The 102,388-nt window shown below is 39.2% G+C and overlaps 1 pseudogene; it reads left to right on the top strand.

Moving 5' to 3' along the window:
- Window positions 1–10,285: 10,285 nt before the first annotated feature.
- Window positions 10,286–78,283, top strand: LOC127433194 (bifunctional 3'-5' exonuclease/ATP-dependent helicase WRN-like; annotated as a pseudogene).
- The last annotated feature ends 24,105 nt before the right edge of the window (window positions 78,284–102,388 follow it).

Raw genomic sequence — 102,388 nt, 5'->3', positions numbered from 1 at the left:
TAATGTGAGTGCTCATGATTTCCCACATATATTGCAAAATTACAATTCATGTCTTTAGGAGTTCAACTTTTTTAATGAGGAAAACATTATTAAGTGCACTTTTAACAAATAGAACCTTATTGTTAATTGTTACACTGTAATTATTATATTTGCATTTAGCATGACATTCATTAATTGAGACACTGGTTAATTTGTATTTCTAGAAAAAAATTTAAAAGTGATTGAAATGGTGAAAAAATGCTGTATTGTCACAGCACCTAAAATACATTCTTTCCTATACATTCATGTACATTTTAACCAACTGTAACATCTTCATGTTGCACAAAAAGTTCTTGGACACATAATAAAAAGAATCCACTTATCACATCTGCATCTGGATGTTTTAAAGTAATGGCAATTTTCACATTGGTGGGGGCCATTTTCATGATTTCGCCTAGGGCCCCACAAGCCCATGTGCCGACTTTGGTTGTGCCACTGACATTAAACCCCTGAACACTGACAGTAAATGCCTGAAAGTTCAGTGAGCTCCATACTCAAACAGCATTGCTGGACATCATAGGCGCCTGCAGCATTTTTAAACATGAATTTGCATATTAAATACAATCAGCTCACTAGATTTGTAAGACGCAGTGATCGGGTTTATTTCACTCCAGTCCCGCACTTGGCACTGGTTCATAAAATCCCACACGAGTTCGGCAAAAGTAATGCGAGGAATCTCGTATAAATATTAAGTAATATACAGTGAGTAATTAAAGCCTTAGGTGGAATATATAAAGTGTGGAATAAAATGCGGCATAATAAACATTCACGCAGCGCTGTAAATGTGAAGTTTGTGATCTCATGGTAAGTATTTAACAGTGTCAACAGTAATGTTAATGATATCACTTAGAAACAACTACTATTACCAACCGTACTGTTATTATTTAGCCATACAAATTGGTTGTATGCTTTATTTGTAAAGACAGATTAAATGAAGCTGTTATGGGTGACAGAACTCTACCTGAATGGATGGACAACCACAATCCTCATCGGGAGGAACACGTGAACAAACTAAACAACATAAACCATACATAAACACTTACCGCATATAAGCCATAAATACATAAACAAAAAACATACACAATAAATATAAACAGCACATAATGAACTTAAACCATATATTACAAACTACTGACCTGTTTGACCCTAGTCTTTTTCTTCTTTCATCCTTGTGATGTTGTGTACAGTATCATATCCTCCTGGTCATGGTCAGTCCTCTTTGTACCTGTGCTTTCACTAATGTGGATGTTTTCCATTGGTTGAGAGAGTAAAAGCAACTTATTTGCATTATTTACTGAGACACCTGCAGCATTATGCTCATATTCAAATCAAACCAAAGCACTGAAGCACTGTTTGCAGGTCAACAGTCAAGAAATACTGGTTTACTTATACCAGCTTATTAATGATACATCATATTTTAGATGCTATCTATGCGGCATGAACAACAGGCATGTGTTCTAGAGGACAGACATTTTGACTCCACATTTAGGAAGATCTTGTTAGGATGAAAGTACGTAAAGCAGCTTTTATAAAGAATGTGACCTGTACAGTTTGTGTGATACTTTCAGTGTATAGATAAGGTTTGTTTCCTGTGACCGAACAGAAGCATGCTATACTGATGGTGTGATATTTGCATACCACCTTTACTGAAAACAGACACACTCATGCTTCTTTGTCAAAGGCAGCGGTCAGTCACTCATGGCTTCTTGGACAAATAAATACATCTTTATTCTTATGTGACAAAATATATATTTTAAGGATGTTCTAAAAGCATTTTGTTGTACAGTGAATAACTTTGTGGTTAATCAGTTCAGAGTTAAGAAATATTATTCAAAATGAAAAGAAAAAGAAAAACACATTTATTTGCTTAACCAGTAAACAAACCCTGAAAAATTAGAGCATCCTGCACCTATATGAAAAGCACTTGGCAGATTGCATGATCTTTGTTTTCCCATCTGACTGTAGCAGGATCACATACAGTATCTAACAACGTCATTAAGAGCTGCAGCTGTATCAGGAAACTTGGAGTTAATCTGTGAAAATGTACTCTTTAGTTATTATACATTTTGCATTGTGTATGATTATTTAAAGCCCTATTCAGATGGGATTAGTTTTCTAAATGACGTTTGAGTCACAATTACTATCACCCGACGTCTGAGATTTAATGTACTGATTCGGACAAGATTAAAGATCTCCGAGTTTATTAAACAGGTGGGAGTGTCTGTTTTCTAGATGTGGTCGTTACAGAAGGTTAAACACATAATTTAGATGATACAATATACATATCTTTTAAAATGTATGAGTTTAAATTTAAAGTTACTTATTATAATTAAATTTAATTTTAAATAATTCATTATTTATTTTATTGATTTAATTGTAATTTATTAATTATACATTCTAAATTCGCATACGTTTATAGAAGTGGCTGCTTATAATAAACCCAATTAAATAAATATAATTATAACGATACGTAACTGAGCAGAGAAATTAAGGTGAGTATCTTACCAGACGCTGATATTACAGTGGCCAGTCTTGGCAGTTTCCACGATTTGGCTCTCCTTGTTAATTTTCTTTTCTCATTTTTCATCGGATGGCAAAAAAATCTACATCTAAATTGCGAAGCAGGCAGAAGATTGGTGCACATGACACATATAAGTACGATCTTAACAGTAGTTGATGTAGGTCTAAATACATGACACTGCATGAAAAGAGCTGTATCCGGACCAGTTGACTCCTGTATAAACCGCTGAATTTTGGACGTATTCAGAAATCTACTGGCCCACAGTCTCAAATTCCACAGGCCTGTTTACATCCAATTATATACCATTTCGGCTGTTAAATGACTAACGATTACTTCCGTCTTATGGCTATTTGTTGCCATGGTAAGTTGTCTGTCAGGAGACTTTTTCACACTTGAGTCACATTTGCATTTCTCACCTTCTAGATAAAATGGTCACCCCTATTGGTCATTTATGTCAAACTGGATTGGCTGCCCTTAAACTTAACCTACCCTTAAATCTTGACAACCATTGGGTCACTGCATACACTGGCTTACATTTTATTGGTTACAATTTATTTAGCACATCCCTAAATCTTGACAGCTATTGGATTACTGCATGAATTGGCTTTAATTTTATTGGTTAAACTTAAAATTTAGCCCACCCAATCCCAAACATCATTTAGCTTATGCCTCTTATTACAGGCCTTCGATCAATGTTGACACAACATAAATGCTGAGACAATAATTGGGTTTAAAAATCTTTATTAAAAGGAAAACATGAAATATACTAAATATAACAGTAATTAAATATACAAACATCTGAAACACAGTGTGAACCTTTAAGAGTTCAGTAAATGAACTGCCATCTGATTCTGTTAATTGCCATCACCTGTGTAGGTCTGCATGAAGTCTCTTCTGTAGCTCCTGGAACAGAGCTTCTCAAAGCTGCTGATTTTACTACCAACACTGGCCTCCCATAGACAACACCATCTTCTTCATCAGACATCATGTCCACGAAATACACAATACTCCTGTCTGTCTCTGCTGACCTGGTCTCCAGCAACTGCAAAACACAACAGTCATTTAACCACTGAAAACACCCACTTAAACTCCTAACAACATATGCATTAAAAAAGATACATCAACTGTATAATAGATTTTATACTTACTCTTTCCTCTCTTTGCCACAATCTTGATTGAGTCTCTCAGATCTGCCTTTTCCAGGATGAAACTAGGAATGCTTCTTCCTCATAGTCTCATTGTAAGTCTTGCAATACACTTAAAAGACGTATTGTTAGTAACAGAAGACTGAATAGGTAAACCAACATAAAAATGGATATTAAAAGATTGCAACAACAGTTTATGTTACCTTTTGTAATCTCTGAAGGTTAGTTGACTCTGGTCGTGTGGGAAAAAATATTCTGTGGAACACACACCTTGGCTGTAAATAAACAAACAAACAAACAAAACAAAAAAACTCCACGTTATTGCCCAAGAAAAAGATACACATTGCAGCACACATTGACCTAACAGCATGTTGTTGCAAAGGTAACATGGTTGCACTCTCACCCAGACAGACATTTTTTGTGCAGGTCACACAGACTGAGTCTGCAGCAATGTTTCTACCTGTGGAACAATTGCACGCAGATGTGTACTTCATCTGTGCAGTTAAGCCAGACAAAAGAGAAGGTATCAGTAGTAATACCACTGTGAAACATGGTTGAGATTTAGCCTATATGATTCCTAAACTTTTCATATTTTTGGTTTTTATGCACATTTCAGATTATTTATTGAACAGCAGACATTTTATAATTTTTTTGGTTTTTTGTTTGTTTAACTTGAATATTCTGTTTTTATTTATTTTTTGATATGTTTTTATTATTTTATTAACTTCTTAATTTTAGTTTACTACTGTATTTACAGTAACTCTTTTTAATTGGACAGATTGAATTGTTCGCATTCAATTTCTTTAGGACCCGTAAAGTATAATAATAAACTCGTGATTTTCTGCAATACAGTTTGGTTGACATTTTCTGACCAAGTGATCATGGCTATTGACCAAATGCTTTATGCACTTGTAATGATTGATCCATTACCCATTTATATTAACTTTGTCAGCACATGGTAACAGTGTAGGTGCTGAAAATTTACACAACTAAAAAAAAGAAAAATACTGATAAATCTCTGAATTTTAAAATCATAGTTTTTTTTTTCTTTAAAATCTTTCAAAACTATCAGGTAAAATGAAATGTAGTTATTATTGAGTTAAATATCACCACTGTTTAGTTTACAATTTTTACATTCAGGGTTTTTATTTTAGCATGTTTGTCTGTATTATAATGTAGTTTGCTGTAGCCGACAATAAGCCAAACTTTCAGTTATTTGTCTTCTGCTGTACTCTGAAACAAAGCAGTCACTTAACACTTTTTACACACAATTGCCAGTCATAAACATATAAAAGGCCCTCAAAGCAGGACATTGCCATCAGTTGTCACAACCAGCCGAATTTCAACTGGAAATTTCAGTCAAACTTCACAGTTTCCTTTACATGTCCGCTGAATTGAGGTATGTGGCTTTTTGTGGACATCTACAGTTTCATGATACTTGGGTCTGTTTTTTCCCTAGTACATCTGACAATCTTGAAGTTAAGTGGGAATTTACTATTCCCACATTTTCCAGATTTGACTCTTGTCATGCAGTGGGAGGAGAAACGTTGTGAAAATTCAATATCTGCAATCACAGACATTCGCATTCGGACAGGATTAGATTTCTCAGAGCTGAAAAACAGGAGGTAATTTGCTCTGGAATTTTTACTGAGGTTGTGTGAGAAAAACACTGACTTGTCAGATCACAAAGTATGTCTGTGAAACACAAATTTTCTTCTCATGGAAAACTAGGCAACGTCCAAATAGGGCTTAAGACAAATGTAAATACTTCTCAAATAAATATGTCTCAGATTTTTGTTATAAAAATATATATTTTTTTGTTTTTACAGACATCAGGAGCCTGTAAGAAGAATGTTCTGGAAGATGATCTTCCTTACCTGGAGTTTGGTGGAACAGTCATATACAGCCAGGAAAGATACGACTGCTCATTTCTGTCCGAAGATTTGAGGAAATCTCATGAAAAACATGTGCAGGTCACACTGTAAATTATTAATATTATAAATATATTAATATTTTTTATAAAAAAAACTTTTGCATAAAGAAAATAAAGTCTATTTGAAGATTACTGGGATTATTTGCATTGTGACATTATTTTCCTAACAATACATTTCCCCTAGTGCTGGACGAGATGACAATATATATTGTGGGGATGATATAAAGTGTCAATCGATAGAGATTTTGCTATATTGTTTATATTCAGAAAATGTAATGACATCCATCTTGCGTTCAGTGCCTCATAAGCACTAAATATGCTTCTCATCTGACACGCGCATCTATGTTTCTCTCTGGAGCACCCAGGTGCATGCTTATCCAGCAGGCTTCCCAATGTTGTCTGGTGTCAGGCTCCACAGTGGGGTTTGACCTGGAATGACTGCCCAGTTTTACCAAAGGAAAGACAATGAAAGTAGCTGTAGTGCGGCTCTGTGCGTCAGAGGAGAAATGCTATCTGTTCCACATGTCATCCATTTCAAATGATTTATCTGTTCCATATCTTCTCCATGTCAGGTGAGCTATCTGTTCCACATCTCCTCTCTGTCAGGTGGGCTACCTGTTCCACATCTCTCTGTCAGGTGGGCTACCTGATCCTCATCTCTCTGTCAGGTGGGATACCTGTTCCTCATCTCTCAGTCAGGTATGCTACCTGATTCTCATTCCTCTGTCAGGTGGACTACCTATTTCACATCTTTCCGTCAGATTCGCTACATGTTCCACATCTCCTCTCTGTCTGGTGGGCTGCCTGTTCCACATCTCTCTGTCAGATGGGCTATCTGTTCCACATCTCTTATACACGTCAGGTGAATTACCTGTTCCACATCTCCTCTCTGTCAGGTGGGCTTCCTGTTCCACATCTCTCGGTCAGGTGGGCTATCTGTTCCACATCTCTTGTACACGTCAGGTGAATTACCTGTTCCACATCTCCTCTCTGTCAGGTGGGCTTCCTGTTCCACATCTCTCGGTCAGGTGGGCTATCTGTTCCACATCTCTTGTACACGTCAGGTGAATTACCTGTTCCACATCTCCTCTCTGTCAGATGGGATACCTGTTCCACATCTCTCTGTCAAGTGGGCTACCTCTTCCTCATCTCTCGGTCAAGTATGCTGCCTGTTCCACATCTATCTGTCAGGTGAGCTATCTGTTCCACATCTCCCGTATGTCAAATGGGCTATCTGGTCTACATCTCTCTGTCAGGTGTGCTACCTGTTCCATATCTCTCGGTCATGTGGGCTACCTGTTCCACATCCTTCTGTCAGGTGGGCTACCTGTTCCACATCCATCTGTCAGGTGCACTACCGTTCCACATCTCTCTGTCAGGTGGGCTACCTGTTCCACATCTCTCTGTCAGGTGTGCTATCTGTTCCACATCTCCCATATGTCAGATGGGCTAACTGGTGCACATCTCTCTGTCAGGTGGGCTGCCTTTTCCACATCTCTCTGTCAGGTGCACTACCTATTCCACATCTCCCATATGTCAGGTGAGCTATCTGTTCCACATCTCTCATATGTCAGGTGGGCTCCCTGTTTCACATCTCTCTGTCAGGTAAGCTACCTGTTCATTATCTCTCTGTCAGGTGGGCACCACTTCCATATCTTTCTGTCAGGTGGGCTAACTTTTTCACATCCATCTGTCAGGTGTGCTACCGTTCCACATCTCTCTGTTAGGTGGCCTACCTGGTCCACATCTCTCTGTCAGATGGGCTATCTATTCCACATCTCCATTATGTCAGGTGTGCTATCTGGTCCTCATCTCTCTGTCAGGTGTGCTGCCTGTTCCACATCTCTCTGTCAGGTGAGCTACCTGTTCCTTATCTCTCTGTCAGGTGTGCTGCCTGTTCCACATCTCTCTGTCAAATGGGCTACTTGTTCTCATCTCTTGGTCGGGTGGGCTACCTGTTTCTCATCTCTCTGTCAGGTGGGCTACCTGTTCCACATCTCTCTTTCAGGTGCGTTACCTATTCCACATCTCCCATATGTCAGGTGGGCTCCCTGTTTCACATCTCTCTGTCAGGTGGGCTAACTGTTCCTTATCTCTCTGTCAATTGGGCACCACTTCCACATCTCTCTGTCAAGTGGGCTACATATTCCTCATCTTTCTGTTAGGTGGGCTACCTTTTTCTCATCTCTCTGTCATGTGGGCTACCTATTCCACATCTTTCTGTCAGGTAGGCTACCTGTTTCTCATTTCTCTGTCAGGTGGGCTACCTCTCAAATAGCTTTTAGGAAAGAGAGGAGTCCACAGCGGCCATTTATAAATAATCTTTTAGCTGCTAACCTGCTACTCAGAGAATTGCGCTAATTTTACAATTCCCTTAACAGAAATAACATATAACAAACAAAGTATTCAAAGAGGATCACCTGTTTCATATGTGTGTGTGTGTGTGTGTGTGTGTGTGACTTCATCGTGGGACACGCTTTGAGTTTTCATCGCATCTGTGCTGTTTGTATTGTGTGACTATGATGACAGATATAAATAATCAGATGTTTATTGAAAGTAATTAATACATTTTATAAACTAAACAGTCATGAAGTTAAGCCATTAACTGATTAGGCATGTTTTCGGATGCAACCCAGATGTGCTAGATGAGTCAATAGTTGAGGAGTGGGAGAGACATGGAGAAAAAACAAGTTTGTTTGAATGGACTGGAGACAAAAAGTCGTATATATTCTTCTGAAAGATTCAACTCAAATTGCTGCTCGAGTCTGCCATAATGTAGGCAGCTAACTTGCTGCCTAATCAGTTAATGGCTTAACTACAACCTTCGAAGGCAGAATTTTCCTGGTTTCGGATACAGCACTGGTTTCGTGGTCACACCTAAAAAATCTATTGCCCTCTTGTGGTCTGAGGTTTGTAACCGCCAGAGCAACGCAAGAGCGCACGTAATGTATGTACAATGGAACCACGCGTTGGCCAAGCATTCACGTCTGTGTTTGCATACTTGCGTGAAGTATGTTTTGGCCTTAAGCCTCATTCCGTATAGACCTGTGTATCCTTATATAGATCATTTTTGTATAAGCCTTGTAAAACTTGTTTTTAAGGCATATTAAACAAATATTTAAAATGTTTATTTAATTATCAAATAACCAGCAACAGTATTTGTGTCAGCAGAATCTTGGCAACAGCTATGGTATTACCAATAGAAAATGTAATATAACAGTAGAAGGGAATAGAAAGCTCATGTTACCAGTTATGAAAGAACTCCTGATAAAAAGGTTAAATGATTGGGATCAGTATCAGACTATTAGATGACAAGAAAATCGGTAATCAGTATCAGCTGTAAAAATCCTGATTGGAGCATCCCTAATGGGTAGCGTAGTTCTTCTCCAGAAATTCTATTATTAAATACCATTTTTGTTGAATTAACACAGACCGATGGCTTCAACAGAAGCATATACCATCGATTAACAACCTCTGAGCTCACAGTAGGTCTATCTTTAAAGGTTTAAAAATTATCGTTAAAAATCAATTCCCCAATGGAGAAAATGATTGAGGTTTTTACTTCCGGAACTGTTGTGCTCTATTGCTCATAGTGATTTGAACAAACCCCTAACCCTAAGTATTAAACCTAAGTGTGTAACTCGTCCTGCACCAATTGTGTTACAGGGATGAATGATGCATCAAATCATGTGGCTTGTTGAGGAGAAGTGTGCTATTATTTTTTCTCCTATTCACCACCAAAACTTGGTAGCAAGTTTTGTTAAATGTCATAGTTCAGATACTGCATTATTTTAATGCTGATGTAAAACATCCTGATAAATGACGTAATGGTTGGTGTAATGGCCTTACTTGTAAATAAAATGAAATACTTGCATCAGTTTAACCCTTACTTGGTCTTATGGATATATTTTTATCACTGATTTACATCAACTTAAAGTTTTCAGCCTGAAGCTTCATGACATCCTCCACAGAGGTGATCTGAACCTGACAATGTAATTTTTTAAAATGTCAAGTATTTATACACAAAGCTACAAAAAAGTCCCTACTTTGTCCTTAAGGTCAGATTGACCCTTTTTTATGTTCAATTTCAAAAGCTTGCAATTAAGGCTCTGTTTGTTCTTTCTCTTTACTTTTGGTTTAAAATCGTTCATCTAGGTGCTAGCTAACACTATAATTTTTTTTCTCCATCACCTTATATCACAATATACTGATCTGAAATGCAGGGGACGCCCCAATGCAGCTTCAAAAATCTTGTTTAAAAAAAGCTTCAAAAGCTTGTAATAAAGGCTCTGTTTGCTCGATCTCCCTATGATAATGTCACATATTACATAAAAAGTTGATGATATGTGATCAGTTGGAGCATGTATGTGTTTTATTCAGCTGAGGTGTAGTGGGAAGTGGTGTTTGGATGGACTGGTGAAGCACTTGTTAAAAAAAAAGCAGCTGATAAAAGGCAAACTTGTGCGCTGCAGTAACTGGGATGAGTTTGATCTGACAGAAGAGCAGAAGAGATACACTGCCACAGATGCATATTTGAGTCAGAAATAAAAGATTTTACATATCAGAACATTACATTTGTTTTCTTCAGAAATGACATTATATTTCCTAACTGGATTGCTCATTTATCAGAAACTACAGGAAATCAAGATGTCTGGTGAGATCAGTTACTCTCTTGTTTACACGGTTTATTGTTATGGTATTGTAATGTACTTATGTGAAATGTTTGTTAAAATAATTATTTTGGCACTCTGCATTATATTATGTTTATGTATCCATATCTATATCTCTGATATTATTTGTTTATAGGCCCCTCAGGATGTTCAGCATGTGATTTGAAGCAGAGAGTCTTTCAGATTGCTCCTGATCTTAATTAACTTGCTAATGGTATTCCAGATGAACTCAATTGCACAGACAGGTCAGTGATTCGCTGTTAGCTGAATGTTTTACACTACTTAGTGAACATCACAGTGGACTTAGCGTTCAGCTTCTGAGCATATCATTTATTCATGTTCATACCACATTTTTTTATATATATTTTATTTTACCCCTGAGGTATATTGATGTTATTAAAGGTTATTTTATGCACTCAAACAGTCATGGTTTCAGTTTTTTTTCCATGATCATTTTCCACACTCTCTGGACCTGAATGAAACATAATTTTTGCTTCTATGGAAATGCCCTTTTCTGTCTGACTTCAGAAAGTTCCACAAAAAGAGTCATTTTTGCAGTTTAGTTTCAATAAAATTAAAGGATTTTATTTATGATATGACCCATTTAAATATTTGCTTAATGTAGATGCAAAATTTTTTTATTCAAAATCACAAAGCTTACAGTTTAAATTCCACAAATCTATATTTAGAGGTAGATTATTCTCTCAATGCATGATTATTTTTTAAATAATGTGATTAAGTTGCTGATTCTATATTGATTCTATCTGATATTGCAGTGCTGAGAGCACTTGTGGATGATCTGTCTCACACGCTTGCATCTCTAAAATTCTTGTTGAATGGAAACAAAACAGCTGAGACATCAGTAGATGAACTGCCATCTTTAAAGCACAACCTCCACGATACTAAAACCAAGACAGATCATGAAGCACTATCCATATCTGAAGAGCAGAATGACGGTCAGTGTGTGAAAGACACAGGCAAATGCTCTGATGTCCAACCTGAGAGACAGTGCCTGATGTCTCTGGATATCTCTGAGTATGAGCTGCAGATGATGGAGCAGCAGACCAGACAGGAGCTGCTAGAGGAGGAGTGCATTTGCTTTCCAGGTGCACATCACTCACTTATGGCACTTTTCACAAATGGTACAAAATAGGGCCTGAAAATTAAATATTTTGTCCAATATGGATGGTCGACCGATATGATTTTAATGGCCAAAGCCAATATGTAAAAAGCAGGGTGGCTGATATAATGCAGATATATTATATCACACAATTTTATATTATAAGAAATGACATGTATATATAAGTGCTAAAAAAATTAAACAAACTCTTATTTTGCATAATTATACTTTCACTCAAAAACTTTAAATAGAAATTAGAAAATAAAACTGTAAAAAAAAAAAAAAAAAAACGTATTTCTTTTAATATTTTAAGTACATAGCAGCTTCTCCTGGTTTCTGTTTAGTCATCCCATTTAGTAATTTGTTCACACATAAAAAAATATTTAAAAATTAACCCCTTCGCACTTGAGTTTTTCCTGTACTGACGGATCCCGCAGCGTGAGTTCTTTGATGCACGCTGTAATTCAATTTTTTTTTACCCTACTGTCAGGTGTATTTTGTTGATTCATGTCTTTTATTTTGAAAAGTTTAGTTCCTGTTCCCTTGTCATGTGATTTCTGTTTTCCCTCCATGTTCATGTGTCATGTTTTCATTGGTTTATTGTTTAATTATCTTGTTATCAGTTCTGTTTGTTCATTGGTTTATGTTCTCCCATGTCTTGTATTTAAGCCCTCATATTTTCATTTTCTAGTTGTCAAGTATTGATTGTGATGCCAACAACGTTACAGAATACTTGACCCAACCATGAACCCAGCAGTTTTACTTCTGCACCTACGTCAGGGGAATCGTCCCCTGGAGGACTATGTTGAGGACTTCTGCGGTCTAGCCAGCCAGGTGGACTTTAATGAGGTTGCCCTCAAAGACTGTTTTAGATTTGGACTGAATGAGTCCATTTCCTTTTTGATGCCTGGTGGTCGCAGTTCCCTCAGCCTGGCTCAATACATCGACCTCGCCCTACGGTTTATTTGTTTCCCTTTCACTGTGGGGGAGGCGGATGCCGAGCCAGAGGTCCACGTCATGGCCGCCGCCGAGCCAGAGGTCCACGTCATGGCCGCCGCCGAGCCAGAGGTCCACGACATGGCTGCCGCCGAGCCAGAGGTCCACGACATGGCTGCCGCCGAGCCAGAGGTCCACGACATGGCTGCCGCCGAGCCAGAGGTCCACGACATGGCCGCCGCCGAGCCAGAGGTCCACGTCACAGCAACGCCTCAGCCTGCTCCATGCCACGTCACAGCAACGCCTCAGCCTGCTCCATGCCACGTCACAGCAACGCCTCAGCCTGCTCCATGCCACGTCACAGCAACGCCTCAGCCTGCTCCATGCCACGTCACAGCAACGCCTCAGCCTGCTCCATGCCACGTCACAGCAACGCCTCAGCCTGCTCCATGCCACGTCACAGCAACGCCTCAGCCTGCTCCATGCCATGTCACCGCAACGCCTCAGCCTGCTCCATGCCATGTCACAGCCACACCTGAGCAGTGGGACCTGGAGATGGTTCCCACCCTTATACCCACCCTTAGTTCTCCTGAGCAGGCAAGGGGAACTTTCAGCCCTCCGATCCCACCTGGACCCTCCGAGCCCTGGACTTCGCCTTGGCCTGTCGGTCCACTACGGTCCTTCAGCCTGTTGGCTGTGCTGGGGTCCCTCGTCCCTCCGGCTCCTCCTTGGTCTGTCGGTCACCTGGCTCCGCTTTGGCTCTCATCCCTCCGATCTGTCAGCTTCACCGGGGACCTCCTTCCCTACGGCTCCACCTTGGTCCTCAGTCCCACCGGCTCCACCTCAGTCTTCTGATCCCTCAGCTCCGCCTTGCTCCTCCGAGCCTCCAGCACCGCCTTGGTCCTCCCTGCCATCGGCTCCACCCTGGCCCTTCGAGTCTTCGGCTACTCTCCGGGCACCAAGTTCCATGGCTCCGCCCCTCGAGCCTCTCACGGCTCCGCCCTCCATGGCTCTGCCCCTCGAGCCTCTCACGGCTCCGCCCTCCATGGCTCTGCCCCTCGAGCCTCTCATGGCTCCACCCCCAACGGACTTTGCCTTGGTCCCATGCCCCTCGCCCTTTCTCGCCATGCCATGCCCCACACCTCAAGACACCCCCCCCCAGCTCCCTACAGAACTTTGAAGTTATGTCATGTTTTACGTGTTTTGTTTATGTGTTGGGGTGTCGGGAGCCACCCCTTAGTGGGGGGGATATGTCAGGTGTATTTTGTTGATTCATGTCTTTATTTTGAAAAGTTTAGTTCCTGTTTCCTCGTCATGTGATTTCTGTTTTCCCTCCATGTTCATGTGTCATGTTTTCATTGGTTTATTGTTTAATTATCTTGTTATCAGTTCTGTTTGTTCATTGGTTTATGTTCTCCCATGTCTTGTATTTAAGCCCTCATGTTTTCATTGTCTAGTTGTCAAGTATTGATTGTGATGCCAACAACGTTACACCTACACTTCACAGCAGATGCACTGGAGGACAGATTATATATTAGCAAATATATAATGTGATTTTTAGATGTTTATAATGCTTTATTATGATAGATAAGATGCACACGTGATTGTCAGCTATGTGCACCACCATATTGTTTACATTGCAATACAGCATGGGATTCTGTGTTCATCAAGAATTGAAGGTTCTAAAACTTAGCCATTTCACTTTGTGTGAGTGACGGATGGAATGGGAGAAGGCTCAAGTGGACTGACTAGTTTTTGAATTCTTTGTTAGATAGTGCTGCATCAAAACATTCAGCTCCGACAGTAACTGCTTTAAACTTTTATTTTGTGATTATTTGAATGGATGTAACATAAACAAATTAAGATATTGTGATGTTGAAAAGACCATTTAAGCAGCTGATTTATAGTGAAAATCGCTTTTATCCCTCTTTGCTGGTAAACAGCAGCATGAATGCCGATCACGCCAGTTTGATCGTACGCCTCTAATCCCAGAATTGTGTATTCACACCGGTTTGATCATACGTGTGAAAGGGTTAATAAAAGAAAAAAAGGAAATAAGTACAGATAATTTTATGTTATGTAATAGTTTAAAATATTTAATAGTTTTCACAACAAAAAACATGGGATTTGTGCCTTTTTATGCTTTAAAAATATATATCATGGGACACCAAAGAGTACTATATTTGTGGAAGATGACATCTGTTTTCAGCTCTTGTGTGATTTTCTGTTTCATGATGTTGATGGTTTCTTCAGTCGCAGCACAACTCTCATGATGTTCAGAGTGAAGATCTTGATGATGAAATGATGAAGGTGAACACAACATTTATTTCACAGTTGATGATAAATCCAGCTCCATTTTAACAGATTTTATAGTTTAGTCTATAGAAGCAAAAGCAATTTCTCCCATTACATCTGTTTAAAGATACAGTATACACGATGAGCCAAAACATTATGACCACCTGCCTAATATGCTGTTGGTCCTCCGTGCGTCACCAAAACAGCGCCGACCCACCAAGGAATGGACTCTACAAGACCCCTAAAGGTGTCCTGTGGTATCTGGCACCAAGACATTAGCAGCAGATCCTTCAAGTCCTGTAAGTTGTGGGGTGGAGTTGCCATGGATCGGACATGTTGGTCCAGCACATCCCACAGATACTCAATCAGATTGAGATCTGGGAAGTTTGGAGGCCAGGGAAACACCTTGAACTCTTCATCACGTTCCTCAAACCATTCCCGAACAATGTGTGCAGTGTGGCAGGGCGCATTATCCTGCTGAAAGAGGCGACTGCCATCAGGGAATAATATTGCCATGAAGGTGTGTACCTGGTCTGCAACGATGTTTAGGTAGGTGGCACGTGTCAAATTGATGTCCACATGAATGGCTGGACCCAGGGTTTCCCAGCAAAACATTTCCAAGAGCATGACACTCCCTCCACTCGCTTGTCATCTTCCCACAGTGCATCCTGGTGCCATCACTTCCCCAGGTAAACGGTGCACACATACACGGCCATCCACGTGATGTAAATGAAAATGTGACTCATCGGACCAGGCGACCTTCTACCACTGCTCCAAGGTTCAGTTCTGATGCTAGCGTACCCATTGGAGGCGCTTTTGATGGTTCCATAACAATATGGCCCTCGTCAAAGTCATTCAGGTCTTTACTCCTGCCCCTTTCTCCTGCATTCAACACACTGACTACGAGAACTGATTGTTCACTTTCCATCTAATCTATCCAGACCTTGACATGTGGCCTTGTTAGGAGATGCTCAATGTTATTCGCTTCACCTGTGAGTTGTCATAATGTTTTGGCTCATCAGTGTATTTTAGCTTAATTTGACCAATTACTATAGCGGTTGCATTATTGCAGTTGTGTTGTCATTTTATGGCACTATGTCTCTGTTTGCAGAGAGTTAAATAAGCATCAGTAAGATGACTGAAATTATGTGTTTCCATGTAGAGCTGGGAAATATGCAAGAAGCATATTCACGATATTTTTATAAAACAAATATTGCGTTATCCAATTACATCATCAATCCCCCCTGCCCCTACTGCAGTAGGATCGGTGGTTATTTTTACTTTACTGATTTTGCTTTAAAAATGTAATTAATTTATTGAAACATGAAAAACTTAAACCAACGATATTTCTAAATTCAAATTGCACATCAAACGAAAAAAAGAAAAAAAAAGAAAAAAAAAGAAAAAATTAAAAAACAAAGTGTTCTAAAAAATTATATATAAACAACCTCCCCAAATCCTCCCCAAGTCTCAACTTCTTCCACCAGCTCCATCTGAAGTCACACCAGTATCCGTCTACAACAACAGGTGGAAAATTACTAATACAAATTAATATCTAAAGACAATTATAAATGTAAACATAATAATAATAATAATGATAATAATAGTATAATTAAAATATAAATAAACCATTACCTCTAGAAAGCTCAACACAACCCACATAATTTCTACTTTCATAAAACGGCTACCACAGTTTGTTACTTTACTTAAACAAAAAGATAACACCAATTTTCCTAATAGGTGTAAGCCTAATAAATTCCCTTGGGTTCCCAAATTAATGCTGCCTAATAATTTCTACTGTGTTCTAATCAAATTTGTGTTTTTGAATTGCGTTTTGTTAATGCAGTTAATACTGTCTAAAGAAAATTAAATTAAACTTAGTTTAAAGGGATAGTTCACCCAAAAATGTAAATTCTCTCATCATTTACTCACCCTCATGCCATCCTAGATGTGTATTACTTTCTTTCTTATGCAGAACAGAAATGAAGATTTTTAGAAAAATATGTCAGCTCTGTTGGTCCACACAATGCAAGAAATCTTAAGGTCCAATAAGCAGATAAAACCAGCATAAATGTAATCCAAATCTTCAAAAGTAATATGATAGGTGTGGGTGAAAAACAGATAAATATTTATGTAATTTTTTACCACCAAACTCCACTTTCACTTTCACATTCTTCTTTTGTTTTTGGTGATTAACATTCTTTTTGGATATTGCCACCTACTGGGCAGGAAGGAGAATATTTAGAAAAAAAGGACTTAAATATTGATCTGATTCTCATCCACACCTATCATATTGCTTCTGAAGATATGGATTTAACCACTGGAGTTAAACACTCGCATAATGTCGATCATTGTCTGTCAATGAGTGTTGCAATCGGCATCGGAATATTTATCAGATATTACTGATATTCGATTAAATTGTCCCATCGCCAAGCCCTATTTCCATGAGATAGTCTTGTCTCTTTTTGTTTTCAGTTTGCTGATGATGTAGAGAGAATAAATGTTGTAGATAATCACGAGGAACGTGTCCCTCAGTCTGCTACCGAAGATGAAGATGATGAGGTTGAGGAAGATGAGGATGAGGAGTTTGGTAAGTGTTTTGTTCATTTTAGATGAACTGTCCACTATAAACATGAGTAGTCTTCCCAGAACAATGTACAGTATTTTTGTGATCAAACAGTCACCTTTGACTGATTCCTTTCACAGCTTATTGAATGTTCTATCAAAACTCTAGTGTCTTCAGAGTAATTTTTAAGTGTATACTGAAGTAATGGTTAAATATGATTATTTTGAATATGAATATGTAAAGATACATTTTGTTATTTTAGAATTCATAAGAAAGCATAAGATTTTGCAAATTTAGACATCAGAGTATTGAATACAAACATTAACAACAAAAAGTCACTGGAAAAATGAATCATTGCTGGATTTCGGATAGTGTGCTTTGATTCTTTATCTTCTAATGAAAAAGAAAATCCAGAAAAATGCTTAGAAACAGCTTGATACATCATGTTGTTAATAAGCCAGATTTCATGTTTTATTTTAGCAGTGGTGGTGAATTTGAACAAACTGTTGTGTTTTTCCACCATGTTTAGGTTCAAGTCTACCAAAACCAACTCCTGAACAAATTAAATGTCTGAACATGTATTTTGGACATCACAGCTTCAAACTGTAAGTTTTCACACATAAACTAGTTTGTATTGTGCCGTTTCACAGTTGGCCTGATGTGTATATCTGTCTTTCTATTTCTGAAACTGGTTTAAGTGTTTGTTTTAGATGTGATCTGACATATGATGCTCATTACTCTGTTTTCAGGGTTCAGTGGAAAGTGATTCAGTCTGTTCTTGCAGAGAGGAGGAATAACCTTGTTGTCATGGCCTATGTATGAAGTTACTTAGGATATATTTACAAAATGATCTCTTAGTATTTATAGTTCATTTTCACACCTTTGTGTAACTGAATCAATTTACTGTATAAATGGATATGTGCCACAGAATTTAGTCAGTGCATTTAATTACACTACCATTAGAGTATAAAGTCAATTTCAAAAATCTAAATTTAATTTCTTCACAAAATTAATATTGATTGGATATGTTGGAAGAATATTCATTTTCTGAATGCATGTATCACCTAACTTGTAATTAGGACTAGTTTTGATTTGTGCTAGATCTTATTTCATTCAGAAAAGGTGATCTAGTAGATTAAGCTTGAGTCATTTTACCCATGCTGCATTTATTTGTTGAATAGTTGAATTTATTCAACTATATAAACACAACTATGTTTGTGTTGTCAGGTTTTGGGAAGAGATTGCGTTTTCTCTCATCGCTCTGATGGAGGATCAGGTGCTGTAGCTACAGTATGTCAATAAACATCTTCATCATATTATTAGTGAATGTGCATTCAGGAATTTAGATAGGTTCAGATGATGTTGCAGATATCTGCTCATGTACACTCTGGTCCAGTGTTCAGGTGTCAGTCACAGTTGCAGGTTTACATCTGTAGAAGGATCCCCCTGGGATCAATAGTCAAATGTGGTATCATTTAAAAGATATTTGAACTTTAAAAAAAAAAAAAAAAACACATCCCTTTTGCATTTGTTACAAAAATAACTAAATAAAACATGAAAACCCCTGCGTCGCAAATTAATGCCAGCTTGTGGTAATGAAATCAAATGAAAGCGTATTCTCAGGAATGTGACTACACAGTTTATACAGTTTGTTGCCAAAACACCATAGTTTGAGTGATTTTTAAAAGTTTCATGTCTGTGCCAATCACTGCTTCTTTAAGTAGCCATAAACTTATGATGTCAATTTTAGGACATTTTCATAATCAATTATCATGCAAATTAACTATCAATTAATCAATTAATCATTAACATTAATTAGGGGTGTAACGATTCACTCTGACAACGATTAGATTCAACAACGTTTCTTTACCTAACAATTACGATGCATCGTGGAATCTGAAATTTGGTCACGATTCTATCTGATTAGATTATTTTGGAACAATTCATAATTATTTATAAACAAATGCAGAAAAAATATTTAAATATTTTACTGAACATTCGTAATTTAGACAGCACAGAAATGAACCAGACTTGAGCACTAGAGTCGTAACTAACGATTATTTTGATAATCGATTAATTTTCGATTATTCGTTCGATTAATTAAGCGAATAAACCAATTTTTATTTCCTTTATTTAATTAAAATGTGACTTTTAAGGGTGTAAGTAGGTTCGATTTACAGTACTGAATTCATGATTCTATACACTCACAAAACTTTAAACAAAGCCTGAATCATCAAAAGTTAAGTTTGAATTTTTAATTATTATTATTATTATTACTTTTAGGATATATGCAAAACAGTTCCTTTACTTGTAAAACGTAACAAAGTATTGTTCATTAAAGAGTCAAATGATCCACCTGGAATGGAGTGAAAAAAAAAAGAAAAAAAAAATTAGCCCAGCAGAGGGCAATGGTGACACTAAAATAGAAATATTAATAATTATACATTACATATGGCATTATCAGCAGGACTATCAAATATCAAGACCCTTAGCATTATTATACATTATATTCAGCATTATATACAGTTTAATATAGTACAGTCATCTGTAAATGCAGAGCAAATTCACTCTTGTGCTCACTGTATTACATGTGCTTACATGATGTAAGCACATGTAATACAGAGAAATCAAAACACATAAAAACTCTACTCTTTGACCGCTGAGACATCGGTGTGATATCCATGACAGCTGCACAACTGATTACTGAAATCGAAGTATTATTGTGAGAAAAGTTGACCTTTTAGCTATTAGTTGACTTCTCAGTAAATATATTTAAGCAAGCTGACATTTCACAGCTAGTACTCAGTTCCTGTTTTCATAGTGTGTGTCAGTAACGGAAATCATGTTGAAAGGGTTCCCTGTTTTACTCCTCCGAGTGTCTGAGGTCAAAAGTTGAACATCACTCCTGTATTCTAGAACATTTGGTATCATTTACATAATTAATGCAGAATCTGAATGTATGTCTTTTTCAAATAAGGTAATGACTGATCTCAATGGATAATGTAGTTAGTGTACTGCTTTTCCTGTTCTTGCATAAGTATATAATGCTGTGCTGAACAATAAATTACGAGAAATCTCTGATGCATACTTAAGTGTCTGTGTCATTCATTTCTTTCCTCGCGAGGATCCAGATTGAGACAGCGACCGCAGACCTGACTTGATACTTAGGGGCCAATCCTGAAAATTCCTAACAGCTCTGGTGTCAGAAGTGGGATATTTCCAGACAGGTAGCACAAAATTATATATAATTTTAAGAACTCCTGTCAAAAGACAAGCTGCAATGGGTGAAACCGAGAATTGACTATCTATTATGAGCTGCAGAAAGGAACAGTTCATCTCTCCCCAGATAGTCAAAACAATAACCACCTTTCAGCATCCGACAACAAAGACTCAAATGCAAAGTTTTCTGGGCCTAGTTAATTATTGTCGAGCCGGGGTCCCGAACTGCTCATTGTACGACAAGATATTGAGAGAGGCCACACTCTCAGGGGCCGAAGAGCCCAAAAAATGGACTGCTGAAATCGACATGAAGCAGAACAATCTATCAAACTATATATGCCCCCTCCAGACTGCACCCAGCCCACTACCTTTTTTGAACTGTTGCCTTCTGGCCAGCGCTACAGAGCACTGAACACCAGAACCATCAGGCACAAGAACACATTTTTTCCTCAGGCTATCCATCTCATGAACAGTTAAACTGCCCCACTGAACAATAATTGTGTGCAATACACAGATTAGTTTGTCCAACATATCCTACCTCTTCTGCCATTACATTCCTTTGCACTATCTGTGTGTATATATATATATATATATATATATATATATATATATATATATATATATATATATATATATATATACAGATTTGTATTTGTACATCATAGATAGATAGATATAAAGATAGATAGATAGATTGATTGATTGATTGATTGATTGTAACAGTCATATGCCTGCTACAGGGTATTTTTCTGTTATTCCTGTTATGCTCATCCTCACCACCAGGAGTCTCAGTCAGCACTCTGGTTTTAGTATAAGTACAGGAAGTAGTTGAGTAAGAGACCAGATCAGCTTGATTACCTCATGTTGTCTACAGTACTTATTTGAGAAACCTTTGGTTTGCTGCCCAAAATAGTAAGTGTTACAATGTTTTATGGTTTTGTCAAGTTTTGTATTTGTTTAAATGATGGTTTTGTTTGTAAAAAGATGTTTAATTGTTCTTTGTAAAGAATGGTGCTTAAGTTAAGAATTCATTGAGATGTTTGAATTCTATGTTTATATTGGTTTATAGGGTGTAATTGTATTTCATTTTGTAAAGGATTTTTTTTGTTCCATTCCTTAAGTCCTTCGTCACCTTTGACCACACCTTCCTTTGTCCTTGGTGCATCATTGCAACTGCACAAAGACTGTTGGAAAAGGGACTACAAGGCCTACACAAAGCGTGACGTCTAGATTCCACCATTACCATGCCCACAAATAAGACTTTTCCATTTCCATAATTTGGCACTGATGGAGAAAACGACCTAGTTTCTTTCATTGAATGATGTGAAGAATATTAGACCTTTCACTGATCCAGAAATCTTAGCCTCTCTTACCTCAGTTTTGAAGGGAACGGCTAAAGACAGGTGGCTGGCCGAATGAAAATCCATACATACCTGGAAACAGTTCAAGAGTATTTTTCTTCTTTCTTTCTTAAGTGATGATTATGAAGCCGAAGCAGCTAAATGGTTGCTAGAAAGAAGACAAGGTCCCAAGGAATGTATTCGTGACTTTGCTTATCACTACCAAGCCTTGTGTTTGCGATTGTGAGAAGGAGATTGTACAGGCTATTTTAAGGAATTGCAATCCTCATCTCGCAAGTCTTCTGAGAGGAACTGTGAAGGAGGTCAGCGAGTTAGTTAAAATAGGTACACAAATTGAACGGGATCTTGCAGAAACAAAGAAGTATTGGAGTCCGGCCAATGCAGAAGTACAGAAACAAAAATCCCACACAGACGGAGACATTTCTCCAAAGTTAACTCACTCAAGTACATTGTATCATGCAATCTGTTCAAACCCCTTGCCAATTAGATTTGAAGATGTTGACTTTACCGATGTTACTTTGTGGACTATATTTTCAAGCCATGATTGACATGGGGAGTTCACTGTCCTTCATACAGGAATCCTGTAGGAGACAACTGAAGCACAGAGAACTGATGTATCCAAGTCGTCGTCAAACTCTCAAGTTAGCCAATGGCCAAGTACTAACTGCCATAGGTTTGTTGAATTGTGACTGTGAGTTGCAAAAAAGGAAGTATGATCTGACTTTATATGTGATGAGAGATGTTGACCTCACTGTACCTGTTATTCTTAGCATGGATTTTTTTGTCATCTGGAATGAGTTTGGATTTTCAGAAAGCTCAGTATACTCTGCCTGCCATGTATGATTGTCATGAGACATTTTTGTTCTTACCCATCCATTCTTCCAACACCTTGTTGTCCTTCTACCTGGCTTTACCCATTCCAGAAGAAACTCCAGAAACCCGACCGTCCATTCATCAATTAGTTGTCAATGCAGACACTTCCCCTGAGTTTCAATCACAACTCGAGAACCTGATGAGAGACTGGCCAACAGTTTGTACCAGTGAGATAGGACACACCGACATTGTCAAACACTGCGTTATTACCACCGATGAAGTGCCTGTCCGAAAGAAAGCCTACAGTGTGTCTCGTGAGAAGGAACAATTCATCGACCAGGATATCAAGGTAATGCTCGACAAAAAAAATAATCCAACCTTCAGTTTCACCTTGGGCTGCACACTTCGTCCTTGTTCCAAAGAAGGATGGTGGATACAGATTCTGTGTTATTTTAGAGGATTGAATTTAAAAACCTACCTGGACAGATATCCCATGCCACAAATCCACGAAATCTTAGAGTCTCTGCATGGTGCAGGAATCTTCAGTACCCTCGATCTTAAGAGTGGGTATTGGCAAGTAGAGATGGAACCAGAGAGCATTCCCAAGACTGCTTTTGTTACTTCATCAGGTTTATGAGTTCTTACCTTTTGGCCTCAGAAATACCGCTGCCTCATTCCAATGTCCCATGGAGTGTGTTGAAGGATTTGAAAGGTAAGAGTTGTTTTGTATACATTGACATCGTGGTGTACTCCAAGACAGAAGAACACTTGATTCACCTCAATGAAGTCTTCCACTGTTTATACAAGGCAAGTCTTTGAATCTCCAGAAGTGCAACCTTATGCAGAAGTCATTGACATTTTTAGGTCCCGTTGTGTCAAAAGATAGAATAAAAACCAACTCTGCAAATATAGATGCAATTGCTACATTTCCTGTTCCTCGATATCTGAAGGAAGTGCAGCGATTTTTAGGACTTGCTGGCTGGTACCAGAGATTTATTTATCAGGTTGCAGAGAAAGCAGCCCTACTTCATGCCTTAAAAAGGAAAGGAGACACTTGGATATGGACTGATGCCTGCCAACAATCTTTTGATTTGATCAAGCATGATGTGACCAATACTCCTGTTTTGATTGTCCCTGATTTGACTAAGCCTTTTAAAGTTCAAACTGATGCTAGTGAGATTGGTTTAGGAGCAGTCCTAACCCAGGAGATAGGAGTGGAACATGTCATTGCCTACGCTTCATGTCTTCTACGAGGATTGGAGAAGTCACACTCCATCTTTGAGAAGGAGTGTTGTGCAGTGAAATGGGCCATAGAGAAATGGAGACCCTATTTGGAAGGCAGACCTTTTGAAGTGATCACCGATCATGTGGCTCTCACATGGGTTTTCATGTTTGAAACCATTCATTGACGTTGGTCAATTTGCCTGCAAGAATTTGATTTCACTGTCAAGTATCAAAAAGGTTAGTGCAACATCGTTCCAGATACTCTTTCTCGCAGCCTCCAAGATATTGCAACACCCACTATGCTAGCTCTGGCCAAATCCCTGGATTCATCGACCACATTTTACAGTTTTCTTATAGAATGACATTGCCAATGCTCAACATGAAGATCCTGAAATTCAAGCGCTAACTGTCAAAACAAAATCCCAAACTGATCCAGACCCCTTACGCATTATCTGTTGAAGAATGGATTTCTTTTTCACAGCTTTCCAGATGGACAAAAAGGTCCCAAACTCCAGCTTGTCATTCCTGCCTGTCTGCAAAAGGAATTTCTTAATTATGCTCATGACAATCCGCTGAGTGGACAACCCTGTAGACTTAAAACTCTACTGAGACTAGTGGACATTTGTTACTGGCCAGCCCTGCGCTCAGACGTGTGGAAACATTGTAAGGAGTGCCAAGTATGTCAGCAACACAAGCCTTCCATTTCTTAGTTAGCTGGCCATATGCAATCTACACCTATAGTGTAACATGGATATATGTTAGGAATAGACCTTATAGGTCCATTTCCTAAGAGTCCCAAGCTAAACTAACAGCTTGTGGTTGTGGACTACTGTTCGAAGTGGGTGGAATTGTTTCCGTTACGAGTAGCCAAGGCACCACAGATCGCTCGTATCTTGGTGGAAGAAATTTTCACAAGATGTGGTACGCCGGTCTACCTAGTATCTGACAGAGGAGCACAATTTACCTCCCAACTCATCAGTTCGATCTGCAAACAATGGGGTGTCATCCAGAAACTTACCCCTACAGCCCATCCACAAACCAACCTCACAGAATGTGTCAGTTGTACTCTCAAAACTATGATTGCCTCCTGTGAAAATGACCACCACCGTCATTGGTTAGCGGAGTTTCGTTTAGCTATCAACACTGCCTGGCAGGAAAGCACAGGATTCACTCCAGCTGAAATTGCATTGGGGCAAAAGTTGAAAGGTCCCCTAGAGAGAGCCCTACTCAAACCTCATGACCCTGATAGTCCTGCTTCTTCAGTGTTGGAGCAATATGAGGGATTGATGCAATCAATCAAACAAAATGTAGAATGAGCCCAAGAAAAACAAAGACGCTACTACAACCTGCAAAGACAAGCACATTACCAGGTTGGAGATTTAGTCTGGGATCGTACTCATCCTTTGTCTTAAGCCAGTGATAGTTTTATGGCAAAGCTCGCTGCCAAATGGCAGGGTCCAGACAAAATTCTTAAGTGTCTTGGCCCAGTGAATTGTTTGGTCTCATTTCTTGATGATCCTAGTTACGTTGATTCTTTTCATGTACAAATCTTAAAGCCTTATCATGGTTAAGCGATCCATTGAGGGAGGGGATGTGTCATAGAATGAAAACTCTCTATTAGTAGTGTGTAAAGGCAGTTATACATGGGATGTGGTAACCGTGAGTTCCCTATTCCCTATTTTTGACATGAAATGACTTTTTTATTTTCCTTGTTAATCCCTGTGCCAAATGTCCTCCAAAAAGAATAACAGAAAAACAGACAGACCCTGTCCATGCAGAATATTTTTTTTTATAAGGTTACAAAAATTACATCATCTCATGTGAGTGGTCTTATTTCAAAAGTACTGTTAATTTCATTGAGTACAACTTTGTAATGAGCAAAACAATGACTGAGTGCACCTTTAATTGTTGATTTGAGAGTCACTGTCGTGTGTGTGTTGAGGAGTGTGTATGCCAGCTTGATCTCAGTGGTAACTATTTTTTTTTAAAACAGACAAGTAGGCTATTGTTTTGAAAGCAAAAAGCAACTTATAATAAAATAAACTATTGACTGTCATCTGGTCAACCGTACAGCGCAACCAAAGCAAAGCTGATGCGTTTACTCACGCGATCCTCCACAGCAGCGCTGCTGAACCTGATCTGTCACGTTATAAGCGACTTGTCATGAGCATGGCTCGTGAATGGTTTGTCCGGGCTGCTCTTCTGCTGACTAGCTCTGTTTAGTCACACTTAAGATTTGGCATGCAGGGAGGGAGTCACGTGACGCCATACAAGGTTCGGATGTGTGAACGGCGAGCTCTGCGCACTTTGCTAGTTTTAACACTTAATGACAAACTGGTGAGATTCGATACACTCTGCTCCATAACTGTTCTAGAAGGACATAATGTCAAAGAATTCAAAATCCTCATGCTCTGGAGACATTAAAGGACACTTACGTGCTCATGCTGACACCCCTGAACAGGCCCTGAGCCAGGGAGCCGATTTGGTCAGAGAAATGAGGGAAATTCGGCCAGAGATGTTGAACATGTCGGCAATGTTGACGAAGGTCATTGCTGACTTGGAGGATCTTGCTGTAATACATCGATCGATCATTGCCATGGAGACTAAATTCTCTGAGGTGGTTACAAGAGTGTGGGATGTCGAGGAACTGATCGATGATCTGGAGTTATCGGAGAGGGAACTGTAGCCAGTGGAATAACGTACGAATTGTCAGATTTCCTGAGGCAGAAGAGGGTCCGGATATGGTGAAATTCCTGGACAGGCTCTTTCCGAATCTGTTTGACAACAGGCCATAAGCTAGAAATCGAGTGAGCTCGCAGGGTTCCGGCACGGCGATCTACTGAGGGAGACAGGCCCCGATCAATTCTGATCAAATTTCTGAGATCATCTGATAAAGATCTCATGTTACGCGAGGTGAGGAGTAAAGGAAGTCTTTTTTGGAAGAACCACAGCTTGTTTTCTTGTTCACAGACTTTGCGAATTTGATGAGAAACATGATCGATTCAAGGAATGCAAGAAACTCTTACATCAATGGAAGGTTGCTTTTGCACTGATGTTCCCGGCCAAATTGAGAATAGATGCTAAGGATGGCCGTAAAACATTCACATGCCCACAGCAAGCGATAAAGTCAATGGGGTAAGTTATTTTGTGGTATTCACATTGCAGCCGAATGGGCCGGCTCACTGAACATTTGTTTGACTGCCCGAGGAAACTGAGCACTTTTTTTTTTTTTGTGCTGGTTCTGCCTAAATGCTTGAGTTTGTTTTGTGGAGTAACACACCTTTGGAACAGTTATGTGGATGAATCTACACGTTCTTTGTGTTTATTCCGCCTATTTGCTGGAGTTTGTTTTATAGATTATTTTTTGTGTAATTCTGTCTCAATTTGTATAGAAACACCGGCCTTGAGCAATCCGACAGCAAGTTGTCATGGGGGCTCTCGTAGGCGTACATGGTCCGTTTGAGTTTAGAGGGGTTAATGCGCACGTTTTTCTTTTTTCTGTTTGTTTGGTTCTGGGGGAAGTTCGGGGTTTGATTGTTGCACTAATGTTGGAATGTGGTCTTTTGTTTTTGATACACAATCTATTTTTCTAATATGTAAAAATGTAAAATGTTAATATGAGTGGATTGTCTCTCCCCACATGGAATGTGAATGGGTTGGGACACCCCATAAAAATAAGGAAGGTTATTTCTCTTAAGCATAAGAAATATTATATATTGTTTCTTCAAGACACACATTGGAGACTTTTGAACCCATTTGGTAGGGACTATTTTTTTTTTTTTCATCAGTCCATAAGATTTATTCTAGAATAGATTTCTTTTTTTTTAATCTAAGTCCCTCATTTCATCTGTTGTTGATTGCTCAATTGGAAACATTTTATTTTCATATCATGCCCTGGTGATTTTAGAGATGTTCCCACGTATGGAGAAAAAGAAATCGTACATTTGCCGCTTTAATGTATCCCATTTGCAAAATCCTGAATTCCAAAAAATGTTAAAGGCTGAAATCAATGTTTATATGGAGACCAACTGGTCCTCAGTATCCTCTGTGGGCATGGATTGGGAGACAATTAAGCTGGTTATTAGGGGCCGGATCATACAGTATGCCTCATTCACCAAAAAAATCCAAAGCACGAGAACTTGTGGAGTTGGAAGGGAATATTAAAAGTGCCAAGGCAGAGCTGAAGCGTCAAATGTCGTCTGATGACCTCAGAGAATTGACCTGATTGAAATACAGATATAATACTATTTTGTTGTGGAAGGTGGAGTTTTGGCTATTCAGGGCAAGACAGTCATACTTTGAGTTGGGGGACAAAGCAGGGAAGCATGTGGCTAGATATAGAAAACAGTGTCTTTTTCTACCATTCCCTCAGTGAAATCTGCTGGTGGTGAAATATTTACCTCAGCCACTGATATTATTAATGCTTTTAAAGAATTCCATCTTGATCACTATAGTTCCACGTCCCATCAGATGGGGTTTATTCGGTGCCGTAACTCTTCTGATCATTTCGTTAATGTCATGTGGGCAGAGGCAAATGATCAGACTCCGGCCGCTGCCATCTCTCTTGACACTGAAAATGCATTTGATAGGGTAGAATGAGATTATCTTTTTAAGATTTTGGAAATGTACAGGTTCGGGAATACTTTTATTGGGTGGATTGTTACTTTATAGACACCCGGTAGTGGCGGTTCAAATTAATGGATTAATTTCAGATTCTTTTATTTTGGATAGGGGCACCTGGCAGGGTTACCCTCTTTCCCCCTTATTGTTCTGTCTTGTCCTGGACCCATTAGCAACCATGATAAGAAAGGATGATGATTTTCCATTGTTGGTGGCGGGAGGTGTGGCGCATAAGCTTTTGCTTTACGCAGATGATATTTTATTATTCATCTCCGACCCTACTAGATCTATGCCTTGCCTCCACTGAATTATTAATTCCTTTTCTAAGTTCTCAGGATACAGAGTGAATTGGTCTAAATCCGAAGCTTTGGCTCTAACAGCGTATTGCCCAGTAACGGCTTTTCAACCGGGTGCCTTCCAGTGGCCCAAACAGGGCATTAAGTATTTGGGCATTTTATTTCCAGCAAATTTGAGTGATTTAGTTAGTTAATTTTGACCCTTTAATAAAAAGGTTTTTGAGTGAGTCTGTGTGGGTGCCTCATGCCACCCCCCCCCCCCCCCCACAAGATGCCACCCTGGGCAACTGCCCATGTTGCCCATGCCTATATCCACCACTGCTTGCCCCTGCCTTGCCATTGCAAGTCTTTCTACCAAGCTGCCCAGAGAAAAGACATACCATTATCTTGCACATGCATTTAGTGTGGACAAAAGTTCCCGTGTGTTCAATTCGGACATTTATCTGAACGTTGCCGCAAGTATTTGGTTGAACACTAAATTGTGCATTAACAAGTCCCCTTTCTGCTGGACAGAATGGATTGAGAAGGGTGTTGCTACACTGGGTGACCTGTATGAAAATGGAGTGTTAAGATCCTTTGAAAATATTATACAGCGGTTTAGGATTCCCAGATCTCAATTCTTCAGGTACTTGCAGCTGCGCCATCTACTCTGTACCACCTTTGGGTGTAGTACGCAGCCCCTAAAGCGGCAGACACTCTTGAGATGGTGCTTGCTGCTTTTAGAAAAGGTCATGAAGCTTCAGCGTACTATTCCTGGCTAATTCAGAATCTAGGGGACAGGGTTTTAACATCTCTTAAGAAGTTTTGGTAGAGCGACTTGAATTTAGTACTGGAAGATGGAGAATGGGGTAGGATTTAAAAACATGTCAAGTCTATGTCTAGGGATGCAAGGGTGCGCCTCCTTTAAGATTCTGCATTTTTATTGGACTTCCTCTAGATTGTATAGGCTTGGCCTTAAAATATGCCTACTTGCTGGCGATGCCAGTTGGAGGATGGGGACATAGCCCATGTTTTTTGGTTCTGCACTGAGATTCAAGAGTTTTGGTCAAGGTTTCAGAATAGTATCTGCGAGGTCTTGAGCACTGAGAGTTTATTTTGCCCCAGACTTTGTATTTTGGGTGATGGGGTGGGTATTAACATAATGAACAAACATGAACTGGGTCCTTACTAGCGTGATGATCGGCAGGCAGGTAATTCTTAGGGGATGGAAGTCGGCTGGTGCGCCCTCATTTCATGAGTGGTGCACCGAGTTGGGCAGAGTGGCGGCTTTTATAATTGATCAAAGTTGATTCTGTGTATTCTTGTGCTGTTTGTTTAAATCTGACTATGGAATCAATAAAAATTGTTAATGACAAAATGAGGCATGGTCTATTTGTGTGTACTTGCTTGGGCAAACAATCCTATGTTATGTCTTAAATGTTCAGAAAAAAAATGCTATCCAGCAGAAAAAGCATGAAAAACATTCCATCAGCAAAATACATTAATCAGCCACAACATCAAAACCACCTGCCTAATATTGTGTAGCTCCCCATCTTGCTGCCAAAACAGTGCCAGCCTGCATCTCAGAATAGCATTGAGATTATATTCTTAACACAATTTTACAGAGCGGTTATGAGTTAACATAGACTTTGTCTGTTCAAACAGACAGTCTGGCCATTCTCTGACCTCTCTCATCAACAAGGCATTTCCATCTACAGAACTGCTGCTCACTGGATATTTTTTGTTTTTGGCACCATTGAGTAAATTCTAGAGACTGTTGTGTTTGAAAATCCCAGGAGATTGTGGCGGCTTCTGCCACCTCTGTGAAACATCACTCTTGAAGTCTTGGGGTAAAGATAGACTTTATTATCGGAGATAAAGCCAGGTTGCTCCCAGCACAACTCCAGAAAATGGGTTTGTCCCCCTTTTTATACAGATGATCTACCAAGGCATGGCTAATACATTCCATATGTGTCACTGGACACCTCTGTGGAAAGGGCCTCACCATATTTTCTTTAGTGTCAACAAAGGAGATTCAATTTACCATATGTGAGGGGCCCCACATTCCACAGACACAGCAAGACACCTGCTTGACCACCAGAAATAATTGTAGAATAAAATGGCTATATTAACATTGATTATACTTAATTTATACTCAACTTTATTCTACAAGATCAGCAGTTACAGAAGTACTCAAACCAGCCCGTCTGGCAGCAACAATCTTCCATGCAATTATCTAATCAGCCAATCGTGTGGTCAGACTGGTTCTAACTGACAAAGTCTACGGTAACTCGTAACCGCTCTGTACAATTGTGGTGGGAAGAACAGCATCTCAGAATGCTATTCTGAGATGCGGGTTGGCTCTGTTTTGGCGGCACAAGAGGGACCTACACAATATTAGGCAGGTGGTTTTAATGTTGTGGCTGATCGGTGTATGTTCCTAAAACTATATATTTACATAGATATTATACATCATTGCAAAGTGGAGGATATCAGCTTTCCGATGACACCTAGATTAAGCTTCTAGTCTGCTCGGAGGCAGAGGTACTCGACAAAACAGTGGGGAAGGTGAATGGGATCACAAAATAGACTGAATGTCTATGGACGAGCACATTGCGAGTGCTCAGCTGTGTTAGAGTGCCACCACGATTTCATATTTATGAACTATTGGAATTCTATTTTGAAATTAGTGGGAATATTTTCTCTGTGACCAATTTTTAGCAATTAATCCACTGTATCTGTGTAAATTGAGGTTTTAAATCTGGGTGTGAAAAATTCCAGGTGGCGGCCAAAAAAATGCAGCATAGCTGAAGGGTTTACAGTCATTCCACAGATTTCCCACAAAATCAACTAAGGAAGTTTGAAAAGTACATATTCCATCATGCATTGGTGATTACCAATATTATGCCTAATATATATATACATGGGTCACAAGTTTTGAAACACAATCTTTATTATAATTTTTTTTTCTCACATTTTAGAATAAAGTCATCAAAGCTATGGAATAACATAAATGGAACTATGGGAATTATGTTGACTAAACAAAATCCAAAATAAATCAAAACTGTTATATTTTAGCATCTACAAAGTAGTCACCCTTTACCTAGAATTTGCAGACATGTACTCTTGACATTTTCTCAACCAACTTCTTGAGGTATCTCCCTGGGATGCTTTTTAAACAGTATTGAAGGAATTCCATCTATGTTGGGCACTTATTGGCTGTTTTTCGTTATTATTTGGTCCAAGTCATCCATTTCAAAAACTTTTTTTTTTCATTAAATTTTAGTTTTATAATGAAATAAATTAACATTGTGGCACAATTATATTTTTGTCTACAAAACTAATTTCAAACATTTAAGCATACGCCTTCAGATCAAAAGATTTTTAAGATCATGAGAAACATTTCAGTCAAGTGTTTCAAAACTTTTGACCGGTCGTGTGTGTGTGTGTGTGTGTGTATATAATATAGTATAATATAGTATAATATAATATATATATATATATATATATATATATATATATATATATATATATATACACTATATTGCCAAAAGTATTCGCTCACCCATCCAAATAATTTAATTCAGGTGTTCTAATCACTTCCATGGCCACAGGTGTATAAAATGAAGCACCTAGGCATGCAGACTGCTTTTACAAACATTTGTGAAAGAATGGGCCGCTCTCAGGAGCTCAGTGAATTCCAGCATGGTACTGTGATAGGATGCCACCTGTGCAACAAGTCCAGTCGTGAAATTTCCTCGCTACTAAATATTCCACAGTCAACTGTCAGTGGTATTATAACAAAGTGGAAGTGATTGGGAATGACAGCAACTCAGCCACGAAGTGGTAGGCCACGTAAAATGACAGAGCGGGGTCAGCGGATGCTGAGGCGCATAGTGCGCAGAGGTCGCCAACTTTCTGCAGAGTCAATCGCTACAGACCTCCAAAGTTCATGTGGCCTTCAGATTAGCTCAAGAACAGTGCGTAGAGAGCTTCATGGAATGGGTTTCCATGGCCGAGCAGCTGCATCCAAGCCATACATCACCAAGTGCAATGCAAAGCGTCGGATGCAGTGGTGTAAAGCACGCCGCCACTGGACTCTAGAGCAGTGGAGACGCGTTCTCTGTAGTGACGAATCACGCTTCTCCATCTGGCAATCTGATGGACAAGTCTGGGTTTGGGGGTTGCCAGGAGAACGGTACTTGTCTGACTGCATTGTGCCAACTGTGAAGTTTGGTGGAGGGAGGATTATGGTGTGGGGTTGTTTTTCAGGAGCTGGGCTTGGCCCCTTAGTTCCAGTGAAAGGAACTCTGAATGCTTCAGCATACCAAGAGATTTTGGACAATTCCATGCTCCCAACTTTGTGGGAACAGTTTGGGGATGGCCCCTTCCTGTTCCAACATGACTGCACACCAGTGCACAAAGCAAGGTCCATAAAGACATGGATGAGCGAGTTTGGTGTGGAAGAACTTGACTGGCCTGCACAGAGTCCTGACCTCAACCCGATAGAGAACCTTTGGGATGAATTAGAGCGAAGACTGCGAGCCAGGCCTTCTCGTCCAACATCAGTGTCTGACCTCACAAATGTGCTACTGGAAGAATGGTCAAAAATTCCCATAAACACACTCCTAAACCTTGTGGAAAGCCTTCCCAGAAGAGTTGAAGCTGTTATAGCTGCAAAGGGTGGGCCGACGTCATATTAAACCCTATGGATTAAGAATGGGATGTCACTTAAGTTCATATGCGTCTAAAGGCAGATGAGCGAATACTTTTGGCAATATAGTGTATATATTCAATTTAATGATAGTAAATGAGATTAACTATGTGTGTGGAAATTCACAGCAGTTATGGTTGTCAGAACTTGGAACAGTCCCAACCACCTTGGTGACTTCCAATTCTTTCACCTGTGATCCTTTACCACCACCCAGTCTCCGGGCCCCAGTTCATGCAATTTCCCTTTCGTCTCTCTAGGGAGTGCTTCACCTGTCTATGAATATCACAAAGCACAGCAGGGAGGTTTGCACAATAATGCAACATTTCATCCTCACAATGGTTAGTATCAAGCAACTGCCTTTTTTGTGGTCCAATTCCCAAATACTGACTGGTGTGACGTAGGGCTTGATTCACAAAATGGGTTCCATTATTACTGCTAATTTTTCCTGGAATGTCTCATCTGGGTATTATTTCTTGCATTAGAATTTTTGCCACTGCACTCGCATCTGCCTTTCTAGTGGGGTATGCTTCCACCCACTTGGAGATCATATCTACAATCACCAGGCAATTTTTTGCCCTCTTGCAGACTCCGTTCAATAAAGTCAATTTGAAGGTAGTCAGATGGCTTTTCAGGTGGCGGATGTGCACTCATGGGCATCTGTTGCCCTCTTCCTACATTAAATTTGGCAAATTTTTGACATTTTTGGACATAAATGGAAAACCCCTTTGTGAACCAGTATCTGTTTATTTTACTCATCCCTCCTTTTGACACATGGTCTACACTGTGTCAATTTTGCATAATATGGAAATAAATTATGTGGCAGGCATGGTTTACCATTTGGACCAACCCAAATACCGTCTCGCTTAGAACAATCAGCATTCTTCCAGGTAGCTTTCTCCTCCGCTCTTGCTCTGCTCTGTAAGTCAATAAAATCTGCATTTGGTGTGTGTGTGTCAGTTTGTGGAACAGAAACAAAACTTGTTTTGAACTTCCTGTTGAGCAGCTTTCTTTGCTGCAACATCTGTGCATGCATTTCCTACAAAAATGGGGTTAAGTGAGTTAGTGTGTACCTCCCATTTTCAGACAGTGACAGAGGACGGTAACAGTATGGCCTCTAACAGCACCACCACCAGGGGTCCTTTAGAGTTGGGTTTGGCTGTAGATGTAAGGAAGTCTCTTTGCTTCCAAATGGCCCCAAAATCATGCACCACCCTGAATGCATATCTTCTATCAGTGTAAATATAAACAGACTTACCAGCCACGTGTTTGCAGGCTTCAGTTAAAGCTATCAATTCCACTGCTTGTGCAGATGTGTGTCCTGGTAAGGAGTGTTCAGTGATGGTAACAAATGCAGTTACTACAGCGAACCCAGCCCTAGTTTTCCCGTGATAGGGTCCCTTGAGGCAGAACCATCAACAAACAGTTCCAACTCAGCATTGGAGAGTGGTGTATCCTTGAGGTCTGGCCTGGGGGAGCAAATGGCTGTTATTGAAGCAACACAGTCATGTGGTTCTCCATCGTCTGCTGTGGGTGAAAGAGTAGCAGGGTTAAGAACTGTACATCTTTTAAAAGTAATGTTTGGCATTTCCAATAATACAGCATTATACAGTTGTGCTCAAAAGTTTGCATACCCGGTAGAAATTGTGAAATTTTGGCATTGATTTTGAAAATATGACTGATTATTCATTTATCAGTTTGCCTTATTTAAGGATTGTGATCATATGAAGCCATTTATTATCACATAGTTGTTTGGCTCCTTTTTAAATCATAATGATAACAGAAATCACCCAAATGGCCCTGATCAAAAGTATACATACCCTTAAATGTTTGGCCTTGTTACAGACACACAAGGTGACACACACAGGTTTAAATGGCAATTAAAGGTTAATTTCCCACACCTGTTTCAAAAGGTTATACAAGGATATCCAAAGTCTTGAAAATGCCAGTCAGTACTGTTCAATCACTTAAGAAGTCGAAAATTCGGGGATCTCTTGATACCAAGCCAAGGTCAGGTAGACCAAGAAAGATTTCAGCCACAACTGCCAGAAGAATTTTTTGGGATACAATGAAAAACCCACAGGTAACCTCAGGAGAAATACAGGCTCCTCTGGAAAAAGACAGTGTGGTTGTTTCAAGGAGCACAATACGATGATACTTGAACAAAAATGAGCTGCATGGTCGAGTTGCCAGAAAGAAGCCTTTACTGCGCCAATGCCACAAAAAAGCCAGACAACATCTTGACACACCTCACAGCTTCTGGCACACTGTAATTTGGAGTGACAAGACCAAAATAGAGCTTTATGGTCCCAACCATAAGTGCTATGTTTGGAGAGGGATCAACAAGGCCTATAGTGAAAAGAATACCATCCCCACTTTGAAGCATGGTGGTGGCTCACTGATGTTTTGGGGGTGTGTGAGCTCTAAAGGCATGGGGAATCTTGTGAAAATTGATGGCAAGATGAATGCAGCATGTTATCAAAAAATACTAGCAGACAATTTGCATTCTTCTGCATGAAAGCTACGCATGGGACGCTCTTGGACATTCCAGCACAACAATGACCCTCAGCACAAGGCCAAGTTGACTCTCCAGTGGTTACAGCAGAAAAAGGTGTAAAAGGTATTGGAGTGGCCATCACAGTCTCCTGACATTAATATCATCGAGCCACTCTGGGGAGATCTCAAACGTGCAGTTCATGTAAGACGACCAAAGACTTTGCATGACCTGGAGGCATTTTGCCAAGACGAATGGGCAGCTATACCACCTGCAAGAATTTGGGGCCTCATAGTCAACTATTACAAAAGACTGCACGCTGTCATTGATGCTAAAGGGGGCAATACACCGCATTAATAACTAAGGGTATGCAGACTTTTGAACAGGGGTCATTTCATTTTTTCTTTGTTGCTATGTTTTGTTTTATGATTGTGCCATTCTGTTATAACCTACAGCTGAATATAAATCCCATAAGAAATAAAAGAAATGTGTTTTGCCTGCTCACTCATGTTTTCTTTAAAAATGGTACATATATTACCAATTTTCCAAGGGTATGCAAACTTTTGAGCACAACTGTATCTAAACCATCGTGCTGCAGACAGGTGGGTTGTTTTTTGTTCTAACAGTATGATTGATATGATTGAACTGCATGTGGGACCAATAGGATCAAATGTTGATAACCCACCAAATCTCTGGAAGCGAGCACTGCTTTTTATGCAGCAACAACTGCTATAAGTCATTTGGGCTGCCTAGCTGCCACTGTATCTAATTTAGATGCGAAATAAGTTACAGTCCTTAATTTTCCCCCATGGTCTTGTGACAGAACAGAAGGCATGTAACCTCCTTTTTCTCCACAGTCTGCACAAAATGCTTAGTCATGTCAGGCAGTCCCAATGTAGGTGCAGATTATAAAGCCACCTTCAGAGAAGAGAAAGCTTCATGCCCGAATTCAGTCCAAACTACTTTGTCGTGCTGTCAGGCCTTTACCACGTATCATTGCAGACAGTGGAGCCTCTATTTCCACATAATTAGGAATCCACCGCCTACAAAATGATGTCATACCTAAAAAAACCTCATCGCTTGTTTTTTGGCGATAGGCCGTGGAATGTTTTGTATTGCCAAAATTATTTTGAGCGAGAGGGACTTACACTCAGCTGTGATTACATGGCACAGGAATGTAACTTGAGGCCTTACCAATTGCAATTTTGTTTTGCTTACTTTGTGGCCATTCTCAGTCAAATGTTTCAAAAGGGTCAGAGTGTCAGCTTTGAATGCTTCCTCTGTGGGAGAGCAGATAAATAAATAATCAACATACTGGAGCAGTGCACTATTTTTTGAGAGCTCAAGGCCTTCTAAGTTATCTTTCAGGGCCGCATCTTAAATTGCAGGGCTTTCGCAATAACCCTGTGCCAGTCTTGTCCAGGTGTATGTTTTCCCCTTGAAGGAAACTCAAACCAATATTGTGAGTCTTTTTTGACTGGTATGCTAAAGAAAGTATTAGGTCAATAACTGAACCACTTGCTATTTGATGGAAACTGGGACAAAATGGTGTGTGGGTTGGGCATGTGCACGTACGGCTGCATTCACAGCTTGTTAATCTTGAACAAATCTCCATTTTCTGGCTGGCCAGCATCTCTTATTTTCTTAACTGGAAAAATTGGAGTATGCACCGGTGACGTTTGGCATGGCAAAATTATGCCTGATTTCAATAAAGATTCAAATACTGGTCGAATGCCTTCCATTGCTTTGTATTTGATTTGGATATTGTGCTGTGCACGGCCGAAAAGTGGATTTTAGAGTGATCACAACTGGTTCAGTGCATCATATTTACTTTGGGCCCAAAGAGAACTTGGTATTTCAGAGAGCTCAGGAGGGTCTTCACCAGACGTGTGGTTGACCATTAAACATGTCTCCTCAATCTGAACAGTTCTGTCAACAGTTATGCCTAAGGGCATCTGTAATCTGTGAGTAGCATGCTTAATATTATATTGAACCCCTTTTTTAAAGGTGTCTTGCCAATCTGTTTCAAATACACAATTATGCACCCATGGTCCTAAATCTTACCATTTTATGTCAGCTGTTTTAGCTAATGAAATATGTGTGGTAGCCCCTGGAACAGTACAGTTTTGCTCTTAGAGGCTCTGGGTGCTGAACTTATGCTGCACACATTGTCTTTCCAGTAAAACCAATCTGTCTGTATAACATCTACACATTTGGGAAAAAAAAAAAAAAACATTCTCAAAATTTTCATTTCATTCTGACACAAGCAGTGCAATGCAAATCACCCTCTTGTAGGAATCTTAGTGTTCATTGTGGTGTGTGTTCTTATGTGTGTTGCAGTAATTTTCTGCCCACTGTGTCTTGTGATGCTTCTGTGAGGTGCCATTTATAGGCATAGAGAATGGGGGTGCGGACAGGGTTCTTTAGCATGGTGTAAGCATGTGAGTGAACTTCAGAGTCAGTATGTCTGGCCAGTACTACCCCTGCTTCGTTAGCCTTTAACATAATGCCCAGAGTACACATTAAATTGCGTCCCATCAAATTTATTGGGCAGCATTTTGACAGTAGGAATGAATGTTTTATGATGCCCTTCAGATCATCTTTGATTGAAAGTGGCACTGTATAAAACTCTTTTACTGAATAACCAGTATTATCCACTAAATTTGGGAGGGGGTGTGAATTCTTTTTTTCATAATTACAGATTCTGTGGCATCAGAATCCACTAAAAATATAATTGGTTTGTTTCCAACTGTCAATGTGATGGTAGGCATCATTTTATAGGCTGAACTGGAAAACATTGCAAACATTGTGTTTTCGTGTGTGTGTGTGTGTGTGTGTGTGTGTGTGTGTTATACTCTGACTCACGTGCCCTTGATTCAGCATCCCCTGTCCTTGGCCCCCCAGGGAGTCAATCCTCCTTTCGATTTATATGTGGTTGCAGGCCTTAATGTCCTTTCTAATCTCTGGACAGTTTCTGATCCAGTGATCTGTTGCCCCACAGTTGAAGCAGCCTTTTTATTCCCTTCCTCGGTTTCTGCCTCTGCCCCACCCGCACCCTCTCTGGCTCTGTGCCTCATATGCTTGCATCTGGTCCATTTGCAATCTCACAGCCGTAGCTTTCTCTTTCTGTTGTATTTTCTCATTCAACAGTTTTTCAGCATGCACAGTGTGGTTCTCTCTTACCTGCAACATTCCCGTTTCACAGTCTACACAGTGGTTTTTCACATTCTCTTATCTCAGATCTCAGTCCTTCGAGGAAACTCACGCAAATGCATTTCCCATGGCAACATGGTATTGGTGTCCAGTGGTTTATCGATACCACAGTTTGCAGTGTGCACCTCAGTCAGGCACACTAAATACTCGGTCACTGGTTCTGTAGGACCCTGCTTGCAGGAGGCAATCTTTTGAAAATCCATTCGTTTAGGAAATGTTGTTCAAATTCTGTTCGACAGTCCAGTCACTGCCCGCACATGCATGCTGATATCTTCTTCGCTGTATGGGTGCTCTACCATGACAGGAAAATTGGCGGTCGTGGCACTGCTTGATTCGGATGTTGTCCGGGAGGGGTCGAGTCCAGGTCTGGGTCACCTACATATTTCAGACACTGAGAGATTTATTTATTATTATAATTTTTTTTTATAGAGGGCCCTGTCCCACCCTGGTGCATTTTTCTGTCCCTCAGGTTTGTTTCAGTTAACCAATCAGAAAATGCTTTCCAATCACCCAATCACATAAGTCATGTTTTTTTCTATTCTTTCTTAGCCATTTTATCATGTTTTTCTTGACTTGCTTTTTCCTTCTCTTATCAGTTTTTCCTTTAACTGTTTCATTTTTCTTGTGCTAAAACTTCCAATCTTTGGAAAACCACATTCAGCTACCCAATCTCTAATTGAGCTCAGCTGCTTGGTCTGTAATTAGTTAACATGTCTTTAAAATTTGGAGCATCCATATCTGGATAGAGGACTGGACCCCTATTGATGTCATTATTTTTGCTTGAATTCGATCCCATGTTCCCTTTATACTGCAGTTAGATGATTCTCTATCAGTTCCAAACCTGCCCTAGTAACTTGTCGGTTAAAATAATGTAATTATTTAGAATCCCTTTTATTTCCATTGTTGGTCTTTCCCCAATTGAAGATTTAAATTTCTCTAATAAAGAATCACAGTGGAATTTCTTTTATTCCAGCGTTGGTCTTTCCTTAATTAAAGATTTACATTTCTCCAATTTAGAATCACATCGGAATTTCTATTGTGGTCCCAGACTGGCTATTCCAGCATTAGACTTTCCTCAACATTAGACTCTGCCCCCGCCAGAGGCAAAGAGACAATTCCTTGCTCCAGATCCTCCCTGCCTCTCGTGACAGTTTCAACCTTGACAACACTATCTGTTTGAGTTACTGGTCAGATAACCACAAAGAGGCGGGGGTGCAAGGCCACTCTGTTCTCAGAAATGCAGGCAGTGTTGTGACACACACACAAACACAGTATGAGATTATAAGTCTACATAAAGTAAATATGATTATGATTAAACATGTATACATTTTAAAATTTCTATTACATTGCGTTTCACTATTTTAAAAAAATTACTCATTATCCCAGCATTTTCCATTTGACAAGACTCAAGTAAATTTTAGAACTAGGGGCACCCTGTATATGGCTGATATACCGGTATCCTTCTGTAATCAGAATGTAAATGTGGTTAGATTTCACCTAATGAGAACTCCTAATATGTCTTTGTTTGTGTTGCAGAATGTCAAACATTTCAGCTTGTTTTCTTGGATCTGCTCGGAACAGAAATATATTTGAGGAAGTGAAGAGGTGAGGAGAGCTTCAGATCAAAGGATACAGGGATTCACAGTGGGCCTGAACACAGATGTGCTATTGCTCTTGCTCTCTCTCTGCTCTTTAGGGGTCATTTCAGAGTGGTGTATATGACACCTGAATTCTGCTCGGGGAATATTCCTCTGCTTGTGCAGCTCAATGGGACAGTTGGTACGTGAAACTGAATTAAATAAAATCGCACTACAATGTGTTGATATAAATTGCCGCTTTTCCACTATCGGGCCAGTGTGAGCTGGGGCTATCAACTGGCCAGCCGTGGCCAGTAGCCTTGGGCCTCGAGCCACAAAACCAAAATTGATCTGCGTTCCCACCATCGGGCCAATAACAAATAACAGTGTTGCCCAAAAACCCGCCCTTAATATGCTGCTGCAGTGCTAACGTCACACACCCCGCCCATTGCACAAGCAAAGGGGAAGCTCACGTTGAGGTATCATGTAATCTAATTATCTAAAATATCAGGTTTATATAGAATGTAAACAGCAAGATTAGTTTGCGTTGACAACTAACCGACTGTAACTACCATGTTGTCCCTAGTGGTCTCTCCACTAACAGCAGGATGATGTCCCAGCACACCGTCTATAAAAGTTCACCGAACCATGGAAAGTAATTTCTTTGGGCACCACTTTGTACATTGGTCATTTTAACAGATTTGTACTGTGCCACATTTCTTCCCCCCGAACCAGTACTGTTTTGCGCTGGATACACAACCTGGGAAGTTTGGCAAAACTCAGACTTTGATACTGTACCTGCCTCAATTTCCGGTTGGCCTTGTTTGGCCCAAGGGTAATTGGTGGGCCAAAGGCTATTGGTCGTTGGTCCCGAGAAAGCCCCAACAAGGCATGATGAAGCCCCGGAAGTGACAGTGGGAATGCAACTTGTCCTGGCACGAACTAGCACGCCCTCATTTGGCCCAATGGTTGAAATGTGGCTAATGGTTGTTTCAGTGTTAATGAGTTTGTCTTTGCCATGTGTTTGTAGGTTTGTCTCTGGTTGCTGTGGACAAGGCACATTGTATCTCTCAGTGGGGTCATGAATTCAGGAGTGCTTATTGTGACCTGGGCAAACTCAAGAAAAACCTCCCTGGTGTAAGTTGTGCTGATTTTGCTATTATGTTGATCATGTCACTGAAAGATATCCCTGAAGAATTAATTTTGATCACACAAATGATTTATTTTATTTAAATATTTTTTTCAGGTTCCTATTTTGGTGTTCACGGCCACTGCAAGTCCGTCTATCCGTGATGACATTAAGAGTCTTCACCTGAGCAATCCCCTCATCACCTGCACCATGATCGACCGACCAAACCTCTACCTGGATGTCAGTCGCAAAAGCGGCGATGTTATGCAAGACATATAGCGATTTCTCATTAAAAAGAAAGGGTAGGCTGTGGTGATTGTTTTTTTTTTCTTTCTTTATACATTCGTTTAATTTTTGAAAGATATGACTTGTCTTGTTGAGAACTCACAGTAGGTTTTGCAATTAATCCATCCTTTCTTTAAGGATATTTTCGTCAACCGTAGGTTATAATTAAAATAGTTTGATTATCGTCATTGTGCGTCTTTTTCGTCTTCGTTATCGTTGACTAAATCAAAAAACCTTTGTCAACTAACATTTTCATCAGTAATTTCACTGACAAAATTAACACTGAGGTGACAAAAACTTGACTGCACATTTACACCAATAGGAAGTGATTTAATTCACTGGCCGGTGGTCAAGCTGCAACAGTGGCCCCTAATCTAAGTTCTCTGAGAATCCCTGTTATAACCTCACAAACATCTCAAATCAAATCAAATCACTTTTATTGTCACACAGCCATATACACAAGTGCAATGGTGTGTGAAATTCTTGGGTGCAGTTCCGAGCAACATAGCAGTCCTGCCAGTGATGAGGCATATACCAATTTACAATAAACATCAGATTAACACAACACAATTTAAAGTCTAATATACACATAATTACACACAACACAATATACAAATAATAACATACACTGTACAGTATACAATACACACAATATAGATACACATTATTCAATAAAAAAAAAGTATATATAGAATGTACAATAGGTTGTATTGTACTGTATTGACATTCAGGCTGTCGGTTGATAGTAAGTTGTTAAGAGAGAATATAATATAATAATATAATTTATGACAGTCCGGTGTGAGATATAAGATTAAGAGTAATAAAGTGCAGTGCTGATGTATTTTGTTCGTGGGAGATCAAGAGTTCAAAAGTCTGATTGCTTGGGGGAAGAAGCTATCATGAAGTCGGCTGGTGCGGGTCCTGATGCTGCGATATCGCTTGCCTGATGGTAGCAGTGAGAACAGCCCATGGCTCGGGTGGCTGGAGTCTCTGATGATCCTCCGAGCTTTTTTCACACACCGCCTTGTATATATGTCCTGGAGGGAGGGAAGCTCACCTCCGATGATGTGTCTGGCAGTTCGCACCACCCTTTGCGGTGCTTTGTGGTTGTGGGTGGTGCTATTGCTGTACCAGGCGGAGATGCAGCCAGTCAGGATGCTCTCTATAGTGCAGGTGAAGAACCATGTGAGGATGTGGCGGTTCATTCCAAACTTCCTCAGCCGTCTCAGGAAGAAGAGGCGCTGATGAGCCTTCTTCACAATGACTTCAGTGTGGATAGACCATGTGAGTTCCTCAGTGATGTGGACACCCAGGAACTTGAAGCTGCTGACTCTCTCCACTGGTCCTCCATTGATGGTGATGGGACTGTGTTCTCTGTCTTTTCTTCTGAAGTCCACCACAAGCTCCTTTGTCTTACTGATGTTGAGGGAGAGGTTGTGCTCCTGACACCAGTGTGTCAGAGTGTGCACCTCCTCTCTGTAGGCTGTTTCATCATTGTCAGTGACCAGACCTACCACCGTCGTGTCATCGGCAAACGTAATGATGGCATTGGAGCTGTGTGTTGCCACACAGTCATGTGTGTACAGAGAATACAAAAGTGGGCTGAGAACACAGCCCTGTGGGGCTCCAGTGTTGAGGGTCAGTGATGAGATGTTGCTGCGTATTCTAACCACCTGGCGTCTACTTGACAGGAAGTCCAGGATCCAGCTGCACAGTGAGCTGTTTAAGCCCAGAGCCCGGAGTTTCTCATCAAGCTTGGAGGGCACTATGGTGTTGAATGTTGAGCTGTAGTCTACAAACAGCATTCTCACATAAGTGTTCTTTTTTCCAGGTGGGAGAGAGCAGTGTGTATTGTAGATGCAATGGCATCATCAGTGGAGCGGTTGTTGCGGTAAGCAAACTGCAATGGGTCAAGAGAGAGGCAGCACAGAGCAGATGTAATCTTTGATTAGTCTCTCAAAGCATTTGCTGATGATGGGGGTCAGAGCAACAGGACGCCAGTCATTTAAGCAAGTGATTTTGGATTGCTTTGGAACAGGCACAATGGTGGACATTTTAAAGCATGTGGGGACTACAGACAAAGAGAGGGAAAGGTTGAAAATGTCTGTAAAAACACCAGCCAGTTGGTTAGCACACGCTCTGATGACGCGGCCCGGAATGCCATCTGGACCCGCGGCTTTGCAGATATTCACCCGTCAGAAGGATCGGGTTACATCCGCTACAGAGACGGAGAGTGAACTAACCTCTGTAGCTTCGGCCGCGAGAGCTCTCTCCGCGAGGGCGGTGTTATTTCCCTCAAAACAAGCATAAAAAGTATTTAGCTCATCCGGGAGAGATGCAGCGGTGTTCATGACGGAGTTTTTATTTCCTTTGAAGTCCGTGATGATGTTAATTCCCTGCCACATGCTTCTAGAGTTGGTGGTGTTAAACTGTCCTTCAATCTTGTCCCTGTACTGGTGTTTTGCTGTCTGTTTTTCAGAGGGCATAACTGGCTTGTTTATGCTCCTCCGCGTTCCCGGAATTAAAAGCGGAGGTCCGCACATTAAGTGCCGTGCGAACATCGCTATTAATCCATGGCTTCTGGTTCGGATAGATCCGTATTGTTCTGGTCAGAACAACGTCCTCTATGCACTTTCTGATGAAACACATTACGCTATCAGCTTAAAGCTCGTTGTCGTCATCCGAGGCGGACCGGAACATCTCCCAGTCCGTGTGATCAAAACAGTCCTGTAGCATAGAGTCTGATTGGTCCGACCAGCACTGGATCGTTGTGAGGGTGGGTGCTTCCTGTTTCAGTTTCTGCCTGTAAGCGGGCAGAAGCAGAATGGAAGAGTGGTCCGATTTGCCAAATGGTGGGCGGGGGAGGGATTTGTAGCCATCCCGGAAGGGAGAGTAGCAATGGTCCAAAACCATTGCCCCTCGTGTGTTGAAACTGATGTGTCGGTGGTATTTTGGTGCGACTGATTTGAAACTGGCTTTATTAAAGTCCCCGGTCACAATGAACGCGGCCTCAGGGTGTGCGGTTTCCTGCTTGCTTATAATCCCATACAGTTCCTTGATTGCCCGGTCTGTGTCGGCTTGTCGGGGGATGTACACAGCAGTGATAATGATCACTGTGAATTCCCTCGGTAGCCAGAATGGTCGACACAGAAGCGTGAGAAATTCCAGATCAGGAGAGCAGAAAGACTTGATAGAATGTACGTTCCTCTGATCACACCAGGATTTGTTGATGATAAAACATACACCACCACCTCTGCTTTTACCCGAGAAGTCTTTCGCTCTGTCCGCTCGGTGCATGGAGAACCCCGCGGGTTCAATGGCTGAGTCTGGAATCTCTGCAGACATCCAAGTTTCCGTAAGGCATATAATGCAGCAGTCCCTCGTCTCTCGTTGGAAAGAGATCCGTGATTTCAGCTCGCAGAGCTTGTTATCCAGAGACTGAACATTTGCCAGTAGAATACTGGGTAGCGGGGGTCGATTTGCATGGCTTCTTACACTGATGAGAACACCGGCTCTGTTTCCCCTTTTCTTCCTGAGTTTCCGCGGCCGGGCAGCCCAGACAAAGGTCATGGTTTAGTGTCATTCCTTTGTGTCTCTGACTGTGGTGTGTTTTGTAGGGGTGATTATGAGTTTTGAAGGATCAGCTATCATGTACTGTCCCTCTAAGAAAGAGGCAGAGCGTGTTATGGCGGCTCTGTTTAAACTGGGCATCACGTGTAGAGTTTATCACGCTGGTCTGAGTAACAAACAGAGGAGAGAGACACAGCACCAGTTCACGAGGGCTTTGCACACTGCTTTTTAAGCAGCATAGCTTTAAACCCTGGGTTAGGAAACCCTGCTCTGCCAAATGTATAGTGTGAAATGATGCGGTGTTAGAATATAACAGAGTTGTTTAACAACAGACAACCAATCATACACCGGTGTGCCAAAACATTATGACCACTCATAGCGAACAACGTTGATCATCTTTTAACAAGGTCATGTCAAGGTTGGGTAGATTTGATGGTAAGCGAATAATCAGTTCTTGTAGTCAACGTGTTGATTGCAGGAGAAATGGGCAGGAGTAAAGACCTGAGTGACTTTGACAAATTGGGGGAAGTGGGGAAGTGATGGCACCAGGATGCACTGTGGAAAGACGACAAGCCAGTGGAGGGAGTGTGATGCTCTGGGTAATGTTCTGCTGGGAAACCCTGGGTCTGGCCATTCATGTGGATGTCAATTTGACAGATGCCACCTACCTAAACATTGTTGCAAACCAGTTACACCCCTTCATGGCAATGTTATTCCCTGATGGCAGTGGCCTCTTTCAGCAGGATAATGCGCCTTGCCACACTGCACACTGTTGTTCGGGAATGGTTTGAGGAACACGAAGGGTTCAAGGTGTTGCCCTGGCCTCCAAATTCTCCAGATCACAATCCAATTGAGCATCTGTGGGATGTGCTGGACCAAAAAGTCTGATCCACGGCAGCTCCTCCTCATAACTTACAGGACTTGAAGGATCTGCTGCTAATGTCTTGGTGCCAGATACCACAGGATACCTTCAAGGGTTTTGAAGAGTCCCTTGGCAGGTCGGCACTGTTTTGGCGGTAAGCGGAGGACCAACAGCAAATTAGGCAGGTGGTCATAATGTTTTGGCTCATCAGTGTATAATGCCTCGGCGCTTACCTTTTATAAAATATTCATGCACTTTTGTGCAGTTGCAAAAAACTTTAAAGCAAGTTTACGTTCTCCGTCTGAGGGAAAACGGTAAAATGTTGAAAAGTGATGGCAAATGTGATAACTGCCGTAATGAAGAGACAGTATTTCTGTTGCATGTTTTCATTTGTGCTGTCAGTCGATTAAATCACATTATTTTTTTTGTAGTTAATCGCGATTAATCGCAGATTTTGAAAGTGCTGAAATTTGACACTATTTGCCAGCAGGTGGGTGTGTCTTTAAGACCAAGCTTATACAGTCTAGAGGGGGTAATTCAAGTAACATTAAATGTTTCCCAAAGTCTAAGTGGGAGTTTGAATAATTGAAAGAACTAGTCCCCACATAGGTTGCATATTTATTGCAATGGGCATTAAATCCCTTAAAGTGTCATCCTCCACTTTTACTTCTTTGTTACAGCAATTGAAGCTGGGTTCATGATTTGCATCAAAGCGGTAAAGCCAGTGTCGTGCACCGCATTGAACTCACCATGAAAAGTGCTTGCAAATAAAAACAACTGAGTTTCGGTGATAGTTAAGATTTGGTGTGCTTCTGTGGTAATTAAAACGTGTCTTAAAAAGGCTGAAAAATGCTTGATTTCTACCACAAGTCCCACCTGTGCTTGTTTTGTCCATCAAATAGTGTTAAGATTTCCTCTCTCCATTTTATTACTGACAGGGAAGCAATGTCAGAGATTCTTATATTTACTAATTCCGCGGCTCTATCATAGGAGAGAGTGTAACGGTCAACTAGCATGTTAAGACCTTTCCACCTATAGAATGTCTATGGCACCCCCTTGTTATGCTTGGCTTGTAGGCTCATCTTGGTAGAAGGGCTCTGGTGCTGTGGCGTGTGCGTCAGTCAAATGACTCCGGGTGGACACATTACAAAGTTTCCTCCCTTCATGGTAAATACGTTAATCGTGATTAAGAAAAATTAATGCATTAAACTTTAATTGCATGCGTTAACTCGTTAATTCTGACAGCTCTAGTTTTTATAGTATGTTTCAAATGTTATGGTTGGCTAATCTCTTTTCACTGGAGTAGCTGACAGTAGCTACGTTTACATGCAATCAAGTAAGCAATTTATAATCTGACTGATCACTCAATCGGATTGAAAAGCCTTCATGTAAACACCTGGAAAAAATTATCCGATTGAGCTGGATCCGAATGAAATTTCCATCCGATTGAAAGGGGTGGTGTAGATCTAAAATAATCAGTTTAAAAGAAAAATATTAGCCATGTAAAGGTTTGAATCCAACTACTCTCTCAGTCGGATAATAAATTACCTTATGCCCATGCGCAGAGCAGTGGTGCCTATGTAACTGTTTATGCATAATACTTGTTGCGGGAACCTAATTTATACAAAGTAATGACAATTTAAAAAAGAGGAGAATTTTCTCTCCGTTCCGGAGTGGAACTTCAATAAATTGCCCTTGAAGGTCTCTGCGTTGTTTTGTCTTTTCTGAGCGCAAAATTAAGCAATTAAAGCAATTATTGTTAATTCACACATTTGATTCCGTTATTCTCTTTATTTGACTCCAATTTTATATTAATCTGACTCCAATTTTAAGTTGACCTCTAATTTATATTTAAGCTCTAATTAATTTCTGATCATTCTTTTAATTTAACATTAAGTTATTGATTACTCTAAATCTTCTATTCATTGTCCTTTCGATCTTTGGAGACTTACGCCGGCTTTTATTTAATTACGTATACCTCCCGAAAATGGATAGCCAGTTCCGTTCTTAGTCAGTGGTTGTAGGGTTAACTAACATCGTCTGGTTTGGCTCGTCTCGTAACCAGACGATATTGCCGCTTAGTCACGTACATACAACTTGCTAAGACGGGCGGTGAGCAGTGACAGAGTCTTTAAATAGCTTTCTCCTACCCGGTTGTCCTGAGTGGTTTCTCCTATATTAAAGCTCCAGTTTGGTCTACCCTGGTCTATTGAAATTCAAATCCTACCCGGCTGTCCTAGGTGGTTGTCCTACCTGGTTGTCCTGAGTGGTTTAAATTCAAACTGAGAGTCTTTAAATGGCTTCCTCCTATATTAAAGCTCGAGTAATGATTTCAGAGGAATTCAGAATAAATCAATAACAATTTATTTGTCAGGTAGGATATAAAACATTGTTGCAGAAATTCAAATCAAAGCCAATTTCACATGATCAGAATAAACAAGCATTACTAAAAATAAAAGACAAGTCAAAGAAACATACCTGACAAAACTACATGCAGCGGTACAGCATGGGAGATCTGCTTACAGATCCCTAGAGCTTCCTGCCAACTTTCCTTAAATATCCAGACAGAATAAACATTGTGTACCAAATGGTATTATCCTTTGAACAATGAGGATTTGGGGGTGAATGGGTTCTTGACTTCCTGGGGTTTAACCTTGTTAACATATAGGATATCATTTCAAATGTAGGTCAAGGAGGGGGATAGACCTCCAGAATTATGCAGTATTTGGCAAAGACCTTATAACTTTGTTACCATTAGTTTTATCAGCATGGGAAAGAGACCACTATACCAGTCGCACAGAGACCTCTTAAATGATATCAAACACATACAGTTGCATTATTTGTTTTCATGGTATTTGTTATATTTTTAAATATAAATCTTATGTCTTTGTGTTGGTCCAGAGCTGTTGAAGGGGAGAATGGGGAGAGAGAAGGGGGGGCAGCAAGGTGATTTGCAGTTTATCATACTGTGGTGATATTCAGGTGAAGATTTCAGCTTTGTAAAACAATGCAAAGGCGATTTGCAATTTATCACACGTGGTGATATTCAGGTGTAGATTTCAGCTTTTGTGAGAGAGTTCTATGACGTTGATTCTCACAGAGTTCTTTGACTTATACCGGAAATGGCGTCTTTTGGTTGTAGACATTCTGGTGCCAGCCTTACAACAAACAAGCATTATTAAGGGAATGCGGGCTCGCACTGAATATTCTTGACATCACATAAAACAAAAAAATAATTCTTTATAGAGAATTTAAGCAGCAGATGCAGTTACAGCGTTCTGCATTCCATTGCATATATGCGACTTCACTCACTTCCTGACGTCATAACCATAATTTCTTAAAGATTTCTTCTTTGCCAGAGTGACAGTCGATAGTACGTGACAGATTAGTACAGTAAATGTTAGAACATGTTTTACAAGAGATACTGCAAAGTGAACACAGTAAATAGCCTAAACATCCTCCTCAAAACTCATGTTAAATTGTTTTAAAATCATGTAAAATTACACACAGTCGATTATGGAGTTTGAGTAAACTCAAAAATATTGATGGCCTATAAATAATAATATCTAGGTTTTAGACGTAGGCTATTTATATCATAGAGTAAAACTCTTCTTCTGACAGTTATATAACACTGCAATTATTGCTTAGTGATTTTTGTGTAGCGTCCCACTTAAAGTCCCTATTATTTTGTTTCCATTCCACATCTGTAAACACCCAAGGACAACTCTCACTCACCTGTCCTTTCGTCGTACTCTGATTCAGAGATGCCTGCGGTTATATTTGAGGAATGGGCATGAGGCAAATATGGTTAATTCAGACAGAATATTAGACACTTCTAATTCTTCGTTTGCCGAGTAAAGTGAGTAACATAGCTTTTCTGGCATTTTTTTTTTTTTTTAAAGATTTTAACAAAAAACATAAATTACAGACTTTGGTGCCATGCTTGCGGTGGCTTTTTCAGTCTTCACGGCTGACACACCTTGCATGCACAGAAGTTTGGTTCGGAATACATGTAATGCACATGTAAACGAATATTTGTATCGGACTGCAAAGTTTAGGGGACATATACAGTACATTCAGAATCTGCAATTGGATTGAATTTATTCGGACTGACAAAAATGAGTGCATGTTAACATGACTAGTGTCGATCATCAAGTTGCAGTTTCAGTAAATGGTGTTTTATTTCTAGAGTAGTTTTGAAGTTACAATATGTTATATTCCAATTAGCTTTCTTATTTTAAAAAGATCAAGGATTTTTATTTATTTATTTTTTAATCAAAGCCTTCAGTGACACATGATCAGATGGTACCAGTATTGCTATAATAATATTAATTATAGTTAAAATAATAACTAAATATATATGGCAGATGAGGTCATGTTTGTCACAATGTTGTTTATATTGGCAGTGTGTGATGGCCACCGTGGCGTTTGGGATGGGCATTAAGTCTGATATCAGGAAAGTCATTCATTATGGAGCTCCTAAAAAGAGATGGAGTCATACTATCAGGAGATCAGCAGGGCTGGGAAAGACGGGCTGCCCAGTGCCTGTCCCGTCTTATGGATGCCTAGTGATATGGCACTGAGCCGGTGACAACCCATCCTCTTGTCATTAACTAGCTTTACTTGCGAGATCTTGTGTGTAGTTTATGTAAAATTTGTCTGTGCTTTTTTTTTTTTTTTTTTTTGCTTAAGATTTCTTCTAAACAATCCAAAAGTGAGCACTTCAGAGATAACAGGATGAATATGATGGCTATTTCATAATACCTGTCAAAAATATGTCTGATCATATTTCATCCCAAAACCAAAAGAAGGAAAGAAACAATTATATTTTTTCATAATAACAATTAATCCTATTTGTTTTGGACTGTTAAGATTTGTTTGCATGTTCATGACAAATAAACACTCCCCACAAATTCCTGTCACTCTTTTCCAAAAAATAATGATTATTTAAATTAAGTATTTCTATATCAAGGTAGTTTTTGTAGTAGAGCCTTTAGTATATGCTGATGTACAGTTGAAGTCAGAAGTTTACATACACCTTAGCCAAATATATTTAAACTACATTGTGTTTTTCACAATTCCTGACATTTAATCATAGAAAACATTTCCTGTCTTAGGTCAGTTAGGATCACTATTTTAAGAATGTGAAATGGCAGAATAATAGCAGAGAGAGTTATTTATTTCAGCTTCTATTTCTTTCATCACATTTCCAGTGGGTCAAAAGTTTACATACACTTTGTTAGTATTTGGTAGCATTGCCTTTAAATTGTTAAACTTGGGTCAAACGTTTTGGGTAGCCTTCCACAAGCTTCTCACAATAAGGAATTTTGTCCCATTCCTCCAGACAGAACTGGTGTAACTGAGTCAGGTTTGTAGGCCTCCTTGTTCGCACAAGCCTTTTCAGTTCTGCCCACAAAATTTCTATCAGATTGAGGTCAGGGCTTTGTGATGGCCACTCCAATACCTTGACTTTGTTTTCCTTAAGCCATTTTGCCACAAATTTGGAGATATGCTTGGGGTCATTGTTCATTTGGAAGACCCATTTGCGACCGAGCTTTAACTTCCTGGCTGATGTCTTGAGATGTTGCTTCAATATATCCACATAATTTTCCTTCCTCATGATGCCAGCTATTTTGTGAAGTGCACCAGTCCCTCCTGTAGCAAAGCACCCCCACAACATGATGCTGCCACTCCCATGCTTCACGGTTGAGATGGTGTTCTTCAGCTTGCAAGCCTCACCCTTTTTCCTCCAAACATAATGATGGTCATTATGGCCAAACAGTTTCATCAGACCAGAGGACATTTCTCCAAAATGTAAGATCTTGCACTTAAACTGTAGTCTGTCTTTTTTATGGTGGTTTTGGAGCATTGGCTTCTGCCTTGCTGAGCAGCCTTTCAGGTTATGTTGATATAGGACTTGTTTTACTGTGGATATAGATACTTGTCTACCTGTTTCCTCCAGCATCTTCTAAAGGTCCTTTGCTGTTGTTCTGGGATTGATTTGCACTTTTTGCACCAAACTACATTCATCTCTAGGAGACAGAATGCATCTCCTTCCTGAGTGGTATGATGGCTGCATGGTCCTATGGTGTTTATACTTGCGTACTATTGTTTGTACAGATGAACGTGATACTTTTCAGGCATTTGGAAATTGCTCCCAAGGATGAACCAGATTTGTGGAGGTCCACATTTTATTTTTCTGAGGTCTTGGGTGATTTCTTTTGATTTTCCCATGATGTCAAGCAAAGAGGCACTGAGTTTGAAGGTAGGCCTTAAAATACATCTACAGATATACCTCCAATTCAGTACACCTCCTATCAGAAGCTAATTGTCTAAAGGCTTGACATCATTTTATGCTTAAAGGCACAGTTAACTTAGTGTATGTAAACTTCTGACCCACTGGAATTGTGATATAATCAATTAAAAGTGAAACAATCTGTCTGTAAACAATTGTTGGAAAAATTACTCATGTCATACACAAAGTAGATGTCCAAACAACTTAGTTAAAATAGTTTGCTAATATTAAATCTGTGGAGTGGTTAAATTAATTTTAATGACTTCAACCTAAGTGTATGTAAACTTTTGATTTCAACTGTACATAGAGGTGTTAATATTAATGATGCTCATCATGATGAAATGTGTTGCAGGTTGATTTTGTCTAATTTTGAAGTTAAGTGTTTGAGGAAAGTGATGTCAGGTATTCTGGGCAACAGTCAGTGTTGTGATAATTGCAGATCAGGGTGAGTACAGCTGCTCTCATACTGTGTGTCCTCATTGTTCTGAAAAGGGCTTTTCACACTTTAAGTGTGAATTATCTTAATATGTTAGGGATATTAGGGTTGCATATTTACTGTATGAGGGCAATAACATTGATTGGAGGAAACAGCTAGTGACGTACACGTTTTAACTGCTTGTCCATCCAAATGTCTAGATGTTGCCATGGAAGTCTGCTCTGGTCGTCTTAAAGGGATAGTTCACCCATAAATTAAAATTCTCTCATCATTTACATTATCATTATATCTAAGATGTGTATGACTTTTCTTCTGCTGAACACAAAGATTTTTAGAAGAATATATCAGCTCTGTAGGTCCATACAATGCAAGTGAATGGTGACCAAAACTTTTGAAGGTCCATACGACTCCAGTGGTTTAATCAGTGTCTTCTGAAGTGATCCAATCAATTTTGGGTGGGAACAGACCAATATATAACTCCTTTTTCATTATAAATCTTGATATCTGCATTCTTCTTGGCGAGCATAAGTGCCATCTGGCACTCTGTTTATGCGTCAGATGCTAGGAAGTGTAATCAAGCTTGAAATTATGATTGTGCCTACAGACTGCAATGTCAAGGTTTACAGTGAAAAAGGAGTCTAATTGATTACTTTATGCTACCTTTGTGCTTTCTGGAGCTTCAAAGTTTTGCATTGTATGGACTTACATAGCTGAGATATTCTTCTAAAAATCTTTGTGTTCTGCGGAAAAAAGAAAGTCATACACATCTGGGATGGCATGCGGGTGAGTAAATGATGAGAGAATTTACATTTTTGGGTGAACTATCCCTTTAAGTTCTCTGAAATATATGGGTCATTGACAAAAAATACATTGTCTGAGGTGATAAAAATGAGCAAACTTTAAAAAACTTTTTTAAAACCAGTAGGAATATCATCTTTGTGTCCATGTTGGTTTTATAATGATAAAGCATTTATATTATAGCATTTTGTAAAATAATGAATAAATTACCTTAAATTTCCTTGCACCTTGAATACACGAGTGCACACAACTTGATCATTATTTTTTCTTTTTTAAACATATTTTTCAAGGTTACATATTACAAAGTTTTCTAAGGGTTTCTCCATTGACCTGCCTTTTCATAAAAATGTCAATATTGGATATTTTTTTTTAAACTTACACACACACTGTTTAATGTTTGTTTGTTTTTTGTTTTTGTATATGGCTACCTGCATGTTTGTTACACCTGACTTTGAATTTCTTCAAAAACAATATTTTAAAACAAAATTGTTTCACTGCTTATTTTTTTTTAAGAAATAATAATGAAAGATTATTCTTAAAACTAAGTATGCCAACATACCCAACCCCCCACTACAAAATAACTACAACAATAAAATGACAACAGTTAGCTTTTTCAATCATTGCTGTTCAACATTCTTACATGAGATGTAAGGCTTGTCTATTGCTAAACAACTCGCTGTAAAATTTGTGCACAACATCGTTTCACACTAGCTGCGTTTCCATCCAACTATTTTTATGCGCATTTTGAAAACGCGCTTATGAAATCCTAAAATGGAAACACTTTATGTAAATAAACTCTCAAAATTTGCATAAAATTTAATGCGCTAGGAGGTCGATTTTCTAGAGTTTCGCATTAGTAAAATGCGCATTAAAGTGATGGAAACAGACATTATTCACATGAACGATGACGTGTCATAACCATTTGTAAAGCGCATTGGCAGGTTGCTCGTCAGATGGTATAGGTGTGCGAGAGCTTGACATGACTGGCTCAACTAAAGGCCCGACCATGACATTCTTCAAACGTAGCCCTGGTTATTCGAAAGTACTTCACCCATAAATCGTTGTTAAAGTGGGTCCTCACAATCCACCAGAACCTTTTTTTTTAATTTATATACATTTTATTTTATCCCCTTTCCTCCCAATTTGGAATGCCCAATTCCCACTACTTGGTATGTCCTCATGGTGGCGCAGTTAATCACCTCAATCTGGGTGAGACCTCTGCTTCTGAGACCGTCAATCTGTGCATCTTATCACGTGGCTCGTTGTGCATGACACCGCGGAGACTCTGCATGTGGAGGCTCATGCTATTCTCCGCGCACAATTTTCCATGTGCCCCGTTGAGAGCGAGAACCACTAATCACGACCACGAGGAGGTTACCCCATGTGACTCTACCCTCCCTAGCAACTGGGCAATTTGGTTGCTTAGGAGACCTGGCTGGAGTCACTCAGCATGCCATGGATTCGAACTCGCGACTCCAGGGGTGGTAGTCAGCGTCACTACTCGCAGAGCTACCCAGGCCCCCACCAGAATTGTTTCAACACCATCATCCCAGCTATACTCCAGAATAAATTACACCAACTCTCTGTTCCCTTGTCTATCTGTCAGTGGATTACCAGCTTTCTGACGGACAGGCAGCAGCTTGTGAGACAGGAAACTCACTTCCAGCACCTGCACAATTAGCATTGGTGCCCCCAAGGGATGTGTGCTCTCCCCACTACTCTTCTCCCTCTACACCAATGACTGCATTGCCAAGGACCCCTCTGTCAAGCTCCTGAAGTTTGCAGATGACACCACTGTCATCGGCCTCATCCAAGATAACGATGAGTCTGCATACAGAAGGGAGGTTGAACAGCTGGCTGTCTGGTGCAGTCAAAACAACCTTGAGCTGAACACGCTCAAAACGGTGGAGATGATTGTGGACATTAGGAGGAAGACCCCAACGCTGACCCCCCTCACCATTCTAAACAGCACTGTGGCAGCAGTGGAGTCATTCAAGTTCCTGGGCACTACCATCTCACAGGACCTGAAGTGGGAGACACACATTGACTCCACTGTGAAAAAGGCCCAGCAGAGGTTGTACTTCCTTCGCCAGTTGAGGAAATTCAACCTGCCACAGGAACTGCTGATACAGTTCTACTCGGCAGTCATTGAGTCTGTCCTTTGCACTTCAATAACTGTCTGGTTTGGTTCAGCTACGAAATCAGATATCAGAAGACTACAAAGGACAGTTCGGACTGCTGAGAGGATTATTGGTTGCCCCCTGCTCCCCCTTCAAGAACTATACACTTCCAGAGTGAGGAAAAAGGCTGGAAAAATCACTCTGGACCGTCAGGCACAGGAACAGTTTTTTCCCTCAGGCTATCCATCTCCTGAACTGTTAAATTGCCCCATTGAGCAATAACTATGTGCAATACACAGTTTAGTCTCTTATATTTATCCAACACATCCAACCTCCTCTGCCATTTCATTCCTCTGGAAAAAAAACAACAACAAAAAAACATTTGCACTGTACATACAGATTTGTATTTACACTTTTCATAACAGATTGTATTAGATTTGCACTACCCATGTGTATGTATGTAAGTATGTGTGTCTGTACGTATGTGTATAATTATTTTTAATTTTTTATTATTATCTATGTCTTGCTGCTGTTTTTGTATGGTTGTACACTGGAAGCTCCTGTCACCAAGACAAATTCCTTGTATGTGTAAGCATACATGGCAATAAAGCTCATTCTGATTCTGAATTGCTTTATTACAGCAAATACAACTCTCCCCGAAGCAAAAAGTCTCCATGACAAAAAAGGCGGGCTCCCTCAAGAAAATTTGCATTTACAGTTCATTAGTCGAATTTTCAGAAATGCGCATTTAAAATGTGAAACATTTTTATTTAAACCCAGCTACTGGATACCTCTGATATCTGGGTTAATGCAACAAAAGCAGTGCTAACCTGGTCAGGGTTCAAAAGTGGCTATAACTCTGGGTTTAAAAGACTATTACCGAGGATTAAAAGCCTACCTAAAAGTAGTATGAGTTTTTGTGTTTCATGTTCAGTGTGAACAGCGGGGATCTAGAGATGCTCCTGCAGGATTTTGGCTTGTGTACGTATCAGCTAATGAACGCCGTCAGCACTATGGATGAGGGGTTTGGCATCACAGCGCCCATACTCTTCCTGAGGGGATCTGTAAGTCAACCAGCACACACAATAACAGCTGTCTCTTTCTTAGACTACACATCTGATGTTCTGACATGTTTATTTGTACTGTGCAACACCGTGTCCACCACCTGATCAGTAAGCGTGATTTATGGCTCTATATTTTGTTTATATTCTCTCTGTGTCAGAGTTCCCAGCGGGTACCGGATTGCTTTCAGAAGCACTCTTTGGCATCAGGGAGGAAATCTCAGAGTCTTGGTGGAAAGCTTTGGGCTGAGAACTTGTTTTGGAAAAATATCTGATGGAAGCCACTGGTCATAACAAATTCACCATGCTCTGCAAACTCACTTCCAAGTTTATAAACCTCATTATACTGAATTCCACTGTTATAATTTTATCTTTACCTCTATGTCTGGAGAAATCTGAATATATAGGTATAAATCTGGCTGTTGCTCTAAATGTCCACATTAAAACATTACACATACTTTGCTGCTTTGTATGCTTGGTTTAATGTTGCTGGACCCGATGAAAATCATTGAGGGCATAAAAGAGGCATATTCTTACTGTAAAAAAGAAAAAACTGGTTATGGTTTGGAAATTCCCACAAGGTTTAGGACCCCTTTGGCTTCCAAACTGTCCTCTGCTTTGTTACACTGGCTCCGGCCCAGCAGGCCATCCTTCTTGTTGAGTCCTGGGTTGGTTTCGGTTACCCTAAATGAAAAAAGACCATCAAACCATTAATGAAAGCAAAGACATTGAAACTTGGTGCATAATGTGATGTACAGTTACATAGCCATTGTAAAAGTGGCCTGAGTCTTCAGATATGTTGCATATGCTCAAATTGTGGAGAAAAGGTTTTTATTTTTATGGAAAATAGTGATTGCGTGTGTTTGTATGTGAAAGTTTTTCTCAGGGCAAATCATGGCTGATTAAAGCTGAAGATCAGACACAAAGAAAACTGCAAATGCAGCCCAATAAAGAACTGTTCAGCAGAGCGTCAGTACCACGGTAAGACACACACACACACACACACACACACACACACACACACACACACAGACACATACTGTATGGATACATATGTGCACTCCGTGCTCATACACACTGTCTATTTGGCGTACTTGAGACCAGCCACCAGTTAATTTTAATGCATGAGCTGTTTATACAATCTTATGCTCATGAGAAGCAATTAACCTGTAAAAGATGTTTTCAAAACCTCATTATACTGAATGAAAAATTTAGTTCTTTGTGGTAATTGTTTTAATTTCTGGCTTATCCCAGTAATCCAGTAATTATAGTTTATGAGGGATTCTATCTAGGGAAGGAAAAGATGATCAATATAATTGATAATAAATTCTAATTAAAATATGAAACCATGAATTTCATCCTAAATTAGTTGGATATGCGTTGTTGCACGGAGAACCTGGGCTGGCTGCCACGTCACATGCTGACAGACTGACTGCTTGTGCTGTTTATTGCTCTTCAAAGGTGTTTTCCTCAGCGCATCACTTACATTTTACTTACATATTCTATAATGTGTACATTTTATTAATTTAATATCATGCGCATATGTCCATTTTGTGAAATGTTAAACTGCGTCAATCAAAGAGCACAGCAGAGAGAGGGAGCAAAATTATTTTTACTAAAATATTTATTTAGATAAAATGTTGTTGGACATCAAATTTAGATTTAAATGGAACTGTATTTAATTGAAATGCTACACATACCACGGTAAATTATATTTTTGCAGGAACAGTAACTGTAATGGAATTATTACAATGAGTCTCTCATATTAATAGTATTAAGACCTTACTATGTTCAGTGGAGAGAATATGTGTGTGATTCTGAAGAACCTTCGAGCCTAAAACTGTCCTGTTTAAATTTTCTGGCTGCATCCACACTGGACAGATTTTTTTAATTTTTATATATATATATATATATATATATATATATATATATATATATATATATATATATATATATATAATTAATTAAAAATGAAAAGCTGTATGGAGTTTGTATATTTGTTTTGGCTTTTTATTTGCATTTGATATTAAAATATTTTTCTTTTTTAATAATATACAGGAGATAAAATTAGGCTTTTTAATCTGATTAATTGGTTACATGAAAAAATTATGAACAGATTAATCGATTTTCAAAATAATGATTAGTTGCAACCCTAATTGTATCTGTTCCGAGTACAAAGCAGTATGTTGGAAGAAGCCTTTTTCTTTCTCTACAGCTACCCAGATTTCAGTGCATTTTTAATGTTTAAATCTATTAACCCTTAAAGCTCTGAAGGTGATTTCCTGTTTCAGTGGCATACCCAAAATGAAGGCTTATAACTTGCCAAAAAAAAAAAAAAAAAAAAAAAGTGTGTGAAGTTTTTGGTGTAATTGTAAAGAAAACTTTTCACATTTTTAATAATATAGATTATGATACATTCTAAGACTCTCAGCCTAAGAAACTGCTGAAAAATCACCCCAAAAAAAAAGAGCCAAAAATGAACTTTTTTCTTATTTTTCTGATTTGACATTATATATCTCTGGGTTCAAATAAGGTGGCTCCCAACAAACTGCTTTTGTTTTGTTCCCAATCATGTCAGCTGTATCTGAGAAAGTGTTTGTTAATACGACAAAGCAATAAAAAGTTATATCATTACAAATATAATTTATGATAATGTCCAAAAACATCTCCATGTGTCAAAGTCTCTCTAAACAAATAAAACAAAATAATTGTACATAAGAACTAATTACACATGCAAACACAACAATGACTAAAGGTTTGCATAGCATGGGGACATGATTTTAGTCATGAGATTTCACAGAATGAGTTTCATTCTGTGTCATTTGAGTCATCATTGAGTCTGTGTCATGTACTTGGTGCTATCTCCTGGTGGCCTATGTAGCATTGTGCTTTATGTGGATTATCTAATGATCTATGCATCCAATTACCTTGTGTTTGGGCTCATTTGAAAGATAATCACCACCTCTAATGGTCTGTGTTATTTTATGTTACGTGTGTTTTTAGTGAAGTTATAAGCGAAAACGTGGCATATAAGAAACACCAATATAATTGTCAAAGACTTAAGATTTAACAAATCAGAAACCGGTCAAAACTTTTGAAACACTTGACTGAAATGTTTCTCGTGATCTTAAAAATCTTTTGATCTGAAGGCGTATGCTTAAATGTTTGAAATTAGTTTTGTAGACAAAAATATAATTGTGCCACCATATTAATTTATTTCATTATAAAACTAAATTGTAATATTAAAAAAAAAAAAAAGGTTTTGAAATTGATGACTTGGACCAAATAATAAAGAAAAGCAGCCAATAAGTGCCCAACATAGATGGGAACTCCTTCAATACTGTTTAAAAAGCATCCCAGGGTGATACCTCAAGAAGTTGGTTGAGAAAATGTCAAGAGTACATGTCTGCAAATTCTAGGCAAAGGGTGACTACTTTGAAGATGCTAAAATATAACTAGAAATAAATTCAATATTATTCTTGCCAAAGGCGTGTTTACACAGACTTTTTAATTACTTTTCAAAGATTTTGTAGATGGATAAATCTAATAATTGGTTCTACTGTAACTATATATAGTCTATTAAATAAAATCCAGATTCCAAACAGACATGATTGACAATATCGGGAAATGGCAAAACAATGGATCTGGAAAGTCGCCAAATATATTAAACGGTAGCCCAGGGTGTGAAACTAGCACCCGCCACCCGCAAAATGTGATGAGGCTGTATCCAGTTTGCGAGCTCCTCGTCCAAATGTATTTCATGCGCGGGTAATTTTGCTCATCTACCCACAACAGGTGGGTGACCTGTAAGATGTCTCGGAGTGACACATGAAAAGAAATGCTGTTAGATAAGACGCGCTTGAAGAAACACACTTTATTATATTTTTAAGAACAGACAAAAGAAAAGCCGTCAATAGCTATTTTTCCATCGATGCCTTTTTATGCGCATTTTAGGATATTGCATAAAATCTGCTGGATGGAAACACCAAGATGCGAATAAAATCTCCAAAATGTGCATGGAAAACGTATACGCTCGCTTGAAGTGGATACATTATTCGATAAGAAGAAATGCATATAAACTATGGAAACACATTTACCGAATAAACTCCTATTGAATTTAACAGGAATACAAGATGCACATCAAAAAAATCATGTGACTGAATAATTCATAACCGGATGGAACGGACCAATCATCGCATCTGAAATGTTGCCCTGGTCATTCTGAAATATCGGTGTCCTAAAAATCTAATGCCTGTATAGAGTTTGCAGAGCAAATAAGTTGAACACAAACTTGCATTTTTTCCCGAAGAGCAGGTTTATTGATACTTTTAAAGTATATCTTATAGATCCACACCGCAAAGTCATGATGGTGGAACATATAGTAGATTTTTATATATCAAATGTAGAAAAGTTCTAATATAGAATAGCCTGGACTTTGTGTGTGACCCAGGAGAGGGCATATGAGGATACTAGAAGTGTGGACTTTGTGTGACACAGGAGAGGGCATATGAGGAGTAAAAGTGCTGATGTTACAAGAAACACTCAGTGCACTAAGTTGTAGCAGAAATGTTGCAAGAAATACTCTTATGTCCTCAGCTGTAAGCAAAGAACAATGGTACTGAGTCATGAGAAAGCTCTGGGAAAGTACAGCAAAGTTAAAAGATTGACACAACCAATAATCAATGTAACTATATATACTCGGATTGTGACGTATTATTCATTAAAATGTATACTTTTATGATAAATTAATTTAAAATGTTATTTTGTTTTGGACTAAAAGCCAGGTTTCCACCATTAAAAAGAGGTCAGAAGCTCTGTGAAATAATGGTGGGAAACAGAATCCATTGCATACAAAAAATATTAAGAGAGTGAAGACATGAGGTAATGCTAGATAAAATACTGTATAAAGACAAAGGGTTTTGACCAAGACAGTGAGATCTCAGCTGACGTCTCGGGTTTGTTGATTTGCTCAATAATATCTAAACTTTGACACCTGGAACTCCTGACTTCGAAAGTTTTCTTACAGAGAGGGAAGCAAAGTCTTCCCTACGATCCACAACATGTTTTGGTGACCACAAAGGGACCGGCACTTAAATGGTGTTTTTGTGAGGTCTGTTGCAAGGTCTGGCCCGGGTGGTAACTCTATAAAGGCCTTTCTGGTCTCGAACTGAATTAAATGATTAATTGGATGAAATAGAGAACTGGGTTCCAGGTTTCAAACAACTGTGCATGAAAATGTAAATATGTCTTGTAAATAAGTTGAAGCACGCAAATCCTACTGATACTGTACCTCTAGGCAGCGCGGAAGTGAGCAGCTCTGGTAGGTCACCCAGAAGAGGGGTGTTTTGAATTCTGCGAATAACGCTGAATGCAGTGACACCAGTAAATGATAAGTAGCCCACATGGATGGTTGGCCTTTGACCTGGCTGAGAAAAAAGGAGCCCACATGGATGGTTGGCCTTGTTCTCAAAATAGCACTGCATTTAGGGAAATTGGTAGGCACTCAAGAGGTGTGGTCGCCCAAGAGGGGCATAGTGATAGTTAAGATATTTGGATATTTCAAAGTACATGCTGAAGATTTTAAACATGTTTGTTTTGAATAAGTTGATGTAAATAAGTATGTTGGTTGTGTTAAGCTGTGTACAAAATCACTTGCATTGTTGTTGTATTTAGGCTGCGTGGGTTGATGTGTTTGTTGACTGACTGTATTGTGCTTGCTTATGCTGGCTGCAATATGTTGTGCTGTGTGTGATGCTAATATGTGTCCATGTAAGTTTCTCATGAGAAATGTGTTGTAAAGCAAACAAGAGTTATTAGGCCTAGAATTGGATAGTTATAAATGAAGATACAAATTGAGAAAAGAATTAAAATATTCTGAGACACTGGCTTTGTTGCTTATCTGGACATCATCCAAATTGTAGTTGGTGTGATCCAGATAAAGAAACACAATTATTAATAAAGAACTAAACTAAAGTGACGAAAAGGCACCTGTTTTTCTCTTCCACAGTGGGAGTAAATGAGTACAGGATTGAGAGTGTATGACTGAGAGAAGGAGAGCGAAGGGAGGGGCTGAAGTCATAGTTCTGTTTTAGGATTTTATTGTATTTTTGAGAGCTCTGTGTTTACAAAGGCCTTATGTTTGTAAAAAGTGTGAAAGTTTCAGTGTTTGTGAAAATGTTTATATCTGTGTCTGAAAGTGTGTGTGAAGTGACTGTGAAGTGCAACTGTTTGCTTTCACTCACACTTTTACAAAAAGTTAACTCTTAGCTGGCTGGATGAGATACCGCCTTGGGCTGTTCTTTTCATGCCATGAAGGAAGCGTAATATGAGATTAACCAAACTGAGAAAGAGCAAGTGGTATATCTGTGCTTAGAGTTAACGATGATATCACATAATCTGGACAAACAAAGTTTTGAGTCCAGTGTATTACTTTAATGTCAACTAAATAATTGGATTTCAAACAAAAGTTGTATTGAAGATAAGTGTAGTCACATTACAATAAGGTATAATTATGGCAAACGCTCCAGTGGAAATACTAACATCTAGGAACCCACTGTGTAAAAAATGTATTAATAAAATCTTAAAGAAATGGGAAAGAGGAAAAAAGTTGAAACTGACTAATAATTTTTATTTTTTTTAACTAGAGTATTAAAAGTAAACCTTAAATGAGAAAACTTCACATTCATGTGTCTGTTTTACATTCTGTCTGGTCCAGTTTATGAGAGAATAACATTTTGAACAATATTAAAATAAACACTGTAAAGTCTTAATATTTAAATGTAAGAACCCATGATTATTTTTTTTTTTTTGAGTATGTGTTTGAGTATGACTGGAGTGCAAATTTACAAATAAACTTGATCAACCAACAAAAATAAGATGGGTAGAGTTTATTTTCTTAGGGACTGTCTGATGGAGAGATTGAGTGAGACGCTGCTCTGTAAGCAGACTGAGTGGGAGGGGTTATACTCAATACTGCAAATGATTGTTTGGAGACTTTGAATGGGAAAACTCATCTGTCTTGGTGTCTCCACTCAGACAGGGGTGCCCCAAATTTAGAAAAGATAGATAGCAGATTCTTTTAGTTTGGATATTTCTTTCTTTTTTATTTTTTGTTTTATATACACCGTGTAGGCATTGGTTGATCATGGGTACACTGAGAAGCTGTCTTTGAGACTAAAATTAAAGGAAAATAAATTTAAGAATGATTTGGATCATTTCATGTTCTCTGCAGTTCCAATCAACTGAAGATGTGTTCTTAATACCTGGTTTTCTGATTTTTATGTGTGGCAACCTTGCCAATACTGATGCTTTTTCCTTGGGTTTGATCTGTGACCAATCATGCCAGATAAAATGAAAAATAAAGTTCCAACCTCCAATAAGGAGGAAGAACTAAGCAAACATTGTAAACAGTTTTGCTCAGATGCTCCGATACCTAATAAAATATAAGTTTTCTTCTTTTAAAAGTGCATATAATGGAAAATGTTATTCATGCTAGAAGTTCTGATTTTAAGAATTAAGAAATATCTTTGATGTATTTGATTTGTAAAAAATTATTGATAATTCTAAGGAAAAATTGGTCAATTGGGGAAACCCATGGAGAAACATTAAGATTAAATTGAACATCATAACTTCCTCAATTATGAATGTTAATAACTTCATATTCATGAGTCTATTCTGTGTGTGTCTTTGATTCTATGTTTTACCCTTTCTTTTGTCATCATTTTGTATGTTGTTTCACTAACTCATTCTGGAACTAGTCTCTCACCATTGCAGATGGCTGGGCCAGATGATTTATTGAAGTTACTAATAATGCAGGTAAAAATCCGGAGGAAAAAAGACCGAAAATGATGTGGGCTATTATCTGATTCATCCTCCTGCTCCATTACTTCTGGTAATCATTGCTGATTTGCCATTTCTAATGTGGATTAAAGTTTCTCTGGATAAGTTAATTTCAGTCTTATATGACTAACCAGACTGCCATCAATGGGTTCAAAACACATGTCTAAATTATTCTGAGGGTCTAAATTTAAATCTAGCAGCTAACCACTGATTTATTAATTTGAAGAAATATTACAAACTTGATGGCAATGTTAGAGTTACCTATTGGATTGGTTACTTCCCCAAATTTTCCAGAGAGTACCCTCACTTAAAAAAAATAAATAAAAGGTTAGTGGGTGCTACAAAGAAGGATTGAGTGTCTTTTTCTATTACTACTATTTTTATTTGCCACAGTTAATCCATGAAAGTATCATTCTAGAGGCATATAGTTTCTGCACTGTGAGTTTTGGCTCTGCTATTTAACTGAATAATTTAAGAAATGCTGATAAGTATGAGAATAATAAATGAAAAATCTTATTGTTAAATGATGCTGAAACATTAAGACATAAAAAATAAGAGACATGAGAAATTAAAAAGGCTAGTGTATTTTACTGATCAGTTATTTCAAGACACAAGAAAAGAGATTTGTTTGAATTTCCATTGTGCCTCTTTACTACTTCATCCTGTTTAAACTTTTACTAACTTTCTGTTAGTTTAAAAACTTGATTAATGTTATTTTATTAAGATAGAATGGAAGTTCCTTCTCCTGAGAGAGTAAGGAAAGGGAGAAAGTAAACATAAGAGAGTTATTATTACTATTTTCACTGTTGAAGAATAAATTAAATATATTATTGTGAGATATTAAAATGAAAAACGAAGGAATAGCTGTAATGAGATTAGAAACTGCTTGAGGGAGTGGAATGTCCCCCCTCCTAATTTCTCCCCCACAAAGTTTGATAAGTGTCTGCTTGAAACAGAAACACAAGAGCAGATTTTAAAGGTACATCTCTAAGTTGTTTAATTTTCTTTTCTTTTGATTTGATTTTCATATGGAAAATTATGTGATTTGACAATGTTAGATACAGTGATATGTTCAGGAGAGGTTCAAACAGCTTTCCTCATCATGATTAAATATTTTATATATTCAGAGGGCAATTTGAAGTTAAGTGTTTATACTAAAGATAAGAGATTCAGTTCAAATTTGATCTGACACACTTAATGTAGGTTCAAAACAATCTAGAGACTATTATTGAATTAAGGTGATGTTTTTAAATTAAGCTTCCTAAACGCTTGACAGAGGCTACCTTTTTGTTTTGTTCTGATGTTAGTCCCCACCATGATATATGGTCTTTTGTGACATTTGCTAAAGTAGCAGAAATACAACCTGAATGGAAATTAGTGATCTTTAAATGAGTTCAATTTTAACATTGTTATTTCACTTTTAATTTGGACAATTTTAATAGATTGATGAATTTTGAATAATGCTTTTTGAATTTAACCATTATTGAAATGTCTCCATATTTAAGCATTTGTAGAAGGTTCTATTGGCTGTGATGGTTCTCAGGTGATACTCCCTGAAAAGAAAATATCTGTCTACTGATACCAAATTATTAAGGATTGGCCAATAGGACTGAGCAGTATCGACCAGTGGCAAGAGGTGATGACCCAATGACGGGTAAGACTCTCCAATGGCAAAAAAGGGGGCAACCTAAGGCAGGGCATCACCACCCTGGAAACCTGACCAAGAAGGTTTGATATGGCATTAAGGAAGTGGGTGAATGCTGTTAGGTCAGAAGCATCAAAAGGGAGGTCTAGAAGAGACCTGCCCGAAAAATTGTGAGTTCCACTCAGCCCAACTGCATTTTAATAACCGCTTTACTAAAACAACTTATCACAGTGTTAAATACCAAGCATTCTGTCACTGTGCCATCGGGGGATCATACCCTGTGTAGAAGATTATTTCTAGATTGGTTTTGGGGTTAAAGTTTTGAGAGGCATTGCAGACAAGGGAGTGCCTGACTTATTAAAGAAGTATGAAACAAACCTGGGAATGTTTGTATGATAATTCATTTAGATTGGAAGATGATTTATTACTTATGCTTTTATTACATAGTGGTGACTAAAGATTAAGATTGCTTGTCTTGTTTATAACAATCTAAGTGGAATTGTTTAAGAAATAGTGGTGCATGGTTGGCTAAAATTGGTATAATGATTGAAACAACAATTATTGTGAGAGGAATAATATTCTGTTGTGTGTTACCATTGATCAAATCATTCTTGATCTGAGCTATAATGAAACAGATGACACTGATCAATGTGAATGGTCTAATGCAATACAATGACAATTACCCTGGATGGACAAAGACCAAATTGAGAGGAAATTGATTTCTCCAATGAAGATATGTATGAGGAGATGAATGATGTGCTACATATTTAATTATTCTTTGATTTAATACTCTGATTTACTCTGATGCAGTCTGAAACTATGGAAAACAGCTTAGCTTGCAGTTTCTTTCTGTGTAAGGCCTTTCTGTGTCAAGGGAAAATTAGTTGATGTGATACAGTGAGAAACCTTGGGAAACAGGAGATGACATTATCTGGATGCAGAACAATTCACATTGGTTAGGAACGGAGGAAGTGCCTGTAAAACCATTAAACAGAAAAACAAATAAATGCTATTCTGAAATATCTTAGACCAATAAAATACTTTAGGAACTGTGACAAGTCCTCAACCCAGCAAAAGCCCAGGGGACGGATACTTTTAGTAATCCTCGTCTGACCAGCCTGGTGAAGACTAGTTAAGGATAGATACGAGCTGGGGTTATAGAGGTACATTGAAATATAATATACACTGTGATAATAAAAGTTAAGCAACAATGACATCAACACCAGTAGAACAGATGTGCTCAATGTATCCAATATGTAATGACACCAATAAGGGAGCTGTCTAAAAAATGGGAAAAAAGAACAGAGAGCTTAAACACAAAATGGCCAGCAGAGGGAACATTTGATGTGGCTATGTGTAGAGAAATGGAAGCATTGATCAACTTAGACCAGGAGTAAAACTACCAAGAAAACAATAATATCCATTAAAAGAGGAAGCTGTAGAAGGAATTAAAAAGACAACTGAGGGATTGAATAAGGCAGGGGTGTTAATTGGAACAGTAAGTCATTGCAACATGCCCATATTGCCAGTTGCTAAAGCAGATAAATCAAAATGGCGCTTAGTGCATGATTTGAGAGCAGTAAATAAGGTAACGGTAGACTGGCCTGCAGAAGTTCCAAATCCACATACTCTGTTGACTAATGTTCCTCCTGCTGCCAATTATTTTACTGTTATTGACCTGTGCTCTGCTTTTTTTCAGCATCCCTTTAGCAGAGGAAAGCAGACACCTTTTTTCATTTACCTATCAAGGTAAACAGTATACATACACCAGAATGCCCCAGGGATTTAAACATTCACCACATGTGTTCAATCAAGTTTTGAAAGCTGATTTGGAAGATCTTAGATCGGATAGCACATTGATACAATATGTAGATGATCTATTGATTTGTTCAACAACATTAGAGAAATGCCACCAAGACTCAATTAAAGTGCTCACTAAATTAGCTGAAGGAGGTCATAAGAGAAACTTCAATACTGCTTACAACAGGTTGAATACTTAGGATGAATCATTGCGCATAAAACTAAAGCTATATCACCAAGCCAATTGGAAGGTATAAGCAAAGCACCCCAACCAGAAACAGTAGGACAAATGATGACTTTTTGGGCATGACAGGTTTTAGTGCTGATTGGATAGAAAATTATGCTATTAAAACAGCTCCCTTAAGAGCACTGATGAAACAGACAGGGCATCAGAATCTCTGAGCTCGACTATCATGGGATACGGATGCATTGATAGCCATCGAATCATTGAAAAAAGAGCTACAGACAGCATTAGCAATCCCAGGCTATACTAAACCATTTCATTTGTATGTGACAGATAGAAGAGATGGATATGCCTTAGCAGTCTTAATGCAGGAGACCTGTAGTGGAAGAAAAAAGCAACCAATAGCTTATAGCACCAAATCGGACAATGTAGCAGAAGGCTACCCACCATGCTATCAAGGACTTGCAGCTGTGTATTTTGCTTATGATAAAGCTTCCACTGTGACAATGGGCTATCTAGTGATAATTTATACTCATCACAAATTAACAGAGTTATCAGAGCAAGGTAGATTTGTTTTAATGCAAGCCAGGTGTTTGACATATTCAACACTGTTAACTTATCCAGATATTTCCATAAAATGATGTACACCAATAAATCCAGCCAATTTCATTCCTCCTAGAAGGGAACACCTCATGAATGTGTAATAGACTCTCTAGCTTTTACTCGTTTAAGACCAGATCTAGAATCAACACCAATTATAGAGGCAGAAGCAGATTATTTTGTGGATGGGTCATGTTTCAGAGATCATCTAGGAAATCATGCCGGGTATGCTGTTGTCAAAAGAGATGACAAAAATTTTGTTCCAATTGTAATACAGCATTGTGAGCAGCCATGCTCAGCACAATTGGCTGAACTGAAAGCACTGACTGAGGCTTGTCTCTTGGCTAAAAATCAAACTGTTAATACTTATACAGATTCCGCATATGCACATGGAGTATGCCATTTATTTGGAGCAGTTTGGAAACAAAGAGGGTTCAAAAAGACTGATGGGACACCAATTCAGCATGGTGAACAAATAATCAAGCTCATTTCAGCCATGATGCATCCAAAGAAATTGGCTATCATCAAATGTCAAGCACATAAAAAAGGCAATGATTTTGTTATTCAAGGTAATAATGCTACGGACTTACATGCCAAAAAAGCCTCAGGATGCCAAGTAGCAGTGATGGGACCCCAAGAATCTGAAACCCAAACTGAACCAAGAAACATTGTCCCAAACAAATGCAGAGTAAAGAGAGCATACAAACCAGACCCTAATGTTTATTTAGATGCAATCGGTCAACCAAGAGGAATACCACAAGAATTTAAGGCCAGAGATGAAGTAAAATCAGGCTTTGAGTCTATATTTGTATGGATAACACCCAATACAAATGCAGAATGGATCAATTACATTTATTATAATCGGCAGAGATTTATTAATTACACTGATGAAGCATTGAAGGCCTTGGGTGAACAGTTAGCTGCAACCAGCAAAATGACATGGCAAAATAGACATGCCCTAGACTGGCTATTGGCAGAAAAAGGAGGGGTTTGTGTAATGTTTGGAGCTGACTGTTGTACTTATATACTGTACTTGTATACCAAACAACACAGCTCCTGATGGATTCTTTACCATAGCCATGCAAAAGCTGAAAAACTTACAAGAGGAAGTGACTGCCAATGCTGGAAGAGATCAACATATTGGCAAATGGTTTGACAACCTATTTGGATCCTGGGGAGAATGGCTTACTAAAGTAGGCATAATAATGGCTGTATCTATTGTTATTTTTGTGGTGGTGTTGTTGTCTCTCCTCAGATCAATGATGACCAATGTTGCAGCTAAGCAGATGCTCAATGTGTCGGTAAAGCCATCTGGAGTTGATATAGGGCTCACCATATGCCATATGGATGAATTCTAGTAAAACCCCTGGAATGACACAAGAATGGTAGGAAAGGGGAGCCTTTTGTTTTGACTCTTTATTTTCAATTTTCTTTTGTTTTTGGATAGTAAGGGAGTCAGTATACTCATTGTATTTTCTTTTATACTAAAATTAGGTCATACTTTAGAATGGACAGAGTAGGCAGGAAGTTAGAGGGTATTATGTTTATTATTTTGGCATATACCCCTTCCTGAAGTGATTATTTTCTTTTAAATGATGTTTGTTGTTTAATCAAACCATGTGAATGAAAGGGAATGATGAAGGTCTGAAGCAGATCATTATCTGTGTTATGAGTTAATGTAACCAGAATTATAAATGAAAGAAGGTGTACTATAATTATCTGCACTATATGTACTTTATAAATGTTTAAGATGTTCGAATCATCTCTGAAGGTACTAATATCCAAGTAAATTACTATAAAATATGCATTTATGAACTCTTAAAAACACTAAAAGTGCCACTGGAGGTCCAGAAAATTAAACATCACAAAGACAGGATCGACGAGCACCTCAGTTCTTAGCAGCAAGAGCAAGACTCTACTGGTGGTTTAAAAACCCGCTGTCTGCTCCAACACCACCAGATAGCGCTCCAGGCTACCGGAAACGTCTGTGAGTTCCTCTGGCACTGTGGGATGTATCATATGCTTTATGATCTACTGATATTGTTTAATCACTATAGTATGTTAATCTACTGAAATAAGTCTAATAACTGATGTACTCTACATAACGCAAGGCCACCTTTGCCTGCACATGCTTTATACAAGAATTTGATTACTGATACCCTCCAGAAAAGAACTTGGCTAGGGAGCGATGAGATCTCTTACTTCCTTCGTCAAATGTGGAGGGAGATGTTTGGTCTTATTGCTCCTCCGGAGTGCAGTTCCATAAGTTCAGACATTGTTAGAGGAATGTGTGACTTTTATATTGGTCACTTGGAAGAAATGAAGGAGCCTGGCTTGTGAGGTTGCACTCTGGGAAAGGGTGATAGAAGGTGAGACTTTGTATAAGTCTCAAAGGAGGGAATGAATATAGTAGATTTTTATATATCAAATGTAGAAAAGTACTAATATAGAATAGCCTGGACTTTGCGTGTGACCCAGGAGAGGGCATATGAGGACTAAAAGTGCTGATGTTTCAAGAAACACTCAGTGCACTAAGTTGTAGCAGAAATGTTGCAAGAAATACTCTTATGTCCTCAGCTGTAAGCAAAGAACAATGGTACTGAGTCATGAGAAAGCTCTGGGAAAGTACAGCAAAGTTAAAAGATTGACACAACCAATAATCAAAGTAACTATATATGCTCAGATTGTGACGTATTATTCATTAAAATGTATACTTTTATGATAAATTAATTTAAAATGTTATTTTGTTTTGGACTAAAAGCCAGGTTCCCACCATTAAAAAGAGGTCATTCTGTGAAATAATACTGGGAAACAGAATCTATTGGATAGAAAAAATATTAAGAGAGTGAAGACATGAGGTAATGCTAGATAAAATACTGTATAAAGACCAAGTTTTGACCAAGATCTCAGCTGATGTCTCGGGTTTGTTGATTTGCTCAATAAACTCTAACCTTTGACACCTGGAACTCCCGACTTCGAAAGTTTTCTTACAGAGAGGGGAGAAAAGTCTTACCCCATGCTCCACAACAAACACTGCGGTAAAGTTAGTTTTAAGGTTGACATTTGTTGGATATTCGGTTTCTCTTACCAGCGCTCTCATCAGTCGACAATCTTACAAAGATGTCATTAGCACACTTGGTTTAAAGGGAGTATAACTATACTATATGGGCATAAAAACTGGACTCAGAACAGTCAACGCTTGACGTGGCTGTGAAATTATGCCTGAAATACTCCGATGCGCTTTGACTGCCTAGCAGATGTAAGGGACCATCTGAAAACTCCACCCACTACGCTAAAACATAGGAGATGTCCACTCACTCATTCAACTGATGTGCAAGTTATACATGAAAAAACAAAACAAACAAAAAAACAGAAAAATACTTTTTCACATTCAGAATGTTGTAGAACATTCTACAATATTTTAGAAACTCCCGGGAGTTTCACGCACAACAGTCTCCAGAGAGTATAGAGAATGATGCGAAAAACAAAAAACAACCAGTGAGCGCAGTTCTGTGGGCAAAAATGCCTTGTTGATGAGAGAGGTCAACAGAGAATGGCCAGAGTGGTTTGAGTTGACAGAAATGCTACAGTAACTTAGATAACCACTCTGTACAATTGTAGTGAGAAGAATATCATCTCAATGCACAACATGTTGTACCATGAGGCGGATTGGCTACAACAGCAGAAGACCACGTTGGGTTCCACTTCTGTCAGCCAAGAACAGAAAACTGAGGCTGCAGTGGGCCTATTTGTGTACCTCAGCAGAAATCCAGATTTGTCAGACCAGGCGATGTTTTTCCTGGATGTTTTTTGTTTTTTGCATCATTCTCTATACACTCTAGAGACTATTGTGTGTGAAAATCCCAGGAGATCAGCAGTTACAGAAATACTCAAACCAGCCCATCTGGCACCAACAATCATGCCACATCCAAATCACTGAGATCAAATTTTTCCCCATTCTGATGGTTGATTTGAACATTAACTGAAGCTCCTGACCCATATCTGCCTGATTTTATACATGATATTACAACACTTCTGCCACACAACTGGCTGATTAGATAATCGCATGAATAAGCAGATGTACAGGTGTACCTAATAAAGTGGCCGGTACTATGGACTAAAGGCAGCAAAACTTTCATTTTGATTATAGGGGTCTTTGAAAACAATTTCTTGCACAACTTGACTTGTCGGGGACACGTTGCATTCTGAATTTGTTTTAAAGCTGTAGTGTGTAATTTCTGTGCCACTAGTGTCATCAAACAGAATTGCAAAAATAAACATTGTTTTAAAACATCTCTGTGAATACCCCCCCAAATCTGCTGTTGATCAAACAAACAGATAGTTCCACCCCAAACTTACGCCATTGGTTGAGGTCAGTGTTGTTGTCGAGCTGGACGGGTTGCTCAAAACAAACAAAAACATCCAGTGAGCAGCTGTTCTGTGCACGGAAATGCCTTGTTGATGAGAGAGGACAACAGAGAATGGCCAGACTGGTTTGAACTGATAAAGTCTACGGTAACTCTGATAACTGCTCTGTACAGTTTTGGTGAGCAGAATATCATCTCAGAATGCACAACTTGTCAAACCTTGAGGCGGATGGGCTACAACAGCAGAAGACCACGTCAGGCAGTTTATTAAGACCATAGTGTTCCTATTAAAATGCTCAGTGAGTGTATAAAGTGACCAACCAAAGCTCGTTTTGTTTTTTACATGACATTTAGGAGAGAGCAAAAACAAAGGTCTGTGCCGCTGTGTTAAAGCCACATGTCGGTGTGGATACCTTCTACAATGTGACCAAATTTCATACCAGGTGACTAAAACATTTGCCACTAGTTAGTAAATTTTCAGATTTCACTTGCCAGTGATTGAGTTGTGAAGTGGCGAAGAAGTTTAGCGTCGAGATCCTTTTACAGTGGCATGCAAAGTTTGGGCATCCCTGGTCAAAATTTCTGTTGCTGTGAATAGTTAAGTGAGTAGAAGATGAATTGATCTCCAAAAGGCATAAAGTTTAAGAATTCTTTTCAACATTTTAAGCAGTATTAGTGTATTATTTTTATTTTGTACAATTTTAGAGTGAAAAAAAGGAAAGGAGCACCATGCAAAAGTTTGGGCACCCTAAGAGATTTGAGCTCTCAGATAACTTTTACCAAGGTCTCAGACCTTAATTAGCTTGTTAGGGCTATGGCTTGTTCACAATCATCATTTGGAAAGGCCAGGTGATGCAAATTTCAAAGCTTTATACACACTCTGACTCCTCAAATTTTGTCCCAACAATCAGCAGCCATGGTCTCCTCTAAGCAGTTGTCTAGCACTCTGAAATAATTGATGCCCACAAAGCAGGAGAAGGCTCTAAGAAGATAGCAAAGCATTTTCAGGTAGCCGTTTCCTCAGTTCATAATGTAATTAAGAAATGGCAGTTAACAGGAACGGTGGAGTTCAAGTCAAGGTCTGGAAGACGTTCAGAGAGATCTCCTCATAGGATTGCTAGAAAGACAAATCTGTTTGACTGCAAAAGACCTTAAGGAAGATTTAGCAGACTCTGGAGTAGTGGTGCACTGTTCTACTGTGCAGCGACACCTGCACAAATATGACCTTCATGGAAGAGTCATGAGAAGAAAACCTTTCCTGCATCCTCAACACAAATTTCAGTATCAGAAGTTTGCAAATGAACATCTAAACAAGCCTGATGCATTTTGGAAACAAGTCCTGCAGACTGATGAATTTAAAATATAACTTTTTGGCTGCAATGAGCAAAGGTATGTTTGGAGAAAAAAGGGTGCAGAATTTCATGAAAAGAACACCTCTCCAACTGTAAAGCACAGGGGTGGATTGATCATGCTTTGGGCTTGTGTTGATGCCAGTGGCACAGGGGAACATTTCAATGGTAGAGGAAAGAATGGATTAAATTAATTAAGCAAACATCACACCATCTGTAAAAAAGCTGAAGATGAAAAGAGGATGGCTTCTACAACAGGATAATGATCCTAAACACACCTCAAAATCCACAATGGACGACCTCAAGAGGTGCAAGCTGAAGGTTTTGCCATGGCGCTCACAGTCTCCCGACCTAAACATCATCAAAAATCTGTGTATAGACCTCAAAAGAGCAGTGCATGCAAGACGGCCCAAAAATCTCACAGAACTAGAAGCCTTTTGCAAGGAAGAATGGGCGAAAATCCTCCAAACAAAAATTGAAAGACACATAGCTGGCTACAAAAAGCTTTTACAGGCTGTGATACTTGCCAGGGGGTGTTAAAAAGTACTGACCATGCAGGGTGCCCAAACTTTTGCTTCGGGCCCTTTTCTTTTTTTTGTTATTTTGAAACTGTAAAAGATGAATATAAAAATGTAAAATTGCTTAAAATATTAAAGAAATGTGTCATGTTTAACTTTAAGCCTTATGGAAATCAGGCCATCTTTTGCTCGCTTAGCTATTCACAGCAACAGAAATTTTGATCAGAGGTGCCCAAACTTTTGCATGCCACTGTACATGAACGCTCGTTCGGTGTGTCTCATATAATTATTGCATATATAATTTCATGAAATCATGATAAACAAATTATAAAATACAATAAAATATACATTTTCACATACTATAAATACCTAATTACCCATATATAAAGTACGCAAGTGTTACTTTTTCTGGCTGGTTACATCTTTTATACACGTTAATGGTCTATTCCCATTCATGCATTGCTGGAATTACTATAATTACGAGTTTCTAACTACTAAATACCATTTTCGTCACTCATCATACAAGTTGGATTCTCTGAATTTTATGAACGCTCAGTTTCCTCACTTGTTTGAAGTCCTTAAAAATGAAAAATTAGGTGCCAGTATGTACCCTGGAAACAATATAATGTTAACAAATTCATTTGAGTTTCACTGTTCATTTATTAAAATCATTTCTATTTTGTCCTAATCTGATCTGAGTGATTTTAAAATGATCCGTTCTCACGTCCCTGAAGACATCAGTAACTTTTTGCTCAGACTGGTGTTGTGTAAACTCTAGAGAAAAGGGATGCATGCTTCAGCCACAGTACATCCGGAGATCAGCTGGATAGGGCGGCTGGTGTGTGGAGTTCTAATCACTTTTATCTCTGGTTCAGTTTAGTTGCATGTAATTTGAAGCATTTTGTTGTATTTGAAAATCTATGTGCTACTGTTCAGGTTAAACAATAATAATCTCCTCCTATTGGCTGAAATTGAGGTGTTATAAGACACCAGCAGAGGGCAGCACAGTTTATTCTCATTCAGAATTCTCTAGATCCATTTGATTTTTATAATATTTCAAATATTAATAGTGTGTTCTGCATATAGGCTGTAGTAGGCTGTAGGGTTGCATCTGATATATTTGCAAGATGCAAACTTTTTGTATATAGTAGCCCCAAAAGAGCATTTGACACCTAAGTCATGTCTGAATGTCTTCGCATTAGATACAAAATGTCAATACAAGTAAGGATGGACACACATACCTAAGTACCCAAGTAAGTGGAAGTGACAGCAGTGACTGATCATGAAAACACAATAATTGCATGAAATGGTTAATTCTTTGTTCAGTCCCAACAAACTACATTTTGTGAAATGTTTTGCTTAAAGTGTAATCTTTCTTAAAAATGCATTAGACAATAAAATAAATGACACTTGCTTTGATATTTTGAAGTGTGACTTAAGTAAGCAAATACTTTTTGGGGCCTCTCTGCTCTCAACTGAAGGAAACAGATTTGTGCTACAATATAATCAGTCATTTTCATCAGTAGCTGTCATTACGGGATTATAATGCCACACTGTATTGACACCATCATGTGTAATATCACACTGAACAGTGCATTTACTGTAGTGCATTAAAGTGTTCTTTAAGGAAAGAGCTCTTGTGTTGAACTCGTGGAGTGTCACAGTGTTATGACATTGGGATTGAGGGGCTCAAATGTCAACATTTGGTGCGTCTATCAGTCTGATTACTGCAGACCTATTTTCTTAGCGTCATCTCAATATGTCAGTCTCCAGATGTATGATCATCTGTTTGTGTCCTGTACTAAAAGAGATCTGATAATAGTATTTTTACTGCTGATGTCTCATAGAACAGGTGTTGTAAATGTGTAAGATGACTCCATCTATACTTGTCTAATGATGTGTTATGAACTCTATTAGGTCAGTATCTCTGTGAATATACTGTAGTATTTCTCTAAGCTCTTACATAGGCTGATACGGTTACTGAAATATAAGTTTGCAAGGAAGATATTCAAACATTTCTCACTATTTTAGGGGAAGACTGAGTGCAGACAGACCTGCTGTTAAGCTTGTGTTTGAAGAATCACCGTGTGAATCAGACGTAATGGACAGAAGTGAAGATGTGCTCTTCATTAGTCTTCCCATGCCACAAGTCACTGACATCTGTCTGATTAATTCATTCTTTCACATTACAACTGACTTTCACTAAGGCCATATAGTGTGTATGTCAAAGCCCATATATGTTCAAACACAGATTTAATTCTTTGATCAGATGGACATGTTGAGTAGTACAGAGTGTAACGAACATCACTGTTTTTGTGTACAGGATGATGTTTGTCTGAAGACATGTGACTTGGCTCCTCAGAGCAGCAGAATGAATTTGGCCTCTTGGAATCAAGAAGATCTGGACAAAGACACTCAAGATCTCTTCAGTGATTCACCTGTAAAGGTATGATGTATTCTAGTCATGAGCTGCTTAATAACTGACTCGCATAAAGCGATCAAAGTATAATATTTACACAGCAAAAGCAAAATGGAATATCAGAATACCGCTAACATCTATCATCATCTTGGCCTCCTCTTTGGTGAAAAAATGGTTGATTTTTCACATTGTATATATTTACAATCCACAACATACAAATTACACATACAATTTTGTGAGATAATTCTTTGTGATTTCACAGAATCTAGAATAATACTAGCACTAAGTCAGGGATAATGTACAGTCAACCAATCATTTTCACAAAATTGAACAGAAACCGAAAAATAATTATAAAAATACAAAGATATTTGATTTTGAATTCTCAAATATGACCTGTTTCATAATGACACATAATAAAGCTACTCTCAGATCATGATGTAAAAATCTTAAAATGAGTTTCATTTCTTATCATTAAACTGTCACTCTGCTGAGCTGGCCAAATGTAAGCTTTTTTTGAAAAATGAAAATGAGAATTTTCCTGATTTTAATTATTTTTATTAGTGATGTCAGTTGATTCAAAACCTGAATCGCGATTAATCACATAATTTTTCGTTGTTAATCGCGATTTTGATATAGCTGAATTTGGGGGCCTGGGTAGCTCAGCGATTATTGACTCTGACTATCACCCCTGGAGTCGCGAGCTCAAATCCAGGGTGTGCTGAGTGACTCCAGCCAGGTCTCCTAAGCAACCAAACTGGCCCAGTTGCTAGGGAGGGTAGAGTCACATGGGGTAACCTCCTCGTGGTCGCGATTAGTGGTTCTTGCTCTCAGTGGGGTGCATGGTAAATTGTGCGTGGATTGCAGAGAGTAGCATGAGCCTCCTCATGCTGTAAGTCTCCACGGTGTCATGCACAGTGAGTCACGTGATAAGATGTGCAGATTGACGGTCTCAGAAGCTGAGGCAACTGAGACTTGTCCTCCACCACCCAGATTGAGGTGAGTAACCGTGCCACCACGAGGACCTACTAAGTAGTGGGAATTAGACATTCCAAATTGGGGAGAAAAAGGGGATATAAATTTCAAAAAGAAATTTGACTATAAATATACTTTTCCTGCCAAAATGCATTTATTTCCATCTTAGGAAAGAAAACAAAGCAATATAATGCTTTATTAACATAATCTAAACAAATTCAAAATCTATTCTATAGATAAATGCACTAAAATAACACCAATTCAAGTAACATTAAATGTTTCCCAAAGTCTAAGTGGGAGTTTGACTAATTGAAAGAACTAGTCTCTCCATAGGTTGCATGTTCATTGCAATGGGCATTAAATCTCAAACTCTCCTCTTACATGGTATTAATCTGCTGGTAGACTGTGGCCATCCACTTTGTTACAGCAATCGTGAAGCCGCATTCATGATTCATTTCAGGGCATCAACACTGCTTTGAACACCATGAAAATCACTTGCAAACAAACATGTCTCATTCTGTATTTTAGTGATAGTTAAGACTTGACATGCTTCTGTGGTAATTAAAATGCGCCTTACATAGGCTGAAAAATACTTGATTTCTATCACAAGTCCCATCTGGGCTTGTTTTGTACAACAAATACCGTTAAGAGGTTCTTTCTCCAACATTTGGTACTGACAAGACTGTTGTGTGTGTGTTTGTGGTGTATTGACTCTGGATGGACACATCGCAAAGGTTCCGCCCTTCACACAATGTTTGTGCTGGTTTATGCTGTATTAACGGTAAATGCGTTAATCGCAATTAAGAAAAGTGAACATGTTAAAGGTTTTAAATTGATCACGTTAACGCGTTTTGACAGCTCTAATTTCTCTGTTTATTTTAAAAGTGAGGAAAAAGTATTTAAAGAGAGACATTTAAATTATTATGGTTTTGTATTCCTTTCCACCCCCACCCCCTTTTTTTGTTGCATTAAGTACTGAAAAACACCCACATACACTGGAGACAAGTCTGATACCAAATTGCAAATCTGGGATTTAAAATCCTAATTTAACCTGGAAATAAACACTTTTTTTTTTTTTAAACAAAATTAAACTAACTTTATGACTTAACACAAAGAAGAAATATTTAATTGTTAAATTAATTCTACACTGGTTCTAGGTTGATGATTAGCTTTTGGGAAGGTGTTTCCAGTTAAAAGAGAATTGTCTGAATCACTATATGTGCCTTGTTAGAGGAATGGAAACACAGACACAACGGTTCTGTGAAATGTGTTATTTTTTAGGCTGTAATCTGATGCCTGACACTTGTCTTAAATGTAATCCTGTCTGCTTGAATCGCTGGACACTGGGACAGCGTTGAGCACTGTGTGCTGCTTAAGCCTGAGAGAACTGTCTTTAACCTCTGCTTGACCTTTGACACTCACTATTACCCGACACCTCCCCTTGTAAGCTCAAAGCCATTAAGGTCATAAGGTCGTGACCCGTGTCACTGTGATGTGCGTCTGATCTTTACAAGAGTCTGTAAGGTGTAGCAGGATGGAGTGATTTTACAAGTCACACGCTCCCAAAAACAATAAAGGAAAAGGAAATTTCTGAAAGAATATTTGAAAGAATTTTCAAAAGATTAGGCATAAGATTTCTTATTTTAGCATAATGTCCTATTTTTCTCCAATGTTGAATAAAAAATTTGAACACTTATTAATATAATAATACATTTATTATTATTAATATATATTTTATAAAGTTATTAAATGCTTTAAATATTAATACGTTTTGTAAATGCTTACCAAAAATAATATCCACTGATGAGCCAAAACATTATGACCTAATATCCTGTTGGTCCTCCGCGTGCCACCAAAACAGCGACGAGCCGCCAAGGCATGGACTCTCCAAGACCCCTGAAGGTGTCATGTGGTATCTGGCACCAAGACATTAGCAGCAGATCCTTCAAGTCCTGTAAGCTGCGAGGTGGAGCCGCTGTGGATCGGACTTGTTGGTCCAACACATCCCATAGATGCTCAATCGGTTGAGATATGGGGAGACTGGAGGCCAGTATAACACCTTGAACTCTTCATCATGTTCCTCAAACCATTCCCGAACAATGTGTGCAGTGTGGCAGGGCGCATTATCCTGCTGAAAGAGGCCACTGCCATCAGGGAATGCCATTGCCATGAAGGGGTGTACCTGGTCTGCAACGATGTTTAGGTATAGTGGTGTGAAAAAGTGTTTGCCCCCTTCCTGATTTCTTATTTTTTTGCATGTTTGTCACACTTAAATGTTTCAGATCATCAAACAAGTTTAAATATTAGTCAAAGATAATATATAATAATATATGTATACAAGTAAACACATAATGAAGTTTTTAAATGAAGGTTGTTATTATTAAGGGAAAACAAAATCCAAACCTACATGGCCCTGTGTGAAAAAGTGATTGCCCCCTAAACCTAATAACTGGTTGGGCCACCCTTAGCAGCAACAACTGCAATCAAGCGTTTGCGATAACTTGCAATGAGTCTTTTATAGCGCTGTGGAGGAATTTTGGCCCACTCATCTTTGCAGAATTGTTGTAATTCAGCCACATTGGAGGGTTTTCGAGTATGAACTGCCTTTTTAAGCTCATGCCACAGCATCTCAATAGGATTCAGGTCAGGACTTTGACTAGGCCACTCCAAAGTCTTCATTTTGTTTTTCTTTAGCCATTCAGAGGTGGACTTGCTGGTGTGTTCTGGATCATTGTCCTGCTGCAGAACCCAAGTTCGCTTCAGCTTGAGGTCACGAACAGTTGGCCGGACATTCTCCTTAAGGATTTTTTGGTAGACAGGAGAATTCATGGTTCCATTTATCACAGCAAGTCTTCCAGGTCCTGAAGCAGCAAAACAGCCCCAGACCATCACACTACCACCACCATATTTTACTGTTGGTATGATGTTCTTTTTCTGAAATGCAGTGTTACTTTTACGTAATGATGTAATGGGACACACACCTTCCAAAAAGTTCAACTTTTGTCTCGTCAGTCCACGGAGTATTTTCCCAAAAGTCTTGGGGATCATCAAGATGTTTTCTGGCAAAAATGAGACGAGCCTTAATGTTCTTTTTGCTCAGCAGTGGTTTTCATCTTGGAACTCTGCCATGCAGGCCATTTTTGCCCAGTCTCTTTCTTATGGTGGAGTCATGAACACTGACCTTAACTGAGGCAAGTGAGGCCTGCAGTTCTTTGGATGTTGTTGTGGGGTCTTTTGTGACCTCTTGGATGAGTCGTCGCTGCGCTCTTGGGGTAATTTTGGTCGGCCGGCCACTCCTGGGAAGGTTCACCACTGTTCCATGTTTTCGCCATTTGTGGATAATGGCTCTCACTGTGGTTCTCTGGAGTCCCAAAGGTTTAGAAATGGCTTTATAACCTTTTCCAGACTGATAGATCTCAATTACTTTCTCATTTGTTCCTGAATTTCTTTGGATCTCGGCATGATGTCTAGCTTTTGAAGATCTTTTGGTCTACTTCACTTTGTCAGGCAGGTCCTATTTAAGTGATTTCTTGATTGAGAACAGGTGTGGCAGTAATCAGGCCTGGGTGTGGCTAGAGAAATTGAACTCAGGTGTGATAAACCACAGTTAAGTTATGTTTTAACAGGTGGGGCAAACGCTTTTTCACACAGGGCCATGTAGGTTTGGATTTTGTTTTCCCTTAATAATAACAACCTTCATTTAAAAACTGCATTTTGTGTTTACTTGTGTTATCTTTGACTAATATTTAAACTTGTTTGATGATCTGAAACATTTAAGTGTGACAAACATGCAAAAAAATAAGAAATCAGGAAGGGGGCAAACACTTTTTCACACCACTGTAGTTGGCACGTGTCAAACTGATGTACACATGAATGGCCGGACCCAGGCTTTCCCAGCAGAACATTGCCCAGAGCATCACACTCCCTCCATCGGATAGTCATCTTCCCACAGTGCATCCTGGTGTCATCACTTACCCAGGTAAACAGCGCACATGTACACGGCCATCCACGTGATGTAAAATAAAATGGGACTCATTGGACTAGTCAACCTTCTTCCACTGCTCCAAGGTCCAGTTCCGACGCTCGTGTGCCCATTGTAGGCGCTTTTGACAGTGGACAGGGGTCATCATGGGCACTCTGACTGGTCTGTGGCTACGCAGCCCCCTGCACAGCAGGGTGTGATGCACTGTGTGTTGTGACACATTCCTCCCGTAACCATCATAAACATTTTCTGTGACTTGTGCCACAGTAGACGTTCTATCGGTTCGGACTAGATGGGATAGGTTGCCCTCGTGCATCATTGAGCCTTGGGCGCTCAACACCCTGTTGCCGGTTTGTGGTTTGTCCCTCCTTGGACCACAAGCCTTGCTGTTCCAGAGATGCTCTGACCCAGTCGTCTGGCCATAACAATTTGGCCCTTGTCAAAGTTGCTTGCTCTCCTGCATTCAACATAATGACTACGAGAACTGATTGTTCGCTTACCATCTAATCTACCCAGACCTTGACATGTAGCCTTGTTAGGAGATGATAAACATTATTTGCTTAACCTGTGAGTGGTCATAATGTTTTGGCTCATCAGTATATATGCTCTTTGGGTCTTTCATTTTTAATGCCACCCATTACAATGTAATGTGCATCTTAGCACATTAACATGGACATTAATCGTGAGCACTTTTATCATTGTTGTTTAGTACTGCAATGACACAAACCTGTAGATCATTAGTAATTTTAATTATATTTATTTATCACACATTATACATTTGCACATATACAGTGAAATTATTTTTTTTTCACATATCCCAGCTAAGCTTTGGTCAGAGTCAGAGTGCAGGGTCAGCCATGATACGGCACCCCTGGAACAGATAGGGTCAAGGGCCTTGCTCAAGGGCCCAACAGTGGCATCTTGGCGGTGCTGGGGCTTGAACCCCCAACCTTCTGATCAGTAACTCAGAGCCTTAATCACTGAGCCACCACTGCCCCTAGTGTCTGTCTCTAAACACATAACCTCCTCCGATCTCCCCTAGTCCACTTTGGGCTCACTGTGAAGATGTCACAAAAATTTTGCAGAAACACTAAAAAGATTCAAGAGAAGAGATGAGCTGCTGGAAAGAAATGTGATTTGGCTCATGAGGAGTTGTGATGGCTGATAATGTGATGGCGGGCAGTGTGGGTTTTCCTCTGTTGATGCAGCTGTCTGTCTCATGTAAGCTGGACTGCTGTCTTCTCAGCATGCTCACAGCTAGATGTCATTGCTCCTCTCATTGCTGTGGTTAAAACCTATAAGCTGAGCTGATGTTGATTTTTATAGCATCACGTTGTTAACTGCAAATGCCCCTATTTTATATCGGTGAAACTCTGCACAGATACAAAGTCAACTTTTTACATTTAAGTCAAGTAATTTCTATTTGTGACTTTTTTGAGATGTGTGCTGATTTTTTTTTTTACAATACACAATTTCAAATCAGCATTACAGAAAATCATACTGTAATGTCTTAAATGTCATAAATTATTTTTTTTTATTTTTATTTTTATTTTTATTTTTTTAATCATGCCTTAATGTCTTCAAGCCCCCAGTGAAAAATCCAAAGGCGACTGGCAAGGAAAAAACTTTGTAAGATGTTAGTCAGTGGAGAGAAAAATCTTGAGAGAAACCAGACTCCACTGGGGGAGCCCATCCTCCTCTGGCTTTACGAAAAATGTGTAATACAAGTCAGGTGTTCATTGAATAGATTAAGAGATGCCTTTTTTTTTTTTTTTTAGGCAATCTTTAAAGCTTTAAGCATAATGGTTAGGTGTCTTTGAAGTCCATCCAAAATTGACTGTAGGGATGCATGCAGTTTTGCATTTCCCTTTTTGATTTGTGACTAGTAACACCTAATAAACAAGTATTTTTTTTTTCTTTTTCTAGAGCAAATAGTTTTTGTAAAAATGTATGTCCACATATACTGATGAGCCAAAACATTTTGACCACTCTCAGGTGAAGTGTATAATGCTGATTCTCTCCTAACAAGGCCACATGTCAAGGTCTGGGTAGATTAGATGGTAAGCGAACGATCAGTTCTCGTAGTCATTATGTTGAATGCAGGAGAAATGGGCAGGAGTAAAGACCTGAGGGTCTTTGACAAGAGCCAAATTATTATGGGCAGACTACTGGGTCTGAGCATCTGTGAAAGGGCAAGGCTTGTGGGGTGCTTCCGGTCAGTAGTGGTGAGTACTTACCGCAGGTGGTCCGAGGAGGGACAAACCATAAACTGGCGACAGGTTGTTTGGCGACCAAGGCTCGTTGCACAAGGGCAATGAAGACTATTCTGTCTGGTCCGAACTGACAGAAGGTCTACTGTGGTACAAGTCACAGAAAATGTTAATGATGGTTACGGGAGGAATGTGTCACAAAACACAGTGCATCGCACCCTGCTGCGTATGGGGCTTCGTAGATGCAGACCGGTCAGAGTACCCATAATGACCCCTGTCCACTGCTGAAAGCGCCTACAATGGGCACGTGAGCATCAGAACTGGACCTTGGAGCAGTGGAAGAAGGTCGTCTGGTCCGATGAGTCACATTTTCTTTTACATAATGTGGACGGCTGTGTATGTGTGCGCCGTTTACCTGGGGAAGTGATGGCACCAGGATGCACTGTGAGAAGACGACTATCCGATGGAGGGAGTGTGATGCTCTGGGCAATGTTCTGCTGGGAAACTCTGGGTCCGGCCAATCATGTGGACATCAATTTGACACGTGCCACCTACCTAAACATTGCAGACCAGGTACACCCCTTCATGGCAATGCTATTCCCTGATGGCAGTGGCCTCTTTCAGCAGGATAATATGCCCTGCCACACTGCACACATTGTTTGGGAATGGTTTGAGGAACATGATGAAGAGTTCAAGGTGTTGCCCTGGCCTGCAAATTCCCCATATCTCAATCCAATTGAGCATCTGTGGGATGTGCTGGACAAACAAGTTTGTTCCACGGCAGCTCCACCTTGCAGTTTACAGGACTTGAAGGATCTGCTGCTAATGTCTTGGTGCCAGATACCATAGGACACCTTCAGGGGTCTTGTAGAGTCCATGACTCGGCAGGTCAGCACTGTTTTGGTGGTACACGGAGGACCGACAGCATATTAGGCAGGTGGTCGTAATGTTTTGGCTCATCTTTTTATGTGGACAGCGGGACTATGTCATGACATTTGAAATAATACCAAGCTATAGAAAGTCCAATTTATTTATTTATTTTTTACTAAATTGTTTGTTTCCAGGAGTTACAGAATGTTTTTAAGACATTTACATTACATTCATTTGGCAGACGCTTTTATCCAAAGAGACTTACAAAATAGGAAAACATAAGCGAATCATCTTAAGGAGACAGTGGTATGAAAAGTGCCATATTACAAAGTTTCACTAGCATCAGAATAGAATTCAAAACAGAATAAAGTGCAACAGGATTTTTTTTTCTTCTTTTTTTTTTTAATGACTGGTTAAGTGCTCATGGAATAGATGTGTTTTTATTTGTTTTTTGAAGACAGAGAGTGAGTCAGCTTCACGGATGGAGTTGGGAAGGTCATTCCACCAACGTGGTATGATGAAGCTGAAAGTCCGGGAAAGTGTTTTGGTGCCTCTTTGTGTTGGTACAACAAGGCGACGTTCCTTAGCCGACCGCAGGCTTCTAGTGGGTGCGTAGCTCTGCATAAATTATTTTAAGAATGCTGGAGCAGACCCAGTGACTGTTCTGTATGCCAGCATCAGAGCCTTGAATTTGATGTGTGCATCAACCAGCAGCCTGTGGAGAGAGACAAGGAGTGATGTAACATGCGCTCTCTTTGGTTCATTAAAGACCAGACGTGCTGCTGCATTCTGGATTTGCAGGGGTCTAATTGCACATGCAGGGAGGCCTGCAATGAGAGTGTTACAGTAGTCCAGTCTAGTTATGACAAGTGACTGGACAAGCAGTTGTGTGGCATGTTCAGAGAGGAAGGGTCTTATCTTCCTGATATTGTAGAGTGTAAATCTACATGATCTTGCGGTCTTTGAGATGTGGTCTGTGAAATTTAGTCTGTTGTCGATGGTTTCCCCTAGATTTCTGACTGATTTGGAAGGTGTTACTGTAGTTGCACCCAGCTGCACGGTGATGTTGTGTTCAACAGTAGGGTTTGTTGGAAAGACAAGGAGTTCAGTCTTGGCTGGGTTGAGTTGAGTTGCAGGTGGTGCTCCTTCATCCAGGCCGAGATGTCTGCCAGGCAGGCAGAAATGTGCCTGAATGATGGGTCCCAGTGATGTTGTGTATATAGAGAAGAGAAGTGGCCCAAGCACTGATCCCTGAGGTACCCCAGTAAGTAGCTGATGAGGCTTGGATACCTTACCTCTCCAGGCTACCTTGAAGGACCTACCTGAGAGATAGGAGTTAAACCAGTCAAGCACAGTTCCTGTGTCAAAGGCTGCAGAAAGTTCCAGCAGAATCAGGATGGATGATCTGGATTCAGCTTTCGCCCATCTCAGCGACTCAGTGACAGACAGCAGGGCAGTCTCGGTGGAGTGTCCACTTTTGAAACCTGACTGATTGTCATCCAGCAGCTTGTTCTGTGAGAGATAGGCAGAGATTTGATTGAAAACTGCCCTTTCAAGATGTTACAGACATTACATCAGAAATAATTGATTAATAATTCATTCTGGTTCAAAGTAATGGCCAGCATCATCCAATCCCTACCAACCATGTTAAATCAAATTATACATTATAAATTCTGAATCTACGTATGTACTGATTACCATTGTCCCATGTCTGGCAAACATATTGACTGGTCTAAATATCATCTGTAGACTGAAACTGAACTTTTGGACAGATTTTTTTAAAGCAGCATATCAAATGAAAGTAGACATGTTACTCTTTACACCCAAACAGGTTTCAATGAAAAAATTTGCTTTTGTTGGCTCTGCGCCCATAGAAGCGCTTCACAGAAATCTATGTCATTTTAACTCTTAAATGACGGTCTATAGTGTTGTGAACAGTATTCAGTCAGATTAATGTAATTTCAACTATGCATTGCATATAGCAAAGCCAAAATACAACGTCCACGCATGTGGGAGCAGGGTCACACAAGGTTAAACAAATCATAAATCTATTATGAGCAAAAGTAAAAACTACTGGCTTACAAAGATCTTTGCTTCCACAGACTGGCAGAGTCAGTAAGCCTACGAAAAGAAAACTACCTGACTGGGCTGAAGGACCAAAGACCTCAGTATCCCCTGCTACTCTTAAGAAGACTAAAAAGAAAAAGGACTTTTCACTTGAAATTGTGGGGCTTTACCAAGATGTGTCATGTACATTTTGTATTTACATTTTTTGTGCAACATTAAAAAAAAAAAAAATTATGGTTATATTATTACCCAATTCTACTAGAGTGTAGCAGTATTTGTATCAACAAAATAAAATAAAAGTTAATACCAGTGCAACCATAAAGATACTGATGGTTGTAGAACAGCTTGCTTCTATAAGCATTTGGTCCAATGACTTGTGCTGCAGTTTTGTTATATTTTAACAGAAGGAAGTTGCTCATCATCCAGTCTTTTAATGTCCTTGCAATCCACCAACTTGGAAGACTGAAATTTCATCTGGAGGGGATATAAATCTGTGTGTTTTCTATATGGCACTGAAAGCTTATTCCATGTTTCCTAAAGGTAGAATGTATAGGGAGAATAACAAATGGCCCAAGACAGAGCCTTGTGACACACCATACTTTACCTGTGTTAAGTTGATCAGCTCATCATTTTCAAAATACAGTTACTATCTGACATCCAAATTAGGCCAACTCCTATCCACAAATGGCAACAAGGTTCAAGTCTTTGCCCATCTCAGAAGAATTACTATACCTAACTATAAATCTCATGTTTTAGAAGGGTTAGTGACCTTACCCTGATAAACCCTCATAAGAATACATCTCTCTGTAAATCAGGTGAGATGATTGGAGATGGGCTAGGGATGGAGCATTGTACTGCACTGAGAACATGGCCTTCTTGAATCCTGCTGAGTTCCTCTTTTATCATTGTTTGAAGAAAGTATCTTCCATTCACACCTACAACCGGAGTCATGGGTGACGTAATCTAGTGTTGACCGTTTTTCTTCTGACATGCATTAGGGGTATGAATTTCTGTGCAACAGCAACAACAAAAGTGATGGAGGATGCCAGAATCTATATTTCACACGTTTTGTCTGCGGCGCGTGATCATTTTAATGCCGATATTAACAGGTTACATCCTTCACAGCAGCAGTGAAAGGAGAGATTTGGTGCTGTTTATTACACCGCGGCACACTCTGAATTTAGCAGTAAAAATAGAAAATGCACCATGAACATATTTATAATTTTTTTTTTTGCAATACATAGTTTTATGAAGCAACATAAAATACTGTAGTGAACTAGTCTCCCATTGATTGTCGATCTTGATACAAATTAATCATACAGTGAGAGGCACACAAACACTCTCTAAATCTGTACTAAAATCTGACTAAATCAAGATGATTTAAGCAGTTTAAGCAAGGTTTGGGGTCATCCTCAGTAAAATTTCAGTTGTTCTTAATTACCCACTCCTGATGACCATTTTATAATCCAAGGCTGTTATCACAGGAAAAACAAAATTTAGTTACCCATAATTCACTATTTTCACACATTACAGACACTGTCAATGTGAAAAGCTCAAAAGATTTACCATCTGTCGTTGAAGTCAAACAACAGTGCTGCTCACACCTTGCAGTATACAGTTGAAGTTAGAAGTTTACGTACACCTTAGTCAAATACATTTAAACTCAGTTTTTCACAATTCCTGACATTTAATCGTAGAAAACATTCCCTGTCTTAGGTCAGTTAGGATCACTACTTTATTTTAAGAATGTGAAATAGTATAATCAGAATAATATTAGAATGATTTATTTCAGCTTTTATTTCTTTCATCACATTCCCAGTGGGTCAGAAGTTCTCATATAATTTGTTAGTATTTGGTAGCATTGCCTTTAAATTGTTTTACTTGGGTCAAACATTTTGGGTAGCCTTCCACAAGCTTCTCACAATAAGTCGCTGGAATTTTGGCCCATTCCTCCAGACAGAACTGATGTAACTGAGTCAGGTTTGTAGGCCTCCAAAAATCAATAGAATATTAATAAGGATTAACATTGACGGGGCACCACCCTGAAATCAGGGACTAATAACCAAATAGTAAAACAGTCTCAATATTAGATTGTTTTCTTAGGAAAATCGGCATCCGAAGAATATCGATTTTTGGAAAAAAAAAAACAATGAATGAAGGTTTGAATCCGAGCACTGACATCCCATCAGCATGACACAGGCGTATGCAAAACAAACCAAAACACTTCTCTTTGTAATATAAACAAAAGTTTATTTATGCAGTAATATCAATTAATAATTAATACAATGCAGTCAATAAACTTCCGACTTACAACTACAAACTAAACAGTGATATGATTAGATATGGAAATAAAAATAATCCTATAACACATAAGGTGTGTGTGTGACAGTGTGTGTGTGTGTGTCAGTGTGGTTATTACGAGAGAGAGAGAAGTGACAGCCCTAAAGCCGATTTCACGAAAAGCAGCTCTGTTTATCACTCAGAGACGCGGTTTTACGAGCAGGGCTCGTAAAAGTCCCGCTTTATTTGACTCTTTAATGGATGAACTCAGTTGCTGTCTCACCCGCGATGGCGAAATTGCACGACAATCCAATTTGGTTGGACCACAATACAGCAAAACAAATTCGTGATAATTAATACCCTGAGTATTATTAATGAGCGGACATGGCAGTCCGTAAACTGTACAAGCAAAAACCTTGAAACACAAGAATAACACACTATAATATTCTATCTCTGCCCAGACGTAAACCTCTTACTTGAATCGCATGAGGACACAGGTAGAATGTGTTTTCCTCCGTCCTTTAACTCTGACCCGGTTCCTTGAGGCTCGGGTGATGACGGGAGGCCGTTTCCTCACTCTGTCTGCAGGCGGTACGGCTGTTGATTCTCGGCGGGCTGGCGGAGAACTCAGAAATGTCGACTTGATTGAAGATGGAAGAGAAATCTTTAATCTCTTCACTTCTGTAGGCAAACGGATGAAGATGCGAATTGCTCGGCGGTCTCCTTTGGATCCGTTAGAGTGTTTGGTTGAACACAGAGTAATCTCAACTCGTCCAGCGAGATGGAGATTGTATGGCCACAGTTTCAAGTCGGACGTTACTTCCTTGTGCCACGAGGTTGCACCTGAGAGCAGCAAAGAGCTGCGTCTTCACACTGCAAACAAAGTCGCTGGAAGCAACTCACGAAACATTTCAGAAGTATTTCAACTCCTGATGATGTCATGTTTGAGGGACGTTCTGTTGTGTGCCTCATCCAATAGGAGTTGAGAGTTCGATCCTTTAGTGAGCAAGGCTTCATGGATTTGTAGTCTGTTTTGGACTCCCTTTGTTTGATTTTGGCACGATTTTTATCAGTAAGATTTATGACTTGGAAAGTGGGGGCTTGAGTTAGGTTTTTATGACTGTATTAGGCCTGCCTTTGTCTTCTATCAGAATACATGAGGCCCAACAATGTCAAGCAAAGAGGCACTGAGTTTGAAGGTAGGCCTTAAAATACATCCACAGGTACACCTCCAATTGACTCCAGTTAGCTTCTGATAGGCTTACCTAAAAGCTTGACATCATTTTCTAGAATTTTCGAAGCTGCTTAAAGGCACAGTTAACTTAGTGAATGTAAACTTCTGACCCACTGGAAATGTGATATAATCAATTAAAACAAACGGCAACAAAAATTGTACACTTAGCCGGTACTGGCCCGAGTCTGGGTACCAAAGAGAAATGTATATGAAATACAAAACTACATCTATTTAATAAGAACAACAAAATACATTTTGCCAAAGCAAAATTAGTTTGTTTGCTAAATTAAGTATATATTTGCACTTAATCTAAAACAGAATTGAAAAAAATTTTGTGTTCAGTATAACTCTTCTTGTCAAATCAAATCAAATCACTTTGTCACACTGCCATATACAGAAGTGCAATGGTGTGTGAAATTCTTGGGTGCAGTTCCGATCAACATAGCAGTCGTGACAGTGATGTGACATATACCAATTTACAATAACATCAAATTAACACAGCACAATTTAAACGTCTGATATACACATAATTACACACAACAATATACAAATAATAACATACACTGTACAGTATACAATACGCACTATATAGATACACATTATTCAATAAAAATAAAAAATAAAAATAAAAAAATATAAAAAAGTATATATAGTAGTATATATAGAATGTACAGTATTGTACTGTATTGACATTTAGGCTGTCGGTTGATAGTCAGTTGTTAAGAGAGAATATAGTATAATAATAATATAATTTATGACAGTCCGGTGTGAGATATAAGAGTAAGAGTAATAAAGTGCAGTGCTGATGTATTTTGATCGTGGGAGATCAAGAGTTCAAAAGTCTGATTGCTTGGGGGAAGAAGCTGTCATGGAGTCGGCTGGTGCGGGTCCTAATGCTGCGATACTGCCTGCCTGATGGTAGCAGTGAGAAAAGTCCATGGCTCGGGTGGCTGGAGTCTCTGATGATCCTCCGAGCTTTTTTCACACACCGCCTTGTATATATTTCCTGGAGGGAGGGAAGCTCACCTCCGATGATGTGTCTGGCAGTTCGCACCACCCTTTGCAGTGCTTTGAGGTTGTGGGCGGTGCTATTGCCGTACCAGGCGGAGATGCAGCCAGTCAGGATGCTCTCTACATTGCAGGTGTAGAACCGTGTGAGGATGTGGCGGTTCATTCCAAACTTCCTCAGCCGTCTCAGGAAGAAGAGGCGCTGATGAGCCTTCTTCACAACGACTTCAGTGTGGATGGACCATGTGAGTTCCTCAGTGATGTGGACACCCAGGAACTTGAAGCTGCTGACTCTCTCCACTGGTGCTCCATTGATGGTGATGGGACTGTGTTCTCTGTCTTTTCTTCTGAAGTCCACCACAAGCTCCTTTGTCTTACTGACGTTGAGGGAGAGGTTGTGCTCCTGACACCAGTGTGTCAGAGTGTGCACCTCCTCTCTGTAGGCTGTTTCATCATTGTCAGTGATCAGACCTACCACTGTCGTATCCTCAGCAAATTTAATGATGGCATTGGAGATATGTGTTGCCACACAGTCATGTGTGTACAGGGAATACAGTAGTGGGCTGAGAACACAGCCCTGTGGGGCTCCAGTGTTGAGGGTTAGTGATGAGGAGATGTTGCTGCCTATTCTAACCACCTGGCGTCTGCTTGACAGGAAGTCCAGGATCCAGCTGCACAGCGAGCTGTTTAAGCCCAGAGCCCGGAGTTTCTCATCTAGCTTGGAGGGCACTATGGTGTTGAATGCTGAGCTGTAGTCTACAAACAGCATTCTCACATAAGTGTTCTTTTTTTCCAGGTGGGAGAGAGCAGTGTGTAGTGTAGATGCAATGGCATCATCAGTGGAGCGGTTGTTGCGGTAAGCAAACTGCAATGGGTCGAGAGAGAGGCAGCACAGAGCAGATGTAATCTCTGAATAGTCTCTCAAAGCATTTGCTGATGATGGGGGTCAGAGCAACAGGACGCCATTTATTTAAGCAAGTTATTTTTGATTGCTTTGGAACAGGCACAATGGTGGATGTTTTAAAGCATGTGGGGACTACAGACAAAGAGAGGGAAAGGTTGAAAATGTCTGTAAAAACACCAGCCAGCTGGTTCGCGCACGCTCTGATGACGCGGCCCGGAATGCTGTCTGGGCCCGCGGCTTTGTGGATATTCACCCATCGGAAGGATCGGGTTACATCCGCTACAGAGACGGAGAGTGAACTAACCTCTGTAGCTTTGCCGTGAGAGCTCTCTCCGCGAGGGCGGTTATTTCCCTCAAAACGAGCATAAAAAGTATTTAGCTCATCCCGGAGAGAGGCAGCGGTGTTCATGGCGGAGTTTTTATTCCCTTTAAAGTCCGTGATGATGTTGATTCCCTGCCACATGCTTCTAGAGTTGGTGGTGTTAAGCAGTCCTTCAATCTTGTTCCTGTACTGGCGTTTTGCTGTTCTGATAACAGGGCATAACTGGCTTGTTTATGCTCCTCCGCTTTCCCGGAATTAAAAGCGGAGGTCCGCACATTAAGTGCCACGCGAACATCGCTATTAATCCATGGCTTCTGGTTTGGATAGATCCTGATGAAACACATTACGCTATCAGCATAAAGCTCGATGTCGTCATCAGAGGCGGACCGGAACATCTCCCAGTCCGTGTGATCAAAACAGTTTGGTTCACATTTCCGTCCACAGAACTGCCACTCACTGGATGTTTTTTGTTTTTGCCACCATTCGGAGTAAATTCTGGAGACTGTTGTGTGTTAAAATCCCAGGAGATCAGCAGTTACAGAAATACTCAAACCAGCCCATCTGACACCAACAATCATGCCACGCTCTAAATCACAGATCACATTTTTCCCCATTCTGATGGTTGATGTGAACATTAACTGAAGCTCCTGACACATATCTGCATGATTTTATCCATTGCACTACTGCCAAACGATTGACTGATTAGATAATCACATGAATAAGTAGATGTACAGGTGTAATAAAGTGGTCATGAGTGTATTTGTGACAGCCAATTAAGTGTCCAGCAGCATAGTCACAGATTTGTCTTTGGAAAGAACAGTGATATCACAAGCTACCAGATTATAATTCTGCTTTTGAAAGACTCACTATGCAGTTCACAGAAATTGCTCAAGCAACCTTTTCATCCAAATTATGTGTTTAATACTTTATTTTCTGCTACAGACATTAAAATGATTACAGAAATACAATAACACACAAACACATACACATAGATGTGTTGCTGGTATGGTGTACCAGCTCACTTCAAGTACTGAGTACATCCCTGTTCTTACAGGTGCAAACCACATAACACAGCAGAAATGCATCCCTGATCAACTCAACTAAACCACACTGGCATACATTTAGGCAAAGACCACTAAATCGAGATAAGTCACATGCTTCATGTAGTAAGTATATAGAATTGATCAATTATAATTTCTGATTGCAAAAACAATGGTTTAATATTTGTGTGTGTGATTGTTATTGTTTTGTGCTTGAAAATTTAGCTGTAAAGATATTAATAGCATACACATTTGAATTACAGATACAGAATGTTAAAAATGTCTCAATTTAGATTTCATATTTCAAATAATTATATTTAGCTTTAAAAATGATCACTTATTATGAACACACTAGTAAATCATGTTAGGACAAAAAAATGTTGTCCAAGATGATAAAAATTAGAAATCTTTTAAAAGCTCTCGTTTAAAACACGTGTCATATTAGTAGAAGTGTAACCTTTGTGTCCAATTAGGTTTCATACATTTTTGAAAAACATTAATTGCATTTTCTAAAAAACTAAATAAATAATAAGTTTAATGAAAATGTCATTCATTAAATTCTTGTGGTGTAACCATCCAGAAAATAGGTATTAAAGTGCTTTCCTTGCTCCTTGAATACATTATGCTTAGTAAAAAAATATGTTTTATGAATATCAATACGTTTTCTCAGGGTTATGGTGGCAAAAAACATCCAGTGAGTGGCAGTTCTGTGGATGGAAATGCCTTGTTGATTAGAGAGGTCAACAGAGAATGGCCAGACTGGTTCGAACTGACAAAGTCTACGATAACTCAGATCTAACTCAGAACCAAACTGTGGTGAGAAGACATTTTTTTTAAAGAAATATTATTTTTCATAAAATTAGTTTTGCTGGAAGATTATTTTGCATTATTCATGCCAACATTGTTTTTTTTTGTTTGTTTTTTTTTCCCCAAGAATTTCAGATGTTTAATTTTTAATGATTCATTTTTTTCCTGTCACTGGACGGTTACACCACATGACAGAAAAATATCATAAAGACTTTGAACTTTAAAACAGTAAGTAATTTTTTGTGTGAATTGTATTCATTTTTTTATATGTATTTTTGAATTATTTAATAGATCTGGAAAAAAATAAAATAAAAAATGAGCGCAGACCCAAAGACCAGCTAGAAGGATTTTGTTATAATCAACGCAAGCTCCAGTGTGTCGCGTCGCTCGCAGTGTCGGTGGGGAAATCCTCACACGTCTCTCACTCCGCCTCCCCTGTAATACGATCAACTGAACACCAAACACAGTTCACTCACTCCTCCGGTCTGACTTCAACACAATCAGGATGCGTGTGATTCCATCAGGACGGACTTCATTCACTGTCTCTGTTCTCTGCGGACTTCTTGTGGTCCGGTGCTGGAGCTTCAGCTGTTCCCCGCCTCCTCCGCCCGAGGCGTCAGTGCAGGAGCTGGCGCGCCTCTCCGGTGTCGTGTTTGAGGGGAAGCTCCAGGAGGAAGAGAGATCCAAACTGAACCGGACAGAAGCGCAGGGTGAGTCGGTGCTGAACGCGTCCCGGTTCGGGCAGGTGCGGGTCAGGGTGCATCAGGTGTGGCAGCTGAAGGCGGGTGGGCTCCTGAAGGATTCTGTGGTGTCGCTCATCTGGTTCGTCGGTGGCAGATGTTTCCGGCTCAGCACCGGGACCCGATACATGTTCTTCATGGAAGCCACCAACGACACCTCTGTGTTCACGGCCGTTTTCCCGCCGGTGGAGACCAAACGCACCGTGTGGAAGGACGTCAGTAAAGTGCTCTGTCAGGACTGCGGTAAGTGAATTTAAACTGGACTTTCACCTCTTGATCTTTGTGCTGATGTTGAGGGAACTCTCTCTGGTGCTGAATCCACGACTGAAGTACTGTCATAGTATCAGTATGGTTTAATATATACCAATGTACAGAATGATCACCAGATTCATATACCATGATATTTACCCAGGAGACACGTTCCCCTTATTCCAGATAGCGCACACACATCTCCAAGATGTCTAAGAGTGTTTCATCTGAAATCATCGCACTCTAATTTTAGTGTAGGCCTATAAATATCTTAAAAAGAGCATATTACATACATTGTCTCAAAGATATCTGTCTTATTGACATAAAGGAAACGTTTTATAGACCATCATAATATGTAAACACACACATCAAATAAACGTATCTCTGGTAGAAATACCTGTGCTATATGGGGTAACATTCTAGGAATGTTGTTTGTTTGTTTGTTTGTTTGTAACATTTTCAGGACGTTGCAGGGAGATTTATTCAAATAAGACCTTATGCAGAATTTTCTTAAGTGAGGTTTTTTTATGTTGTATTTTTCATAATCATAAACTATGCTTATGTATAAATGGTAGTCCAAGGTAAATGTGCAAAACAACAACAACATGGTATTTTTATGGTACCACGGCACTTTTGGCACATACGTTATGTTAGTGCAGCATCCAGTTACTCACAGCATGTGTTGAGTTAAATCAGCTACAGTTTACAAACTATTTAAACTGACATCCTCTAAAAATCTGGAATCTGATACCAGAAATAGGAATCAAGTTCAGCTCATGTCAGACAGAGACTTTACTGAGGGTTACTGAGCATTGTTTAAAGAGCACGACATGACAGTCTTAGAAAGGAGACAACAGTGATTTTATATTTTTGGCACTCTTGTGGCCTTGAAGACTTAAGCTCATGTCATATCACTGAATTATTCAAAATCCCGGACTGTCATTGACTTAAATCTGTTTTGGCTGGATTTCCGCAGAGATTATTGGAAGTAATGTCATCAGATTCTCTTGGATTATACAAATTTCTCCTCAAATCCATGAACCTAAACCCAATAATTTCAGATGGGACACATCCCAGGATGCTTTAGGCTTGATGGACAGTACATTTTCTACCCTTAATGCAGTAATAGAACATGAGTTTTTAAAGTTGAGATAAAGTTTACAAGCTTACATGAACATAATGCTTCTTTTTAATTCACACTTCCTATTATAATTATTAATGTGTCATTGGTCATTATCCTTTTGCATGCAGTTGCCTGTTATAACCATTATAATGTGTTACATTAGCATCACCTTACTTTGACTTGTTCTACTTCTCAAGTTGATAATCTTTCATTTTTGGGTACTTGGTTGTTAGTTGATCTTGCTTTAGGGTGCTAACACACTAGATAAACCTCTGAACGCATTGTGTAGCAATGTGTATGATACATTTTGAGGGTGCAGAAAGAGCCAGGTCAGTTTGAAATCAAATGAGAATACAGAATTGTATTTCTAAAAGCACAACTGGACCGTCTCTCTGAAGGTGCATTCACTCTTGCTTTAGTTGTTTGGACAGAACCTGAGTTCGTTTCCTCCCCCCATCCTGCGTTGGTCTGTGTTCACATCATGTTATTTGGGTCCGAACCGTGGTCTGATTACATCATCAACATGATTACAAGATGCAGCTGTTTACCACTGTAACTAGGTAACAACTCGAGAAGATGTCACTGTGTTAAGTGAAGTATAAGTTTGTCTCTTTGGATTTACCACGAAAACTTGCCACAGAAAACAACACTTGTGTTTGTCTCCTGCGGATGCATTGAATGTGTAATGATGTGATGAATGTTAGCGTTTGTCTGCTGCGAGCCCGCGGATGCATTGCAAGAGATGTGAAGAATGTGTTCTGCTCTCCAAAGGGGATTTATTTGGAGACAAGCAAGTATGAGAAATGGATTATACCACAATAATTGTGATCACGAGCCTGCAAAGACGCAAATTATACATCACAAGTGGTTCACTTCTGCGATTTGTTACGATTGTGTTCATATCAGCAGCGAACCGTACCAGAGTTCACATGAACCATACCCCAGACCACCTTTTTAAGCGGACCCGGGTGCAGTTTGCGCGTGCACACCTGAATTCTAAAAACAGCGTTCACATTATCCAAACGAACCGAACTTTTACATCTTTCGACCCCGGGTTGCGCACCAAAAGTGCTAGTGTGAAAGCACCCTGAAAATTTGAATTGGTCAACAGATGCTTATGTCAGAGTGCACTGCAGCAAACTTTCATACAACACAGCAATAGATTTGCAGAATTCACTGATGCAGCTTTAATTTTGGTGCTGAAATTTTTGGTTGGAGAATGTGTTGTTATGAGAGGCTACAAAATGTATGAGTGCTTAAATGCCATATGCATATATTCCTTTTCTTATTACGTGGAATAATTTTGTATTCCATAAGCTTAAATGGTTATTACACCAACAACATAAACACATGTTTTGTGAAAGCACAAGATTAGGTTAGATAAAGTATATTTGGGGTTTGTGATTGAGCTACCTTTGTTTGAATTTAGCATCAGTTGCCATTGCAAGATTCAATCCTCCAGTTCCAAGTATTGCTTCATCGACTTTGTGTGCACCAGTAATGCAGTAAGAAGCTTTGAGATGTTCATGAGCTCAGTGTTGCTTTGTGTTTTCCTCACTCAAAACTAGTACAATAGATTCAATAGCTTCAACCATGCCATTGACTTCAGCTCGAGCATTCCAGTGCTGCTGGACTTCATTACAGGATTGCACACAAACAACTGGAGTGTGTATAATGAAAACTGGGCTGTTCGTGTGGGCATTTGAAGAGGTTAGTAAAAGTCACTAGGGCAGTGTGCTTCTCATCTTTGATCCTGCTTGTTGATATCAGACAAACTGAAGAAGATCTGTGAAGATCTCGTGCATGTATATAAACTCTTGTTTCAGGGCAGTGTTTGAGTGACAGGTGAGGGATGGTGCTGCACTGCTGTCTGGGATGCATCAGGACGGGGATTACACCTCAAATGTGATGTGGCTACTTTTGACCAGCTCTGTATGTGGTTTTTGTGATCCGATCACAACATGTTTTGAACCCCGTTTACACCTGTTCTTAGTAGAGACCACTTGTGATCAGATCATCCGAAACACATCTTAATACCAGCTGTACACGTGATCTAAAATGACTGCCTCCGGAGCTAGCCAAAACTATATACATATTCCACAGTAAGACCCCCAAGAAAAATGTGAATAACTTTTTCTGTGTTAAAATACTTTTTTCTATCTCAGCTTATTATGCAGGGACAACTATAATTAAGCCATTTGTACAGTAGGTTGATTTCCTCGAAAAATTTAAAACTGTGTCTCTGTGGCACTATGTTTTGAGCAACCCGTTCATAACGACACAACATTCGCTTGGCCAATGGCGTGAGTTTGGGGTGGGACTATCTGTTTGTTTGATCAACAGTAGACGAGGGGTGTATTTGAAAAAGCTGTTTGAAAACAATGTTTATTTGTAATTCTGTTTGGTGACACTAGTGTTGCTGATATTTCACACTTCAACTTTAAAGGTGCTGTAAGAGATTTTAATCATTCTGGAATTTCCACAAGCATTTGGATTAGCCACGCCCCCTCTTTCCAAAACCCCACACTCTAAAGATACCAAATGAGCTTTGAGACCGACACCGAACAGAAGTGGTTGTCATAATAGCAAAATAGCACCCTCAACTAACAACTGTTATGAACAATGTAACGGTGGCCAGCTGATAGATAGCTGTGCAATGTGTATAAACCTGACTCTTCTGACCTCAAGAGGTGCGCTAGCGACTGGCGCTAGAGGCTGTAGCCTTTAGCCTCCTTGTTAGCGCACCTGCCCCCCATGCTGGAGACACCGGTTCGAGTCCCGTACAGAGTGGGTAGAACATGAGCGTCACAAAAACATGACATAAAATAGCATTAAGCTTCAATAATTCACTGCAACTACAATACTATGAGAGCGCACAAAATGATTGACAGGCAGAAAGCGTCGCTGTCCATGGTCTGCGGACATATATTTGTTTATTGTTTACAGAGTGTAGAGCTGTCACAGAGACCGGTGAGAGATCTCACTACACTTAATTCATTAATATCTTTCAGGGGGTAGGACAATTTTTTGCATACCTTTCCATGAAAAAAATCGCTAACAGCACCTTTAATGCTTTGGGTGCTTAAATGATTTTGACATTGGAAAGTTTGCTGCCATTATTTACTTTATCTCTCTAGTTTGAACCTGATTTAGCAAGCAGTATTACAGATTTTAGTGTTTTTTTTTTTTTTTTAAGTGTTCAGATTGTGACTGTTTCCATATAATATTAAGATGTACAAAACAACAAATAGTAGCCTAAATGGAAAAAAAAAAAAAAGTTGCAAGAATTATTTTAAGTACAAGTACAGTAATTAACCTTTTGTGAAATGCTAATTTAATGCTTACTCTATTTAAAGCACTGACTTTCATTGTTTTTCTTTTGTTTTTTTCAGTTTAATGACAGAAAAGAAAAAGATTGATTTTAAAGGCTTTGATCCCTAAGGGAACTACTAATTTCATCCTCCGGTCGAATAATTACATTTTTCATTTTCTTTATTGAAGCATATTGATTTACAATTGCCTGTTAGAGAAAGTGTTTGTAAATGGACCCTGTGTCAGACAGACGCAATGTGGAATGTATGATGAAGGAAGACAAGGGGAAAACAGTCTAGAAGCCTGACATTTTTATGTCACAGCACAGACTTTTTTTTAACATCATTTAGTGTTATTGTAGACTAGTGTTGTCAAAAGTACCAGTACTTCAGTACCAAGTCGATACTAAAATAAAAAAGATGTAACGATACCAGTGTTTCTGCAGTACCGGTAGTACCAAGCATGGACTCAATCCGGTACCAGCGTGCAGTATGACTGACACATGACATGATGAGCATGTGCTCACTCCTTACACTGAAATGGACAATTAATCAAATTAAAATCGTGACATGTCCTAGTGTGATTTATTAAACCACTATAGGCTGTGTTCTTTAAATAAATCTGACCGCTCGTCCACTGGAAACTCCACAGACATTGAGAATCATTCACATTGTATGAGATGACAGAGCAGAGCACTAATCCACTGAACCACACAGCACATGTAAAATATATATTCATATCATTAAAATCATAGCATTTGCGCTTTAATCTCAGCTCAGCTTTAATTATATAGCATTTAAAACAACAGAGTTGACCAAAGTGCTTCACAGTAATACAATTTAAAACGTAACATTTCAAAATTATCACATAGTTATCTAAAATACAAACACTCCAAAACGGTGTCCTACATTTCATTTGTCAGACTCAAAGGCCAACAGTTGAGATTTCAGACGTGACAAAGTTTTCAATGATCACACTGAGCCGCGTGTCACGAACTGTTTATCTAGAAAAGTGAAGCTTGTGGCAAAAAACACGTCATAATAAAAGCATGATTCATAATAAAAGCTAGATGCCTGAAATTGAAGAAATTAAATAAAAAATGTAATAAAAATATATTAATAATACAACTGTATAGTAAAATTGTATATTCTCTGTAGTAAAAATAATAATAATAATAATAATAACAATAATTAATCAGTTTATCACAAGCAAGGCAGCTGTTGATAAAGGTTTGGCAAAAAAAATAAAAATAAAAATGC

The sequence above is a fragment of the Myxocyprinus asiaticus genome, chromosome 43 (genome assembly GCF_019703515.2).
Source record: "Myxocyprinus asiaticus isolate MX2 ecotype Aquarium Trade chromosome 43, UBuf_Myxa_2, whole genome shotgun sequence".
Lineage (NCBI taxonomy): Eukaryota > Metazoa > Chordata > Actinopteri > Cypriniformes > Catostomidae > Myxocyprinus > Myxocyprinus asiaticus.
Note: the sequence above shows the minus strand (reverse complement) of the source record. Positions and strands in the feature narration are given on the sequence as shown.